Source organism: Aquarana catesbeiana, linkage group LG02 (genome assembly GCF_042186555.1).
Source record: "Aquarana catesbeiana isolate 2022-GZ linkage group LG02, ASM4218655v1, whole genome shotgun sequence".
In the NCBI taxonomy this organism is placed as follows: Eukaryota; Metazoa; Chordata; class Amphibia; order Anura; family Ranidae; genus Aquarana; species Aquarana catesbeiana.
This window is the reverse complement of record NC_133325.1, coordinates 116814217-116958395: the sequence shown is the minus strand read 5'-3', so window position 1 is coordinate 116958395 and position 144179 is coordinate 116814217. Positions and strand designations below refer to the sequence as shown.

General features: G+C 40.0%; 1 protein-coding gene across 1 annotated transcript; it reads right to left on the bottom strand.

Annotated features, from left to right (window-relative positions):
* Nucleotides 1-39524: 39524 nt before the first annotated feature.
* FLT1 (fms related receptor tyrosine kinase 1) lies at nt 39525-133339 on the bottom strand. The gene is made up of 13 exons (XM_073613377.1): nt 132950-133339; nt 102549-102642; nt 98360-98580; nt 92360-92484; nt 87952-88117; nt 87725-87861; nt 85319-85493; nt 84991-85108; nt 74446-74615; nt 74196-74352; nt 60381-60498; nt 55258-55366; nt 39525-50452 (listed from the first exon to the last, which is right to left on the bottom strand). The coding sequence occupies exons 1-13, from the start codon at nt 133008-133010 to the stop codon at nt 50058-50060; spliced, it is 2046 nt and encodes a 681-aa protein (XP_073469478.1). The 5' UTR covers nt 133011-133339; the 3' UTR covers nt 39525-50057.
* Between the last annotated feature and the right edge of the window lie 10840 nt (nt 133340-144179).

Below are 144179 nucleotides of genomic sequence, written 5' to 3'. Positions count from 1 at the left end.
TATTGATTTATTCAATCATTTAATTACAGTTTGTACCAAACCATTTTGAGCACGCCACCATTCACAATGCAGGAGCCATTTCCTTGACTACTTTGCTACCATCTTGTTGGTCCAGTAATAATCTCTTCAAAAAAACACATTCAAAAAGATCATATATTAACAATCTATTGCAACCCATTGCAATGTATGTCTTTGTACCGAACTTAGGGTTATGAATTTATGTAAACTTGTTATGCACAATTATTGTTTTAGGGGACGCTCATGTTACTTTCCCCTTTTATACTGTTTTTTTTTTTTTTAATGACTGTTGCTTTGTTTCGGTTCAACATGTTTGTCACCCATTCTTGTGACCTGGGGAGGCATTGAGGCCTTTTTGCCCTCCCTTGTGTGGTCACCCAGCGCAGCGCTTCCGGTTGCGAACTTCCGGTTGCCGGTTTGCGGCTCCACACTTCCGGTTTCCGGTTTTGCGGCCACGTATTTCCAGTTTGCGGTGACGCACTCCGGTTTCCGGTTTGCGGTGACGCACTCCAATTTCCAGTGACGCACTTCCGGTTTGGGGCCCATATATATGGGGCTGCTCTTTGGCTCAGTCAGTCAGGCTACTATACAGTCACTTGACCACACACGGCGGTTGCTTGTCTTCTATCGTTCACCACAGCTTTTGTCCTTAAAGGTAAGACTAATGGCCAATGTTGAGTTCATCTATTTTGGAGTATAATTTTATAATATATATATATAAATATATAAATATATCATTTTTTTTTGCCATGCTGGTGTTACTATCAATACTCTATTGTTCTCTTTTTATCTTCCCCTGGCTTTTAGGTGATTGGCTATTTGAGTCAAAACACTCTTTTTTCTACCATTGGACCTTGCTGGTTATCATTACAGCAATTTATATTGTCGTCAGTTTACTCATTCTGCCGGTGTAGATACGTATCTACCGTTGTGTGTCTATCACCTCCCTCTGGTGGTAACACTTATTAGCCATACTTGGTGTTGACTACACGCCTGCACTTAGCCTATGGTAAGCCATATTTTAACATCTGTTTATGTAATTTGTTTTGAACATTTTCAAACCAATGGCCATGTGTATGACACCCGCAGGCTTGACTCCAGTATGTGCGTGTTGCTGGGTATGCCTTTTTTTGGGTGTTATATGCGTTTATATATGTATGCTATCATTTTGCCCTGTTCCCTTTTTTCTCTTTTATAGATTTTTTACTTTGAAACTATGGGACAATCCTTTTTGCCCGTGTTCATTTATAAATCTTTATATTTTGTTATTTTGTGTACTTTTTAACTATGCAAATATTTATTTGCTAGAGTACAATGATGCAATACATATTGGCCATATGTTCAACTATACAGTATCTCACAAAAGTGAGTACATCCCCCACATTTTTGTAAATATTTTATTTTATCTCTTTATGTGACAACACTGAAGAAATTACACTTTGCTACAATGTAAAGTAGTGAATGTACACCTTGTATAACAGTGTAAAGTTGCTGTCCCCTCAAAATGACTCAACAGTGTCAACACACAGCCAATAATGTCTAAACCGCTGAAAACAAAAGTCAGTACACCTCTAAGTGAAAATGTCCAAATTGGGCCCAATTAGCCATTTTCCCTCCCTGGTGTCACGTGACTCGTTAGTGTTACAAGGTCTCAGGTGTGACTGGGGAGCAGGTGTGTTAAATTTGGTGTTATCACTCTCACTCTCTCATACTGGTCACTGGAAGTTCAACATGGCACCTCATGGCAAAGAACTCTTTGAGGATCTGAAAAAAAGAATTGTTGCTCTACATAAAGATGGCCTAGGCTATAAGAAGAGTGCCAAGACCCTGAAACTGAGCTGCAGCACGGTGGGCAAGACCATACAGCGGTTTAACAGGACCGATTCCACTCAGAACAGGCCTCACCATGGTTGACCAAAGAAGTTGAGTGCATGTGCTCAGCGTCATATCCAGAGGTTGTCTTTGGGAAATAGACGTAAGAGTACTGCCAGCAGTGCTGCAGAGGTTGAAGGGGTGGGGGTCAGTCTGTCAGTGCTCAGACCATATGCCACACACTGCATCAAATTGGTCTGCATGGCTGTTGTCCCAGAAGGAAGCCTCTTCTAAAGATAATACACAAGAAAGCCCACAAACAGTTTGCTGAAGACAAGCAGACTAAGGACATGGATTACTGGAACCATGTCCTGTGGTCTGATGAGACCAAGATAAACTTATTTGGTTCAGATGGTGTGAAGCGTGTGTGGCTGCAACCAGGTAAAGAGTACAAAGACAAGTGTGTCTTGCCTACAGTTAAGCATGGTGGTGGGAGTGTCATGGTCTGGGGCTTCATGAGTGCTGGCAGCACTGGGGAGCTACAGTTCATTGAGGCAACCATGAATGCCAACATGTACTGTGACATACTGAAGCAGAGCATGATCCCCTCCCTTCGGAGACTGGGCTGCAGGGCAGTATTCTAACATGTTAACGACCCCAAACACACCTCCAAGAAGACCACTGCCTTGCTAAAGAAGCTGAGGGTAAAGGTGATGGACTGGCCAAGCATGTCTCCAGGCCTAAACCTTATTGAGCATCTGTGGGGCATCCTGAAACAGAAGGTGGAGGATCGCAAGGTCTCTATCATCCACCAACTCCGTGATGTCATCATGGAGGAGTGGAAGAGGACTCCAGCGGCAACCTGTGAAGCTCTGGTGAACTCCATGCTGGAGAGGGTTGATGCAGTACTGGAAAAAAATGGTGGCCACACAAAGTTTTGACACTTTGGGCCCAATTTGGACATTTTCACTTGGGGGTGTACTCACTTTTGTTGCCAGCGGTTTAGACATTAATGGCTGTGTGTTGAGTTATTTTGAGGAGACAGCAAATTTACACTGTTATACAAGCTGTACACTCACTACTTAACATTGTAGCAAAGTGTAATTTCTTCAGTGTTGTCACATGAAAATATATAATACAATATTTACAAAAATGCGAGGGGTGTACTCACTTTTGTGAGATACTGTATAGTTGAACATATGGCCAATATGTATTGCATCATTGTACTCTAGCAAATAAATATTTGCATAGTTAAAAAAGTACACAAAATAACAAAATATAAAGATTTATAAATGAACACGGGCAAAAAGGATTGTCCCATAGTTTCAAAGTAAAAAATCTATAAAAGATACTGTATATCTTTTCTGCGAATATGCTACCATGCTATATTTATATATGTCCCCATATGGAGGGGACCTGTTTCTTGTCTCCCTTTTGGTTACCTGTTCTAGGCTGCATGCATTGTTGGGTCTCACCAAAGTGACTATCATATCTTTTTTTTATCTTTATATAATCATGTTTTTTCTGGATATTACGGTGTATTCTGGTATATTCTCATAATTCCTTCTTACATGCTTATTAGATACGCAAGCTCCTGAAGAAGCGCACCCATGTGCGTAACATGTAGGGTGATCCTCTGAGCGACCTCTGAACACGACTCAACATCTCCATGTATCCAAACAACCATTGGATCTATATCACTCTATGCACTTCAAACCTTTGTGCTTGTTACATGTGGTATATATATATATATATATATATATATATATATATATATATATATATATATATATATATATATATGTATTAGAGATGGTATGAGAGTCCTTGAGGTCACTCAATTATATGTGTTTTAATGTGTTTGTATACAATGGTTTTAACTTTATCCTATTAAAAACTTTCAATTTTTTTTTTGTTGTAATTCCTTCAACTTTCAATTTTTTATCTAATATACACGTGTGCCTATAAAGTCCATGTTTCTACTTTAATTCTTTCCAAATTTTATCGGGACGTTGGCACACTGCTACTTGTGTATCCACAGTATCACCCTGTGATGATACACATAGTTCACGCTTTAACATTTTTTGTAAAACTTTTTTATAGTTTGGAAACAGGTAATTTTTCTCCTTCACTGATGTGTGTGCTGATAAGACTTCACTGATGGGCACTGATAGGCTGCACTAATGGGTACTGATGAGGTGGCATTGATGGGCACTGATAGGCTGCACTGATGGGCACTGATAGGTGGCACTGATAGGTGGCACTGATAAGTGACACTGATGAGGAGGCACTGATGGGCACTAATTGGCAGCACTGATGGGCACTGATTGGCAGCACTGGTGGGTACTGATTAGCAGCACTGGTGGGCACTGTTGGGACTGCACTGATAATCAGGGCACTGATAATCAGTGCCCTGATTATCAGCGTGCGTGTCTCTTTTAGAGAAGCCAATTATTGGCCCTCTTCTCCGATCCTTATGCTGTCAGCATGAGGAAAGGAGTGCCAATCACCGCCTTCTATTTACATCTGTGATCAGCTGTGATTGGACACAGCTGATCACGTGGTAAAGAGCCGCTGATTGGCTCTTTACCTCAATCTGTGATCAGCAGTGTTCTCCGGACACTGCGATCACAGAGCGTGCCGCCCATATGACAGCCTCCCAAAACTAGCCGTCCATGCTGTAGCCATCATTCGGCTATAGCGTGGTTTGCAAGTGGTTAAAGAACGTAACTAGCAAGGGCCCAGTAAAAAGTAAGGACGGCATGTTTCCTCTGAGTTCTGGCCCAATTGACTGAGTTCTGGCCAGTGTAAGTAATATGTAGAACATTGTCCTTTGGTCATTAATATATAGGGCAGTGTACAGGGATCATTAATATGTAGGGCAGTGTACAGGTATCAGTAGCTTGTAGGAAAGTGTTTATGGGTTAGTAGTTTAAGTCTAGGTTCCCTTCTATGCGGGCTGTGTTTATTGCGTTTTTCAGGCATGTTGTCCAATGCGTTTTTAAACCCTTATTTTTTATGCGACTTTGCATGCAGTTTTCATGCATTTTGCGTTTTTCGTTTTTTTTCTCTTTAAACACACTGTAAACACACTGTATATACACACAGGGTAGCACCGCTATAACTGTGTAAACCTCCAAATATGCGTATTGGTTATTGGTACCTTATCTCCAGGTGCTAGGTTCAGACGACCTCCCACACGTCACAAACGCGGAATATGAATATATGGAAAAAACCCGCACTCTGTAATCCATTCAGATTCGTTAATCACCAAGTACAGAGTTACTGCTAACATGTTTTGGCTAAGAGCCTTGTTCACAGCATAGTTACCCACATAACCAGCACCAACATATATACCAGTTTTCATGCATTTTGCAACCAGCTATATACAGTGTTTTTAAAGGGAAAAAAATAAATAAAAACACAAGACACATCATAAATCGCATCACAAATGGAACACTTGCATTTCTGGTGCGACTCATTGAAGTCTATTACATGCAAAACATGGGAAAAACGTCCCCGACCCTTTTCCAAAGATGCACCAGCTGCAAAACGCATAGATGTGAATATGTGCCATAGGAAATCATGTTAAATGGACTGTAGTGTGTGAACGTAGGGTAAGAGCAGAGAACAGGGGTCAGCAGTTTGAAAGGCAATGCATAGAGCCAACAGTTTTTAGGGCAGTGTACAGGGGTCAATAATTTATTGAGCAGAGTAAATGGGTCAGCAGGGCAGAGTACAGGGGTCAGTAGTTTGTAGGACAGAGTTTAGGGGTCAGCAGGGCATTGTACAGGCTGAGCTGGGCAGTGCACAGGGTAGCAGGGGAAAAGACAGGGGTCAGCAGGATAGTGTACACAGGGTCAATAGTCTGTAGGGTAAAGATTTGTTCATATGCTGAGCAGAAAATTGGCACTAACACATTGCTGCTTGATCTTCTAGTACACTGGTCCCCTCCAGCCCTCTGTTCTCATCTATCCCATATAGTGCCACACACAAGCGCTTTGGATGAACAGGAGAGGAGGCCCTGCTGGGATCAGCACAGTAAAAAATGCATGTTGCTTCCTGCATCTCTCTGTAGGTGTGGAAGGAACACTTCAGACAGAGAATTGGCATAGCCAGTATGCAATCTACCTGTCCCCTGCTTGCAATTGACAGGTTGCCAACCCGTCTGTTAGGGTTTTGTTTTCAATAAATTATTTTTTAAATCCAACTTTTGGTTACTATAATATAGGAGTGGCAAATCTTGTTTTTCATATTTTCCTTCTTGTTATTTACTGCTAAAATCTAGGCAGTTAAATAAAAATAGCAATTTATCTAGGTGTGTATTTATAAAAAAATCATTAGGTTAATTGAATTTGCAAGCCCTACACAGTGATTTGGGGGGGGGGGGGGGGGGACAGCACAAGGAACAAATCAGTTGTGCTGCAGTACTCATGTGATAACAAAAGTTATGCTTATTGAAGGAGAGAGCAGAGTGACAGAGAGACAAGCTCATCAGTCTGCTGCCTCTAATTCACTGTCCAATCACAGGCTAGGGGAGGAACAACACCTAGTTATATAACTTAACTGCAATAGAGAAAAGTCAGGTCCCCAGGCTGGCTGTGCTGTCTGGCAAAGCTATGTAAATCATGGAAAGAATGGGAAAAAAAAATCACAGATTCAGCTGTTTTCTAAATGTGTGTTTTTTTCACTTGGCAAATGGAAGTATGTTCCTGAGGAATGCTCTTAGTAAAATGAAAATGTAGCATACATTGAATGTTGTATTGCCCTTTGAAAAACTCTCTTCCTTTGTATTAATTACAATTACATGATAAAACCAGCATCACCATGTTACAGAGAGTGAGCAAAAAGACGTCCCCATTAGGTGGAGCGACACAGTGAATGTGACTATGGATCCATGCCATGCCAGAAACATCTGTCCTGCCAGATGATATTAGAACCCTAGGAAAGCAAAGTGCTTTTCTTCTTTCTTCTTTTATTCCAGAGCACATCCTGCCAAACTATCAACTCAACTGAAGCATTTTGCTTCCTCTAAAGATTTTCCCATCTATAGACGAGTGTTACAGCATTCTTTTCACACACATTACATTACATTACAATCAAAGTTCTGATACTCTCACCAACTATATATATCGATGGGAGGATGGTTACAGATGACACAGAGAAGGCAACTGTACTAAATGTCTTCTTCTCCTCAGTTTTTACGCAGGAAAAGGAGGGGATTACCGACCGCGACTGTACCGTAAGTGACACATCACAGGGCATACCCTCGTGGCTAACAGAGGCCAGTGTCAAGAAAAGACTTAATAAACTTAACACAAATAAATCACCAGGACCAGATGGCTTACACCCAAGAGTCCTCGGAGAACTTAGTCAGGTTATAGCGGACGAGCCTGCTGCCATCTTTCGCATCCAACGGAGTTCCCCACGGAGCTACGGCAACCTCTCACTGTTCATGTTTTTATGCTTGCAAAATGGCATCTAATCTGAGTGCCATATTTTTATAATAAAACTTTTATGGGAAGCTTAATGGAGAGGACTTAGATTGATTTTATTTTACATATTCGTTTGGGCTGTTCCACACTACGGGACTGCTGGCGATCCATTTTTAATTCTCCTGTGGAGACAAGGGTATTTGACTTCCTGGTGATTCAGGGGTCCACTCGCTCTGGTAAGCGTTCACTTTTCAGCCGGTGGAGGGATTGTCACTCATTACTAGTGGATTGGAGTAATCTTCTGACGTGATTTCCCTATTTCCTTTCTGGGACTTCTGGTTCTTTGGTGGATATTTTAGAAACTGAAGGACATTATTGATGTTGCGCTGCATTTATTTTTATTTTTATATGTAGCCAGAGCATTGTTCCTAATCTTTGTGGACAGCATAATAACAGAATTTGTACCAGATGATTGGAGAAAAGCCAATGTGGTACCGATATTCAAAAAAGGGCAGAGACAAATCCCTGGAAACTACAGGCCAGTCAGCTTAACATCAATAGTGGGTAAATTATTGGAGGGGACGATAAGGGACTATATCCAAAAATTTACTGAGGAAAAAAATATGCTAACATTCTATGAGGAAGTGAGCTGCCATCTAGATAGGGGAGGCCTGTGGACTTAGTGTATCTGGATTTTGCAAAAGCATTTGATACAGTTCCCCATAAACGCTTAGATTACAAGCTGAGGTCTGCAGGCATGGACCATAAGGTTTGTGCTTGGGTAGAAAAGTGGTTACACAGATGTTTCCAAAGTGTGTGCTGATAAATAACATGTACTCAGACTGGTCGGGAGTAGTGAGTGGGGTACCCCGAGGTTCTGTCCTGCGACCAATTCTATTCAATTTATTCATAAATGATATAGAGGATGGGATAAATAGCACGGTCTCAGTTTTTGCGGATGACACAAAGATAAGCAGGGCATTAACTTCACATCAGGATATAGAAATTTTACAGAATGACCTGAACAAAATAATGGAGTGGACAGACAAATGGCAAATGAGGTTTAAGGTGGAGAAATGTAAAGTATTGCACTTGGGGGCAAAAAACATAAATGCAAACTACTCACCGGGGGAGAACCTCTGGGGGAATCAAGGATGGAGAATCAGGGGGTCCTAGTAAATGACAGATTGAGCAATAGCATGCAATGCCAAGCTGCAGCTACCAAAGCCAGCAGAATATTAGCATGCATAAAAAACTCCAGGGATAAAACTATAATCCTGACACTTTATAAAACTCTGGTTAGGCCACATCTGGAGTAGTTTGTTCAGTTCTGGTCACCAGTCCTCAGAAGGGATGTGCTGGAGCTGGAGAGAGTCCAAAGAAGGGCAACAAAACTAATAAGGGGACTGGAGGACCTCAATTACGAGGAACGACTGCAAACACTAAATTTATTTTTGCTGGAGAAGAGATGCTTGAGACGGGACATGATATTGCTCTACAAATACCTCAATTGATTGGGATCCCCACATAGGAAAGAAACTATTCAGTCTCAGGGAGTGTAAGAAGACACGGGGCCACATAATGAGACTGGAGGAGAAGCAGTTTAACCTTAATCTGCGCGGGGGGGGGTTCACTGTCAGGGCCATAAGGATGTGTTACTCTCTTCCACAATTGGTGATTGCTGCTGGGAACATGGATATTTTTAAAAGACTCTGCGTTGCTTTAGCTGACAATTGTGCGGTTGTGGGACGTTGTACCCAAACAAAATTGGCGTCCTTTTTTTTCCCACAAATAGAGTTTTCTCTTGGTGGTATTTGATCACCTCTGCGGTTTTTATTTTTTGCTCTATAAACAAAAAAAGAGCGACAATTTTGCTACAATAAATATCCCCCAAAAATATATAAAAAAACGAATTTTTTCCTCAGTTTAGGCCGATACGTATTCTTCTACATATTTTTGGTAAAAAAATATCGCAATAAGCGTATATTGATTCGTTTGAAAAGTGATTGCATAGCACTTAACAACCTCCACAACTACAGTTCCTTTGTGACACACTGGGGCATTCCACTGTACTTGTCATCAGCTAAACTCTGAGGAAAACTGCCTATGCTCAGTGTATGGCCAGTGCCTCATGCATGTGCACTGAAAAAAGGTAAAAGTGGATACCAGCGCTCTCAACTTTGTTTTCATGGCCCCTTATCTATTATCTAGATGGTTCAGTGGCTAACTAAATCAGTTAGAGAATGTTCAAAGAGATACCTCACTTCAACCTCTTCCATACACAGCCATCTGATTAGCAAAAAATATCTGCAGAAGTAAATGGAATTTCCCAACCTCCCGGTAGACCATTCACATACAGGCTTGCAGGAAGGTCTTACTAACACCTTCCATGGGAAGGGCAGTTAACCTCTGCATCACTGCCTTAAAAAGTGAACCTGGATGTCATGTAAAACAAAGTCCTGACTAACATCAGATATTGCTATTACCTTCACCTCTCTAATTAACATGCACTTTGTAAATAGAAACATGTGAGCTAAGCCCTGGCCAGCTGCCATTCAATGTCCAATGAGAACACCTATTTGGTGATTAAAGTTGCTCTTGTTGTACAAGGTATAAATGGATGGGCAGAGCTTAGCCCTAAATCTAGAAGAGTTAAGCCCTGATTATTAAAAAAGAAAAGAAAAAAAAAGAAGACTCAGATGTGTTTTCTGGCTAAGATAGGTAATGCCAAGGCCTGTGGAAGGGTATGCTGACATTACCAGTCAGTTATTTTGTACAATCCAACCAATATTACCAGACATTCAGTTTTGTGCCTTCCCCACCTTTCTACAGGTAATGATTTCTGCAGACTCCAGTTATGTGAAGCAGGGACATCATTTACCAAGGACAATGGGTGTATAATTAAACTGCATCAGGCTTCTGTACAATTAGACTGCACCAGCCTTGTTTTTAAATTGACTATATTGCTGTTGTGTATAATTAGACTGCATCAGGCGTGTGTATAATTAGACTGCATCATGGATGTTGATAACTTACAATTACTTTGGTGGACATAATTTAGAATGCCTGTCTTCCAGATTAGGTGTTACTTGAAACCCAGATGCAGATAGAAGCACTTTGCAATGACAGACAGGGCAATGGTCATGCTGACTTACGTTTAATGATTTTTTAGTCATTGCAAAGCATTAGTAGCTGGCCAGATTAGGTGCAATTGATTTATGAAAAGAGACAGAAGGCGCGTGGACCTAGAACATTATCCTCAAGCAAGAATATTTATTTAAATACGAAGGTAGGCTCTGAGGAAGAAGAATTTCTCTAAATGCAATAGCCAGTCTACACCTCCACAGAGGTAGTCCCATGTGATGTGGACAGTTTTACAAACTCATGTGGAGGACCATTATGATATGCTTTTATCAAGTCTATGCTTGTGAGTATGATACCTACCTTCGTATTTAAATAAATATTTTTGCTTGAGGATAATGCGCTAGGTCCACGCACCTTCTGTTTCTTTTTATGTTCCGGTGTTTTGGATTCCCCAGTTTGTGAAAGGCAGCGAGTAGTGCATTATCCACCAATAAGCATCAAAGCAGAGAGCTTATGATCATGTAGAGGCACACTACACAGCATAGGAGATTGATTTGTGTGGTTTTAGGAGCTACTGATACCTTATTAAACAGAGCTCAACAATGGTGTCCCCTTGGCCCCCCATTGCTTAAATGTTAAGAAATTAAAGTGGAACTAAAGTGTTTTTTAAAAAAAGCTTTTTATTGCAGAAGAGACATGCGATGTGCAGCTCAGGTTACATTATTAGCATGATGCCTTGGTGCCAAGTTGACCAAACTTCTGCATGCGCACCTAAAATACGTTGTCCAACACCAATCAATCAAGACAGCTGAAGATCCAACACCCAGAAGAAGCCAGGGGGAAGATGTTGGCTTTGGTGAGGCAACTTACAGAAATTGGATCCTTGGAGCAGAGAAGTATTGCTGAGTTAAGTTCTGCTTTAGGACTCTTAAGGGCTGAAAATTAAATAAAAATTTGAACATTTATAAGCCATCTTCAGTTTACTTCCAGCTCAACCCCAGACTAGATTCTGCAACTTTATACAAAATGAAAACATTTACATTTTTTTTATTTAACAGATTGGGCTTCTTATCTTGCTGGGAGACAAAGGTAGATGAGCCCTATAGAAGCTGAGCTGTAATGTGCCTATACAGCAGTGTTACCATTTTTACTGGCAGCCAGTAAAAAACGGGCACTTTTCTCCTCCCAGTAAATGCCAGTGACAGGAAAAGGTTGCCAGTAAAAAATATGGCTGTGAGCCGGCTGAGACCATCCGAGTGTCTGCTACAGCGTGTTCAAACAGTGCCGGTGGGGGGCAGGTTTGGCAGAGTAGGTGCCTGAGTGTGTTGTGTGAAGTCATGGTGCAAGGGAGCCAAACAGGGCGGCCGGAGCTTTGTGTGTGCGTCTTCGGGGCAGGAGCAAGACAAGCTGGGAGCGGGACTGTCAGTGCTGTTTGGACTGGAGTGGACTGCAGGGATAACTTAGTGTGGAGAGAGACTGTCACTGTGACTCAGGAGGGAACATGTCGTGTCGGTGAGGTGTCATCATCATCTGTGCTGCTGCACACTGCTGTCAGTGTCACTTTGAGAGACAATTTCATGTGTGTGTGTGCCTGCCCATTCTAATTTCTTGCCCTCCTGAGTCCTGTCCCTGAGCTACTTGCTAACTATATCTAAAATAAAATAAGAAATATGTTTTTTGCTTTAATATCTACCTTAAATCACATCACTAGTTGTATTAAAACTAGGCGATGGGGGTAAGGGCCCAGAGGTAGAGATAGTCAGCATGGAACATATTCCAGAGGGTAGTATTGGGGGCATTAGTGGTAGGTTGACTAAAGTACATAAACCCAAGGTAAGTATAGTAACAAGTCCTAGTTGGAATCTTGGAACACCCAATAAGAGGATAGTATGCGACCAGTCTAAACTACATGGCATGTTCACCAATGCCAGGAGCCTGGCAGACAAGATGGGGGAACTAGACATACTGTTGTACAAGGAGGATTTGGATTTTGTGTGAATTTCAGAGACCTGGTTCAACAGCTCTCATGATTGGCTGGCAACTATTCAAGGGTATACCCTTTATCGCAGGGATAGAGAGGGTAAAAAAGGGGGAGGGGTATGCCTCTATATCAAGAATAATGTACAAGTGAATGTGAGAGATGACATCACTAAGGGGGCTAGGGAGGAGGTGGAATCCTTATGGGTAGAGCTCCAAAGGGATGAAACTAAGGGGAAAATATTACTGGGAATATGCTATATGCCCCCTAACCTGAGGGAGGAGGGGGAGACGGATCTCCTATTACAAGTTGGATTTGCAGCAAGGATGGGAAGTGTCATCATATTGGGGGATTTTAATTATCTAGACATAGACTGGGCAGAGGGAACCACACATTCGTTCAAGGCTCGTCAGTTCCTAAATGTCTTGCAGGACAATTTCATGGTTCAGATGGTGGATGCACCAACTAGAAATAAAGCGTTACCATAAAACTGAAAATGGACCCGAAACTATGTATTTTAGGTTTAGGGGAGGGTCTAGACGGAGTAAATATTAAAACTAAAGTAGTGTTGAGGTGTCTTTTTCAAGCAAGAAAATTAATTGCGCAGAGATGGCAGGCAGAGAAATCCCCCTCGGAGAGAGATTGGGCTAGAACTGTAACTGAAACAGTGTGGAAGGAAAAAGTAGTATATGCAAGGAGAGGAAATATTAGAGAGTTCGAAAAAATGTGGAAACCTTGGTTAGAGAAGCCGGGATATCCTATGTAAGGCGCATAAGGTAGAGATGAAGGAGGTGGCCCTATGGTATTAAAATAATAGCGTTAATAAGTGAGTGTGTAGCAAATAATTAATAGTTTGGGAATGGGAGGGGGGAGGCATAAAGTAGAAAATCAACTGTGGTGTTAAAGAAGATTAGGATAAAACTTGATGAAAATTGCTTTTTATTACTTGTTGCCATTTGTATGACATAATGTATTTTAAAGTGGTATTTTGTATTTTGTACAGTATGAAGAAAATAAATAAAGATTATATAATAATAAAGAAATAAAGTGTTACTGGATCTACTGATTACCAACAATACAGACCTAATCAAGGATGTGGAAATACGGGGCAATTTAAGAAACAGCGATCAGAGGTCAATTGGCTTCAGTATAAATCACACAAATAGTAGACATAAGGGGAATAAAAAGACACTGAATTTCAAAAGAGTCAACTTCCCTAAACTACGAACCTTGTTAGAAGGCATGAATTGGGATAATATACATTAAAAAATGCAGCGCATAATATATGTGTAAGTGATGGAAGAAAGTGAATTATTTCAAATAAGTGTTTCAAAGAAAAAAATTATTAAAGAAACGTCAGCCTGATGGCCTGTGCTGAACATAGTCAATAATAAATGAACAATAATGTCCCACAACCCAGGGAGGTGAGTGGACTCCGAAGTTTGGTAGCGTTCAGATGGTTATCCCAAATTGAACTTCGTGAAAATCGGACCATAACAAAGGGATGAGGCAATGGTAGAAAGGATGGTATGTAGGAAAACTCTGACCAGATCCCGTAGATTCCCATGTCAGCGACAGAATCGCATGTGCGGTGTGCCACTCAGGGCATGGAAAGCAACATCTCCTCACTGGAATCCTCCAGGCTCGAATCTGCTTGGATCTCCGGGGGCCACCAGGCAGGTCCTCACAGCAAAACCAGGATACAAATCAGGTAAGCAGAGACGTCACTTGTAAAGCTCAAGTAGACACTTGACTTTTAGATTTTCCCAAGAAGAAGTTGTCATGGCTGATTTTAGGAATTTCTCAACAGTCTCACAGGGGATTATTTATCAAAACTGGAGAGTACAAAATCTGGTGAACCATGACAACTTCTTCTTGGGAAATCTAAAAGTCAAGTGTCTACTTGAGCTTTACAAGTGACGTCTCTGCCTACCTGATTTGTATCCTGGTTTTGCTGTGAGGACCTGCTTGGTGGCCCCCGGAGATCCAAGCAGATTCGAGCGTGGAGGATTCTAGTGAGGAAATGTCGCTTTCCATGCCCTGAGTGGCACACCGCACATGCGATTCCCTGTCGCTGACATGGGAATCTACGGATCTGGTAAGAGTTTTCCAACATACCATCCTTTCTACCATTGCCTCATCCCTTTGTTATGGTCCGATTTTCATGAAGTTCAGTTTGGGATAACCATCTGAACGCCACCAAACTTCGGAGTCCACTCACCTCCCTGGGTTGTGGGACATTATCGTTCATTTATTATTGACTCTATGTTCAGCACAGGCTATCAGGCTGACGTTTCTTTAATCATTTTTTTCTTTGAAACACTTATTTGAAATAATTCACTTTCTTCCATCACTTACACATATATTATACGCTACATTTTTTAATGTATATACTCATGGTCTTTGTCAGATTGTATGTAGCTGCTTCCTTTTGTTTTTCACGTAGTAGCGCAGTGTTTTCTATGCACTTTTTCCTATGAATTGGGATAAAATCTTAGGAACAAAGAACACGGAGGAGAGATGGGTTTGCTTTAAGAGCATATTAAATAAGGGCATTATCCAATGCATCCCATTGGGTAATAAATTTAAAAGAACGAACAAAAGTCCTGGGTGGCTTAACTCCAATGTAAAAATGCATATAAAAGCAAAGGAGAAGGTCTTCAAAAAAATACAAGGTTGATGGATCATCATCAGCATTCAGACTTTATAAAGAATGCAACAAGAAATGTAAGGGTGCAATTAGGGTGGCTAAGACAGAATACAAAAGAGACATAGCGGAGGAGAGCAAAAAAAATCCCAAGAAATTCTTTAAGCATGTAAACAGTAAAAAAGGGAGGATAGGCCATATTGGCCCCATAAAGAATGAGGAAGCACATCTGGTTACAAAGGATGGGGAGATGGCAAAGGTATTGAATTTATTCTTCTCCTCAGTCTTCACGAGGGAATCGGGGGGCTTCAGTAACCAAAACTGCAGTGTTTATCCTTATGACACATCACAGGAAGCACCTCCATGTTTAACAGAGGACAGAATTAAAATTAGACTTGGGAAACTTAACATTAATAAATCACTGGGACCAGATGGCTTGCATCCCAGGGTACTTAGGGAACTCAGTCAAGTAATTGCCAGACCATTGTTCCTAATTTTTACTGACAGTCTACTGAATGGTACCAGCTGATTGGAGAAAAGCCAACGTAGCACCAATATTTAAAAAGGGCCCAAAATACATCCCTGGGAATTACAGACCAGTTAGAATAACATCAATAGTATGCAAGCTCTTGGAGGGGATGATAAGGGACTATATACAAGATTTTAGTAACGAGAATGGAATCATTAGCAGTAATCAGCATGGATTCATGAAGAATCATTCTTGCCAAACCAATCTATTAACCTTCTATGAGGAGGTGAGTTGCCATCTAGATAAAGGAAGGCCCATAGATGTGGTGTATCTGGATTTTGCAAAAGCATTTGACACAGTTCCCCATAAACCTTTACTGTACAAAATAAGGTCCGTTGGCATGGGCCATAGGGTAAGTACATGGGTTGAAAACTGGCTACAAGGGCAAGTTCAGAGGGTGGTGATAAATGGGGAATGATCAGGGGTGCGTAGTGGGGTCCCCCAGGGTTCTGTGCTGGGACCAATCCTATTTATTTTGTTCATAAACGACCTGGAGGATGGGGTAAACAGTTCAATCTCTGTATTTGCGGACGATATTAAGCTAAGCAGGGCAATAACGTCTCCGCAGGATGGGGAAACCTTGCAAAAAGGTCTGAACAAATTAATGGGGTGGGCAACTACATGGCAAATGAGGTTTAATGTAGATACATGTAAAATAATGCATTTGGGTGGTAAAATATGAATGCAATCTATACACTGGGGGGGAGAACCTCTGGGGGAATCTAGGATGGAAAAGGACCTTGGGGTCCTAGTAGATGATAGGCTCAGCAATGGCATGCAATGCCAAGCTGCTGCTAACAAAGCAAACAGAATATTGACATGCATTAAAAAGGGGATCAACTCCAGAGATAAAATGATAATTCTCTCACTCTACAAGACTCTGGTCTGGCCGCACCTATAGTATGCTGTTCAGTTCTGGGCACCAGTCCTCAGGAAGGATGTACTGGAAATGGAGCGAGTACAAAGAAGGGCAACTAAGCTAATAAAAGGTCTGGAGGATATTAGTTATGAAGAAAGGTTGCGAGCACTGAACTTATTCTCTGTGGAGAAGAGGCGCTTGAGAGGGGAAATGATTTCAATCTATAAATACCGTACTGGTGACCCCACAATAGGGATAAAACTTTCTTGGAAGGGAGTTTAACAAGACACGTGGCCACTCATTAAAATTAGAAGAAAAGAGGTTTAACCTTAAACTACATAGAGGGTTCTTTACTGTAAGAGCGGCAAGGATGTGGAATTCCCTTCCACATGCAGTGGTCTCAGTGAGGAGCATCATACAGGGATATACAATGTAATACTGACATATAATCACACACACATAGGTTGGACTTTATGGACTTGTGTCTTTTTTCAACCTCACCAACTATGTATGTAACTATGTAACTAATTCATAGCTCCCAACTGTCCCCGATTTTGAGGGACTGTCCCTGTTTTGGAACAAAATCCCTCTGTCCCTCTTTCCCCCTCATTTGTACCTCATCTTGGTCTGATCAATATAGTTGTATATAAAATGCACTTTTTATCTTTAAAAAAGTGTTTCCTAGTGCTAAACCTTTCATGCAATTTGTAAATTTTAAACACTGGGACAAAAGAATAGTAGTGATAAAAAAGCACTCATTTTTTTAGTATCATTCTCCTTTAAGGGGGGCGTGGCAGGAGGTGTGTCCTATGCCTACATATTTTTGCGAATAGGTGGCTCTCGTTCTCAAAAAGTTTGGGGGGGGGGGGTATGCTATCTGCATATTGTACTTATTTGTAGCCTAAATACTGAAATTTGCACTTAAAACTGTAATTTTGTAACTTTTGGAAACGCCAGTAAAAAGTTGTCTGGGCCAGTAAATTTTGGTTATCGTGTCAGTAAATTTCAATCTGGTAGGTTGGCAACACTGCTACATGGCCAAGAAAGAGAGAAATTGTGGAGCAGGAGGTAAGTAAACAACAGAGGCTGTGGAAATTGGATCTCAATAACCACCTTCCGACCACCTAACTGGTAATGTACTCATGTTTTTTATGTTAATTACCGGGATTATAGTTGCAGCTAGATGCCATAACCCCCCGGGATAGTTTTTCCCCCTTGGGCAGTCAGCTTTCCGATAAAAGTGAACCCAGTAGCGGATTTGTCGGTAATGCCCAGAAGCGATCCAATGTGCCTTGGCAGGAAGCTGAGTGAGGGCAAGATGACCCCCAATTGGCTCTATGCCCTTGGAGAACCTGAGCTTCCTCTGATGTCATTGCCGATTCTCGGGCATAAAATGATTCTTTGTTTTTTTTACTTTTGAGTTTAAAGGTAATTTAGAGATCTGGGGTCTTTTTGACTCCAGATCTGTCAATAAAGAGGACCTGTCATCCTTATTTCTATTACAAGGGATGTTTACATTCTTTGTAATAGTAATAAAAGTGACCAAAGAAAAATTAAAGGGACAGTGTAAAAAAAAAAAAAAAAAATTAAAGTACCCCATCCCTCCATACTCGTGCAGAAGTGAACGCATATGTAAGTCGTGCCTGCATATGTAAACAATATTCAAACAACACATGTGAGGTTTCACCGCGATCATTAGCGCAAGAGCAATAATTCTAGCATAAGACCTCCTCTGTAAATCCTAATAGGTAACCTGGAAATATTTTTAAAGCGTCGCCTATGGAGATTTTTAAGTACTGTAGTTTGTCATCATTCCATGAGCGTGCGCAATTTTAATGACATGTTAGATATCTATTTACTCATCGTAACATCGTTTTTTTAATTCATTAAGTGTATTTTTTCCCCAAAAAATGCGTTTATAAGGCTGCTGCACAAATACAGTGTGACATAAAATATTGCAACAATTGCCATTTTATTCTCTAGGGTCTCTAAGTAATTTTCTAGCAAAAATACTAATTTAAACTTGTAAACAAAAAGTTCCAGAAAAGGCCTGATCAGCAGTTAGCTCAGGGCAACAATGCACTTTACTTTAAAGTGAACTTATCCTTTAAGGGTATGATAACTAGGGGAAACATTCTGAGGTGCTCTATGCACGTGCTTATTTTACCTAAGGCTCCATTCACACCTGAGCGTAGCCATTTACTGCCTTTTTTCGGGTGTTTTTTTTAAAGTGTTTTTGCAGGTTTTTACAAGCCTTTTTAAAGAGTTTTTTTAGCTTTATTGGCTTGTTTAGCCAATAGAAAGCACTAGGGGGAGGCGAGGGAGAGGAAATTAGGGGTGGAGAGCTGCTGTTTGAGCAGATCTGCCAAAGTCAGGTGTTTCTATTGAAGTCTATGGGGCCAAAAAGGCTAGTAATCTGGCAAAAAGAAGCTCACGTACTTTTTGAGTGACAGGCGTTTTGCTTCAGGCGACAGAACGCTCAGATGTGAACTGGGGCCATTGAAATGAATTGGATTTGGCAGAAAATCGCTTAGGTGTGAACAGGGTCTAATGGTTACTCCAGCTCTAAGCTGATGGTCAAAGCATAGGACAACAATTTTCTGACTTTGTAGATATGGAGGTGAAATGAAATGAGTCTCCCTTTATGTCTCACTTTAAGACATTTATTTTTCATGTAATACTTACCTTCTCTGTGCAAGGGTTTTTCACCGAGCGGCCCCGATTCTCCTTTTCTGGGGTCCCCCGGCAGTGCTCCTGGCTCCTCTTCTTTTCGAGTGGCCCAAAGGAGAGCCGCTTTCCATGGGGGCACTCGTGCGGGCGCTCTCCCAAGTCCTGCTGCTGTATTCATTGACACAGACAGCAGGACTCGGCCCCCGACCCCGGCTCCCCGTGTCACTTAATTTGACACGTGTCACTCCCCCTGTCACTTAATGACAGCAGTGGGAGCCAAAGGCTGCTGCTGCTATCAATCTATCTAATGAGGACAGAGACAGTGGCTGGAGCCGCTCTGCTTGTCCCTGTCGCTGGAACGATTGGGTTCAGGTTAGTAAAAGGGGGACTGCTGCACTACAGAAGGTTTTTCACCTTAAAGAACTACAAAGTACCCCACCAACAGGACAAGTACAATCTGGCCATCATTTTGCAAAATGATACACAATGTTTACCATGAATGAATCACTGGAAGTGGTAGTAGGGAGGTCACAGTGGTCAAGCTGAGCAAGAGTCCCAAAGTATTTCAAGGAAAAGCAGTGATTACAAAACTGGAAGCCCTGACCTTTCTCATGTGGCTCTGTTTCAGGACACAACTTATGTCACACAATTCTTAAGGCTTGCAACTCTTGGGTTTATGCCTCATACCTAATCTTCTCAGGATTAGTTTATAATGCTTCTCCTTTATCCATACCTGAATAGACCTCTCACCTTGTAAAAGCCCACTTGAGGTTAAGGGGGGCAAGCCTCCTTGGACATTCATCCCCTGCACAATCCTCTTCTAGGCATGGAATTCTACTTCTTTGCACAGTCATCCCATCTAACACAACAGATGACTGACCTGTGTCATTTTTAGACACAGTGCTTTGAAGCTGACTCTAGAACCTGGAAGACGCATACCTCACCCACATTTCATCATGAGGCTACCAGCAACATATTGATTCTATACAGCTGGTCATTGTTGTGTATTCAAACATTCAATGGTTATATCCCCTTTATATTCAAATGTGACTAGAGCGTTCCTTTAGATCTTATAACACTTGTTGGGTAAATTGCTTAAAGTCTTGTTCTTGCTTTAATTACTCTATAAATGAACAAAGTTTATAAACTATAGGTGCCTCTCCTCAGCTTTAATCACATTATAATGATTTTGTTTTTGGCAAGATTATTTTTTCAAAGATGATTGCAACAAGTTTCTAATGCCTAAGTCCTTAGCAGGAAGCAGCTAATAGCTTTCTCATTATAAACAGTTATTACCCTACCACATGAGTAAATGGGGAGAGATTAGGAGGGCTTGGAGCCACAGAGGCTTTGTGCTGAAGCCAAGTGTTTGATAAATAAATGTGAGTATGCCAATTGAATGTGTACACTGTCATTTACACTGATGGTGGGTATGTGTACTTTGAAGTGATTTTTTAGTCCTTGATGCCAAGTAGTTGTGTGAAAGAAACAAGATTACATTTGGTGATACAATCATATTTAATAGGACAGTTTGGTAAGAAAACATTGGGGGTGATTTACTTAAACTGGTGCACACAAAATCTGGTGTAGCTGTGCATAGTAACCAATCAGCTTCTATGTTTTATTATGAAAGCTTAATTGAATAAGCTGAGAAGCTGATTGGTTACTATGCACAACTGCACCAGATTATGTGTGTACCAGTTTTAGTAAATCTCCCCCATTATGTTATTGTCCAAGATAAATTTATCTTTGAATGTTAAAGTTGAACCTAATCCACTATTAATCTATTCTAGTTTTTTCTCTTTTAGTCTATTCTTTTATTTTCTATTCTCTATTCTATTCTTTTCAAAATTTGAATTTCGAAAGATGGCTATATTCTTTCTATTCTATTCTATTTTTTCTATTCTATTTTATTCTATTCTTTTCGACATTCAAATTTTGGAAGACAGCTATATTCTTTCTATTCTATTCTATTCTATTCTATTCTTTTGCATTCTGTTCTATTTTTTTTCTATTCTATTCTTTTTTTCTCTATTCTTTTCTTTTCTGTTATCTTCTCTTTTATTCCATTCTATTCTTTTTAAAATCTGAATTTCAGAAAATGGCTATATTCTAATATACACAGTGTTTGAAGGAAATCAGCAATAGTTAGCAATATGTGTACATTTCAAATTTGTTTTTGAATTTGAATCAAATTTGAAAATTCAGATGCATCCAAATCTCTGAATAACAAAAATGTAATATGCATTTCAATTTGGAATGAAACGACCTGCACATGTCTAGATGTGAGCCTACTAATAAAAAAAAATATTGGTCCAATGAGGTCTCAGCATTTGGATTGTAATAATTTACGGTGGGACATTTTCAGTACCAGTGAGGTAAGTAGCCGGGTTTAACGAGCATAAAGCCTTGTACACACGCTTTGATTTTCGGACGACAGAGCGTCCGATTTTTGTGGCATGCTAGTCTCATGTCGGAAGTGAAGAGGTTACTAACAATACGAGAATTTTTGTTTGACAGAATACAACGTCAGAAGTGACGTAACGTGTTGAATAGTTTTGTGTGTATTCTTTAGTTTCTGAGCATGCGTAGTCTTGCTCTTAGGACTTTTTTTGTGCGAAAACCATACTAATGAAACGAAAATCAGACGTTGAGTTCACATCCGACAAAAAATTTATAGTCTGCACATCCAGGTTTTGTCTGACAAAAAAAGTGAAATTGGCTGTCGAAAGCACCGTACTAAGATTTGCGGATGTAACACAATTGACATCCGAAAATCAAATCGTGTGTACGGGCCTTTAGGAATGATGTAGTCAAAATCTGGCCAATTACAACTTGAATTTCATTCAATTAACTCTGAAGCACAAGACCACTGAAAAGTAAGTCCTGGGTGGCACTGTAAGCCCCACCCAGGTTGGCAAAATTGAATTTAAAATAACTGAGCTAGGTGGAAAATTGCCAGTAGAACAGTGACCCCCATCCTATCAGTAGCAGTCACTGTTTAACATAGATAAAGAATTCCATGGATTTTTCTTATTCAACCTGCTAGCATGGCTATCATTAGCTTAAGGCATGGTTGCTCAACCTGTGGCCCTCCAGGTCTTGTGAAACTACAAGTCCCATAAAACATTGCAAGGCTGACAGTTACAAGCATGACTCCCAAAGGCAGAGGCATGATGGAACTTGTAGATCTGTAACAGCTGGAGGGCCACAGGTTAAGCATCTATGGCAGTGGTTCTCAAGTCCAGTCTTTGGGACCCACCAACAGGCCAGATTTTAAGTATTACCTTGGGGAGTTGCAGACTAGAATACTGCAATCACTGAGCAGCAAGTGATATCACCTGTGATGTATTTCAGCTATCTTGCAAACCTGGCCTGTTGGTGGGTCCTGAGGACTGGAGTTGAGAACCACTGATCTATGGCTTAAGGACTTCTATGGAGGGGTATATGCATTGTGCTTTTAGTTATATTCAGCCTGCATTTGAGATAAATTTGATATGCTTGTGTGATTCATTGAACAGGAAAAGGACAAGCACAGTGTCCCTCTTCATTTTTGTCGAGTACATGGTGGTAGTACAGAGGGTTTGGAACTTTTTGGCACTGAAGCCATACCCCTGTCACTCCCAGAGGGAGAAAGGTTTTCCCGTTTATGTATGCAGGAGACATTTTGGATTTTTACTCTGAAAACGATGTCTCCCGATGGTTTAAATGAGGAGCTGGAGATTAGCACTTTAATTTAGGGTGTCAGGTACTTAGATAATGCCCCCCCCCACCAATAGGTTTTGGTCATATCTATAATAATTTTAGACCTTCCTATGGTTATCGGTGGTGTGGCCCATCAGCCAGGACCACACACACCGATATCAAGGTTGTTCTTTACCAGTCTCCTTTTTTATATATATACTAATATATATACATGCATATAGGAATACCTCCCATTTCCTCTCTTTGTCCCTTCCCCCTTCTCCTCCCTTTATTTCCCCCCCATCCTCTTCCCCTTCCCCTTTCTCCTTTTCCCTTCCCCCTCTACCTCCCCTTCCTTCATTTCAATCCTTTTCCATTTATTTTCCTCTTTTTTTTCGTTTGATTTATTTCAATCCATTTTATTTATTCTAATATCATTATAAACAGGTATGAATTAATATATGGCATTTGATCATGAATTTTATATATGAATTTATTAGATGATTTTTAATGTATAATTAATTGCTATTCATATGTATTTTTCCTCTTTTGGTATGGGCCCTTTAAGATGGGATGAATGGGAGGTGATGCAACTCCCAATACATAGCCGTACACTTGAGGTATGGGCGTGACTTGATAAGGGAGGCTACGCCTCCAAAACGCTTCATCATAGCAACCCTGCAGGCTGACATGCTGCTCTCTGTCTCTCTGTCTCCATCGGCTCTCTCCTCCCATAGCAGGCGTGCACACGGCAGCACGATGCTGGCTGGTCCGGGGGGCATGTGCGGTCCGCAGTCTACACCGGAGGTGATGTTAGGTGGCTTGTGAGCTGCCATCCGGCTTGTGAGGAGGTTGGACGATCCTCGTATATCGGTACACCTTACAGGGGCCATCCAGGAGAGGAGAACATGCCTTACTTGTACTTCCACAATGTGAGTGCAATTTATGGAAAACTTCTTTTTAATTGTTGTTTAAATAGTATCACACTGGGGCGGCCGTGTGCTCTTTTCCTTTTCTCTATTTGTTCTGAATTACTTCACATTTCTTTTGCTTTTGTGCGGTTCTTTTGCTTTTGTGCAGTTTGTTTAGTTATGAATAAGCATTCGGACAAATTTTTCATTATTCGGAGATTCGGATATATCCGAATAGCCGAATTACAGCATAAATTAAGTTTACCGAATGCTCTGAATAACGGAACAAAATTCGTTTGAATTTCCGAAATTCTAATTGAAATTTGAATCGAATTTTACATCGTATTCCAGTTGAATTCGAACTGTAAACATCTTTCTGAAATCAAAGACTGTGTGTGTTATTAGAGTATCATTTCGAAATAATGCTGTTTTTTGTTAAAGCGGAGTTCCACCCATAAGTAGAACTTCCACCTTTCTGTTTCCTCCCCCCCTCTGGTGCCACATTTGTCACCTTTCGGGGGGAAGGGGGAGCAGGTACCTGTTTTTGACAGGTACCCTGTCCCCACTTCCATCCGACCTCGCTGTGGCGAGGTACATCAGAAGTCCGGCCCCCTCCTCCTCCTTCCCCCTTCCCCTACTGTCGGGCCAGTAGGAGAACACAGCCACGCTTCATGCATGTGCAGTAGGGACCCAGCCGTGAAGCCAAAAGGCTTCACCGCCGGGTTCCCTTGCCGGCAATGGCTGCGGCAGCACCAGACAGCCGATGGAAATATTAGCTGTGGTGTAGATTTAAAAAAACGATAAATTCGAAGAAAATTTGAAAAAGGCATAAAACGAATTCCGAATACGAGTTCCGATACAAATCCCAAATACGTATTGAACGTATCAACCGAATTTAACGAATCTAAACAAAACAAAACACATTTTTTTGTCATGCATCTCTAATTTGAATCAGTTTGAAAACTGCACTTGTTACTGTCCATCTGTTCATTGCTCACAGTATGCCACTGCCTTGTTTGAATGAAAAAAAAACAACAAAGTGCAAGAAAATCATACATCTAAGCCATGTCACATTATATTCAATACACCCCCTATCCCTATAGAAAATACAGTATGTTAGGCATACACCAGTTAGACACATTATCCCTGATTAAAACTGTACTGCTGCTGGCCAGTTTTACACTGGATCACAGAAAGAGGAGCCTGACAAAGAACTTTGTTGTAGAGGAATAGGGTATTCCAGTGTGGGCTACATGTTTTATTTTTTTTTTTATTATATGGACTACTGATTTTTTTAAACTAAAACTGGAATTGGGCTTTAAAGTCTATTGATTACAAATTGAAAATTGTAGTCAGATGGGAAATTAATAGAATACTATCTTAAGAAACCCTGTGCTAAGAAAGTATAAATGCTGTAATTCCGGTCCAGTCAGTGTTGCCAACCTACCAGATTGAAATTTACTGACATGACACCCAAAATTTACTGGCACAGCCAAGGTTTTACTGCCATTTCCAAAAGTTACAAAATTACAGTTTTAAGTGCAAATTTCAGTATTTAGGCTACAAACAAGTACAATATGCAACCAGCAATGTGATTTAAGGTAGATATTAGGGCAAAAAACAAATTTCTTCTTTTATTTTCGATATAGTAAGTAAGTAGCTCAGGGACAGGACTCAGGAGTACAAGATATTAGAATGGTCAGGCACACACACATGAGACTGGCTCTCCCGGTGACACTGACAGCAATGAGTCTCTCTCCATGTCTGGTGGTCCCTTCAGTCCAAACAGCACTTACCGTCCCGCTCCCATCTTGCCTTGCTCCCATCTCGCAGATCCGCACATGAAGTTCCAGCTGCTCTGCTCAGCTCCCTTGCACTATGACCTCACATGACACGCTCAGACACCGACTCCGCCAGACCCGCCCACTGTCTGTGCCGCCCGAACACACTGTGGCAGGCACTCGGACGGTTTCGGCCAGCTCCGGAACAGAGCTGCACATGCACAGTTCTTAGCCGAGTGTCACAGCCATATTTTTTACTGGCAAGCTTTTCCTGTCACTGGCATTTACTGGCAGAAGAAAAGTGCCCATTTTTTTCTGGCTGTCGGTAAAAATACTGACGGTTGGCAACACTGAGTCCAGTGGGGCTGTTATTCTATCCTTCTGTGAATATGTCTAGCACCAGCAGTACTCATTCCACATTTTGGGAAACACTGAACAAGCATATCATTTATATTATCTACAAGGTTAGACTTGTCCACCTATTTTTAACCTTACCGATCCATCTACCCACTGCCTATGACATGTGAGAACTGGAATCTGGAACAGTTCAAGTGCATGCTAAAGGCAGACATAGCTATGCTGTTCTAGTTCTACAACATTCAACAATGTGCTCCTGCTGCTCCCGATGTCCATTCTGTTTCCACTCATTAGAATGGCTTTCTTTTCCCATCAATATGAAGATAAGTTTGGAGAATGTTAATAAAGTCCATGTTATGACTTGCCATGGCATGTTTGTATGAGAGGAAATAAATAAACCCTCACAATGTTTGCAGACATAAAGCAGAACCTACTCAGTGAGACAGCAAGGAGGAAAACCCATAGCATATAGAATGAAATCAAACCCAATCCTATTGCATCCTAATGTCTTTGTAATACACAGGAACATGTTATCAATGAGATTTCACTGCTGAAATTTAATACAATGAAATGTAATTATAATCAGATACTAGGCTTGAATACTTCCAAATATTACCGCAATTTACCCAGAAAAAGTCTCAACTTGAACAGGTTTGTATTTCAGTTATGTTTCTTCACAGCTGTCTTTTGTTGTGTCTCTTTATATAACCATGTGTTTGTAGTACTACTTCCACAGGAGCCGCTTGTTAATTTGGGTTCTCTGTTCTGTGCCTTGACTCCAAGAACAGCCTCAGTCCCTCTGACACACGTGGTTGAATAAAAATTTCTGCAAGTACTTATAAGAACAAGAGTATAGATACCTTTAACTCGACTGTGAATTGGCCCCAAGAAATACACAGAAGACCATTTAGTGGTAAATTAATTCAATATATCGATACAGATTTGAATATTTGTGTGAGCATAAATGAACACACTGAAGGTAGGTGCAGACACAGTCCACTAGAAAATGTAATCACTACACCAAGGTAACTTAGAATAGAATTCTGTACAACTAGACTGGGGTTAAGTCAGCAATAAACAGTGCATATAAGCATTAACTGCAATGTGAATAATAATACAATAATTAGTCTAGAATGCACTCTAGGAGAATGGCTAGCATATGGTGCAATATCCCCTGAGAGATACCTCTTAGCATAAGCAATAGGTAAAGGTTTCCGTGTAGCAGCTGTAAAGGTATAGTCTTTAGTCCTAACTCTTCAGTCGGCTAGTGGGCCCAGTTGTACCATTGGTGCACTTGAGACTAATTCCAGTCAAGCCTGCAGGCAGTAATAAAGTTACTAGATGGCTGTATGGTCAGTTCCTAAAGGGCTCAGTCTCTCTAGCAGTAGATAGTAAATTCCCACAGCAGCAGCTCACCAGTCCCAGTGATATTGCAGCTCACCATCCAGTTACACACACAGTGATTAGTCCACTCTAAACTCTGCATTCAGATGGCTCTGGCTGTCAGCACCATTGAACTCAGCGCTCCGGATCTCGCTGAGGCTGCCAATATGAAGCAGTGATAGTAAGCACTGGACAGCGATGTGCACTCTCCTGTCTCCCTCATGGCAAGAGGAAGCTGTATCCTGTATAGCCTGAAAAAATTGAGCTCTTTCCCCTCCTCCTGTCTTGCTGTCTCTGGGAAATGTGGTTCAAAAGCTCTTGATTACAGCTGAGTTTCTTTCCTCTGGACTACAGTTCCCACAGTGCAGTGCTTCCTTACTCAATACATTGAACTCTTCCTGCTCAGAGGCTCCCGCCCTCCCCGATATAGCTGTTATTCAGTTCAGCACCATGGGACAGCTGCTACAGAGAGCAGCTATAGCTAGCGTTTCGCTCGCTCTCCTTTCTTAGCTAAACACCTTGCTACACATTTTTATGGTTTTCCCTTCTTTATACCTCATATAATAATACTAATTCCATAGATGGGGACTCATTATTTTCTTAACATTTTCCACTTCTTTTTGGGCCTCACAATGAGCTGCCCATCACTTTATTGGAGTAGTTTGGTGGCTTGGGAAATAACAGGGGCTTCGGCCAAGCTCAGATTTTACATTTTTAAATTAAAATTGAAATTTGCACACCCCCCTAACTGCTTTGGCCTTTGGATCAAGTTGATACTTATTAGATGTGGTCTTCACTGAAGGTAACTTTACTTAATGCTTAATTAAAGCTTCTTTATTTAATGATGCAATGTAGTCAATCTGCATATATAGTAGTAATAAACACATTGCTGCTTTACTTTTAGTTGCCAAATGTTGCATCAAGTGTTAAAGTTAAAGTTTAGTTATGATTTTCATTGCTTAGTTATATTGATCCAATTTGGACAAATGTAAGTATGCATATCTAATGCCTGACTGACCTCGTGGAAGCTGCAAATCACTGTAGTAGTCCACACGACCACAGTGCTAGTGGCAGTCTTCCAAGTCCAGTCCTGAGTGGCTGTCCTTCCACACAGTAACTACAAGGATTCGCTAACATGGCACTGCCACCAGTCATAGAAAGCATTGTATTTTTTCCATGAAAACAAGACAAGATGGAAGATGTAACATCACCACCCTGCCCTTCCAGCTTGCAAAACAGGGAGGATATAAAAACTCATTGGAGAAACCACCTTGCGCTGGTGGTCAGCAGGAGGAAGAATGCCCCCTTATGTTGGTGGTCAGTAGGAGGTAGAATGCCCACTTACATTGGCGGTCAGTGGGTAGAAGAATGTTTACTTACACTGTAGTCAGTAGCAGTAAAAATTCATAATGGAGCATTCTTCCTTCCACTGATCACCAATATGAGGTAGAGGTCTTATACCCATCAGTGGCGGCTGGGGTATATTTCTGGGGGGGGGGGCGGTAAACGCTGCACCCGCAGCCACCCCCAATGGCAAGGGCAATGGGCAGCAGCTTCCCCTTGCTTCTCCTCCTCTGCATCACGGCGTCTCCTTCCTCCTCCTCCTAGGCCAATTGGAACGCTTCTCCTTTTGGCCAATCGGGAAACAGGTCTCATGACCCACTTCCTGATTGGTCGCAAGGAGAATCAGTGTGATAATATTAATTCGCTACTCACTTCACCACGAGCCCACCCTTTTTTGAAGCCTATTAGAGCCTCTGGCTATAATCACGTGCTTCAAAAAAAAAAAAAACCCTGATTTTAATCCATGCGTCCAGGGCATGTATGGCTGAGTTTGCGTCGCCTTTGGACCAAACTCGTGCAGGACCCTTTTTGTTTGCCCACATCAAAATAGGGTCGCATGCGATCTGATTCCTGTCCAAATTCGCAGTGTGCACTGTGATCTACAAACCAATCTGAGGGTGTCATTAACTTTGTATTGACATTCGCAGCGGTTTGCAGAGAACAGTGTGAACTGCCTGCGAGTCAGGTGCAATGCAAGGAACCCGCACTGGATTTGCAGGGTTTCTCGCTTCGCACCAGTGTGAACCAAGCCTAAATGTGTGATTTTAACTACATTTTCCGTCTCCTCCTGGTTTATGGTTCCTGACACTATCACAGCAGAGAGAATGTAAGAGATATAGCCTTGAGCATCAGTCAGCTTACATATTAAAGAGGAAGTAAACCCTGATGGGTTTCACTTTCTCTATCGTTCCCTGCAAAGTAAAAGCATAATGGGCTAGTATGCATCGCATACTAGCCCATTATGTGCCACTTACCTGCAATCGAAGCCCGTGCTATCCCCGCTGGTGGAAGCATCCATCTCCTGCCCTCCTGCTTCTGGGGACGCGGACTCCAGCTCTGTGACTGGCCCGGAGCCGCGTGACTTTACTCCTGCACATGCGTGTGGGAGCCATCAGCCACGGCACATACGAATGAAGAAATGGTACGGAGGTCCGTTTCTTCACAGGGCATGCACCGATTACATCACCGGCACACTACAAGGTAAATATCTCCTAAACGGCGCACGTTTAGGAGATATTTCCACTACCTATAGGTAAGCCTTATTCTAGGCCTGCCTATAGGTAAAAGTGACGCAGGAGGGTTTACAACCACTTTAAGGTCTGTGGACAGCTGACACTAATAATGAGGATTGCCTACCAAGTAAGATGTGGACTTCGGAATGTAGGCTTTATCTCACCCAAAGCTCGACAAAGTCTCTGAGCTCCAGGACCCAGAATATAACCTATTCAGATTCTGAGAAAAAAAAAGTTTATTCTCCATATCGGTAATTAACCCTGAAGCCCATCACCACCCTATGCTATGGAGAAGGGAAGATGGAGATGTTTTGTAGACCTAACCACTTACTGTCCTAGGGAGACAAAGCTGCTCCACCAAAGATATAAAACAGTGAATGAGAATTGTCACCCTAGTTTAGGGAGTGTGTTATTGGCAGCATCACTATATGAAAATAAAAGTAGAAAAAGCTGAGAAAAAGGAAACAAACACATCACATATATGGATCAAGAAGCCGCAATGTATTACATTTTTGTTTTTGGGTTTAGATACCCTGAAACTATATAGAAACAAACTGCGAGCCTGAAAAACTTGAAATGGTGTCAAAGGGGAATGCAAAAAATTTGTATGCAATATTTCACATGTAGCGCTGGTAGATTTTTATCTACCGCTTATAGGTAAATTTAGTGGGTTATCTGTTTTATACATAGTCAGATTTAGCCTCTGTTCCAGTTTGGCTGTGTTGCATGTAGTTTCACACTGTGCCTGTGGGTGTCGTTGTTGCCATGGGTCGGTGTTGGAAAGGCAACGCGCTGAAGCGTATGAGTGCTCTTCTGTCCCGGAGATAACTCGGTGGAGGTGGTCCTCCGAGTTGCATTCTGGGAGACGGTATTTCTGGGACAGACGCCATGTTTTAGGGTCTGTTTCGTTCCACCTGCTGGCCCTCCTGGCCATGTGTTAGGAGTACTACCGCGTGGTCCTCCGACCAGGAGGACCACGTTGCTGCAGCGGGTGGGTGGGCCCAGAAGCCTGTCTGGGGCCTACCACAGCGGCAGAGGAATGGTCCTGGGCTGTCTGTCCTGCAGGAAGAAGCTGGACAACTGAGAAGATCCCAGGGGAGGACCCGTCATGGAAGGATCATGCAGAGTGCTGGTCTGGAGAGGGGCCTGGTGACTCAGTTGGAAGGCGCATCCTAAAGTTAACCTACCGCATAGTACTGCCAGGTTGGCTTAAAGGTTCTAGTGCTGTGTTTGCTGTTCATCGTAAACCATTACATCCTGTGGCAGAGGATCGTATGGGTTTCTATTCCATTCAAGTCTGTGGCAGAGACTTTTGTTCGTGCCGCGTGCCGGTTGCTAGGTTAGTGAGAGAAACCTATCCGGGCAGGCAAAGATTCAACTCTAAAAGGAGAGTACATTCATCTACAAGATTCCAATTCATAATACTACATCAAGAAAAGGTATTTGAACTTCCCTGCAACTCTTCTTCTGCCTCTTTCCTGCTACTTCCTTCAGTTACTCTTTATTAAAGCATTGGAAAAGATACTCAAGTGTCTGGTGTCTACACTGTCTGGTATTAAACTCAACGGGGCCCTAGACCCGGTTCTGGTGAAATTGAGGTAACAAAGGTGACGGCAACAGCCCGCTTTAAACCAGCAGCTCCACCGTGAGTTAGCGCTACACACATATACTAAAAAAAGGAAATAACTGTAATTTGATTTTGCGAGTAAATACATGGTACATCAAAGCAGAATATTACAAGATTAAAATGTTACAAGTCTTAGGGTCCTTTCACACTGGGGCGGTTTGCAGGCGCTATTGCGCTAATAATAGCGCATGCAAACCGACCCGAAAGTGCCGCTGCTTTGATTCCAGTGTGAAAGCCCTGAGGGCTTTCACACTGGAGCGGTGCGCTAGCAGGACGGTAAAAAAAAGTTCTGCTAGCAGCATCTTCGCAGTGGTGAAGGAGCGGAGTATATACCGCTCCTTTACCGCTCCTGCCCATTGAAATCAATGGGACGGCGCTTTACGGTGGTTTTTAACCCTTTCTCGGCCGCTAGCAGGGGGTAAAACCGCCCCACTAGCGGCCGAATACTGACGGTAAAGTGCCATTTACAATAGCGGCGCTTTACCGCCGACGCCGCCCCCGCCTCAGTGTGAAAGGGCCCTTACAGTTTTTTTGCTTTACAACACAGGGGAAAGGCTATTCTACCATGCTGTGAATTTTATTTAGAAAGATAACAAACTATAAGACATGGAACTAGACATGTACAATTCGTTTCGTTCCAAATTAGTCTTTTAATAAATTTTGACAAATTTGTTGATTCGGAAACAACGAATTAACGAAAACCCATTTAACAAATTTTTCCAAATATTCATAAATTCGAATGTTCTAAAATTTGTAAATTCTAAAATTTGTAAATTCGAAAACCCAAAAATTAGAAAATCTAAAAATAATAACTAACTATTAAATTATAGGTATTGGAATTTCCTTTCAAATTTGTCTGTTAGTGAACGTAAGTTACGTATTATCCGAAATAACGAATGCCATATCTAAACGAATGGAACGTAATGAATTAAAAATAATAAATAACAATAATAATAATAAAAAACCTTTTATTATTTTTATTTATTATTAATTTGTTCCGTTCCATTTGTTTAGGTGCAGCATTCGTTAGTTCAGATAATTCGGAACTTCGGATAAATTTGTACTTGTTACGTTCACTAACAGCCAAATTTGAAAGGAAATTCCAATACCTATAATTTAATAGTTAGTTATTATTAGTTAGTCATTCTTTTGAATTTTCGGATTTTTGTTCTTTCGCCTTTTCGGATTTTCTTTCTTATTTTCGGATTTTCAGATTTACGAATTTACGAATTTTCGAATTTATGAAATTAAGAATTGCAATCATATCAAATGACCCGAAAAAAAACAAAAAAACAAATGAAACAAAAGCGAGAACAAACACATTTTCGGCATTGCACATGTCTATGTGGAACACACTTTGTTTTGATTCACCTGGAATGGATTTAGCTAAATTAAACTGAATGTTCAATTGGCTTTTAACTTTCCTGGTGTTTTTCCTTACAGCAGTATTAAACCCAAAAACAAAAATTTATTATATTGCAGCTTACCCATTCTTAGATGTGATGGAGGAATTCATTTTCTTTTAAGGCTTTTTTTTTCTTTATTTTTGATTGGTGTTCCAACCAGTAAGTCTGTTGTTTTTCAACAGAACAAGTTTTCCTGCAAGTGTAGCAGACAAACCATTTACCACTGACAGGGGTGCTTAAAATGATCAGCTTTTAATTATTCATGTATAACCTTATCCCAAAAGAAAAAAAAAACTCTTGCTGTAACTGCCTGTGTAACTGCAATCTGAGCTGGAGTTTAGCTCCAATCTGTTGGTGTATCTAAATCTATAAGTACATCTAACATTCCCTTCCCCCAAGACTGACAATGCTGCTGTCCAAAGGTGCCCATTTGACCCTTAATCCAGAGTGTACACACTCTAATAAAGGAGGTGTGTTACTGGCCAGATCACCAGGTGGAACCACAGGGGGAAAAAAGCCTAAACAAAGAAAACGAATGCAGCTACTACATCTAAGGATTGGTAAACTGCAATATATTACATTTTTGTTTTTGCGTTTAATACCGATTTAACTTATAACTAGGGTTTGGTTTTGGGTGAGGGATGAACTTCACATTTTACCGGAACCCAGCCTGATCAGTTGTCCCACACGAATCCCTGGCTACTGTTTGTACACAAACTGGCCATGGATCCACCATTTAGCATTCCGCCACAAAATGACATCTTACCAGCTGGATTCTGTTTGTAAATGAACAAGTGGGGGAACCTGGGTGACATCTTTAACTAGTATTGGTAACCCAGCTTCCCTGCTTAGTTTGTTTGCAAACAGAAGCTGGACGAGATTGTTTTGGCTGATGTGATGTGGCAGGACAACCTTGTGTTGCGGTGGGTCATCGTGACTGACACTGGATTTATATTACTGGATGACATGATTGATTTACATATTGCTTTACTGATACACATTGTTTACTGATTTTTATTTGCAGTAAAGGGCTTTATCAAGGGAATGAGTAATAAGGTGTACTCATGTACCTTGTACTCATTCCTCTGGGGTAGAGAGTGAATATCTGAGGGCTCCCTTTTTATAAAGGGGTTTCCAGATTCCAATAAGACCCTCGCAAACCCCTACACAGGATGTGATAATGAGGCTCTTGTCCCTTTAACATAGGTACAAGGTGCCTTGTAACATGGGGGGGGGGGAGTGGGGGTTGCTTTGCATCACCCCCTGCAAGATACTCTTCCAGTGTTGAAAGGTATGTGGCCCAGTATGGTTCAGAAAAAGGGGAAGGCACACACTCACTGCCCTCTCTTTCCTGGCCACTAAGGATGCATGCCTAGATAAGGGTCCGGTATAAGTTTTGCCTGTACACTTTAAAAAAAAAATGGTAAAAAAATGACAGACCCCCAGCCAGCTGTTGTATGTAAACAAGGCAGCAGGGTTGCTTAGATGATGTCATTGATCGAATTGATTTGAATCACGGGATGACTTGACTGAGGCTGGATTTACATTGATGGACATTGTTTACATTTTTTTTGTAATGTAATTAAAAGATTTTGTCTAGGGTGTTGGTGTGTTAATTTACTTTTAGCTTTTTTTTAATGATTGGGGGTTCTAATGTACATTGTACTCATTCCCTTGGGGGAGTGAATAGCCCCCTTTTTTTATAAAGTGGGCTTCCAGATTCCAATAAGACCCCTTATTCCACCCCTCAAACCAACACATTCCTATCCTGGGGCAGGAAGCGGGGATGAGATCCTAGTCCCCCTCATCATGGGGACAAGGTGCCTTGCAAGGGGGAGGCTTTGCTGTCCTCCCTTCCAAGGTATTCTCCCAATGTTAAAAGGCATGTGACCTTATATGGGTCAGAAAGGGGGCTACACACCCACCCAGCCGTACTCAGCCATACCCAGCTGTACTCAGCCATACCCAGCCATCCCATCTATACCCAGCCATACTCAGCCGTACCCATCCGTAGCCGGCCATACTCAGCCATACTCATTCATGCTCAGTCATCCCATCCATACTCAGCCATCCCCATCCACAGCTCAACCATCCCCATTCATGCTCATCCATGCCACATCAGTTATCATCCATGCCACATCAGTTATCATCCATGCCACTACAGTGCCTCACAAAAGTGTAATAGGTAGTCAAATTAGATTTGAAACTTATGCCCCTAGAACACCTCACGGTGCTCCCTGCACATTGGGCCTCTCTATATGGCCACGCTGTGTAAAAGTTTCCAACATGTGCTATCTCCATACTCAGGAGGAGTAGGAGAATCTTTTTTGGGGTGTAATTTTTGGTATGTACATGTAAATGCGTTTTCATTTTCTTTACACATTTTCCAAAAACTTGTAGAACAAAATGACATGTTCAAATAACTCGATATGCCTCATAGATTATACATTGGGTTGTTTTCTTTCCAAAATGGGGTCATTTTTGGGGCGTTTCCATTGTCCTGGTTCTCCAGGGCCTTCAAAAGTGCAAGAGTTAGTCAAGAAATTATATGTGTAATTTATGCTCCAAGAACGCCTGACTATGCACCCTGCATGTTGGGCCTCTGTATGTGGCCACGCTGTGTAAAAGTCTTACACGTGTGGTATCACCATACTCAGGAGGAGTAGTAGAATGTGTTTTGGGGTGTTATTTGTGGTATGTATATGCTGTGTGTGAGAAATAACCTGCTAATATAACAATTTTGTGAAAAAAAAATCTTGATTTTGCAAAGAATAGTGGGAAAAATACAACTTCAAAAAACTCAAAATGTCTCTAACTAAATACCTTGGAATATCTACTTTCCAAAAAACGGTCATTTGGGGGGTATTTGTACTTTCCTGGCTTGTTATGGTCTCAAGAAATGAGATAGGCCATCAGTGCATCAGGTGTGATCAATTTTCAGAGATTGGCACCATAGCTTGTGGACTCTATAACTTTCACAAAGACCAAATAATATACACCAATTTGGGTTATTTTTATCAAAGATATGTAGCAGTATAAATTTTGGCCAAAATATATGAAGAAAAATTACTAATTTGCAAAATGTTATAACAGAAACAAAGAACACAATTTTCTGTCTTTTTTCTTTTATAGCGCAAAAAATAAAAAACCCAATGGTGATTAAATACCACCAAAAGAAAGCTCTATTTGTGTGAAAAAAAACAAACAAAAATTTCATATAGGTACAGTGTTGCATGACTGAGTAATTGTCATTCAAAATGTGAGAGCGCCAAAAGCTGAAAATTGGTCTGGTTAGGAAGAGGGTTTGAGTGCCCAGTGGGTAAGTGGTTAAGCTATATTCAAACACCCTCCCCCCGCTGAGCAGTATTTTTTTAAAACGTTGTTTGTTGCATTGGTAGACATTCCACATGGCAGTGTCCAGCTACCCATGCCCCTTTTTAAAATAGCTTACAAACCAACCCTTTAAAAAAGTCTAGAAAAAAAGCAAGAAGTCCCATAGTCTTCAATAGGGTCGGCACTATGTTCAGAGTTAGCAGATTTCCTGCTGGGTTCTCCAGACCTCCTGTGAGTTGAACCTTGCCCCGTTCACTCATCGCTACTTGCTACATTTACCTACCTCAAAGCATTGGAATTATCTTACTGGAGTTCTGCTCCATCTTTCTTGTTAAATAATTTGAAAATTCTTTGTAAACAACAAACCATCTCTTCTTATTTGAAGTAATGAAGGACTAATAGCATTCACATGTTTTAACATGAAACCCTTTGAGTGCAGTCCATACTGTGAAAATGTTGTATTTGAAATGTCTATCCCCATTCTATTAAAATTCCTAGGATGTTTTAACAGGAATAATATGATCTCAGGCTGGTTCTCATAACTGAGGCCATGATGCAAGCTTCCGTGGCTTGAGACGTGACCAGATGCATTTTCTTCAAATTTTTCTTCATCCTAAAAATAGGACATACACCAAAAGTGTTCAGAGAAATCAGGGAGTTTGTGGAAGTCAGTTTTCGTTCACATAAACTTTGTGTGATTTATTTCTCAAGAGTATAGTTTTTATTGTGAGGTTTTATTTAGAAACAGAGCTATATTTGTGTTGTTTGTCTTAGATGTCAAAGGGATAATTCTTCAGAAATATATTATGTGAGCCACTGCTGATTGTTCATATGAAACAAATGTGTGCCTTATTTTTGTTAAATTTGAACATATTCTACTGCGTTTTTTTTTTGGATAGCACAGGGAGGGGTTAGAACCTCTGTTAGCTTTTTATTACTGTCACTAATGGTGAGATATCGCCTCCATATCTGTTCTACTGACAAAATTTGCTAGAGCTTTCCTAAGCTTATTTCCTTATTTATGTCTTCATAAGCGAATATTCCTTGCTTCTTGTCCCCATGCCAGCGTTGTTACTAAAACATGAAGGTGAAGAGAAGGAGAAGATGAAGGAAAATCTACCTAACCATGCAAAAGACTGCAACTAAATCTTAAGGAGGGTTTAACCCTACCACACAGCAAATATCTGTGTTACTTTTCAAACATTGTCTTGGGTGCCCAGTTCCAAAATCTTTGGTGCACACTGTTCATAAATCCCTTGTGCTGTCATATGAGCTAATCTCCACCATTCCAAAGCTACAGGCTCTGACCATTACCAATAAACAATTGAGTGGGAGGTCGTCTGTACTTAGAAATGTGAAGGTTGAGGATGATTACAAAGATTGCTAAAAGGCTTCTTTGCTAAGAAGGCAAAGCAGAAGGATGACAAAGTGGTTGGGTAACAGAAAATCTACAGGCACTGCAGGCAATGGCTACTACTGAGAGGGGGGCTTTTTTTTTTTCAGCAATTAGTAGCCATGAGTTTGAAAATGTCAGAGGTATGGCTCAGACAGTTGTACAATAGACAGAAAAATTAAAAGCCTCCTTCAACCTTCTTCTCTGTGTCATTGTCCTCATCTGCCTTATGTGGCTTACTGCACCACTTCATTGCAGGCCTACAGAATTTGGAGCTCCTTGCCCACTTTTGTCCTGCCAAGATATAGAAAGTAGTCTTGCAGTGCTGTTTTCTTCTCTCTGCTTGATATGGCTTTGAAATTATTTGTTTGTGGAAATGGACATTTTTTTTGGAAATCAGATCAAACATCCATCTTCCCATCAACTCTGGCCAGCTTCCCTGTCCCTGCTGAAGAAAAGCATACCCACAACATGATGCTGCCACCACCATGTTTTAAAGTGGGCATTCAGGATGATGTGCAGTGTTAGTTTTTCTGCCACACATAGCGTTTTGCTTTCAGGCCAAAAAGTAAAATTTTGGTCTCATCTGACCAGAACACCTTCTTTCACATGTTTGCTGTTCCCCACATGGCTTCTCACAAACTGCAAACAGGACACCTTTTGGCTTTCTTTCAACAATGGCTTTCTTGGCTTTCTTCTTGCCACTCTTCCATAAAGGCCAGATTTAGGGAGTGCACGACTAATAGTTGTCCTGTGGACAGCTTCTCCCACCTGAGCTGTGGATCTCTTCAGCTCCTCCAGAGTTACCATGGGCCTCTTGGCTGCTTCTCTGATTAATGCTCTCCTTGCCTGGCCTGTCAGTTTAGGTGGACAGCCATATCTTAGTAGGTTGGCAGTTGTGCCATACCTTTTCCTTTTTTCGGATGATGGATTGAACAGTGCTCCGTGAGATGTTCAAAGCTTGGGATATTTTTTATAAACTAACAATGCTTTAAACCTTTTCACGTACAAAGAAGATGGCAGCTTCCTGTTAAAGCAGAAATCTAACATTGAGACAGTGCTTCAGCAGTTTGGCATGACTGAACTCCAGTCGGCCATAAAAAAATGGATAGTGTGCGTTCCCTGAATAGCAAGATTTGAAGTTGAAGGTTTGAAGTTACAAAACAGTGACATTTTAATACACAGGGTGACAGAACGGTAGGTATACATCCTGTTCTTTAGCAAGGGTGTTCTGCATTGTACATGATGAAGTCATTGCTGAATTGGAAGAGAAAGGAAGGGATTGCCAGCTGGCGGTGGAGTGAGGAATAAGGTAAGTATTCCTATACTTTAAACCTCCCTGAAATTTAACAAGCATTCAAACCTTGCTATTGAAGGAAGTGGGGAGAACCACCTACTGCTAATATTTTATGGCTGACTGGAGTTCAGCTTAAGGTGGAAATGTACTTGAAAGTTGAGTATTTCTTGGTTCCCAGCAAACAATAACTTAAATGGTTGTACTGTACAACTTCCTTAATATTGTTTTTACTATTTCTTTTAGTGTAAGCTAATTCTGATACATTGTTTGTTAGGCTACTAGGAAATGAAAAAAAGACGTGATCTTGCATTTAACAACCAATATCGACAAAGATACTGTTCATTGTCAGTTGACAGCTTCTACTTTATTGATTCTTCCCCAACATATTTATCCTGCACAAAACTTGAATCTAGAGGAAATGCCATTGTTTACTTGTAACACTGACAAAGGCGATTCCCATGTGAAATCCCAGGCCAGACGTGGGACCTTGGTCTAAAAAATTAAAGGAGGAAACAGCTTTGCAGGTTCCCAACCAGAATTTGTTGTCATATTGTTGAAACTCTGTACAAATATAAACGTGTTATATTGTTACTATTTCTGTATTTTTTTTTTTTTCTTGTTTTTTAAACCACCTATTGGTACTGGTCAATGGCATTGTAACTGCCTGACCCCACCATCACAACAAACCTATTGTATAATGAATAATAGATTATTTATTCTGAAGTACAACAGGAAACCAGTCCATAACTTTTAATAATAATCATCCAAATTTAATCATTTTTTAAAAGAAAAACCAGATTACAAAACCAATAAACATATCAAATCAATGGACATGTGAAAAAATAGGAAAGTTCTATGAACTGGTAATACAATTTTCAACATTAATTAAAATGCCATCTTAAAGTATGAAAGTATATACAAAATATATGTTGGACTGCAAGATAAAGACCCTGAAAAAGGTAAGTTAGACATATCACAATGTTAATGTATATATCTTAAGACCATTATCAATGTATAAATAAGTATTTTCCAAAATCTGACTTTAAATAAGTTATATATTGTCATATGAGTTTATATAGAATGAATATTAACAGCCGTATTAATTTAATGGAACATTTCCTTCCAGTTCACAGTGTAAGCTTCACGGGTCATTAATGTTGCTGTTTAAATCAAATTTGAATTTACGTTTGGTCATTATATATTCTATACTGAATATAGTATACAGTACTATAAGTGTATTGAACTATTTGGCAATTTGTTTTTAATTTACCTCTGAAAAAAAAAAAAAGTTTGAAGGATAATGGTGCAAAAAAAAAACAACACATTTTTAAAGCAGAATTCCACCCAAAACTATTAATATATATTTTGGTGAATGATGAAGAGGTAGAGTGTTTTTAGATATTTTGCACTATTTACACCCCATATGCAGGCTGTCATTGCTAAATAACTGTCTGGGGTTTACTGCACTAAAGAAATAGGGGCTGTCCATTTTACAAGCTGAATATTAGTTAATAAAGTGAAACATATTTCATCTTGAATACTCAGTCTTGTGCAAAGAAAAAAAAAACAGGGTTTGTGCTAGCATATTGAAGGGGATTCAATATGAACAGAGCTTCACTTTATTTACTAACATTTACTTTACTAAATGAACAGCCTCTTCTCCTTTTGTATATCAACCCATCTGCCATGCCATGAACCCTGAGATAACCAAAGAACTAACATTTTAAGAAACAGGTCTACAATAACAACCACCACATTGATCTGATGAAAAGTGTCTTTGAAAGCATCTGTAAAGCCTTTGCATAAAAGGGCAATTCTGCCACGTTTCCTAGACATGCTACATTGGATCATTACAAAAAAAATGCCCAAAGATACTGTTTAGTGGTGGTCACATGACTTCTATCACCTTTCTTCTTTCTCAACGAGAGCTAGAAGCAGAGACTACAAATGATACTAAGGAGCGTTGTTGAATTTAAAGCAAGGAATTCCAAGAAGCATGGTTGCCTGCGATTACACAGGCTGCCTGCAATGGTGTACGGGGCTCTGTGAAATCCTGTAGAATGATCTGGGGCAGTAATTGCGAACCTTTATGAGCCTGAGTGCCCAAACTGCAACACAAAACGTATTTATTTCAAAGTGCCAACACTGAATTAAACCTGCCAGTGGCTCTGTACAGAGGATGGGACTGGTCATCCTTCTGAATGAGCCCTAAGGAACCAAAAACTCATGATTTTCAAACAACCAAATGCTCAGGTATGGGCGGGGCCATTGACTGTAATGGGGTTCTTCATCATGTGCATTGGTGCGTTTCATGAATCACGCAATCAATATATTATATGTGTGGACTATGGTGCCCTACATCCAAGATGGAAATGGTAATTACTTGTTGGTAAATAGAAGTGGTTTCTACTGATGTCCCGATGGTGTCCTCCAAGGCAAAGTGCTGTAGATACAGCATGCACGGAGGCAGCCCCGGACCAACCAAGCCTGGAGCGCATGGCACTGCTCCGACAGCTTACGGGGCTCCACCAGTCCATGGGCAGAACCCCCCAGAAGGGAGGCTCTATCCTTTACTGATGATGCAATCCAATGGGCTCCACCCAAGCCAATCATGGGGGCTCCCCCCATGCGTCGGGTGGAGACAATCCGGCCCCACAGCGGAGACACTCCCCGATCCCCAGGTAACCAGTCAAGCAAAGGCAAAATAACCACGGCCATGTGTAGGGGAAAATTGTGTGACATTATGCACTGATACATAAGGAGGAAGACATTATTGTGCAGAGATACAGAGGCATATAAAAAATTCAGAGGTTTGGCTGCTGGGGGGTAGTGATCTGGCGACGTAGCTTGCGCGCCCACAGAGAGGGCTCTGCCATAGGTTCGCCATCACTGGTCTAGGGAGTGCAAAGGACTACATGACAACAGTAAACCAGGAAGCACCCTGCATTGTTTGTTGTCATGCGTGTACAGGAAAAGCAGGCTTTTGGCAGGATCAACAGGTATTTTAGCGTTACTCTTGAATGTAATAGCAAAACAAAGGGCTTGCAGGGATAACTGTTATTAGTATGAGAAACCATCATAAAACTGTTCAATTTTTGGGTATACAAACACTTTACGTTTCCTAACAATGCCTTCAATACACAAACTGGGGGGGGGGGGGGGGATTTTACTAAAACTGGTGCACATAAAATCTGGTGCAGCTGTGCATAGTAACCAGTGAGATTCCAGGTTTTATTGTCAAAGCTCAACTAGACAAGCTGAAGTTAGAAGCTGGACAGTTACTAGCAGAGCTGCACCAGATTCTGTGTGCTTCAGTTTTAGTAAATCAACCCCTGTTATCTTTCCTTGGAGGATTTGGGACATACCATAGAGTAGGCACCTTTTCCTGATTAGCCACAGCAGTTAGGAATTAGGTTCACTGGAGGATCTTTGCAATATTGAATGTTGACAGCGTTTTTAGAAAATTAAGTAAAATCTTACAAAGAGCCTGCCTATTTTGCTCTTCAGTGCAAAGAAAATTAATAGTTTTGGGTTGAATGTTCTTTGTTTGCATAGACCTATGTAAATTAAAAAAAAATCACAGTATTTTATTTGTGAAATTGCCCATGTAAACAGATTAATTTCACAATTCTTATTCTGATATGCATAAAATCCATTTCCAAAACATTTACACCATTATTTTAAAGCATTATTTGTATCAATTAGAAGTTTAAATTACATAGGCATTATAACAGTGAAGGGAATTTATCAAATCTAGTGCAAAGGACAAAAAAAAAGCTTTGGCCATTACATGCATACACATTAAAAACATTTTCATGTTTATAAAAAAAAATCAGTTTATTAATACAAACAAACATCAAATGGGTAACTATGAACAACCATATAATTTTCTCTTGTAGGAAACTGCAAGTGACCAATTAGATTCCAGTTTTCAGTAGTACAAATGAGAAAGGAAGGTAATGATTCTACCAGATGCTTATAGCAACTTCCCTGTTGTTCCTCTGCACTAGTTTTAATAAGCTACCTTTGCTGTCTAACATTCTATATCACCCATCAAAAAGTCACCATGGTGAAATCCTTCACATTTACCTAATTATTTTGCCAATATAACACAATATGTATAACAAGGCACTTCAAACTTTAACAACGCAAATTCAACTAACTTAATCCCTCCAAAATTCGACAATAGTGTGTAATCACATAAGATTCCCTTAAGTTTTGCAGGAGTAATTAAAAGAAATCAGGTTTGCTTTAACAAATTATTGTTGGACACAGCAAACTATTGGTACAATATCCCAGTACCTGCACTTTGGTATGAAAGTTTAATGTGGATGAGTGCAATTGTTTGGATATCAGTGACATTGCCTGTATGTGCAATAGACTCATGCACAATGACCACTGAATGATTTGACTGCTTTTGGAGGTTAGCTTGCTTATTGTAAAGCCAGTACACATGATCAGAATATTATACAAAAAATTTCGCTTTTGACGCAATCGTATGATAATCTGATCGTTGGTACACAGCTATCGTCCAAAATTTTCCGAAGGGACAAACACAAAACCCTTTTCTTGTACGATACCAGATCGTATGATTTTCGTTTAATCAGTACAGTTTTCGTTGGAAAATACAATGCAAATACACTACAACACATTACATAACTTCCGAATTTTCTTACTTCAGTAACCTATTCCTTTTCGATATGGAAACTGATAACTTGATTGTGTGTACTAGGCTTAAGATTTGGTGTCTAAACATGTCTGTCAACAACGTTCAATTGTTCATGTTAAAAGTGAAGTCAGAAGCATTTTGATAATACTTCTGTGTGTTTGCCTAATGATCATAGTAGGCAATTGTTGAGCTCCAGTATACTGTATGTGTCTGACATGCAAACTAAAACTGTATAACTGTTAGTCTGGCTTCTAAACTATTTCCCAGTGCATGGGTACTGTACAGAAAACTTTTTTTTTACCATACAAAGAAAATACATACGTGCTCCAATTCATACTTTCAGCCTTGCTACATATTTTTCCTAAAATCTGGATGACAAATTAGTTTATTTTAATAAACTGGGAAAACATTAAGTCATGCCCCATGTCTGCAGTTTGCTGTAGAATTCCATCTTGTGTGTCTATGCTGTTTCTGTTTTCTGTCAATCCCTTTCTTCCTGTCCCCTTTCCACAAATATTCTATTTAAGGACTTGTTTATTTTGGAATACTGCCTTAGCTAAATCAATCTAAAAACAAAGCTATATACGGGATATTTATAGGTTCCCAAATTATTTAGACTGAAGAAGACTGAAGAAGCCTAAATGTTGCAGCACTGCATCATTTTGACAATCAACTGCCTAGATTTCTATCTCAGTAACAATATAGAGGAAAAGTGAGAAAGGGGTATGGCTGTGGAGGTATTTATAAATGTACATTTCCTGTCATCTAATGGTTAATTTAGAGTTATGACCAATCATCTGTTGTGTTTCGCTATTAATTGGCACAGCGGTGTGAACATTCCAGTTCTTTGATTGGCTACGTGCAGCTTTAGGAATGTAGATGCCCAAAGCAGAGCTCCAGTATGGGAAAAATAAATTAAAAGTCAGCAGCTACAAATGCTGTAGTTGCTGACTTTTAATATAAGGAAACTTACCTATCCAGGGATACCGTGATGTCGACACCCCAAGCCAATTGGTCTTTGGGTGCAAGCGCCGGCATTGCAAGCAAGGGAAACCGGCAGTAAAGCCTTCAGGCTTCACAGGTCCCAGGAGACAGCGCACCATTCAAAAAATGCATGTGTGAGTCCCGCTGCGCTTTCTGAATAGTCCCCTGTCTCCTGGGACCTGTGTGTGCGGGGAGAAGAAGGAGGGTCCGGAAATGCTCATAGATCGCCACAATGCTCTTACCCGGAAGTGGGAGCGGGTACCTGTCAAAACCAGGCACCCCCCCCAGAAAGTGCCAAATGTGGCAGTTGGGGGGGGGGGTGCGAATAAGTGGCGCTTCCTCTTTTGAGTGGGGCTTCATTTTAGGGCCTCATGCACACTGGACATTTTTACAGCGGCTGTTTTTTTTTTTTTGGCTTTTCTTGGTTTTTAATTGATTTAATGCTCCAATCAGTGGTCTTTTTTGGGGCAGTAACTGTCAACATTTTGGATAAGACCTGTCAATATTGTTGTGTGCGGAATGGCTTTTTAGATGGCCAAGCTATTCTTTTTTATTGCCTGCCTACCAAAATATCTTAGTGAGCCACTGCTGCCTGGCAACTGTTTTAGCTCTGCAAACATTCTCACATCTGGCTAACTATTGTTGAGTTGAATATTGAGAACAATGCCAATCAGAATCTTCACCACATGCCCTAGTCATGTAAGTGTCTCTAGTCATATGTTACTGCTCATGTTGGTATGAGAATCACAGTGATCATTCCTATAGTTTGATTTTCCAAGCTGAACACCCAAGCTTGCTGGGTCATTTGAATATGACAGGTCTCAAAGGTAATAATTCCATTGAAACATGTCTAAATTGCTGTTTGAAAGAAACAAACCCAAGACCATTAATCCTTGTTTTTTAGCACTACTAGTTTTGACTGATATCTCCAGCTAGTATGTACTAGTTACCTCCACAGCCTACATATTCAAATAAAAATGGTAAAGAGCAATGCACTTAGAGTGCAGTAATTGTGGCCATACACGATTTGATTTTTGCAAATGGTCAGATTAACTTGACCAATGTAATAATGAGTAAAAATAGCATTTCTTGTGGAGATTTTCCAATTCATTGCAAAATCTCTACAAATATTTAGTGGTAGATGTTTAGTGATAGAGGGAAAGAGTCCCTTCTCTGCTTATAAGTTGCATCTGAACATTGGCCAAGTTGAACAAAAACTCATGGTAAATCCTTGCAGTGCAGTAATCCCAATAAGCACAAGCAGATCCCTCACTGCCCAGTATTCTCAGTGAGAGATCAGCTTATGTTTATGAGGCCTTACCCATTGGAACCACAGAAATCATTTCTTATTACTGTTTCAAGATGCTTAAAGGTGAAATCTGGCAGTTACTGCACTTTGCACATGAGAGTTGCCTTTTAATGTCAGTTGATTAAAGTGAGAAAAGTATGGAGAGTGCCATTGCCTCCTCTGAAAATACTAGTTGCCTGACTATGTATGGGTTTAACTTTTTATTTGGAACAAACATGGATTAAAAGAGTGTTTGAAAATTGTTGGAATTTCTACTCCCTTTATTGGTTCCAGGCCAGAGACTCGAGAAAAATTAAAGCAAAAGCCTCAGCATGACAGCCAACAAATTTAGTTTCTCAAAGGAGAGGTCAGCAGTGGCAGCCGCCATACCTTTCTCATGAGAGAGTCACTTTAAAAAAAAACTTGACACAGAGGAAATACAGACAATATCTACAGCGGCAGTATCCAGCAATTACATTAATGTGACTAAATGAGAAGGGAATGCCTCTAAAGCCCTCTTCATGGACAGTAAACAGCATGCATAGTTTTAAGCATATACATCAGTGCATTCCTTAGAATTATTTATTCTTTAATTAAACTTTATATTAACATATTACAACAAAAACTATGTACAGTTTGTTCAACACATACAAAAGTATAGGTTATTATTTTATTAAATATCTGTTGTCTTTTTTACAGTACAATAATTATAATCACGCAAAGTTTAAATGAACTCTGCACAGAACCAGTTTATGTACATTATAGACAAACTTACCTATCTAGGTATAGCTATAGACACTAATTGAACATTCTCAAACTTGCAGTCTGCATGTGTCTATGGGAAGAGTATGGTTACTGATGTCTGGCTACTTTGACAAGGGTAAGGCAGGTGTTTATAAAACTCAAGCAAACAAGATCTGTGTTGCCCTTTGCAAACAGTGTCATTCCACTTGTCAAGGCACGTTGGAAAATGGTGCTAAAATATACTTTGCAGCTAAGGGCATCTTCCTATATTTCCCTCTCTGTTTTAATGATGAGCCTATTTCAGCTTTGGCTATAGCTGTACAATGCCATTATTTCAAGGCTAGTTTAATCTGACAATTAGTAGCCAGCTGGAAATCATTTATTGGCTTTGAAAACTGGAAAAAACTACAATAAGTTAGTAAAATGAAATACATTTTCAGCTGTATTCTATTAGCAAAAACAATTATCCATTGCCTACTTTTCAGTTTAAAGCTAAGCCTACCCCAATGGTTTTTCAGGTTAGAGAGGACGGCATTATCTGACCCTCAAGCTTTGTATATGTCACAAGAATTTCAGATGTGGAAAGTCTTCCCCTGAGTTTCTCTTTCTAAGAGCCCACAAAAGGACACTATGTGGAAAAAATAGTATTGCTACAAAATCCTGTTTGTTTTTAGTTATACTCATTTTAGAAAAACAATAAAAGGAGCATATCAGCATTGTTTGGCCTAGGTGGAGCACCATAGTTCAGCGGATTGGTAGGTAACAGATTCTGCCAGTGTACAACCAAAAATGAAATTCCAGGTAGGGGTGGGCTTAACCTTTATGTGTACCTGTAGACAACACAAAACTGAGGCAGCCATATTGTGATAATTTTTCCCATCTAATAGCTTGAAGAGGTTTTCCAGTTTCAGACCTGATTTTGAGGGACACCATTTGTACTTACAATGAATGAACTGAAAGAAGCCCATTTCTTGCCCCAGCTAACTAGTGCTATTTATTATTCAGGTCTACCTGCCAGTGGAAAGGTATCTATTTGAAAAACATTTTCAAAATATTTCTAGGACTCGCAGTCTGAAATGTACAGGATATTTTAAAATTTTATATACATAGTGATATGATAATAAGCCTAGGTAAGATTTAAAAGCACAACCACTGTATTACAATTGTTGCTTTACCATAAGACTAACTGGTCATGAAAAGATAAAGATGAAATCTACAACAAGATTATCCAGCTAGTGTACAGTACAGCAAATATGTATAGAACGTGTAGGGCACAACTTGCGTTAAGGGTTGATTTATCACACAGTAGGGAGACAGCTGTGTTGTAACCAGGGATGACCCAAGTAAACAAACACCTCTGACATTGCAGTGATGATGCAGATAAGGAGGAAGATAATAGAAAGTATATTTGTTCTAGGCATAGAATCACTTCTATAAATAGTTACCAGAATCTGGAAAACCCCTTTAAATACAAATACAACCCACTATATTATTGCCTCCCCTGTGTCCAGACAGCAGGTACAACTCTGTAATGAACCTGATCCATCTTTTTTAAAAGATAACCTGAAAAACCTTCCAGATGATGTGCGTATACATAAATATTACAAAAAAAAAAAGTTTTAAACACTTTCAATATAAATATATAGGGTGAATAAGGCTTAAAAAAAATGGAACTGTTACAGAAGATGACTGATATGCTAGCCACATAGTATTTCAGTGAATACATGAACTGGTTGATAGGTCCCCTGGAAAAAAGGCAGGAGACAGAAAATAAAGCTAAGTGAATACATCATGAAATAAACACAGAAGACATATATTCCTGACTTCTTCCTGAAAAAAAATCTACAGCACCTGAAAACATTACTGAACACCTAAAAGCAACACAATATATTAGCCAGCCTGATGAAATCCTTAACATGAAAAAAATAGGTCATATTCCATGTCCTAAGGTGGCAAGAAATATGTCTTGCTTATGCTTTTAAGAAGGTTCCCTAGCACACAATTAAAGGCCTCTGATAAATACTATAGATATCCTGCCCCAAACCACTAATAGATATAACAAAAATCAATGTTTCATAGACATAGACAGTGCAACTACTTTCATGATACCTCAAGAGAACTTTAATATTTTAGAAATAAAAGTAATACCCACTAAAGTTGATTTACTAAAACTGGAGTGCAAAATCTGGTGCAGCTCTGCGTAGATCCCAATCAGCTTCCAGGTTTTATTGTCAAAGCTTAATTAAACAAGCTGAATTTAGAAGCTGATTGGCTACCATGCACAGCTGCACCAGATTTTGCACTCTCCAGTTTTAATAAATAAACTCTATTGCTCCTATAATTTTCTTTAAGCAATTTAACAATTTAACAACTTAAATTGTTAACAATACAATTTAACAATACAAAATGCTGCTTCTGATAAGGGAGAATGCAAATATATCTTACTTTTTTTTTTTTTTTTAATGGCTTTTCTGAGAACCTAATTGAAAATTATTGTCTGGTGCAATTTCATAAACATTTAAAATAAAAAAAAACATCTTCCATTTGTTAATTAATTAATTCTCTGGCAGATTTTTGCCTGACACACACTCACTTGCATGATATATATTTTTGCACTGACATATATATATATATAGCAGCTCAGTCAATAAGGTGCATTATAGCTACCAAGCAAAATAGTGAATGTTAATTTTCTGGACACCAAAATGTTTCCTTTTAAAGAATTATATCTCCTAAAAATTAAAGTGAACCTGTGCCTAGATCATGCTCATTAAAGTATTTACATAATATGAATAAGCAGCAGAATCACTCTCATCCATCTCAAGCCCTCATCTATCTCTGTATCTATAAGCATTCTGTGGAACGTAATTTTCAAAGTTCACAAAACAGGAATTTAAATATCTGTTTTTTATATGAAAGTTAGAAACAGACCTAAACAGAAATCTAGAGTTGTTGTGATCTTTGAGCATCTTTAAGAAGGAATGGGTTCACTTTACAAGCAGCTGAGGGGTTGTTCTAAAGTGATATAACTTGTAATGAATACACAAATAATTTAATGTCCATACCCTGGGCATAGGTGCACTTTAAGCTACATTTGCTTCATTCATTTTACACTTTTGCACAACTTTGATCGTTAATGAATTATATAGTATGTCTTACAGATCTCCAAAGTTTTTAAACATGACTTAACCTTTCATTTGTTCTTTCTTAGTATAGATTGTGTATGTCTGCAGCATTGACAATTTATCTGTCCATTGGACCTGTTTCCCTTAAATCTAGATGCACAGCATACAACTAGATTAAAAGAATGGCATGCTTCTTAGTAATATACTCGGATACAATATATTGAGATACAGGCCAAAAATATTCAGAGAATCCTGGGTACACTTATAGCTTGAAGAATTTGAAGATTAGTCTTTAGAGACCTTATCCTCCAACTTTGGACTGGTGTATCTCTGGAAGATTGATAGCTTCCTATGCAATAGAGTTAGTATGAGAATTTAGTCGAGCAAGACTCAATTCCTTTCTGGAAGCATATTCAGTACCTTCATTTTTAAAATCACAATCTTTCATAATGATGATTAGAGTCATCTTAGTGGGCTCCTCTGCTTTCTGTTGCATAATGTTTTCTTCTTTGTTTTGAGGTCCGTGAAAAATGTGTTCTAGCCAGATGCTCTCCTGTGATAATAATCTTTTTGCTTTGTGAAACTATGTCTCCACTGTATGTGTTTGTGGCTCTGCACTCATACACCCCTGAGTCAGCCCTGGTGGCATTATGGACAGTCGCTGTTAGAATGGTTGAGTATTTTGTTGTCGTAGCACTTCTTTGTTTGCTGATGCTGTGGTTAATTGTACGATTCCCAATTTGCCTGCGCAGAATCCAGGTTATGTTGGTGTACAAGTATTTGTTAACTGAGCAAGTTAAGGTCATGTTTTCACCTTCTTTTGGTACCTTGTCCAAGGTTATGTTAAATCCATTTAGTACATCTGGAGAAATCATAAACAATTTAATATAGGTTAAAATATATATATATTTAATACAGATAGTTTAACAAGAAACTGCAAGTCAGTAACTTCCTATGGATATAATAAAAAATACCGCGCTGGAGCAAAAAAATAGAGCAGCAGTAGACAGTGTGACAACACAAATTAACAATAATAAAAATAAACTGCGCTAAATGTCCTTTAGTGGATATTGAGATAAATATGGAGTATAAATGGTATAGTCCAAATATCGCTTAGAGTGAGAGAAAACTCCCCAGATCCTCCAAGTGGAACAACATGCATGAGAATAATTAATAATCCAAAAAGATCACGACCATAAATTGCCCTTACCAGAGCGCAAAATATATTGAGCAGACGGCTTAAACCCAGCCAGGGCCTTTAGGGACAAGGACCGATCAGATCTGTCAGAGTTCAGGCGTAGTTCCCTCAGTTCATCACCGAAAGAGAAACAAAAATGCTTGCCATAGCATAATATTGTTTGCAATCAAGTTAAGCATGCACCTGAAACCAACACCCTATTGTGCATATGGGATAAAGGTGATAACCCACCACCACAGCTGTAGATTGTGCTTACCAACTCTCAGGCTTTAGTATTCATTGAGCTGTATATCACTGGGAGATTGGTAGCTGTGTTAGGAAATCATTTGCAGGAAGTCACAGCAGCATGCCAGAGCATGAACGTGCACAGCTATGACTTGCAGGATTCCGCCAGTAATAGAGTTTACACTTCAATTTCATTCGCTCAGATAATCTGAGCGAATGAAATTGAAGTGTAAACTCTATTACTGGCGGAATCCTGCAAGTCATAGCTGTGCACGTTCATGCTCTGGCATGCTGCTGTGACTTCCTGCAAATGATTTCCTAACACAGCTACCAATCTCCCAGTGATATACAGCTCAATGAATACTAAAGCCTGAGAGTTGGTAAGCACAATCTACAGCTGTGGTGGTGGGTTATCACCTTTATCCCATATGCACAATAGGGTGTTGGTTTCAGGTGCATGCTTAACTTGATTGCAAACAATATTATGCTATGGCAAGCATTTTTGTTTCTCTTTCGGTGATGAACTGAGGGAACTACGCCTGAACTCTGACAGATCTGATCGGTCCTTGTCCCTAAAGGCCCTGGCTGGGTTTAAGCCGTCTGCTCAATATATTTTGCGCTCTGGTAAGGGCAATTTATGGTCGTGATCTTTTTGGATTATTAATTATTCTCATGCATGTTGTTCCACTTGGAGGATCTGGGGAGTTTTCTCTCACTCTAAGCGATATTTGGACTATACCATTTATACTCCATATTTATGTCAATATCCACTAAAGGACATTTAGCGCAGTTTATTTTTATTATTGTTAACTTCCTATGGATGTTGGCTTTCAGTCCTTGCTGTCACTGACAGCTCCACTTCCCTCTGATTAGAGTGATTCCTGATCACGTGATCACTGTGTCAGCTGTGACAGAGTGATGGCATACAGGCTGTTGGCTCCATTGACAAAATAAGTCTTTAGAGTTTATGTAAACACTGCCTCCTTTAGACTGCCGTGGCATTTATTACTGTAAGTCTGACACAATTTGTTTTAAAAAAAAAAAAAAAAATTAATAAAACAAAATACAATATTCACATTTGGCAACGTATAACTTATATTTGCTTTTGCCAAGACAATGTTCTAAATAAATCCAACTTCAGTGTCAGATACAATTACAGTTTTAAAACAGTAATAATAAATAAATGAAAAAAATGAGAAAAAAATACTTTTTAAAACACATAATAAAAAGCAGTGTTTTCTTTTTTTTAGGTTTACCAAACATTTAATGACTTAAAAAATATAACATTTATTTAGGTATGCAAATTAGTCATAGAATCATTATCAAGTTTGCTTTGTATTAGGTTTATGTTAACGTATAAACAATTCAATGAAATTGGCCTCCTTTGATGATGAACAAAATGTACAAGAATTATCATCTAAAATATTTTCCCTTATTTCCTCTTTGACAAAAATGAATAAAGTGTTCTAAGAACAAGACATAATGGGGTTGATATACTAAAGGCAAATAAACTGTGCACTTTGCAAAGTTCAGTTGCACTCTGCAAGAGCAGTTGCTCAAGAGCTCAGTAAATGACCAAAAGCTCTGCTGACGTCCATCATCCAATCATGTGCAAGCAAAAATGCAGTTTTTTTTTTTTATATTTTCCTTGCATGTGATTGAGTGCTTTTTGCAAAGTGAAGCTTTACCTCATTTACTAATGTAGCACCCTCTAGTGTGCTAGAATATGATTTTTTGTAGTGTAGGTAAATTGTCAGGCTTGGCTGGCATCCAAGCCTGTGTTTATTATCTGGGTCAGGTGAGTGACCCAGGGAGGGCTGATTGACTCACAGGTAGCATTTTTGAGACCTCTCCCTACTTCTGGAACTTGCTGGAAATTTCCAGAAGAATGGGAGTAGAGGTGAGGAGGATCTGTTTGGAGTATTCTGAGGGCCCTGACCAATCCCCAACAGATGGGTTGGCAGATGGCAGGCCCCCTCAAATACTCTGGGTCAGCCCAGACAGAGCAGTGGAGTTTGGTTGGAGTTTTAGGCTGTCGGTGCACCTTGAGGGCCTGAAGGCCTTGGACCTGGGCTTGGGTGCGGAAGGGACCCTCTTCACGACACAGAGAGGTGTCCCGATCAGAGGCACAGGAGAAGGACAGCAGGAGCACACTGCTGGGCAAATCTCCAGAGAGGAAGACAGCCAGGTAGGCTGGCGAGTGGTACAGTCAGGAGAGTATTGAGAGGCATGCCTGAGAGGACTGGGAGAGAGCAGTCTGGGATGGATCCAAATTTAGTCTGGGAGGACTGTGGAGGAGTAGGCAGGAGGGCTAGAGAAAGGGACAGCTGCAGCCAGGTGGGCTGGCAGTGCCTGAAGAGGTGGTCCTGGGATCAGTAGCCACAAGAGGACAACTGGGCACTATGACTTTGCTACACAAACAAGGGGTCCGTGGTCCCTGGCTGCAAAGGGCCTTTGCTATTAATCCGACTGAGCCTTTTGTCAGATCACCCAACAGTGTGCCAGCTGGTCCTGGGAGTTGTAGTGCTGCAATCAAGAGTTGTGCAGGAGGCAGAGGAGAAGTGTATACACGGAATGTATATAGTTGTGTCCCTGAAGAGTTCTGATGAAAGTCAAGTGGGCATCCCAACACCCTAATCCCTATCCAAGTTTATTCCCCTCAATAAAACATAAAACAAAGCACTGGACTGCTCTTAAACCCAAGTGTGCTGTGAAGATGCGGTGTACCTAGCTGTGCAGGGTGGGGATTCCCTTTTCTACTTAAGGCTCCTTAGTGGGTGTGCTACACTAAGCTCTGGAGCAACTGCACTTTGCAAAGTGCACAGTCTATTTGCATTTAGTAAATCAACCCCAATGCATGTGACAAACCATGATTTAAAATAGTAAAAGACAAAGTAAAAGCGTAACTAATATAACCTTTTTCCCCCAGAGGTCACTATAATACAGAACAAAAGGTTCTTTTAAGTGGGATGTCATGTTTTATAACATGTCCTTGACGTCATTAGCAAGTCACACTTCATTCTGAACAGTTGCTGAAACAGAGGAGGAACATTTTGGACTGGATAGCATTAAAAAAAAGCTCTGGCTTATTACACCTAAACCCAGAGATCAATGTGATGCTTAGCTGCACGGCTGCAATAATGTAAAATGGTTGTATTTACTTAAGTGATTTGAGACTTCCTGTGGAAATAGCTCCCAGGTTTCCTGATGGAAGATGCTGTTTATCTTTGCCAAGCACCACCAGGAATCTCAAAATAAAACGCTGTTTAGTGACATTGGGAAGCCAAGGAGATAAGCTTGTGCTGTTCCTGTTTCACCCTAGGTAATTGCAAACACACCCTCAGTCATGCTGTGTGCCAGCAAATGCATAAGAATGGACAGCTTACAGGTTATTCAGTCTCATGGACTGGACTGTCATCCTATCTGAAATGTTTCTGATGGTGAACAATTCAGGCATGTTTGGAATACCTATCCCATTGTGAATGTCAACTTCTACTACAGTTAGACAGCAACTATAAACAGGCAGTTGCATGGCCACCTACAAGGCTACGTCCTGGAGCACACACAGGGGTAAAGCAAGGCAGTCAAAACATCAATATCCAGCGGAAAACAGCAATTTTGACTCAAAGGAGTGACCTTCAACTGGTAATGTTCACTAGAAAAACATGACAATGTGGGAGACGTGACCCTTGCTTTATTCTATCACTTTTTTTTTCTTAAAGAAAAAATAGAAAAGATTAGTACTGGAGTTGGTCAGAAACTGAAAATATAAACAGGGCCAAAGATAAATCCAAGGGAAAAAACCAAGCTTACTTATCGACCAGCTCACAGACAACCAATTAAACCTGTCTAACAGTATGAGTTAAAAGCAGGGGTTTAGTCTCCACGCATTTGCAAATGCATGCGTAAGCCACAGAGCCTCGCCATGGCACCGTGCTATCTGTGGTACCTAACACTAACTTATAAGTGTCCCCACAGTGGAGGCACATGCATTCTGATGGATAGGTGAGAGCAGGTGGACTGAAGGGGAGCCACCCCTTCTTAAAGGTACAGGAGCACACTAAGCACCCAGCATATAGCTCAATGACAGCAAATGCATATAGCTCAGTGGCAGCAAATATGGAAAGTAAAACAAAAGTTTTGTTAAATATACTTAACATGGTTTGAAATCATTAATGAGAGTTGCGTGATTTTGTTTTTATCAGATAATTTTCAGGATCACACATCTGTTCTTAGACCCTTACCTGAAACCAAAAAGCTTATATCTCTTCTCTCTGTTCCTATTTTATTGGATGCAATGCAGCTGTAAACACCAGATGTTGTAGCATCGTCTATAATAAGAATGCCTGCAGTCTGGAAAAATAGAAAAAAAGACACAATAGAGTATTTTAGCTATAAATAATAAGGCTCATGCACTGAACTGCTCAATTTTTTACATTTTTTTTAAGACCTAAAGGGCATAGTTATTAAGCAGTGAATGTCACATTCCCCAATTACTCACTGCACCTGTATCTTTCTGGTGCTTTCAATTACAGTGATTGATTCATTTGCAGCCAATATTAGTGAATGTCACATTCACTACTTTGTAAGCAGTGCTTAAAAACTATACCGTTCCTCTGGATCAACTATGGGTAAAGGATTGTGTATAAGGAGGCTTTCTATTTTTTTGTATTTTTTGTTCTATTGGTTTAAAGTGTTTGTTACCTGGATGCTTCATATTCCTGATATGTGCTTGCTGTACCATGTACTTGTATGAAAAACTATCCTGTTCTCTTTTTATAGCTTCCTTTGTGAGCAATCCCCACCAGTCCCTCTGCTTTCCTATTAAAAACTGTCCACACTAGACATGAGAGCAAAGCATGGTTAGTTCTCTAGCTATGCTGGGAACTCAATATGCTCTCCTCCAATGATCAGACTTGTCCTAACGCTCCCCTGCTGCACAGCCATTCACTAGTAACCTCAGTCTGCTGCTGATTCTCCTTCCCCATAGCTCTTAACTGAGGAAATGTGATCACTTATAAAAAAGGGAAAAAAGGTATTTATAATGTGTTTTGTTTTTTTTTTTTTTATCTATACACAAATGTTTTGCCTTTCATTTCTATTTTAAACTGAATGGGTTGTTTTACAGGGTGATCGTTTACAATCACTTTAACTTTAAAGACATGTGCCTTTTTTCAACCTGAATAACTATGTAACTATATATGTTGTTGTAAAGGTTTCTTTGTTGAATGTTAACAGTACTAGATGCAACCTATATGAAGAACCTTCATTCCTAAGAGAAAATGGTTAAAAAACATTTGATCAAAAAAGAAAAGTACATTAGGAAAATGTGATGGTACCCCAACAGCAACAACTTTATATATAAAACTCATGTGCGAATGCTAACCTACACAGAATTAATGCAGTTTTAGAGGAAGAATAGCTATGCAATTTTTTTATATAATTTTTTTTTTTAAGATATTTTTTTCTATGTGTTTTAAAGGCAAAAGGAAGTAGGAAAAAATGGACAAAGTATGCTTTTTTACCAACAGTAACCATGTTTTAATAACAGCCAGAGTTATTATAGATATAAATGTACGTATTTTTTGGATATGTGTTCTATTTTTTTATGACATTAAAATGGTGCTTTAGTCAGTGACACATTGGGGTTGATTTACTACAATTGGAGAATGCAATATCTAGTGTAGCTGTGCTTGGTAGTCAATCAGCTTCTAACTTCATCTTGTTCAATTAAAGTGGAAGTCCATGCTAAAACTAAAATCCCTGCATCTAAAGCCACCAACATTCTAACACTAATCTAATCAGCCCGTAAAGAAAAAATCAGTATACATACCTTTTCTGAAGCTGATCCGACCCGATCTCCAGCGATGGAAGCTCTACAGAGGATTCAGCCGACAACAGCTGTGAAATGAATGGGGAGAGACGTCACCCATAGAATTACTATGGGGCTTCCGTTGTTGGACGTGTCCTCTGCTCCTGCCCAAACAGTAAAGCCGTGGCTGACAGCTCAGCGTGAGATCGGGTCGGATCGCCTGCAGAAAAGGTATGTATTCCGATTTCTTCTTTACAGGGCTAGATAGGTTAGTTTTAGAATGCTGGTGGCTATAGATGCAGGGATTTTAGCTTTCGCATGGACTTCCACTTTAAGCTTTGACAAAATTGACAAAATTGGAAGCTGATTGGTTTCTATGCAGAGCTGCACCAAATTTTGCACTCTCCAGTTTTAGCAAATCAACCCCCCTGATTTTACAGAGACCACTGAAGCAGAAAGCTTTGACGGCAGCTCCTGCTTACACATAAGGACTTTAGTGTCTCGTAGAGATTAGCTGGAGGCTTTAGAAAGTCCAAAAGCAGTTGAATTGCCTATTTTTTTTGCGGAAGTTCCTCATCATTACCATTATGATTACTCAATAATTATTGACAGTGCCTTGGAAGCTGAAAGGGAGGGGGGCAGAGAGTCTGTGCAACAGTGTATGCTGTCAGCTATTTGTTAGCAATGTTATAATTTTTAAAGAAAAGACAGGTTTGTTTTAAATGAATAATATAATTGTATTACACCCCCCTGAGTTGTGATTTCTGGCCACATTGATGGAAATCTGGCAGTTGCCACATGTACGCATGAAGGATGCCGATGATGGCCATAGCTACAGAAATTGTGCATAGTAGTCAGAACTAGATGCAGTAAAGGCTTCCACTACAAGAACTGACACTATTACTCATTGAACACAATTACCTCACCCTTACACTTGCAGTTAAATATATACTGTATTACAGCACATTACTTCCTTATAAAGTGGAGGGACCAAGCATGTAACTTTGCAAACATTCAAAAGGTTTGCTGTTTATTGTAGACAGAGACTTGTGATAATATAGAAATGGCACACATTATAACACATTACAACACCTAAGGGTGCACTCAGCTTGTTCTTTAGGCTACTTTCAGACTGGGGCGGACGGGCATCGGCGGTAAAGCGGCGCTATTTTTAGCACCGCTTTACCATCGTTTTAGCTGCGCTATTCGGCCGCTAGTGGGGCCGTTTTAACCCCAGCTAGTGCCCGAAAAAGGGAGAAAACCACCAACAAAGTGCCGCTGCAGCGATGCTGCCCTATTGTTTTTAATGGGCAGGGGCACTTTAGGCTCAGTGTATACACCGCTCCTATAGTACTGCAAAGATGCGGCTGTATCGCCTGTAAAGCGCCTCAGCGTTAAAGTAGCTTTACAGTGGTATCCTGCAAAAAAGCAGCAGGGGATTACTAAGTCTGAAAATAGGCAACATAAATCTGATTATGTAGTAAATTGTATACATGAGGCACATTTAGTTCCATTAAAGGGTCCCAGCAATCAGCTACAATGTATATAAACTTCGGTAACAGACCTAGAGGGTTGATTTACTAAAGGCAAATAGACTGTGCTCTTTGCAAAGTGTAGTTGCACTCTGAAAGTACAGTTGCTCCAGAGCTTAGTAAATGAGTAGAAGGTCTGCTGACTCTCATCATCCAATCATGTGCAAGCAAAAATTCAGGTTTTTTTTTTTTAATTTTCCTTGCACGTGATTGGGTACTCATTGCAAAGTGAAGCTTTACCTCATTTACTAAGCTCTGGAGCAAATGCACTTTACAAAGTACACAGTTTATTTGCCTTTAGTAAATCAACCCCATAGCACCTACACGTGGGCATAAAAGATTGTTCAGAATGGGGTTTCCAAACATTTAACATTATCTGACTGTTCTTATGTGTGCAAAAGGAAAAGGAGCAACAGAGGAAGTTAATTTGTAAGTCATCCACATAGCTACAAAGTACAGCGAGTCTATGTTCAGTTTTTGTTCATTCATGATTACACTGTAACCTACAGACCCCATAGATTTCACAGATGTGGAAGAGAAAAAGGGAAATACATATGCCCATTACAGACAATACACTTCTGGTCACGTATTCACCACATGCTATAATTATCCAGGGTGAGAAGAGTGAGAAGAATATTCCTGATCTGCGACGTGAGAATAAAAATGTTTTGGATATGGGAAGTGAGTCATTAAAGAATAGTGGAAGTTGATATTTTATTAGTGTGTATCAACACTTGACTCAATGATAGCACTCCATTTCTCAATGTGCCTTTGCAAAGTGCTTAGCGGAAATCTTGCTAGAACACTATTGCTGTCATAAACTGATTGAATTCGTCATAATAGGACATGCTTCCTGAACTCCACCTTACAACAGTACAAGTTTTTTTTGATACTTACATGGTAAACACTAAAAAGGTCATGTATTCAAACGCGCACAGCTATATATAAAGTAGTTACATCCAACATCCACATCAATAACACTTTAGACCAGAGAATGTTACAGTTAAAAATTAACTGATATGAATGTTTGAAGTGTTCGCATAAGAACCTTCTTCAGTTTAGACTAAAGGCCAATTAAAGTGGATCTGTCACTTTGTAGGAGACCTAACGTCACAAAAGCAAGGGTACAGAATGCAAAATGTTCCTCACTGAATTTCCATTTTGGATGACAAGTTCTCATCCGGGGGTCTACAAAACCAACTTTTCAGCAAATTAACACTATGAGGTTGAGTAGATGTTCACTTGGCTTAATGAATAAGGGCAACCTGTGTTCATTTCAGTCATTGGCTAGGCAGAATCCTGTATTTGATTGCATATTAAAAGCACAGTTTTTCTTTGTTAACTTCTGAACATTCTCTACTCCCTTTGCAATTCAAAGTCAGTATGTCACCACTACCAAAACAGATATCAACAAAATGTAACCTTAATTTTAGAGACTAAAGTAACCTATACAATTTGGACTGACAATTCATGACCTAAAGGTAGCTATGCCAATAGTTGTGATACCTACAGCCTTAATCAGTTATAGTTATCCCAATGTTAAAGTCATTTTTACAGATTTACAAGGGGTGTTATCCATTTTGCAAGGGCATTACAGGTGTGTGAGCCTGTAGCAATCAGCACCAAGGCTTCAAAGAGACCTGTACTATGGAACAAACATTTGCACAAGTGGAAATATGCTTTAAGCATAACATACTACGATCTCAATGCAGCAGGACTAACTTACTTATTTACTGTATGTAAGTGGGTTAGCCAATGAAAAAGAACAAGTTCATTTATTCCCATATACCAAGAGCTACAACCTCCCTGGCTCTCCTGAAATGTTGTGTTCAGCAGCATGCATATCTGATTTTTTTGGTGAACATGTTGTACTTCTTTAAAATGGATTAATCTAACAGCATATAACTTACAGACTGGTTGTTTAGACAGTTTTTGCCTGGAAACAAGATATGGAATGAAGCCTCCCTCTTAGTGAACTCTCTTTGCATGTTGACCTACAAATAATTGAAATTTAAAATGTTACCTTGTTTCTTCCTTGAATTGTGTGGACCCGTTCTGTGATACTGTAAACCTTGTTGTCTATACTACTATTATGTTTCCCTACGATTACAGGGACAGCATTTTCAGGTTGGAGATCACACCTGTACAAGGGAAAACAATACAAATATTTTTATTACACTGAAACAATTTTGTAGCAGCATATGAATTATACATTATTCAGTGTGTAATTTCTTATCTAATACATTTCACATTTATAACAGGACTTTATGATATTTCCTATATTTTTATATATTGCATGGTAACATAGCATTGTCAGCTCATCTTCAATATTTATAGCTGGGGTTCCATACTGCAGTTTTCTGTAAGATTCTTCTTGACCTCATTTGCCAAAATTGGAATGGAATAAGACCCAACTGTTGTCTCCTAATATTACGATTTCAATCAGCACCAGAATACAAATGCAGAAGGAACACATTCTGACGGGTGACAATGAAGTATCACGATACATAACAAAATCTGCTGCTCATAATACAACTTAATAATTAAGGTATGATTACACTAAGCACATGCAAACCATACTGAATAGTCAACAGTAAACTTTATTAAGTGTAAAGAAATTATATACAGTTCAGAGTAGGGCTGGTGGTAGCCTAGAAGCAATAGCATACATTGGCATTGGAAAACCTAGTCTTTTATGGGGAGCAATATGTAATAAAGGACAAGGAACACTGGGGTAGATTTACTAAAACTGGTGCACTCAGAAACTGGTGCAGCTGTGTATGGTAGCCAATCAGCTTCTAACCTTAGCTTGTTCAATTATGGTTTGGCAATAAAACCTGGAAGCTGATTGGCTTCTATGCAGAAATAAGCCTGATTTTGCACTCTCCAGCTTTAGTAAATAAACCCCACGGTCTCTGTTGCTCCTAAATACACAGGAAAGTAATGGACTTGGTGGAACCTATATGGAAATTCCCCTAATGATGCCATAGGGAATCACATGGAAACACACCGTGACCATGAAGGGCCAGAGTTTTGTTTTACATATGAATGGAACGGCTGTCCTTTCCAGCACTAACATCAAATCATTAGTCAGCATCTAAACAAGGTCTATTTCAGAACATGTCAGAGAGTGTCGGACACTGCTAACAAGCTTCCAGCAATTAGCATTTTTATATTAGACTTCATTCTACAGCTCAGGGTTTTTTTTGTCATCTACCTGATTATTTGTACATTATTGTGTTTATTCATAAAATTTAGAGATTAAAAAAAATGTTTACAGAAGGACTCAATGGGAGTTGACGTTATAAAAGTAAATAGAATGTCCTTTAGTTTATGTATTACAAGTATTTATATAGCGCTGACAATTTACAGAGCACTTTATATTATATATAGTACATTCACACCAGTCCCTGCCTTCAAGGAGCTTACATTCTAGGGTTCTTAACTCACATTCATACACATACTAGGGCCAATAACCTACTAGCATGTCTGTAGAGTGTGCAGGCACAGAGAGAACTTCCAAACTCCAAGCAGGTAGTGCCATAATTGGGATTCAGACTGACAACCCTAGTGCTGCATATTGGAAGTACTAATTGCTTAGCCACTGTGCTGCTAAGCTGTTGTCACTAGGAATACCCAAATCATTGAAGAATTAAACAAATTGAAAACAGGATTTCAACTTGCACATAACTGGGTGATTGCAGTAAACACGATTTTACCTTATCCACTGACTAAAAAAGCATATACTTTGATAAGTGAATGTTTTCCATTCCTTTAGTATATTGATCCCATTACCAACTCTTTAATCATTTTATGAGTAACACTGAAAGAGAATGCATGGCTGTGATGCCTGTATCTTCCATATGCACCTGGTGCCCTCTACTGTATGATGGGCCCACATTGGAGCAACAATGGGGGCACTGGAACCAACTCAAACTGCCATTGCTGTGTCCAACAGTTCTTAAACCACTGCTGGTGTGCTCATGACAAGTCTATGAGGTCATAAATAATCAACCACGTCATCCTGCAGGAGTAAGTTGAATAAAAATGTGGAAGTCCGGTCAAGAGGTCATTTGAACATACAGAGACGTATGAACCCCTAAAGTTCTTTCACAGTTTTTTCATGTGCGTGCAGTAATGTGTACCTAAACCTAAGAATAACAATATAATAAATTGCAGTTTTAGTTACTAGTCTATAGATGTGGTGGCCTCATTAGTTTTCCTTTTTTCCCTGGATTGTTTTACTTATTTTCACCTGGTAATTTTTCCAGTAATATTTTCAGTGTCCTAGATTGACAATAGTCACTCACTTTACTGAGGAGCATCATTGTCACCCTAGGACGGAAAGGACTACAGAACACCTCTAGCTTTGCTCATGACCATAACATAATTGTGAAGGTATTCTGTAGTTCAAAATGGTGATCTGGGTCAGGCGAGTAATGCCGCATACACACGAGCGGACTTTTCGACTGGACTGGCTCGACGAACCGAGTCCGGCGGACAATTTGACCATGTGTGGGCTTCATCGGACCTGCAGCGGACTTTTTCGGTCGAAAATCTGACGGACTTTAGATTTGGAACATGTTTCAAATCTTTCCGACGGACTCGAGTCCGATGGACAAAAACCAACGCTAGGCCAGCTATTGGCTACTGGCTATCAACTTCCTTGTTTTAGTCCGGTCGTACGTCATCACAAATCCGTCGGACTTTGGTGTGATCGTGTGTAGGCAAGTCCGTTCGTTGGGAAAGTCCATCGGAAGTCCACTGAAAGTCCGTCGGATAGACCGTCGGACCAGTCCGGTCGAAAAGTCCGCCCGTGTGTACGCTGCATAAGACTTCTTGGGATTACAGTGCAGTAGAAGTGCTGTGTCATCAGCTCAATACAGGAAGTTACAAGCTTACTCATTTCTGGCAGGATCAACAGATATTTTTTTTGCGCATATTAAACAAATATAACTAAACACTTCCATTGGTATTTTTAACAGACCCCAAGGGAACAAATAAATGACATTTATTGTTAGGGTCTATATACAATTTATAGCATGCTTTCACCACATAAGTGTGTTTCAAGTTCAAGATTATAGATTTTCCATGGCACTGATACACTAAAAATGCACAAAACCCATAATGCATTATGGATTATCTAGAAAAAGGAAAGATTAATTCAGTTCTTGCAGCTTAAGCTACTGAGCTGGACAAAGAATATGATATTTTTCAACAGGCAGTATGGAGGTAACATCTCAACCTAGGAAATATAACTTACAGTAGCATCAATGTGAAAAAGGGCTAAAAAGAACAAAATATTTGTAAAACATTTGTTTTTTTTACTCCTAACCATATTAAAGAAAAAATATGCATAAAACTACTTCACATCCCGATTAAAATCACTACACTAGTTACTGCAGATCCTTCTTGCACTGCACCCTGGCTTATTGCACCGAGCAGTCTAAGTTCGTGGATTGTATCCCTCCGGAAAGTTCTTTCTGGGTTAAGAGCACTTTGAAGGAGCAGGGGGGAGTAACACATTTTGGGATTATTTATTCTTAACTTTCCTGCAGTCTGTCCTTGACCATACTTTGGTGTTTTTCTTTCTGTTTGCTATGAATAAGGAGGAATAGACTTTAACAGAAGTCATCATTTCTATTTTAATATTATAAACCAAAAAGGAGGTGAGGGGGAGGAAGAAAGCCATAAATCTGGCAGCGCACAGTAGCAGGAAGCTGAGAACCCCTGCAATTATGTTTTCAAAGATCTTAAAGCAATTCCACGCTTCCACCAGGAATTCCATTGTTAACCATTTGTGACCAAGAACATCTTGAATGCCCCTTCTATTATATCTCCTTTCCAGAATATCTCAATATGCGTACTTATTTAACTGATTTCACTTCACGGTATACTTCACACTATACATCACTGGCTGCATAAAAACTGGTTCTTATTTATTTGCTGAGGGTGATCTGAATCACCTTCGACCCCAGAAACAGAGATTCCAAAATTCCATGAACAATGAGAAAACGAGGTGCAGCATGATGTCAGCCTAAAAATCTAGTTTTCCATATTCCAGAATTTAAGGAGGAAATAAGAGCCAGCATGGACAAAAACAAAGTCCTCTGACTAGTCTGTTTAAATTGGGTATTTGATTTGGCCACAGCAAACACAAACTGACCTTTAACTTCAAAGTAGAAACATCTTTAAAGCAATGAGTTTCCTGGCTTCTTTAAGCTCTGGTGTCTTTTCAAGGCTTATTGATCCAGCTCAGTTGCTTGAGCATCTATTGATGGGACACTGGCATGGTGGGTTTGGGGTAAATGACCCTTTCCCCCTCTATTAAAGTGTTTCTGCCTAATCTGAAGCTTTCAGCATGTGGCTGCTGCAAATGGTTGGGCTACTGATTAAAAAATGTATGCCTGGGGATCATCTGAAGCCTCCTGGTACATTCAGTGAAAGCAGAGTTGATGGGGCAGTCAAAGCGATGTTTTTAAGGTTTGATGAAAGGCTCAAAAGACAGTAGCCTATGGGATACAAAATACTCTGTAGCTACATCTCTACACAAATTTGATTTTGCTTATCCTATTTTCCTGGGTTTCTGACACCTCTCATCAGAGAAATATATGGACTGCAATTATTGACCCCCTGACTCCCCGACCCCCTGACCCACTGACTTCAGTGATGTCAGAATGCCTGATCTACTGTATATACAGTGCCTTGCAAAAGTATTCACCCCCTTGGCATTTTTCATGTTTTGTTGCCTCACAACCTGGAATTAACATGGATTGTTTGAGGATTTGCATCATTTAATTTACAGAACATGCCCACAACTTTGAAGATGTTTTTTTATTGTGAAGCAAACAACAAATAGAACAAAATAACAGAAAAAGTCAATGTGCATTACTATTCACCCCCCTAAAGTCAATACTTTGTAGAGCCACCTTTTGCGGCTATCACAGCTCCAAGTCGCTTTGGATAAGTCTCTATGAGCTTGCCACATCTTACCACTGGGATTTTTGCCCATTCCTCCTTGCAAAACTGCTCCAGCTCCTTCAAGTTGGATGGTTTGCGTTTCTGAACAGCAATCTTTAAGTCTGACCACAGATTTTCTATTGGATTGAGGTCTGGGCTTTGACTAGGCCATTCCAACACATTTACATGTTTCCCCTTAAACCACTCAAGTGTTTCTTTAGCAGTGTGTTTGGGGTCATTGTCCTGCTGGAAGGTAAACCTCCGTCCTATCCTCAAATCACACACAGAGTGGTACAGGTTTTGCTCAAGTATATCCCTGTATTTAGCACCATCCATCTTTCCCTCAACTCTGACCAGTTTCCCAGTCCCGACTGCTGAAAAACATCCCCACAGCATGATGCTGCCTCCACCATGTTTCACTGTGGGGATGGTGTTCTTTGGGTGATGTGATGTGTTGGGTTTGCGCCAGACATAGCATTTTCTTTGATGACCAAAAAGTTCAATTTTAGTCTCATCAGACCAGAGCACCTTCCTCCATACAATTTGGGAGTCTCCCACATGCCTTTTCGCAAACTCAAAACGTGCCTTTTTTTTTTTTTTTTTTTGCTGAAAGTAATGGCTTATTGTCGTCCTGTGTACAGATACTCCAGTCTCTGCTGTGGAACTCTGCAGCTCCTCCAGGGTTACCTTAGGTCTCTGTGCTGCCTCTCTGATTAATGCTCTCCTTGCCCGGTCCATGAGTTTTGGTGTGCGGCCATCTCTTGGCAGGTTTGCGGTTTTGCCATATTCTTTCCATTTGGTTCTGATAGATTTGATAGTTCTCCTAGGGATCATCAAAGATTTCGATATTTTTTTATAACCTAACCCTGACTTGTACTTCTCAACAACATTGTCCCTTACTTGTTTGGAGAGTTCCTTGGTCTTCATGGCAGTGTTTGGTCAGTGGTGCCTCTTGCTTAGGTGTTGCAGCCTCTGGGGCCTTTCAAAAAGGTGTGTGTATATGTAATGACAGATCATGTGACACTTAGATTGCACACAAGTGGACATCATTTCACTAATTATGTGACTTCTGAAGGTAATTGGTTGCACCAGAGCTTTTTATGGGCTTCATAACAAAGGGGGTGAATACATACGCACATGCCAATTATCTGTTTTTTATTTCTGAAAAATAGTTTTATGTATATATTTTTCAAATTTTACTTTACCAACTTAGTCTATTGTGTTCTGATCCATCACATATAATTCTGATTAAAAAAAACATTGAACTAAAGGCTGCAATGTAACAAAATAGGTAAAAATCCAAGGGGGGTGAATAATTTTGCAAGGCTCGAAGGGGTTAATGCTGACTTGCAGGAGATGGGGGGTATAGCTGGGACCCTTAAGAATACATAAAGCTTTTAAGGAAGTAAATTGTGCCATGTTTGAAGATGCAAAGATAACAGCAGTGCTGGGAACAGTCTTGTATAGGGGAGGAAGCCAAACAAGAAGAGGAAAGCAGCGTACGCTCCTGATTTCGCACAGGAAACTCGGAACACCTCCTGCCAAAGGGAGATAAGACGGCTCCCATGGCCTATTCTGGACCAGGCCACTGTTATCAACCTTTTGCTGCTAGACTGTCCTCGGTCTCCTCTCTCTCCCCGTGTTCTTAGCCATTTTTAAAAAGCTTCTGCTGCCATTGCTGAACGGCGTGCCAAACACAATAGAGTGGTATAATTATAACTGCTGAATGAAACAAAGTTTCCGGGGCAAGCGTGTACTTCATGTCACTCATATACAGTACCCATGGGCTGTTACAAATGAGCCTTCTGATGGAACAGTGGTGAATAGTAAACAGCGGCACAGTACTGAACACACTCCGATCATTTCCTTTCATAGAACTTCCTCAGTGTCAAGCCAAAGATATATTCATTTAAAGAGAACCTGTCATGAATACTAATGCTTTCCGTTTATTACTTAATAGCCAATGCACAAATGTGCTACGATATCCTATTTTGTAATAGTATCATCGGTAGCTGCTATATTGTAATATTGCTTCAAAACAAACCTGTGAGGGCAGAGAAATGGGAGCTGTGATTCATGACTTATTTGTAAAAGTTGCATATGGCAGGTGGTCTCTCTCATTATGTGGAAGGCATCTAAAAAAGTAGGTAATGTCATCATTGCATTGTTTGCTTCAATCACCAATCAAGAGAAAATCTTTTTTTTTTAATTTATTTGCACATGATTGGATATTCCATGTGATTAAAGTTTAACCTTCACTAAGCTAAGTCAATGTTCATTGTAAAGCAAACATTTTCTGTCCCTATTATTATTATACAGGATTTACATAGCGCCAACAGTTTGCGCAGCGCTTTACAAGCCTATAGTAAATGACTCCAGTGGCTTGGAACACACATGCAGGATGCAGGTTCAGACTGTTCCTTCCTACTCTTTCCTTTGCAGAGGTTCCAATAAGATTTTAGTTTACTAAGGTCAGGATCACATAAACATAATTTAAAGCTATCTATAAAGGGGTTATTGCATTGCACAAATTGCCATTTTACATAAACACTTAGCATACCTCCCAACTTTTTGAGATGGGAATGAGGGACACCTATCAGCAAAAGTATGCAGGCATAGGACACACACCCTGCCATGCCCCCTTAAAGGAGAATTGTACAAAAAAAAAAAACAAGATTGGTTAAACCCACAAGTGCTTTTTTACCATTACTAATCCTTTATATTGGCTTTTGGAATTTACAAATGCAGCAATTTAGAAATTGGATGAGAGGTTTAGCTCTGGAAAACACTTTTTGATAGATAAAAAGTGCATTTTACATACATCTATATAGATCAGACCAAAATGAGGGACAAATGAGGAGGAATGAGGGACAGGGACATTGAGCCAAATCAGGGACAGTCCCTCGAAATCAGGGACAGTTGGGAGCTATGCAGTTAGTAGCAGTGCAAACTCAAAGCAACCAGCCAGATCACTTAAGAGACCACTAAGGAATTACATTGGCTGTAGTTCATTCTCCTCTGCGAGTCACCAGTATTTATTGACAATAAATATATTATATAAGCATGGCAAAGTAACAGGGTCTTATATAACCCCCCCCTACTCAGTAATTCAGCTGGGTCACTGGGAAAGAGCAGTGAATGCTCCAGACCAATTGTTGGAGCTCACACGGGGCTACTGACAGCTAAATCGTGTGATAGGGGAGTGGATGAAAGCTAATTAATTTCTGCTAAGGAGGGGGGGGGGGGGAATTAAAGTGTATGTATAGGCCAAGCTTTTTTTGGTTTTGGAAAGAGTAGGGAAGGATTAAAACCCCTTCCAGTGTATGTTCACTGTCTATGAACTGGTGTGGGAGAAAGCATCAGAACCAGAGCACCCATTGTGGATTTTATTACAAGCCTGCAAAGGACTTACACTGATTTTGAACATTGCATTATCTGCTTTTACCAGTAGAATGTTAGAAGAAGTCTTTCAGAATGTCCCCATTGGAAGATTTCCTCTTACCTCTTATTCCGGGGATAGCTCTGAAATTTTGGGTTTCCCCTCACTTTTTCAATGACAATGGTCACTAATACAAATAGAAGGGTGAATCGCCCTAATTAAAACACAGACAGCAATAAAAGCTTGACATGGGTTCTAACCCCCCCACACTCTACCCAAAAAAAAAAAAGTTTTGCCTATATATAAACTTTAAGTTTTCTGCATTAGCAGCATTAGCAAAGGAAATGTTCACATTAATCCTGATAGTCAAGATTTCCACGTTGCATGTGTAAGTCAGTATATTATATTGCAGTGTAATATTAGCTTTTTTTTATCCAGTAAGCCTAAAAACATTAAATCACATGCAGGACAAGTAAAAAAGAAAGGAAACTCTGATTTTATATTTGAAGCAAAGAGAGATTCAACGTCTTATTCAATTCCCTTGTGTTTGGATCATCGTGCGCCTTGTATTATATATTCCCGCTTTATGTAAGCTCTTCCCAGCCATTACTTTATGAGAAGATACATCAAGTGAGTACATATTCAGTGTTCATAGATGCTGGATAACTGAAGACTGATTAACTATCGAATACTAAAAAGGTTTTAAGCTCATCTAGAGTTCTCATATAAGAAATGTAATGTCTTTTATGATTGACTCTCAAAGTATCCAATATAACCAATCGCAATGATCAACGCTCACATATTGCAATAAAAATCCTTAGGCTTCGCTCACACTAGCCTTCTTTGTAGTAATGAGCTAAGGTTCAGGTTGAACTGGCATGAAGCGGTCACATGCTAGGAGGGCACTGGCCCAATCAGTTGTGGCTGGGGAATTCCCCACCTCGCAGTTTCATGTGAAAAAGGAACAAAGATGCTGCTGACATCATTGACTTAATATGGCCACATGGCCATGATTGGTTATTGACATTGTCTAACTATGGCCATGTGGCCTCATAGGTCAATAAACTATATCACTCCCAGATCAAGTTCTCATGTGTTTAAATGTAATTGCCTTTACACACACTTATGTGTTGAGAGGCATTCAGAGTATATGATCTGCCCCTGTACACACACATTTCTATTGGCAGCTAAACTGAATGCACATAAAATGCAAGTAAATACACAGTGTGAAATCATTACAAGCATTTATATGCATTTAGAAATATCATACAAATGCATGCATGCCACTGCCAGGGTGAATGAGACTATAGGACTAGATAAAACTGTACATATGACAGCATTCCATAGATTTCTCAAACTGTTATCTACCAGTGATTAGTTACTATGAAGAAATAAAGGCAGTTCTTACTTCAGGCCTTTTGTGGTAAGCCAATCAGTTTGCAGATCAAACGCTATTATTTGAGATGCGGTGCCACGCTCTGCAGCATACGTCTGTAATTTCTCTGTTACATGCTATTATTTGAGAATCATGACCGCTTGAATTCCCGAATTGTGTGTTAGGATATTTTTGATCACCAGACATGAGAGACATAAGGGTTGATTTACTAAAACTGGAGAGTACAAAATCTGGTGCAGCTGTGCATGATAGTCAATCGGCTTCTAACTTCAGCTTGTTCATTTTAGCTTTGACAAAAAAACCTGGAAGCTAATTTGTATAGTTTGTTTGTGTAGTTTGTGTAGTTTCTATGCAGAGTTGCACCAGATTTTGCACTCTCCAGTTTTGGTAAATGAACCCCATAAAGTCCCTGTAAATAGTAAAAAAAAATCTGCCCAGTCAATACAGAAGATGCTTTATGCAATGGTGTTGATTTACTAAAGAAGCAGAGACTGCTTAGCAAAGTTTATAATTTATACATTTTTTAAAAGAAAATTTACAAAGCATTATTTAGCTTGCAAATGATTGGATGAGCACAACTTCATTTAACCTCTTAACCACTTACGGACCGCCCGCTGTCATTATACGACGGTACTTTGAAGAGGGATATGGTTGTTATGGCAGCAGCTAGCTACCATAACCCCGGTATCCTCTTCTTCAGCGGGCGGTCCGCTTTCAGATAAAAGTAGTCTCTGTTGCGAATTCGCTGCGAGATAACTTTTATCTCCCCCCGTCTCTTTTATCCCCCCCTCTCCCTCCCGCCACGCTCCGGTGCCCTCCGCCACTTACCGGAGCCGCCCGCAGCAGCTGAGTGAGGGGAAGATGACCCCCACCCGTCTCCATACCATTGCAGGGCGGAATCATTGTCAAAACGTCATTTCCTCCCATAGCTCTTAAAGCAACATATTTGTTTTTATTTTTTTTAAACAAGATTTTTTTTTTATTGCATTTTAGTGTAAATATGAGATCTGAGGTCTTTTTGACCCCAGATCGCATATTCAAGAGGTCCTGTCATGCAATTTTTTTGAAAAGAACAGTGTAAAAATAATAAATAAATGGTAAAATAAATAATAATAATAATTAAAAAAAAAAAAAAAAAAATGTAAACGCGCCCCATCCCGCCGAGCTCGCGTGCAGAAGGGAACACATACATGAGCAGCGCCTATGGAGATATTTAACGGTAAAAGTTTGTCACCATGTACCTAGTATGTGATCTGACACTTCCAGGTCTGGGGCACACGTGCATGCCGCAGGCAACCCGCTCCCGCTGTGTTTGGACACAGCAGGAGCCAATCAGAGGGTCCGGTGGACCCGATGTCCGCTGGGACCCGCCGTCCGCCAGGACCCGCTGATCGTTCCAGAGATTAGCGGAATGGCAGTCTGCCTGTTTAAACAAGGCAGATCGCTGTTCCTTAGAGAAGGGAAGACTGAGGTCTTATGTTTCTGCTAAGCACTTCCCAGTATTTCCCACAGTACAAGCACGCCTCCAACAGTTAGAAATCGCCTCTGATGTTAACCCCTTCCCTGCCAGTGTCATTAGTGCAGTGATTTGTCCACCGCAATGTCGCTGTCCCGCTAAAAATCGCTGATCGCCACCATTACTAGTTACAAAAAAATAAAATAAATATAAATTCCATAAATCTACCCCATAGTTTGTAGACACTATAACTTTTGTGCAAACCAATCAATATACACTTTTTTTTTACCAAAAATATGTAGCAGAATACATATTGGCCTAAATTGATGAAGAAATTAGATTTTTTAAATTTTTTTATTGGATGTGTTTTATAGCAAAAAGTAAAAAATATAGTTTTTTTCAAAATTGTCGTTCTTTTTTTGTTTATAGCACAAAAAATAAAAACCACAGTGGTGATCAAATACCACCAAAGGAAAGCTCTATTTATGGGAAAAAAAGTACATACATTTTATTTGGGTACAGTGTTGCAGGACTGCGCAATTGTCAATTAAAGTAGCGCAGTGCCGTATTGCAAAAAATGGCCTGGTCATGAAGGAGGGTAAACCTTCAGGAGCTGAAGTTGGTAATTTACTAAGCTTAGGGAATACTGACTTTGCAAAGTGAACATGCATTTTACCAAGTGAACATGCTCTATTCCTTTAGAAAATAACCCCCCCCCCCCCGTGTTTTTACTCCTCTATCTAGCAATACAAATGCAGAGCATAATGACAATTTTAAGCCAATCCAGCAAGCAGTCCTAGAAGGCTATGGCAGAAAACCATAGTCAAGCATCCATGCCATGCCATTTCCTGTTGTTTTCCCCTTTTACTTTTCGCTTATTTGTTTTTTCAAATCTGCAAACTATCTGAAGAATTACCAATTAAGTAATTGCCCGAGTTTTTGGAAATTATTTTCTCATCCACATATAACACATTGAAACCAGATGGTTAAGTATGTAAGAGGGATTTTATATTTCGGGGGGCAGTTCCTGCTTGGATTTAAGGGCTTAGTATTCAATTATAAAGCTTTCTTGCATGGTAGAGAATAACAAATCTTAAGCAGTTCTCTCCATGAGCTATTTTCAACTTGGGACCTCAGATAATTATTCAAAATGAATTACAGGCAAAACAGACAGAACGCTGTCACTCAGGATGGAGCTACTTTTTTTCCTCACTAGAAGTACAACTTTAATGAAAAAAAAGATGTGGACTGGCATTGTTTTATGAACATGCTAGTTACCTGGCTGTTATGTTGACCTCCTTGTTTTAATACCCAGAGTCTCTGACCCTTGGGAGAGTCTGGGCCCATATACATGCAAATGCACATGCGTTACCATGCACTATGATGGCATTAACATGCTTTGCATTAGGACAGCCTTTGAAATCGATGGGCTGCCAATGCACCAAAACATGCCAAAATTCTGATGTGCCACAAACTTTTTAACACAAAATACACTGGTGTGCTGCTGTATGTTGCAACGGGCTGTAACACATATGCATTGCCTTAGTGTGTTGGAGTGACATTTAAAATGAATTCAACGCAGCAATGCATGTAACATGCATTGGTGTGCCTTGCAGAAATGTGTATTTCTGCAACTCACTGATTTAAATGGGCTCAATGAGTAATAAACACTTGGGGGGAGATTTACTAAAACTGGTGCGCTCAGAATCTGGTGCAGGTGTGCATGGTAGCCAATCAGCTTCTAGCAGCCAGCTTGTTTGGTTAAGCTTTGGCAATAAAATCTCAAAGCTGATTGGTTTCTAGGCAGAGCTGCACCAGATTTTACACGCTCCAGTTTTAGTAAATAACCCCTTTGGAGCAGTAATTGATTGGATATTATATGAAATATGGTGGAGGGGATTGAAATGGATATGAGGGATATGCGCCCCACATATTGAAGGTCAATTTGCATATGCAATTTTAGTTTTGGGTGGACACCTATGGTTTGAGCCACCTGCTATTTCGTATATCTCTCAGACACTCTAAAGTTGAAATAGAACCATTTTTATAATTTAATTTAAAGAAAGCCAATACTAAACTAATGAGTTTTGCCAGCAGCAGCTACACGTTAACCAACAAGACCCCCTGGCCATGAAAAGGGAATAATAAAGGGAATCAGAGGATCAGCATGCTAGCATATTTAGAAGGAGGTCAGCAATTACAGACTACATATTTTTCTTAGCACAGAATAGTCCAACTGATGTCTCAAATTTTTATATCTCTTTATAGTCCTGTACACCATGTGTCATGAACAGATTTTTGCTAGTAAATGCCTTAAAATACCTAAAATTCCTGCTTCCAGCTCTCACACTGCAGTGCTCTGTGTTGGCAGAGCTGAGAAACAGTCACACCCCTCAGTAAAAGCTTCCACACACAAATTTCTTTTGCAGACAAGGGGTGGAGGATGTGTCTGACCAGCTCTGTTACATTACAGAGTCGCTGGGTCTAACACTGGCGGATATTGAAATGTACAACTGCTGCAACAGGAAAGTGGAGATGGGACTAGGAAAAAGGATATTGTTACTACAAAGTCGGTCTGACTTTTGTGACTTCAACTTGGCTTTAAATAACAAATATGTACATTAAATGTTGTGTCCATAATGCTCACCTTGACCTAGAATAGTTTCTCAAACACGGATGCCAGGTCCAAGTTATAGTAGGTGGTGGAACACCATACACTGTGCATTTCAGTGTTTGCCTGCTGCCTAGGAAACGTGGATCTGGTTCTTGAATTGGTGTTAATTTTTCATAAATGCGAGGCTTCACTGTAAAAATAAATCAATATAGATAGCTTTCTCTATAATACATGTGCACATGTTGAGAGAATGAAAAAAAAAAACGAAAAGTAAATAATTTACCATTCACTTTGAGGGTCATGGTTAAGTTTTTGATCAGGTTCCATTGCTTTAGTCGCAGGACCACCGTGTAATCCCCTGCATCTTCTTCCGCTACATTTTTAATGGTTAGGCTATTGCCATGGATAATGTACCGTGCACATTTATCTGCTGCTAATAACTTGTTCTTCAACCTGTGATGTAAAAAAAATAGTAGGTACATATTTAGATACAGCCAGTGGAATGTCCTAACCAACTCTGCTGAGCCCACAAAGACTGCAAGACAACTTAAATGGGCAAGCTTCTATCTATGAGTTATGGGAAAGTGCATAATAGATATTAGGCCTTATAAAAGAGGACATGTGCATAAACATTGTAAGTCAACTCTTGATAAACCACTTTATTGTAACAATTGAAGATTATATTTGGACCGATCCTTTAGACTTGACACTCTCATCCTATCATTCAGTGTATGCTGGCTTTCCCAGGGACCCTGTTGGGGCTCCATTTGTCAGGAGAATTCTACCTCTCTATAACAATCATCTAACCCATTCAGAATCACCAGCAAACTTGGGAGTCCAGCACTCCACCATGCTAAGTCACCAGGCTGAGTTCAGAAAGCAGGTAGTTGCTGGGTGTTGTAGTTCCTGGTTCCATCTGCTCTTCAGTACTCTGAATGATTTACTATTTATAATAGGGATCACCCATGAAAGCTATTACATTCTGCTCACTGACATAACCCTGTCTTTCAGTACATAAAAATAGCTTCAGATATTTTTAGAACATGGAATTCAGAACATTTGTGGAAAATAAATCTCTTTTTTTTCACAAATTCCCTTCCTAACCCTTATTAATATGACCCCTACATTCATTTCGTGGGAAACAATGTGTAGCTATAAATACAGGAATCAAAGTTTACAAGTCTATTTTTTTTTTTTTGAACTCTTGTATAAAAGATACAACATATTATATTCCTTGGAGAGCTAAATCAAAATGTATTGTTTACCAGTAACATTTAAAATATAAATGTTTTCTAAAAATATTCCCTATTATTTTCTTATAAAAACCTAAAAGTATCACTGCGCTCAGTGTATAGATAAATAAACACTACAGCAGAACACTAATTAACAAAATTAAAAATAGATGTGCTATTTCTTTGACGTTGTCTGTGTAGGAATGAAATGCATTGGGCGGTGCTTACAAGATGGTTTGATCTCAAAAGAAAGAAATCAAATGCCGCACAGCTATGATATCCTCAGATTCCCCGGCGATCCTGCACTGTACATATGCATCACACAGAGCAAAGAAAAAATGCAACTCACATGGGAAATGAAAGATTGACAAGTACAGAGAACATCACAATTGCAAGTCCATTGATGGACATGATGAAGTCACAAACCAAGCCCCGCCCAATGTGTTTTATTCCTGTACAGACATCGCCAGTGGAAGAAGGCTCCCTCTCCTGATGATGTCCATGTGGGGACAAAATGCTTTGGGTGGGGCGTAGTTCCTGATGTCATCACACCCGCTGGTGGACACTGTGAAGTGGACACTTGTTTGCTGTGAATTGTTGTGGGTACATTACTTCTTTCACAAGACTAGATGTTATCTTTATTGCAAGATTTATTTAATGTCTTAAAGTGGGACTTGCACTATTAATTATCATTTTAATACTTCATTTTAATACTTAATGACAATGGTCACCAAGAAGAGAGAGTGGAAATCTCCTCAAAGGCATCAGAAACATCAATAACAACAAGACTTGGAATGACAAGGAGCATGACCAGCTAGAGATATACTTTAAATTAATCCGTAGATGTAAAAGAAAAGCAATGCTTAAGTATATTGATTAACCAGAATAACCTCCCCTGTGTGCCTCTCTGATATAAGTTTCAATTTGCTACTATAGGTTGGACTTCAGAGCTAATAATCATCACCAACAGCCATACTCCTAATTAAAAAATAATGCTTCATTACCCATTAAAGCTGCCCAAAGAAGGATCAAAATCCAGTCGTTTCAGCAGGGACCAGCTGTATTGCAACCCATCTATGGCCGTTCCTGTGCAAGAAAAGTCGATCTAAAGATTGACTCCTCTCGAACAAGACTGTTGTTTTTTTTTTTCATTTAATCAGTGTATTCTGACAGCTGAGGAGTTCCGCTGTCAAAATACAACAACAGAAAATATGTCCAGTTTTTTTAATATAAACAAACTGATCCATGGCCAGCTTTAAGGGCACTCTCTCTGAACATTAGAATGGCTTTGGTGGGGCTTAACCAGGAAATTAGATGCATCACCTAGTATGAAAGTGAAGCCAGCTTTCAGCCCACATGTATAATGTACACTGGATGTTTTTCAGCTGCTCCTAGGGGCGTCTGGCATTTTTTTCTTCCTGCCTCTAAATGCCCCTGCATGTTAGCCCATGTCCATAACACATCAGCCTTTAGAGGCGTTTAGAGGCCACTACTGGCAGTGCATTTAGGAGAAAAAAAGCTTAACGTGTGTAAACACGTCTAAACCCACAGTAACACTAGCCACATTTAGTGCTTAAGTGTCATTTAACCGCTTCAGTCCCGGAAGATTTGGCTGCTGAATGAGCAGGCCATTTTTGCGATTCGGCACTGCGTCGCTTTAACTGACAAGTGCGCAGTCGTGCGGCACTGAACCCAAACAAAATTGATGTCCTTTTTTTCCCACAAATAGAGCTTTCTTTTGGTGGTATTTGATCATCTCTGCGGTTTTTATTGTTTGTGCTATAAACAAAAAAAGAGCGACAATTTTGAAAAAAACACAATATTTTGTACTTTTTGCTATAATAAATATCCCAATTTTTTTTTTCTTTTTTAAAAACAATTTTTTTCTCAGTTTAGGCCGATATGTATTCTTCTACATATTTCTGGTAACAAAAATTGCAATAAGCGTATATTGATTGGTTTGCGCAAAAGTTATAGCGTCTACAAAATAGGGGATAGATTTATAGTATTTTTATTCTTTTTTAGGTTTTTTACTAGTAATGGCGGCAATTTTTATCAGGACTGCGACATTATGGCGGACACATCGGACACTCTTGACACATTTTTGGGACCATTGGCATTTATACAACGATCAGTGCTATAAAAATGCACTGATTACTGTAAAAATGTCACAGGCAGGGAACAGGTTAACACTAGGGGGCGATCAAGGGGTTAACTGTGTTCCCTCTCTGTGTTCTAACTGAAGGGGGGATGGGACTGTCTAGGGGAGATGACAGATCGCTGTTCATACTTTGTATGAACACACGATCAGTCTCTTCTCCTCTCAGAGAACCGGGATAAGTGTGTTTACACACACAGATCCCGGTTCACAGTGTGTCACGAGTGATCCGGGGAGCCCGGGAGTCATTGCGTCCTCCGGGCACTCGCAACGGCTCCGGGAGCGAGCAGAGGGCGCGCACCCCTAGTGGCCACAGGGTGAAGCGACATAACATAACGCTGTTTCGCCCAGCTGTGCCATTCTGCCACAGTAAAACTGCGGCGGCTGGTCGGCAAGTGGTTAATTTCAATAACCAGAATTATTATTCTGCCCAATTAAATGAATTTACGTCCAAACACTTGACATGGCTAAACATGCCTAAACGCACTAAACGAGTTTACAAGCATCAAGTTTTTTTTTCTGAAAGGAAGAAAGGCATCTAGGGTAATAGAGAAATGTCCAGTGTGCATGAGGCCTAAATAGCCAATTATGAGGCATTGCATATATAAGACATGTTACTGACAAAGTTGATTATCTCTTTGCCCTACCCTACTAGATCATATTTGTCAGAATGGTGGAGATAAGCTGCATTAGTTATATACTATAGTCAACAAGCTGAAAGGCCTTGATAATAAGCCACAGTGGCCCTTGGATTTCAATTATGTAAAGGACAGGAAAACCACCATTAATTGTTTAGAACAAATAACTTCATGTGAACTGGAATAGCTTCTCAGCTACAGAACTTTATGGGAAACTTGAGTCCATGACCTTAGGGCCAAATTAACAATTAATTGTCTTCCCTTACTATTTCAGGAACCAAGGGTATGGAGGCTATTCCCACTTACTATATTTGTTTTCCTAATTAGATTTCTCACGCAAACCTTTGTTTCAGGTATAAAACATTAGGCCATTAGTGACGTTGCTAAACATCTGATCAGCCTCACAGATAGCATTGTTTATCGAAAAAGTTTTGCGTCTTCTTTTTATAGTTTTAGAATGTTGAGCCTCACTGCCAAAAATTGACTACAATGGGTGAGCCACAAAGAGAATCGTTGTACAGTTTGAGAGACAAAAGAATGGCGCAATATCAAAATATATCCTAATCAGCAAATTATTGACTGAATGGCAGTTTGATCTTCAAGAGAAATAACAGCCTTCTTTAAAGCAGTGATTTTTATCTGCAGGTAAGACTATAATAAGGGTTACCTGTAGGTAAAATTAATATCTCCTAAAAGGCAACCGCTTAGGAGATATTCACCATGGATGTAGCCGGTGATGTCACCAGTGCATGCACTCTGAAGGTTCAGCATGCCATGCCAGACCTTTAGAGCCCCGTGCCATAACTGAGGGCTCCTGCGCATGCGCGAGAGTGACATCATGACGGCTCCGGCCACTCACACAGCCGAGTCCGCGAACCTAGAAGGAAGACTGGGGGAAAATGGAATCCCTCTCAGTGGTTTCAGCACGCCACTGGAAGGCTTCATTTTAGTATTTCATAATGTTCTAGTATATGATGCATACTAGCACATTATGGTTTTATTTTGCAGGGGAACATTTTTTTTTGTATTTTAGCGGTTTACTACCACTTTAATAAGGGACTTTAAAGAGACTATGTCACGTTTTCTATTCAGGGAAAATAGACAGGTTTTCTTGTGAGAAAAACTCCCCTGCTCCACTAATCTTTGGTGGTCCTCCATTCCACCATCAGTTGGTAGTCCAATGCTGTGGAAGCTCCATATGAGATGGTGTCAGAGTTTACACAGGATAAATGGCTTTGAAAATGTTTGGACCTGAGGATTGGATGCTAAGGCCAAAGCAATGCATTCTAGCGGGAGATCGTATGCTCTCCCAAATCCAGAAGCACCAGGTATTTACTGAAGGCTCTGGTAAAGCAATGAAGCAGTGGGAAGCATGTTAAAGATGAAGTTGGGCAATGGGTGAGAGTTTATTCTTTCAAGTGGGCCTGTTACATTGACATTTCACAATTCTCTTTAAAGGAAAACTCTACCGAAAAGCACAAGAGAGGGGCAAACATGGTAAATGAATTGTTTTTCAATAATACTGTTCTTCAGTACGCCAGCATGCAGTCTTCCTATAATAGTGAAGCCTGTAGGGTGATATGGTACAGAAAGTGGTAGATATTGCACATAAGTCAGATTAAGGGTCTAGATTTTACTAGTAGGATTCTATTATTCCTAAGAAGATGGAGTCTTATATTGGGGTAAAGGATAAAGAAGCCACACATTGAAAAACAGAGTTCCACTGCAGCCCAGAGCATTAATGCAAGCCTTCTGTCAAGTGATTGAAGTTAAAGAGGCAATCTACCGGAAAATTATTTTTTTTAAACGGGAGTGTGCAAAATCTGGTGCAGCTCTGCGTAGAAACCACTTCCAGTTTTGTTGTCAAAGCTTAAAGTGGTTGTAAAGGTAGAAGGTTTTTATCTTATATTCTATGCAGATAAAAAACCTTCTGTGTGCAGCAGCCCCCCTAATACTTACCTGAGGTCCATCTGAGGTCCATCTAGATCCAGTGATGTTACAGGAGTGTCTTGGCTGCCTGGGACTCCCCTCCTGATTGGCTGAGACAGCTGTCAAAGTCAGTCAGCCAATGAAGAGAGAAAGGGGGCGGGGCCTGGTTTAGGCTCCATGTCTGAATGGACACAGGGAGCTGTGGCTTGGCTCGGGTGCTCCTGTAGCTCGTGCTCAGGGTTAAAAGTGCCCTGCTAGCGGCTGAAAAGCACCTCTAAATCAAAGGTAAAGCGCCGCTGAAACTAGCGCCACTTTGCTGCTGAAGCGGCCGCGTTGTCATTGTGAAAGGGCTCTTAGTAAATCAACCCCTCTATGTTGTACATTGTAGTAAAAATAATTTAGAATGGCATCCAAGCTTACAGCACAGTAGGTGCCAATGGACCTACACTGCAGCACACCATAATTGTCAGGGCTGGCTCAGCCCTTCCTTCTGTGAGCTGGCCCCTCAGCTGTCAGCTAATTGCCAGCTCTCTTCTCTCTCCACAGTTAACCAGCTGTTGTGGATCTGCTCGTCAGTCCCGCCTACTTAAAGAGCCCACTTCTTTCCTGCCTTTGCCTTGGTCACATCACAAGAAACCATCTCCTGCGTTCCTGTTTAAAGACTGGCTTTCTGACATCCCTTCTGGCTCCTTATCCTGCTTGCTGTTCCTCCACTTGGATCCCTGACTTCTGGCCTGGCTGATTACCCGATCTGGTTACTTAACTCTGGCCTGGCTGATTACCGATCTGGTTACTGAACTCTGGCCTGGCTGATTCCCCGATCTGGTTACTGAACTCTGGCTTGGCTGACTACCCGATCCGGTTACTGAACTCTGGCTCGGCTGACTACCCGATCTGGTTACTGGACTATGGCTATGCTTTGACTATGATTACTCTATTTACCTTTATTAATAAACAAGTGTGATTTAACTGTACTTCTGTCTCGGTCTGGTTCATGGTTTCTGACAATAATGCATATACCATTTAAAGGATTGTCCCAGTGCTTGTTCCATTGCAAGCTAAACGAATGGACCGCTTAAGCGCAACACACATTAACATGCAAAAAAAGGTACTTGTTCACAAGCATGGGGTACATCTCAAATTAATGCCACAGTGCAAAGGGGTATTGACATGTTCTTCTGTCACTGAAGGACTCACTGAGGGGTTCCCTTTCAGATTCTATAAAGTGAACCTGTTCCATGAAAAAAATATCAGGACTACCATTACAGTCACAGGTCCATGAGTGTGTAGATTCGGAAAGTAGGAGTAAAGTCACATTTTCTTATCATCACACTTAACGTTTCAGAGCTCTAACTCTTATCCAAAAGTAAGAAAAACGATAACACACTTTTGAAAATTTCTTTCTAACTACATTGCACAATAAATTAACTAATTACACACTGGCTTTAATTCGTGGATATGATTATTTTATTACTTTTTATCATCTAAACTTCACACTTAAATGTATCCAAATTATAGGAAAAAAAGGGTAAAATGATGGCAATAACTGTTATATAAAATCAAATATGTAAAAGGTTAGATCAGCCTTTTTCAACCAGGGTGCCGTGGCACACTGGGGTGCCTTCTAGGATCTTTAGGGGTGCCTTGGCAAAATGCAAAAAAAATTGCCTCAAATTGCCCACAATTGTCAGCAAGCTGGTAGGTGGATCTCGTCTGCATTTTTTTTTTGTGACACAAAGCCACAGGTTTTAATTTGTGCAGCATTACAACTTTGGGCACCATGAAAGCCAGCTGCTGGGATTCTAATAAATGATGATGTCATAAATTGTTAGGGAAGACATTGAGCACCTGAGGATGTCCTTGTTTTGTTTGCCCTTCTCCCTCTGCACCGGGGTCACATTAGCTGAATGAGGGAGGCAAACTGAGGGAGAGGAGAAACACTGGAATACTAGTCAGTACCAGTGTGCAAAGGTGTATAAAATAAATCATCTCAAATGTTGGGTGTTCTATGTGTATTGATGCAGCTGCATTATGTAAAACTATGAATTTCTTTCACATTTTAGAAGAGGGTGCCTTGAGATTGTGCATCATTTTAAAGGGTGCCTTGACTGAAAAATGTTTGAAAAACACTGGGTTAGATCCTAATATTTTGAAGAAACTTCAGAAGAAAAAGGAAGCGTAACATCCAACCCTTATGAAAAATGACAACGTTGTCATATAGCCTATCCTGCCCCCTACAAATCAAGCTGTACAGGTGTTGAAAAATAATCCTATATTCATACCATACAGTAAATATCCTATATAAAACAAAGATGGGGGCCCCTCCAATATTAGTGCAAACTATACATTTAAGTCTAAAACAATCATATAAATTGCTAATAGATATGGGAACAGTCCTTCAATTTACTGTAAATCAGGAGGTACAGTCCAGGTATTCTTTAAATACCTCCCATGGGAAAAAAAACATACAAGAATGAAATGTTGGAAATGCGTTGGGTTAGATTACTAAAGGAATAGAGGCTGTTCAGTTTGTAAATTGAATGTTTACTGAGCTTAGTAAATCAGACAAAGCCTTGCTCAATTTAATAAACCAATAATGTGTGAGTAAAACTCCTTGGGTATTCAATATGAATTCTAGTTCACCTTACTTACTATCATTCCTTTTGCAGAGTGCGTATTAACTTTACTAAGTGAACAGCCACTACTCCTTTAGTTAGTCAACCCATTACAGAGGTGCCGCTCTCAGTCGAGTTTATAAAGCTCTATTGATTTATCATCCATTATAATGCTTAAAGTAGACAATATGATTTTGTGTATGTAAGCCCTAACTTTTAAGTGGTATAAGAGTCTGAGAAGCTGAAAAGTGTGCTTTGTTTGTGAATTGAATAGCACTGTCTTGGCATAGTGACTTCAGAAAGGTTGCGTCAGCGGGTAGGGCAATAGAGAGAAAACACACACTGTAAATAGAGTCTGGCCATGTGTATAAAAGGACGTGACTCATTATTCATTGAAGGAATGCCTGACGTGATGTCCATTCATAAACTACACTCACTAGATGTAATAGGGAAGCATTAGCAATAGTACACTGCAACTTTCTTGTATGAAGTTAACACCTTTTTACTACAAAATCTGCCAATTTCTGCAGAGCACCTATTAAAAAGATCATTCTGCCTAATACCATAAATTAAACATTTCTGCACATTTACAGCAAATCTCTGCAATAGTGAGCTATTGTTTTCTGATTATATTGAGCAATGGATCACTGTTGCTGCAGAAGTGCATGGGGGGTGGAACATATGTTTGTGATTGGCCTTAGCTACACAGTACAGGCATACCCCACTTTTAAGTATGCAATGGTGTTTATTTACTAAAGCTGGAAAGTGCAAAATCGGGCTCACTTCTGCATAGAAACCAATGAGATTATAGCCTAGGCTTGTTCAATTAAGCTTTGGTAATAAAATCTAGAAGCTCATTGGTTTCTATGCAGAAGTGAGCCTGATTTTGCACTTTCCAGCTTTAGTAAATAAACACCATTGCGTACTTAAAAGTGGGGTATGCCTGTACTGCAATATCAAGGGAAGGGATAAGGTCACATACCCCCCATAATTCTGTAAGGTTAGCTGTGTTGCAGCAAAGCAAAAAAACATGGGCAAAGTACAGGTTCACAATAATTGAATGGCCAAGCAAAAGTATAAAACACAACATTAAAGCATTAAAGTATAAACATTAAAGTATAAAGCATTAAAGTATAAACCCCAAAACAAACATTTATTATATTGCAGCTTACCAATCCTGAGATGTGATGGCTGCATTCGTTTTCTTTTTTAGGCTTTCTTTACTTTATTTTTACCTGGTGATAGGGCCATAAGTCATAGGGCCACTGTAGGGGTGCTTACAATGGTCAGCTTTAATTTAGTTATGTAAAACCTTTTTCCCCTCCATTTTCCAGTCCCCTCCCCCCAGACTGACAATGCTGCTGTCCAAAGGTGTCTCTGTGCTCCTTCATCCAAAATGTAGGCACTCTAATACAGGAGGTGTGTTACTGGCCAGACCACCATGTGAAAATAAAGAGGGAAAAGCATAATCAAAGAAAACTAAAGCAGTCCATAAATCTGATGAATGGTAAGCTGCAATATATTACATTTTGATTTTGGGTATAATACCGCTTTAAAAAGCAATTAAAAAAGCAATCCCATGCAACAATTAATGCTTTTTAGAGTACACACAGTAACTGCAATAAAGTAGGAAAATTCACTCAACTTCCCCTAATCTTAAACTGGCCATACACCAGTAAAAAAAAAAATCTTCATCAAAACATTATGTAGTGCCATTATTAACACAACAAAATTTCATATGAAAACCCTGAAAAATGTAGCTTGAGCGCCATGCCAATGTTTGAATGCTACGTTTGATTTCAGGATGCACTACAACAGGTATCATTTTTCCCCAAAGAAAACCACATTACCAATTAGAATTTCATTAATTGGAAAAAAAAATCATCCTTCTTTGATTTTGCTCGTCACTACGATCAAAGCCTATGAACTATCAGAAAAATTGAACAAAAAGGTTCCAAAAACAAATTCTACTGTTATATGGCCAGCTTAAGTTCTGTGTTCCCACAAAACTTCATGAGCTCCTCAGAACACCTCCCAAGCACATCCTCCCAAGAAAAAAAAAATTGGTCTGACATTTTATAAATGTCCTGATCGTGCCATTCCACCATCCCATTCTCCCATCCCATCTCCAATAAACCCCAATCTATTGTCTCTGAAGGAAGTCATTTGTGGTGCACATGCTGCATCACCACCTTAAACATTTTTTCCAGGATCGAAAGTTCCTAAAGAACCCAGATAATGGCACATAAAACTTACCATGTTATTTCCGGAGGAGGAAAAGCTCGCACTTTGACTGCAATACGAAAAGACTTCTGTCCCACTACAGCTTCTAATAAACCTGTCTTTATGGGTTTCACATTAATAAATGCTTCAGCTGAAAAGAAACAGATAAATAAAGATAAGGTTAAACTTTTCCCAATAATTAAAATAAATGTGTATAGGTTTGTGTGTGATAAATGAACCCTCCAGATGGCAAAAATACCGATTTTGCAAAGAGTTGCATTTTATACATATATAAAACTCTGGGGAAACTGTTGCAGACAGTATGAAACGGTCATCAGCTGGAGAATGTTATATGGCATACCATAAACACGGACTGTAGTGTTAATAGATTTGGTTGTTGGTCCATTCTTTGCAGTACAGACGTATGTTCCCTGGTCAATTGTTTCTACATTCGGAATAACCATCATGCTGTGACCTATGACTTGGGAGTCGGAACGGAATAGCCGCTTCACAATAGAAGCAAGTTTTCCATATTTCTGCAATGAAAGTATAGAGATATAGATATTACCATGATGCAAATATCAACATCTGACATTTCTTATTCTGTGTATAGCAACTATTGCAGGCCTTGACTGGTTGTCAACTGGGAACAATTGGGATCTGATTGCTTGTTAGATAAATACGTCCACCTACCTTTCTTAATGTTTTGCTAGAATTACATTCTGTCAGGCTTTTTTTTTTTTTTTTTGAAAGATCAAAGACACTGCAGGATGCAGTAACCCACAGCAACCAATCAGATTTTAGATTATTGCTGTTAACGATGATTTCTGACTACTTGCCATGTATTTTTGTACTTTTTCCTATACCACGTCTCTTGTATTGCTTGCTTACTCAGCAAGTCAAGTTATAAAAGCCAGTAACCCATAACCACCATTTAGAATAATTAACTCCACTTTCTTGGGGAAATAAAATAGCAAATAAAGAAAAAATAATATAGCGCATATAATTGAGACACTAATTATATTGTGATTGAATGCTATAAAAATTACCTTTCCTTTTCAATCTGCAGCTCTCTAATTTTCTGAGAATGCATTGCAATATGGCTACCTGGGGTTGTTCTGTACACAGAGTGTGTACTGACCACTCCTCAGAAACACCATTTCCTGTCTGTGTGATTGGCTCACCAATTTTCCCAGAAATCTGCACTAAGACACAAGTCAGATTTCAGGCATCCCCTGCAACAAAAATTTCATTTTTGGAGAGATACTTTCAATAGGAACCCATCTAAAGGGATGCAGGCCCAGCAGATTTCCTCATTAGTGCCCTGTAGTTCCACACCTGACAGTTAATTATGAAACCACTTCCATTAGACCCACTCAGAACAGAGGCACAGACAAACACACAGGGATTTCTTCAGAATAGCAAAAGGTAGGAATCTGCAACAAAGTTTGGTATACTCCTTGCAATGTACATTGATCACCCAGAGAGGAATGTTTTTTTCTTAACAAAAGTGGAGTTAAACTTTAAGTGATCAGACTTTCGTAAGCTCAAATCTGATTAATTGCATTTTGCACAAAAACTTTGTTGCTTTATTGAACAGGCCTGTGTGTGCACCGAAGTGCTAGGCTGACAGACTAGAATGTGTTTACAATTTTCTATGACTTATTGAATTATTGAATATTTTAACTACCATTTACAGAATAATATTCAAAACTTAATGTGTGGTAAAATTATTGGGCTGCCTTAACACAACACGCATTAACACATGAAAAGTGCGCACCTGCACCACAGCAGAGTAAAGGGGTCCAAATGTGTCTAAAGCTAAAACTTTTGAACTTTTGGAAAGAGTAGCAAAGAGTTAGAACCCCTTTAAACTTTTAATTTGCCATCTGTGTTTTGTTACATTAACAATGTACATACAGCACATTTGCATAGTTTAATGCTAGTTATTTTGTGGACTAGAAAATACTGTATTATATATATTTTGAAGCTAATAGCAGACAGCTTTTTCTAAAGAAACACATTACTAAATGTACGACAGAATTTATACTGTTGAACCTTCCATTAAACAGTGGATGGATTAGGTCACTGTTGAGACATTCAGTGGTCTCAAACTGGCGGCCCTCCAGCTGTTGCAAAACTACAAGTCCCATCATGCCTCTGCCTGTAGGAGTCATGCTTGTAACTGTCAGCCTTGCAATGCCTCATGGGACTTGTAGTTTTGCAACAGCTGGAGGGCCACCAGTTTGAGACCCCTGCATTAGATTAACTAAGCGTGCTGCATGAACTGCTATGTGTGGCATATTGTCTGCCAAGTATAGCTATACAAAGAGAAGGCTCAGTGGAAGATTTTTTTTAGCAAGAGGTCTGTTCTACTGAGTATCCCCCCCACACACACAGACACACAAAATACAATTTACACTGTCAATGGAGTTTTATTAAGTTATGCAAATTTAATATAACACCCCTCAAAACTGAAAGAAAAGCCTTGGGTGGGCAGCAGTGGAATAATTTATCTGCAGGTTCAAAGGCTAGCTATAGACTTGAAACAGTGACCTAGGTAGTTGGATATTAACATTTGCCATTTGCCCAGGGTAGGCAGGGCCAGTGCAAGACAGGGAAATAAGAAGTACAAATCTGGCCTGTCTGATTTAACCTTTAAAGTTTCAGTTATCTACAGTATTTGGAACTTTGGAAGTGGAACTCGTATTCTAGCTTTGGTGGTCCATTATAACCATAGAGTGGATAGTAAGAAGTAGAACCTTACCGAAGCAGGGTATGTCCATTGAATTTCAGCTCTAGTATTCAGCTCAGTAGTTGCAGTGCAGTTAATAGACAGAGAGTTGCCACGAAGCACTTTGATGGAACTTGGTACGCTAAGTTGAACATTGTGAATTGCAGTGTCTGCAAACAATCATTAACATGTTACTGGTATAAATAAATGCAGAGAAAACCAGGTTACAAGTCAACAGTAAAATGGTATTAGTTACTCACGTTTTTTGTATGTAAAATAGTTCCTAGTGTGGGTTTTTCCATTTACCTTAGCCTCACAACTAAAGAGGCCAGAAAAATTGATATATGGTTCTCGGATGATGAAGCCTTTTTTACTATCCCAGACAGCAGACCTGGCACCAGGTTGATACAATACATTCTGATTGTCCTATAAATGAACAATAAAATTCTAATAAATATTTTTTCTTCTATTCATCATGTGAACAATGTGTTACTAAATTTGGTCTGCCTGGCTAAAAAGGACCTCTATGATTACTTTGAAAATGGCTAAAGCTCAGATCAATTGTATTGTCTAAGGACATGGTTTAAAAAATGCAAACAACTAGTCTTTTGTAGTAGCTTGTAAAACAACTCACAGTTTAAAAATACCCACAAACCCAACACAACTCCCATCTTGTAATAAAATAGCATCAAATAGGGTACATGGTAAATGTCATCCTCAGTCTCTGAACCCCTTACAAAACAAAGTTAAACGTGTCTTGCCCGTGTTATGAATGGGACACTCGGGCACCTGCTGTGATTCTCCCTATAAGATAGGAAGTCGTGAAGAGTGACGTGCTTTTATTCTTAGCCTAGAACGGTTTCCCATACAACTTGACGGTCCAGCAGACAGGCCATTCTAAAGATATTCCTAAGACTTCAGAAAACTCTGAAAGGTCTAAACTTCCTATACCTATAAATATACATGTTATTAAGTGGGAACTAAAACTGGTCCGTGTCTAATCTTTACAGTAATTAGGTTTTCCACGCAATAATGTCTTGTTTGTCACCAAAGCAATAACAAGTCCTATTTTTAGATATTGTGTAGTTAGAAATAGAATGCTCTTTTAGAGCAAGGAATACAATGGGTTTTTAAGCATAAGCATGTCATATGGACCCCATAAGAATTAGTAATTGATTGTCTATAGACATTTACCACTTTGATGGCATTTGTAAGTAGAATGTTTATTAAAGGAATTCTAAAACAATGTATTTTAACTCTTATAGTAGAACTATGGGAACATTTTTTTTTAAAGTTTTGGATAGAATAATTGAGGGTTATAACCCCTGTCAGATTTGTTTAATCAACTGTGTTCCATTTTGGTGATTTCCCTTCACTTCCTGTCTCATAGCCAAACAGGAAGTGAGAGGAAATTCCTGCAAATTAAGGGAATTTCCCATTCGAAGATTTCCCCTCTATTACGTTTCTGGGGACAACCCAACATGTGGGATTTTCTTTTACTTTAACCTAAGGCTATTTTCACACTAAGGCGCTTTACAGACGATATAGTGCTAAAAATAGCACCTACAAAGCACCTCTCTTGTCACCCCAGTGTGAAAGCCCGAGTGCTTTCACACTGGGGTGCTGCGCTGGCAAGACGCTAAAAAAAGTCCTGCAAGCAGCATCTTTGAGGAGCTTTAGGAGCGGTGTATACACCGCTCCTAAAGCGCCCCTGCCTATTGAAATCAATGAGCAGCGCCGCTAAAGTGCCAGCAAAGTGCCGCTGCAGCAGTGCTTTGCGGGAGCTTTTAACCCTTTTTTGGCTGTCAGCGGGGGTAAAAGTGCCCCGCTAGCGGCTGAGAAACACCGCAAAGACAACGGTAAAGCACCGCTGAAAATTTTCAGCAGCGCTTTACCGCAGACACCCCCCCGGCCCAGTGTGAAAGTGCCCTAAATGATAATGGTAAACAGGACAAATAGAGAGGGGGAATCTCTCTAATAGGGGCACAGACAGCAATAAAAACTGACAGGGGCTCTAATCCCTCTCCACTCTATTGAAAACTAAAAAAAAAGTTTTGCCTTTAGTTGTACTTCCGGACCGCCCCCACATACCATGTGGCAGGGCGGCCCAAGTGGGCAAAATCACGTACCTGTATGTGATGTCATGCATGTGGTTTAGGGGGTCGTGCGGCATGCCCCCGATTGGACACAGCGGGAGACAATCAGTGGGTCCGGCGGCCGCGATGGCCGCCGCGACCTGTCGATCTTTTACAGGAAAGGCAGAGCAGCGGTGTGACGATGTAAACAAAGCACACCGCTGATCTGTCAGGGAGGAAAAGAGAGAGATCGTGTTTCAGCTAAACACCCCCACAGTTAAACAACACCTCCCAGGGAACACATTTAAACCCTTTGGAGTTTCATTTGCACTGAATGCTCGGAGAATGAAAGATTAACTGCTTTATAAATATACCAGTTTTTTTTTAAGCTCCTAGAAGCTGTTATTAGCATTTTTGTTTCTGCTCCTAGAAGCTAAATAGTATTATCCTATGTGTCCATGCACACTACTTTAGGCTATTAGCATTTTTTGAGCTTCAGCGTCTAGGAGCAGAAAAAAAATGTTTTTGTAGTGTTTCTTGGAGCGTTTTCCCAGCTCCTAAACACTGTTAAACACTCCTAAGTGCTACTAATAGCATTTTTTGAGCTTTTTTTTCCTTTTACTGCAATTATTTATTTACTAATAAAATGCTAATGCTCCTAAACGATCCTAAACTTTGCTAAAATGCTGCTAAAACGCTGCTAAAATGCTACCACAAAAAGCTATTACCAACGTTTTTTATCCAGCATTTTTTCCACTGTTTTTCAGCTTAAGGCTCCATGCACACTAGCATTTTTCATAAGCTCCAAAAAAGCTAGAAAAAATGCGGATAATAGCATTGTAGTGCCAGCTTCTAGTAGCATTTTAGTAGCTTCTTGAAGCATTTAGAAGCATTTAGGACTAGTAGAATTTTATTTTTTTATATTTGCAGTACATAAAGAAAAAAAACAAAAGCTCCAAAAAAGCTGTTAGTAGCATTTTAGTAGCATTTAGAATTTTTTCTACTAGAAAAACGCTCTGAAAAACTTTTTTTTCTGCTCCTAGAAGCTGAAGCTCATAAAATGCTAATAGCCTAAAGCAGTGTGCATGAACACATAGGATAACACTATTTAGCTTCTAGGAGCAAAAAAATGCTAATAACAGCGTCTAGGAGCTTAAAAAAACGCTAGTGTGCATGGAGCCTAAGCCGATCTCCAGGCACAAATTCTGTCTAGGAGTCTCAACCAGATTTACTGACTCTTTACGTTCATGATTGTTAGATTTAGAAAAAAGTGTGCCTTTAGAGCAAAATGACTTTCACTTGTAATTGGTCTGAGATCAATCTAAAATGGACCTGAGATGCATTCACACTGATTTGTGTGAAGAGTTATAATCACTACAATATATCAAATAACTACTAATAATTCTAATCAGCACTGAAGATAGAAACCCGTTTTGTCGCTGATTTTTTTTTTTTTTAAGATTCCAAATACTGTACATATCCACTAACGTGTTTCAACCATACTTATTCCTAATCATGTGAATATAAAATTTCAAAATGAAGCATTCTGTATCATTTGTGTGAAGAACATTCACCCTCTGCTTCCATGGCATTTTTAGAACATGTTATTACTATGAAAAAGACCAAGTATGGTTGAAATCCATATTTTTATATATTTTTACATTTTCAATAAACACATTTTTATTAAAAAAATAAATATAACCTAAATATAACCTAAAATGTTAACTGTGACATTAACTGGGAGATATGTGTATTGTGCACTGAAGATTTTGATCATCTGACCAATAGGCATTTTGGGTGAGCTGTCATAACATGCAGTTTGACTTGTAGGAAAAAATTGCTTATCCAGAAGAAAACATAACATCATAAACAAAACAACATAAGTCAAATCAGTTTTTGTTCAACGAGTTTCCCCCTATACAGGGAATAAAAAATAGAGTCTCTAATGCCGTGTACACGCGGACGGACTTTTCGTCGGATTGAACTCCGAAGGACTTTTCGATGGAGTTCCGACGGAGTTCCAACGAAACAGACTTGCCTACACACGATCACACCAAAGTCCAATCATTTCAAACGCGATGGCGTACGATGGAACTAGAATAAGGAAGTTCATAGCCAGTAGCCAATAGCTGCCCTTGCGTCCTTTTTTGTCCGTCAGACTAGCATACAGACGAACAGAGTTTTGGATCGGACTCAAGTCCGTCTGAAAGATTTGAAACATGTTCTATTTCTAAAGTCCGACAGATTTTTCGTCAGAAATGGTCTGATGAAGCCCACACACGATCGAATTGTCCGACGGATTCGTTCCGTCGGACCAGTTCGGTCGAAAAGTCCGGTCGTGTTTACACGGCATTAGTCTAAGCTACTGAAGTGTGAAGAGCTGTTCCTGTCAAACATTCAATTAGGTGAAAAAGATTCATTTTTTAATTTGTCTGCCCCCAATTAGATGTTGGACGCTCACTTTATTTCACTTCACACTTTAGTAAAAAAAACATTTCAGCACCTTGAACAGTGAACAGTGCACTATTTCTAGTTCTAAAGACCATTATAACAACAAGTAAAAGATTCCAGAAGTATATATTTCTTCTAGTACCTGTTTTAATGTGACTGTGATGTTGGGGGATGTAACCCGACAAGGGATAACTAACTTCTCTCCATCGTTTATGGCAATTACTTGCGGATTATTCATTTCCATATCTACAAAAGCACTGTTTTGTTCTGCAAATAACAGGAAAATGTTTAGAATATATAAAAAAATTGGCAAACATTAAAAAAGATAACAATCAGTAAACACAAAAAAAAAAGGGGGGGAGACAGTTAAATTCTTAGGATGCCAACAAGCACTCATACAAAGCTTCCTCTCCGGCCTATTGTTACATGTGTTGTTTTTTCAAATATCTAAAAGTATAAAAATTGAAATTAAACAATATAAAAACTGTTTTGTTGCACAAAACATGGTTTAGTACGAAGATTGAGGATGTACATTGCAACAAGAAAAGAGGTGGGGAAATTGAGGAACTGGCCTTGAGGTGGGATGACTTCACCCACTGTTGAAATGATACAGTAACATGCTAAAGTCAACCAGTTCATTCTTCCACATGTCCTATGAGAATGAAAGAATGGAACTACTCTCTGATTGGAGAATACAAGAACGTGAGGCACACACACCCACACAAAAGCAGAGCTGATTGGTGGAAGATATCAGCATATCTCATTCCTAGAACAAAGAAGGGAAATTGCGCTGTAATAAGAAAGAGGAAACTCCAACATAAGCTATTCTATTTTAGTGACAAGTTTGATTTTTTTTTTTTTTTTTAATCAATTACAAAACCCCATCTTTTCTTTTAAGAACATCTTTCAAATGCGAGCATTGCTATAACTAATTACAGTATCTTTACAGCAAGTTTGTCATGAGAGAAAATATATAGGTTGCCATTGCTGATCCGCTTCTGAAAAGGCTAGTAGAGTGGCCATTATGCTGATCCACTGGCTTTAGTACTTTGAGACAATGACCTGGAACAAGTATTCAGATAAAGAAAACTTCCTATCTTCATACCTTATTTTCTTACAGAATGCTGGCTTCCATACTTTTGCCATAGCTAACAGGATGCTGTACAGCTGTAGCATAGAAGAACCTGAGATTTCATTTTTCATTATGGTGTAGACTGGGCATTTTTTTTCTTAAGTTTTGAATAAAAAAGATCTCATCCCTAGGGCTGATTTATATATATATATATATATATATATATATATATATATATGCATTGAAGGAACACACACATTTACACAAGGTATGCATTGTTGCATTGCAGTGACATTGATTTTGAACACACTAATGCCCTGTACACACGATCGGACATTGATCGGACATTCCGACAGAAAAATCCATTGCATTTTTTCCGAAGGATTTTGGGCCAAACTTGTCTTGCATACACACGGCCACACAAAGTTGTCGGAAAATCCGATCGTTCTGAACGTGGTGACGTAAAACACGTACGTCAGGACTATAAACGGGGCAGTAGTCAATAGCTTTCGTCTCTTAATTTATTCTGAGCATGCGTGGCACTTTGTGCGTAGGATTTGTGTACACACAATCGGAATTTAAACGATTTTCTTGGATTTTGTTGTTGGAAAATTTTATATCCTGCTCTCAAACATTGTGTGTCGGAAATTCCGACTGAAAAAGTCTGATGGAGCCCACACACGATAGGAATTTCCGACAACACAATCCGATCGCACTTTTTCCATCAGAAAATCCGACCGTGTGTATAGGGCATGCGACAAAGCACATGCATTGCAAAACATTGCAATGCATCATAGTAGGTTGTGGCAAAAATTGTGATGTCCAATTTTATGGATGTTTTTGGGTATCAGAAACCCACTGAGTTCAATGGGCTGCCTTAATGCAATGTATGTTAACACCTGACAAAAGGCACATTAAGACAACACACAAATGTAAATAGGCCCTTAAATTTTTTATGCACTTCAGAGCCTGCCTCAATCGTCCATCGGGTAGTGCCACTTGATGGATGAGGAGCACATACTGTAAAGGCCTTTCTCCCTTTATTTTAATAGGAAGGTGGAATATTAAGGTGTAAGTCTTTAAAAAAAATATTCCAACATGTTGGGCAACCCTTTATGCTCATAACAATTGCTTTCAATTTTCTAATCCTTGAATTGGACCTATAGATGGTCCATGTAAAAAACCTTCAGCCAATAAATGTGGTAGTCCGAAAAGTCAAGATAGGTGCTTGAGTATTTGACAGGCAGCTATTCCAGTGATTGAAGAGTAATGGGTCACAATATAAGTACCACAGACCTGACAAGTTCACTGTTTATGGCTTAATTTCTTGGCTCTGAATGTATTCTTTAAAGGAAAATCCAGCTCAGAAATGAAAGGAAATCTGTATTGTGAAACTTGACCATAGCAACCTTTTCATAATACTCAAATTCATCCTATTTTTGGGATGTTGAAGGACTTGTATAATGTAACAGGGAAACAGGGCTGTTGTTTTCCAGGACTAGTGGATGTGTGAAGAGGTCATTAGTTCTCTACTTTTAATCATTTGTAGAGCTGATTACTGCCCCTCCCCAAGGGACATATTCATTCATGTCAAGGGATTAACATAACAATTCCAAACTCTGCTAGTGCTGTACAGCAATTTCCTGTATTCTATCACAGATAACACTACAAGGTGCTCAACAAGCTGCCCTGCAGACATCATGTCACCATTCCCTGCAGCCAGTTCTTTTATGGACCTTAAACACTTAACTCTATGTTTTCTCTATGTTTACATCTTTATGGGTATGTTCTTCGAAGTCTAATTGAACTTTCAGTTTAAATAAGCTTAATAAATTTCAGATGCATCAAAAGAAAAGGTATGCAAAGTTGTCCAGCTTGTTTTCCATAGAAAGCTGCCAAGGCCTGAGTATAAAGCCTGTCCCTTGCCAGCATTCTGTAGAATGGGACCCTTGCTCCCTGTGTGGAAGCAGTGTTCTCTTTGCAAAGGTCTAAAATGTTTCCTGCTTAATTAGAACAACAGCTCTCCAGTCAGAACAGCTAAATACAAATCTATAGCTCTGAATCAGCATAGGGTATGTCAGACCTCTGCAGAGAGGCCACTGCTTTCACAAAGAGAGCAAAAGTCCTTTTCTACAGCTGCTTGTCCCCTCAGGCTGTGGCTGCTTGAGAAATAAAATGAACTGCATGATATTGCACACCCTTTTTTATGGACTTGGAATGCATTTAGCTGATTTAAACATTATGTCTGATGGGGCTTTACAGGGGAAGAATAGTGTATGTAATGTATTTATTAAATGTGGCTGCTGTAAATACCTATGTTTGCCTTAAAGCGGAGTTCCACCCAAAAATGGAACTTCTGCTTTAAGTACTCCTTGCCCCCTGACATGCCACAATTGGCATGTAATTTTTTTGGAGGGAAGGCTGGGTACCTGGTTTGGAGAGGAACTTCGTGTCCCACTTCCTCCTTCCAGGCTTCTAACCGCCTAGGCGATTCCTAGGCGGCCCCTCCCTCCCGGCAATGTTCTGGGACACGTGACAGGTCCCAGAACGTTGCCTGACCATTGACAGAGTGCAGCGCGGCTCCTGCATGCGTAGTGCGCGACTCGCCGGGCGCCTACACTCACGATGTCGGGAGGGGAGAGAACGGAGGCTTCGGACGGCCGCATCACTGGACCGTGGGACAGGTGAGTGTCTGTTTATTAAAAGTCAGCAGCTATATTTTTTGCAGCTGATGACTTTTCATAAGCTAAAAAAACAGTGGAACTACACTTTAAGATCAGTCTATTGCAATACCCTTTATGGTAGCACTCTACTTGGGGGGTGGGGGGGGGCTGGAGGGGTAAAGCACCCGGAGCCAGATGTGCTACATGCACATGTGCTCACAAAAAACATGCTGACAGGAGGAAAGAGCAGAAGAATGACTCATTGTTATTCTGCTGCTCCTTCACTGACCAATCACACTCTGGGGGGTGAAGAGGTGACCTAGTTTTCTGCTTAAAGTAGTGGTGAACTCATACATATAACCAGTGAAGTGACTAGCCTCAGGCAATACACAGAAATGAAACAAATCTTCCTACATAAGTTGTACCTGTTTATCTGCAGCCCTCTCTTCTCTATAACCTCCTAAACCACAAATTTTACACAAAATTTCTCAGCTCCAGAAGGCAGGTGGCAAGGACATGATATCAAACAGCACAGAACAGGGAGCTGAGTGTAATCTGGGACCCGAGTGGAAAGGAATAGATACACCCCCTCTACACAGTCTCATAGAAAAACATGCATTGCTGAAATCAGTGGCCTGCTATGTGCTGGAGGGGGGTGGGGCCATCTCCTGGGATTGCCAGCATAGACTGTCAGACGTGACTCATGCTATTGGTTATCATTACCTACGTTAAACTACAACTTTAGTCAGGACAATATCTGTGTCATTACAAAAAATATAACAGGTATATTATATTGTAATGAAGATGATCAAAGTATTTCTAAGGTTACCTATGTCATGAAGAAAGCATATATCACGCTAAACAACATTTCGTGTAATTACCAATTATAATTTCCTTTCCACACAAACACAGCCAAAAGACCTTGGGCTACATCATTAACGCAGGAACCATTGGCGCCGTCCAGCACAAAGTGAAGGAGAATCTGTATCCTTCCACTAAAACAGCCAAATTGTCAAAAGCCAATGTTTTTTTTCCAGTAAAGTATTTTTATCCACTTTTACCTCCAGCCCATCACATTTTGGGCATGGAATTACAAGACATAAGCCATTGGGATATCATTTGACACACTTATCCTCCCCAGCTCGCAGCTTCCTGATCCAAAGACACTATCGGTGGGGATGTCTGGCCCTCAGGAAGTTTGGAGTTCCAGAGGATGAAACAGGGAGGACAAAAGTTCAGCCAAGGACTGTAATCGAGCCACCAGTAGGCAAACAAGGAAACAATAGCTAGGGATCGAAGGGAACACGCCTTCGAGTCCACTGTAAGGACTTTTTTTTAAAGCAAAGGTCTTGATTTACTGAAATGAGGTGAGGTCCTGAAGTAAGGTGACCAATACATATTGACTTGGGCTCACAATATTCTTCACCCCTATGCACAAGCAGCTGGAAAAATGATATTATCTACCTAGATAATACACAAAATCTTAATAAAGATACCAGTGCTATATCTTGCCACAAAAATAATTACTTAAATATTTTGTGATGACATGCAATGTTGAAATACAGTGAACACTAATTAATACATCAGTCTTATACGTGAAACAACTGCAATCAACTCCCACACCTCAAACAGTGAGTATATTAACCCACAATATAAAATCTTCCATATAACATATAATCCATAATTCACTGTGAATAATCATAAAAGTTAATACGCCACTGTGACGCAAACATTCCTCCTTCTTTCTAATGAATTCCATATCCATGCTCAGTGCTTGAACATCAAAAAGGATTACCAGATATACTGTATATGACTTCTTATTCCCAAACTGGTCATAAATTGCCCAATAAATGTAATTGGGACAAATCTGACACCTCTCCCCTCTCCTGTCCACCTCCTAGGCTCAGTCTTGTAATTTGCCCCTCTGCTCATCCACATATCACATGCATTTTAAAATCCATAGCGTCATTTTTTTTTAAAAAAAAAGCTTTTCTTAATTGCCAATGGCCTTCTCATATAAAATCACTTGCACAATGTTCAAATGCCCAGTAATTGTTCCTGCATCTGAAATACCTGATACTTCTGGATTCCCCTAGTGTCTGACCTCACATCTATCTCAATGCATTTTGTCACAAGGACTTCTTCAGGTTTGCTATCTCCTGAGGAAGTCCTTCTGTCTAAACGCGTTGAGGCTGATGCTAGGGGAACCGGAAAGTATCAAGTCTTTCAGATGTAGGAACAATTACCTAACATTTGAGCATATATTTGCTATTCCCATGTCTATCTAAAATGAATTAAATACATTTTGGCCTTAGTTTGACTTTAAGTGTTCACCTGAAATGACTTACTGCTATTGATAACATCTGGTATTTGCATTGACATTACACAACATATAATTCAGCTTTACCTGTAACGTATATGTAGACTGCAGAGGTTTTCTTGGATAAGGTGAGATGCTTGTATTGGCATCTATAGAATCCAGTGTCACTGATCTGTGCTGTGTACAGAGTTAAATTCATTTGGCACAGGGCATTAACGCCTCTATGACACACGTTCCCCATCATATGGAACCTGTTACTTTCTTTCCTTGAGGCTGCTGGGAATTTCCAGGAAAGCATTTGATCACCACTGTGAAAAGCAGAAAAACATGTTAATAACATCCAATGGTAAACTAAGAGCATTAGAAGCAGGACAAACAATGTTTTTGAACAAGCAGAAGAGGAGAATTTAAAATAACGTATTCAGTAACTCTAGGCAATCTAAAGCAACTAATCAGTAATTACCTTTAAACAATCAGACAAATTTGATACCTATTGTTTATAGGGATTACTTTGTACATAGTTATTTATCTGAGCACAGAAATAAAAATAAGCTGTGACTGTCTCCTACTTACAGAGGGCAGAACCTACCTATGTAACCTACTAAAACTGGCAACATAGCTTGGGCTCTTTAGGCATCAAACATTAACAGAAAACCATTTTGATTTTGTCTTTAGTGCTAGTGCTTTTTATCCTTTCTAGACCTCAATTCAGATATGGTCCTGTTGATCTGCCAATCATTTTGGTTCAGACATTTAAGGTCGTGTCTCTTTGCATTTTGTGGTTCCATGTGCTAGCACATAATGTTAACATAGTGGACGTCACAAGGAACCGCAGTGCACAGCCGGAGACAGGCAGCTGACACACTTGGAACTGTCAGATGCTGAAGATCCTTAAGCCAACTTATAACTCTTAAAGTGAGAAAAGATGGCACAGGAGGTGAAATATGTAACTATTAACTCCTTTCATTTCTGATAGTTTTTCTATACATTTTAATATGGTGACAGAGTTGGCAAATCTAGTTAAACTGAGATCATTCAATAAGTCTGTTTTTTTTTAGCTAGTGGCTGCAAAATTGTAAATATTACATTTTATATATATAAATATATATATATATATATATATATATATATATATATATATATATATATATATAAACAAAGTCATTATATGCCTATATGGGTGGCATCTGGTCAGTTTTCTTACTACCTACTATCTTACTATCTATACATACATATTTTATCACACAGTATAGGTTTTGTTAGGCTACTGTCACACTGAGGCGCTTTACAGGCATTTTAGCACTAAAAATAGTGCCTGTAAAGCACCTGTAAAGCGCCTGTAAAGCACCTCCCCTGTCACTCCAGTGTGAAATCCCGAGTGCTTTCACACTGGAGCGGTGTGCTTGCAGGACCTTAAAAAAAGTCCTGCAAGCCACATCTTTGGAGCGGTTTAGTGTACACACCGCTCCTAAAGCGCCACTGAAATCAATGGGCAGCGGCACTTTGCGGGCGCCATTAACCCCCTTCATCAGCTGCTAGCGGGGGTTAAAAGCACTCCGCTAGCGCCCGAAAAGTGCAGCTAAAATGACGGTAAAGCGCCACTTAAAAAACCCCACTGACGCCCCCCGCCCAAGTGTGAAAGTGCCCTTACTGTTTCTTTAGCCATTGAAGAGATTTTGCTTTCTGTGTGATCACTGGTACAGGAAATTAGTAAAATCTTTCAAACAGCAATAAATATGTTTAGCCTGGCTTGGGGTTTTAAAATGATTGTGTTAATTCAACATAAAGTGGAGACACCTAGAGGTACACATATCTGCAGCACCTGAAAGTTCCCCCATACACCCCAATACCAGACATTGTGAAAGGGCAAAGATTTGGCACTTCCTGTTACTGTCAGGGCTTAGCCATTCCATCTTCCCCCATACACCCTCATTGGTGCATAACTATGATGGGCTGCCACACTCACCATTTGGAATGTGTGGGAGTTGGGAGGGGGCAGGAAAGTTTCAGCACTACCAGGAAGTACAGAAAGCTTTGTCCAATCAGAATGGATTGACATTTGAGCAGAGTGGGGCACTTCGCTCCGGGTATCTGCAGGTACTTCTTGATTAGAGATGGGTGAATGGTTTGGCCCGAGCATAAGATCATGCCTAACTTTGGTTGTTCAGACATTCGAACAATATGCGGTGTTCGTAGCAAATTTGAAACCCACGGTACCGCGTTAAAGTCTATAGGACATTAACATGAAAAACCAAAAGTGAGAATTTTATGTTGATGGGGACAAGGGCCTCATCCCCATAACCCTTGCCCGGTGGATGTGGGGATCTGCGGGCAGGGGGGCTTATCGGAATCTGGTAGCCCCCTTTAACAAGGGGACTCCCAGATCCCGGCCTCCCCCCCCATGTGAATTGATAACTGGTGCATTGTACCCCTACCATTTTACAAAAAAAGTGTCAAAAATAGTAGAAAAGACAGGAGACACTTTGGTAAAAGTCCTTTACTAAAAAATAAAAAACTAAAAATGTCCCGCGATGTAGATCCATCTCACGCCGCCTCGACGAGCCGAAAAAAGAAAAGAAAAGCCGCAACAGCCGAGTGACACTTCTCGATGACAGCTGTTATATAGCTGAGGGCGGGGCCTCTCTGTGATGTAAACGGTTGACCCCACCTTCCTCTGATGTCACGTGGCGTCAGGGGGGCGGGGTCACCCATTTACATCACCAGGTGGCCCCACCCTCAGCTATATAACAGCTGTCACCGAGAAGAAGCATCATTCGGCGGGAGCCTCCCATGGAGACGAAGCTGTTGCTGCTTTTTATTTTCTTTTTTTGGTCCGTTAGGTGGCGTAAGATGGATCTACATCACGGGACATTTTTTTTTTCAAGAAAGGACTTGCCCCAAAGTGTCTCCTGTCTTTTTTACTATTTTTGACACTTTTTTTTTGTGAAATGGAAAGGGTACAATGTACCCTTTGCCAATTCACATAGGGCGGGAGGCTGGGATCTGGGGGTTCCCTTGTTAAATGTGGCTTCCAGATTCCGATAAGCCCCCCGCCCGCAGACCCCCACAACCACTGGGCAAGGGTTGTGGGGATGAGGCCCTTGTCCCCATCAACATGGGAACAAGATGCTTTGGGGGGCTACTCCAAAGCATCCTCTCAATGTTGAGGGCATGTGGCCTGGTACAGTTCAGGAGGGGGGGCGCTCTCTCATTCCCCCCCTTTTTCCTACAGCCTACCAGGTTGCGTGATTGGATAAGGGTCCGGTATGGATTTTGGGGGATCCCTATGCCATTCTTTTTTTTTATTTGGCGCAGGGTTCCCCTTAATATCCATACCAGACCTGAAGGGCCTGGTATGGATTTTAGGGGGACCCCCATGCAATTTTTTAAAAAATTTTGGCTCGGGGTTCCCCTTAATATTCATACCAGACCCAATGGGCCTGGTAATAGACTGGTGGAGGGGGGACCCATGCCGTTTTTTTCAATGAGTCTTATCTATATTGCCGAGACCCGGCAATTCATTACAGCCGTGATCAGTGTAAATTTACTTTTTTCCTTTAGAAATGTAATTTTGCTGTGGTACTGTTCTAAACACGGGAAAACTGTGCCACTTTATAGGCATACTATAGACACCCCCCCAGGCATGATATTTAAAGGAATATTTAATTTTTATTGTTTCACTTTAAGCATTATTAAAATCACTTCTCCCGAAAAAACGTCAGTTTTTAAAACTTTTTTTTTCATTGATCCATGTCCTCTGGAGCAGGACCCAGGTCCCCAAACACTTTTTTTGACAATAACTTTGCATATAAGCCTTTAATATGAGCACTTTTGATTTTTCATGTTTGTGTCCCACAGACTTTAATGGTGTTCATCTGAATTTTTTGCCTGTTCGCAAGTTCTGGTGCGAACCGAACCGGGGGGTGTTCGGCTCATCCTCACTCTTGATGCCCATACTTTATAGCTGTCAACAACTTGTTTTTGTTATCAAAGTTATAGAGTCATTTGAAGTAGTATCTTTATGTCAGTTTGCTCTGCAGAGATTTCACTTACCATGTTATTAATGCTAATTTCATATAGTGCACGACCACTTCAGTATCACATTTTTTTTGAACCAACTATACCCATACTGAAATCCAGTAGCCATAGGCATTAGATGATTACATTCCTATTCTTGATTTCAACAGACAAGAACAGACAGACCTTGTCTATGGACATCTTTTAAGTAATTCACATTCAAGAAAACGTAAATATAACCATGCACAAGATTTGTTACCTGCATGAAAGATGGATTGGCTGTCCTACTTGTACAATCAACTCTTTTGCTTTTACATTCAACACTGTTGCAATCTTGGAACCAGAGCAGTGTCCTAGAGGATCAGAGAATAATTCATATGATTACACTGAAGACTTAAGTATCTCATAATGTATTCAAGGGTGAAAATAACAGCCAGGTGACTTCAGAAAGTGGTAAGCAATTACATCCCCAATATTTTGTTCAGGAAATATTTTATTTTATGTTGAAGATGATTAAAGCTGAACTAAACCCTCCAATCCTCTACAGCCTAGGCAAGAATTTAGGTAATGGGAACCTGTAGGGCTGCTAAGAGGCAGTACAGCCAGCCATCCTGTCCAGGTCCCATCAGTTTAAAAGGGGGGCTTTACTGCCTTATCACTGAAACTGATCACCTGTGGCTCCCCCTGCAGCACAGCCGGCTTCTTCCTTATCTCCCTCCCGCCGGTTTTGAGCTGCTGCAAGAGGGAGCCACAGCGGGATCAGTTCCCCCACTGCTCTGATCATCCCGCCTTTCCACTGCTACCTGGCCCTGTAATTTCTAACAGCAGCCATGGGTACCTGTCACAAAAAGGACCCACTCCTTAAAAAATAAAAATAAACAAAAGTTGCAAATTTGTTAGAAGCAGAAGAGAGAAAAGGGGATGAGGCATTTTTGGCACTTTTTAGTGGATAAGGCACTTTTTAGTGAAGATCTACTTTCAAGATAAAGAGTGGACATTACCAATTAAAATTGTGCAGTTACTAAAGCTGTGTATGCCTTGAAAGTTGACAATAAAGAATTTCCCATTTCTTTGTGAGTGTCGTTTTTGTATCAGGACTATGAAGACAGACAAACATCTAGTCATTGAGGTCATCTCAGTACAATTAAGAAGGTGGGACAGGAACTCGACTTTCACAGGAGCTAGTACAAAAGACCCACATTGAATGCACCAAATGTTTTCAGGTATTAATCTCTTGGGAAATAACTTCATCGTTGGAACAGTCACAATATATTGACAAGAGCGCGTAAGGAAAATTTTGACAAGAGCATTCTTGGGCCCAGCAAAGCAAGATTTTGACAAGAGTATGGGTATGCCCGGCAAAGGAAGATATTGACAAGAGCATTCATGGGCCTAGCAAAGAACGATTTTGGCAAGAGTGCGCATGGGTCTGGCAAAGGAAATTTTTGACAAGAGCATTCATGGGCCCAGCAAAGCAAGATTTTGGCAAGAGCATGGGTGGACCCAGCAAAGGAAGATATTGACAAGAGCTTTCATGGGCCCAGCAAAAAAAGATTTTGACAAGAACACACATGGGCCTGGCAAAGGAAGATTTTGACAAGAGCATTCATGGGCCCAGCAAAGAAAGGTTTTGACAAGAGCGTGAGGCCGGTAAAGGAAGATTTTAACAAGAGCACTCATGCTTCTGGCAAAGGAAGATTTTGACAAGAGCATTCATAGGCCCAGCAAAGCAAGATTTTGATAAAAGCATGCGTGGGCATGCGTGGGCTCGGCAAAGGACGATTTTGACAAGAGCAAGGTTATAACGTTAAAGCACAAGGGATGGTACTTATGTTCAATGAGAAGGGCCACTTGTGCTGGTGGCTTTTCTCTCAGTTGAAATCTTCAGCCCTCACCCCCCCCCCCATACCCCCGCAGCAGTAATCCCCCAGTGCTTCAGGGGTTAACATAGTCGCTGGACCTGTTATAGACAGTTGTCAAGAAACTGACCTTGCTTTGTGCACTGGTGCGCAGTCATGTTGGAACAAGAAGGGACCATCCCCAAACTGTTCCCACAACGTTGGGAGTATGAAATTGTCCAAAATGTCTTGGTATGCTGACACCTTAAGAGTTCCCTTCACTGGAACTAAGGGGCCAAGCCTAAACCCTGAAAAACAACCCCACAACATAATCCCCCCTCCACCAAATGATTTGGACCAGTGCACAAAGCAAGGTCCATAAAGACATGGATGAGTGAGTTTGGGGTGAAGGAACTTGACTGGCCTGCACAGAGTGCTGACCTCAACCGGATAGAACACCTTTGGGATGAATTAGAGCAGAGACTGTGAGCCAGGCCTTCTCGTCCACATCGGTACCTGGCCTCACAAATGCGCTTCTGGAAGAATGGTCAAATGTTCCCATAGACACACTCCTAAACCTTGTGGACAGCCTTCCCAGAAGAGTTGAAGCTGTTATAGCTTCAAAGGTTGGGCCAACTCAATATTGAACCCTACGGACTAAGACTGGGATGCAATTAAAGTTCATGTGTGTGTAAAAGCAGGCGTCCCATTACTTTTGGTAATATAGTGTGTATACAAAATATATAAATATATACACAACGCAAAATAATTTAAAGCTTGGCTGGATATCAGCTTTAAGATGGTCACATTAACAGAAAATCTCTGGGTTCTGTATGCTTTGGTGCCCAGGATTGTAGTACCACATACACACACAGGGGAGCAGTAAACCAGCTTTAAATTTTATCTCCCCATTTGTTCCAGTTCACTCAATATGTCTACGGCAGCCCATATATAATTACTATTATTTTTTTTTTTTAAAATGACTTGATCTGGAATCCTCCTGCTGTACCTTTGTATTGTGACAGCGGGGAGACTTCCCTGCTGTGAGAATACACTTATCAGCACTGCCGGTTATAGCCAATGGTGCTGATCAAGTGGCAAAACTTGACGGAGCAGTAGATCGACTTCTGTACAACCACCCTGCCCAAACATGGATCAAAATTTTGATCCATGTATAGCCAGCTTAGCAGACCCTAGAATCGATCCTGTTTAATTCCTGCTGCTTGCCTGTGTGTGTGAAAGAGTGTTAGAACAGCCTTGTTCTGTATAGAGGACAATGAGACAAGAATAATTACTGAAGCTAATAGTGACTAGTGAGCACCGATAAGTATCAAATGCCTTGCCTGGAATTCTGATGGATGATGGGGATAAGGATTATGGGGCTCAACATCCAGCACCCCCTGGTTTACTATGAGTGATGAGTTATAATGACACTATGCAGCACTGAGCACTAAGTGTTCAACTACTATGTTCCTGTCACCTGAAATAATATAATAATAATGTAATACGGAGTACAATTACATTTAAAGGGTTGGTTCAACTTTACAAAAAAAAAACTGCCTATGCTGGTAAGGGGCATCTGTAGATAAAAGCCAACTGTGCAGCTTTGTGTGTAGGCCATTCACGTACTTGTAGACCTTCGCTGTAGGCCATTTATGTACTTGTAGACCTTCGCTGTAGGCCATTTATGTACTTGTAGACCTTCGCTGTAAGCCATTTATATAACTCCCAAAGTATGGCAGAAAAACTCCCAAAGGATTTTACTTCCACATGATTGGATGCTGGAAGTCAGCAGAGCTTCTTCTCATTTACTCAGGAGCAACTGCACTTGCAGAGTGCAAACAGTCTATTTGCCTTTAAATCAACCCTTATGTATCTATAGTATCTGGGTGCAGATCAGTGTCATAAATGTACATGCCTCTTGTCAGAAATTAAAAAAAGAGGCACCACATGTGCTTATTTTCCACTGCTGATTACTTAGCAATGACAATCTGAATTAAAAACATGAAAACAATTACTCTTTTGTCTTAACCCTGCCCTGCAACAGTGCTCTTTCCTGACATATGACCGCTTCCACTCCAATTCGATCAGTTACTCTCTTTTTCTCACAATCATCTAATTGGTTCCCATGGCCAATAATCCAAATTTTCAGTTTTATAAACAAGTGCTGTAGAATAGTCCGGTGGATCTGTTCAGATGACTCATACAGCGTGTAGTGATGCAGCACAATACAAATGTACATAATTGTTCATTAGAAGAGAGATTAGCAGGGAACTTTGTTCACCTGTTATGCAGCCTTGTCAAGATCAAAGCACCCACAAAGCCTAATACTCGCTAAATGAAAACAACATGAGTGGATTTGCTGAGCGGCATGGAACAATGCTCACATGAATGCAATGTGCTCAGAACATCTGGAACACTGGAGTGTGCTGAGCTAGAAACACGTGCTGCAAAACACCGACAACACACCAGCAGTCACACGGTGCTGGCACATTGGACCGTTTTTGTTTTCCAAAAAAAAATCTTGTACTGAAGAAAAACCTCAGGACCACCTGTATGTTCAGAAATGCCTCCCGAAAAACATAACTTTTATTTACTCTTATGGAACAAATTCAGGCAACATGTACGCTCAGTGCATGAATCGTAGTACAGCATGGTATCCAGTGTCTCTGCTATTCCAGCCTTCTTTCACTCTGAATCCATATGGCCATTGAAATAACTGGGATAATGCATCCAGAATGCTGTCTGCAAGGCCGGGTCACCCAGTGCAAGGTAGAGCATGTCAAACCCTAAGTAAATCCATTTGGTTCAGTACATCCCTTCTAGCCCAGTAGTTGGCGGCAATTGATTAGTGTTGAAAGTCGGGGAGGCGGTAATCACATTGCACAAAGCAGGTAAGTATAATATGTTGATCATCATAGAAAAAAAAATTATGCCTTTACAACCATTTTAAATTTTATATATAACAGAGCAAAAGGGAGCAAATGAGTTCAGTGTTTGGTTTTACATAAACTTGAAGGCCTCATGCACACTGTAAGCTTAACTTTTGAAGCAGGCTGTACGCATACATGCAGTCTCTTGGTGGGTGGGCTTGGATGCCAAGTGGCAACTTACCTTGCTCCCTGCGTGCTCCCAGCACAGTAACCGGCGAGGATCGGTAAGCTCCCAATGCATACTTGCGATTGGGAGCTTTCCGACCATGTGACCGCTGTGAGAGCCAATTACAGCGGTCACATGACCCGCATGCCCACCTCCGCCTCCCGGCTTTTAAAACTTATAAGGGGCTGGAAGGCGGTCAGTGCGAAGAGGTTAAAAACATTTTTCCTACAGGACTTTGCAGCATCAAACACGTGGTAAAAAGTTGCATTAATGCGCACTACAGCTACTGGCGTTAATGCATTCTATTGGCCAGAATTCTAATTGGTCATTAGAAGCATTATTGTGCCTAGCATTAATGCACAGCTCTTAAGAGTTTTTATGCTCAAAAGCTCCTCTCCTGAAAGCACAAGTGATGTATTTTTTTTTTCTGCCATTAATCTCCTGAAAACACCTAAAGCATACATGGACACTAAAGGGGAGTACACACGGTCGCACTTTTCGACCGGACTGGTCTGACAGACTTTCCAGCGGACTTTCGACGGACTTTTGACGGACTCCCGACTGACTTGTTAATAAACGGACTTGCCTACACACGATCACACCAAAGTTCGACGGATTCGTACGTGATGACGTACACCGGACTAAAATAAGGAAGTTGATAGCCGGTAGCCACTAGCTGCCCTAGCGTGGGTTTTTGTCCGTCGGAATAGCAAAAAGACGAGCGGATTTCTGGGTCCGGTGGAGTTACGACGTAAAGATTTGAAGCCTGTACCAAATCTAAAGTCCATCAGATTTGCGACTGGAAAAGTCCGCTGAAGGTCTGGTGAAGCCCACACACGATCAGATTGTCCGCTGGATTTGGTCCGTCGGCATCCGTCAAACCAGTCCGGTCAAAAAGTTTGACCTTGTGTACGCCTCATAAGAGTCCTTCCTCCGATCAGGACCGCCTGCCACTTTTTCAAGTGGACCTGATCGGACCCTTTTCTATGGAGAGGCAGATGTCAGCGGACACATGCTTGCTGACACCCGCCACCATCCGATCCGATCCTGCCCGCCAAAACCAGACGGATGGTGGTCCTAGTCTCCATCCGCCTGGCGGATCGGATGGCATCGGATGGAAACGGATGGGGCCATCAGCTAAAATGGAGGGGAGTTTACAGGTAGAGAAAAAAAAAGCTCAAACGCTGGAAGAAGCAGCTTTTTAGAACTGCAGTGTGCAAGAGGCCTAAGCCAGAATACTCAAAACATTTTCATTTTCAGGTTTGACTGAAGCATAATTTAAAAGCTAGTGAGGCAGCACAGCTTGCAGCACTGGAGTTATGGGTTCACTCCTGAGCAGAACATGGAGTTTGCATGTTCTCTCTGTGCTTGTGTAGGTTTCCTCCCACACTCCAAAAACATACTGATAGGTTAATTGATTCCTGTCTAAATTGGCCCTAGTATGTAAGAATAAATTGTAAGTGAATATACATGTAAAGCATGGTAAAAATTGATGGTGTTATATAATAATCTGTAATAATAATAGCTCTCAAACTGAAAACATACATACAATATCTCACAAAATTGAGTACATCCCTCACATTTTTATAAACATTTTAATTTATCTTTTCCTGTGACAACACTGAAGAAATGACACTTTGCTACAATGTAAAGTAGTGAGTGTACAGCTTGTATAACAGTGTAGATTTGATGTCCCCTCAATTTAACTCAACACACAGCCATTAATGTCTAAACTGCTGGCAACAAAAGTGAGTACACCCCTAAGTGAAAATGTCCAAAATGAGCCCAAAGTGTCAATATTTTGTGCGGACACCATTATTTTCCAGCACTTAACCCTCTTGGGCATGAAGTTCACCAGAGCTTCACAGGTTGCCACTGGAGTCCTCTTCCACTCCTCCACATCACGGAGCTGGTGGATGTTAGAGGCCTTGTGCTCCTCCACCTTCCATTTGAGGATGCCCCACAGATGCTCAATAGGGTTTAGGTCTGGAGACATGCTTGGCCAGTCCATCATCTTTACCCTCAGCTTCTTTATCAAGGCAGTGGTCATCTTGGAGGTGTGTTTGGGGTCGTTATCATTTTGGAATACTGCCCTGTGGCCCAATCTCCAATGGGAGGAGATCATGCTCTGCTTCAGAGTGTCGCAGTACATGTTGGCATTCATGGTACCCTCAATAAACTGTAGCTCCCCACTGCCGGAAGCACTCATGCAGCCCCAGACCATGACACTCCCACCACCATGCTTGAGTGTAGGCAAGACACACTTGTCTTTGTACTCCTCACCTGGTTGACACCACACACGCTTGACACCATCTGAACCAAATAAATTTATCTTGGTCTCATCAGACCACATGATATGGTTCCAGTAATCCATGTCCTTAGTCTGCTTGTCTTCAGCAAACTGTTTGTGGGCTTTTTTTGTGCACCATCTTTAGAAGAGGCTTCCTTCTGGGACAACAGCCATGCAGACTAATTTTATGCAGTGTGTGGCGTATAGTCTGAGCACTGACAGGCTGACCCCCCACCCCTTCAACCTCTGCAGCAATGCTGGCAGCACTCATACGTCTAGTTCCCAAAGACAACCTATGAAAATGCTGCTGAGCACGTGCACTCAACTTCTTTGGTCGATCATGGCGAGGCCTGTTCTGAGTGGAACCTGTCCTGTTAAACCGCTGTATGGTCTTGCCCACAGTGCTGCAGCTCAGTTTCAGGGTCTTGCCAATCTTCCTATAGCCTAGGCCATGTTTATGTAGAGCATCAATTCTTTTTTTCAGATCGTCAGAGAGTTCTTTGCCATGAGGTGCCATGTTAAACTTCCAGTGACCAGTATGAGAGAGTGAGAGCGATAACACCAAATTTAACACACATGCTCCCCATTCACACCTGAGACCTTGTAATGAGTCACATGACACCGGGGAGGGAAAATGACTAATTGGGCCCAATTTGGACATTTTCACTTAGGGGTGTACTCAATTTTATTGCCAGCGGTTTAGACATTAATGGCTTAGTGATGAATTATTTTGAGGGGACAGAAAATTTACTTTGTTATACAAGCTGTACACTCACTACTTTACATTGTAGCAAAGGGTCATTTCTTCAGTGTTGTCACATGAAAAAATATAATAAAATATTTACAAAAATGTGAGGGGTGTACTCACTTTTGTGAGATACTGTATATACATTATGATGTTTTAAAACTATTCCAAACTTCTGGGGGTAATATTCCCTGTAGGACCTGTCTCTGTTAATCCTAAAATTGGTAGTAAACCGCTGGCTTTTTTTTTTCTAAACCTGCAATGCAATGTCATAATCTGCTAGTATGCATCGCATACCAACACATTATGTGAAACTTACCTTAGAACAAAGCCCTCCAGCGCTGTCACTGCTGAAGGCGCTTCCATCTTCACCCGTTCTTCCTTCCGGGTTTGCGTACTCCAGCTGCGTGAGTAGCCAGAGCCGTGATGATGTCACTCCCATGCATGTGCACAGGAGCCAATGTTTACAGCAAAGGATTCCGAAGGCCGTTCCTTCAGAGCGCATGCGCTGGTGACTTCACCGGCTGCATCTAAAGTAAATATCTCCTAAACGGTGCACGTTTAGGAGATATTTACTGTGCCTATAGGTACGCCTTATTATAGGTTTACCTATAGGTAAAAATCATACAAGGGTTTTAACTCCCACTTTAATATTTTCCTAACCTGCAGGGGAGTTAATGCCGAACTAAAGCCGCAGATACTCACCTCCTCTCTAATGACCAGATGTATGCAAGCTTCCTTGACGGAAAATGTGATGGAGAGGAATGTGAGCAGGCAGGTAGGTTTATTTTTTTTCAGAGGAGACATTGCATGTCTCTTCTGCTATAATAGCCTGTCTGCTTACAAAATGTATAAATTGGACTTTAGTTCCTCTTTAACTATATCAACCAATCAGATTTCAATTCCCTGATTCTTGGAAGATGATTTCTAATTGGTTCCAGAGAGTTATTGCACTTTGTGCATCATCAATGCTTTCTGCACTGTCTTACTGAAAAATCCCAAAAGCTGCACAAACATTGTAACACAGCACATTCCAGATTGTTGGAAACCTTCCCAAACTATTGTAAAAAATATGTTGTCCGTAACAAGAGTATGAGAAAGTTCACAGGAATCTTTGTCAGTAAGAAAAAAAAAACCACATTACACACAAACTTAACAATGAGAATTCCAAAAATAGCAGTGGAAGTCTAGAAAACTAGAAAAGAAACTCGTATAAAAACCTCGAGAGGGACGAGGGCTGAATGGACAGCAACGACTATTGCTTGACAGCAGATCCAGATCTGCTCCTTCCTATTGTTTAATCTACTCTATTGTAGGAAAAGGATTGTGACTGGCTGTATCAATGCAGAATGTTAGGGCTCATTTACATGAATAGTGCCCCCTGAAGAGCGTTCTGACGGCATTTAACAGGCGGGTGGAAAGCGAGGCGTTATGTTGCCTCCTCACCACCTGATTTGACCCCCAAAAGCCAACACCACCGTGCTGCAGGAAGGTTGTACTTAAATGAACTGCCCACTGAACACAGCAGGGGGTATAACTCTTGCTGCAGTGTAAAGCAAAGCATCGCAGCCGTGGCAAGTATGCAACCCTCTCTGGCTGCCTTTGCAGCTTAAAGGGGGGCAGCTGACGGGCAGTAAAAACATGACTCAAACATCTCCTGTTTTTATGGCTCTTGAAGAAAAGTGTAAACTTAGCCTTATTGTCTTATATCTCTCTACAGACGTTGTGCAGCACCTTGCTGAAGGTTTTGTTAATGATAGCCAGACATATGCCTTGCTTCTTTTCCCTGCAGAATAATTGCTGAATCTTAGGTGCTGTTAGCAACAGCGTCATATGTAGTCCTAATTCCAATCGATGAATCCCAGGGCCCTTTATTTTCTATTTATGATCATTATCACAGTCAATCATGATTATTATGGGAAAATATTCATAAGCAAGTATATTGCAGGGTGTGGAAGGGGACAGGGAGGTAACTTGTACATGAAATCTGCTTTAGACCTATTAACTAAAAATGTTTCTGAACCTCCAATCTGCCATCACTGGAACTTATAGCTATACTCCAAGCAAACAGCTAATTTCAAAGGTCAAATATAAAGTGTTTCTGAGATTTACACAGCTCTACCACACTGCAAAGTTCTGTCTTTCAGGGCAGGAGACCTGATTTTTCTCTGCAGCAGGTAAGAGACCCTTAAGCCTTGTACACCCTGGCCGAAATTGGTTGGTTCGATGGGAACCGCTATGTGTTCTACAAAAGCCGGTCTCACCACTAGCTACTATCGAAAGGGCATGCATCCGACTGGCGACCAATCAGTGTTGGCAGCCAATGGTGGCGAGCACTGACCGGTGTGTGTTCTAGCGAATACAATAGCCCAGCGGGGAAGATCACAGCATTTGTGGTAGTACAGCAATCTCTCAGGTTTTTTTTTTTCCGTTCAGCCCTTTTCCAAGCCTGTGGCTAGAAAATGGAAAGAGAAGCAACACACTGATAAGCTCATCTCTTTCTCACTTTTTTCCTCCTATCAGCATGCTGATTACACTGCAGCACAGCTGACTGGCTCCTTGTGCTTGTTCTTCCTCTCCCAGACTGAGCTGTGCTGTACAGTGGACTGCAAGAGGCTGGTACCAAGTCAAATTCACATTGTTTGCATTTAAGGATGAATCAATGCATAGCTGCATTAATGTCTGCCTAGAGTTCAGCTTTAACTGTAATGCTGGCCATACATCTAACAATTTGCAGGCAAAAGAGTAACTTAGAACTGAGTGTGAATAGATTACAAAAAAAAGGTGTCTTAGACAAAGGAGCTAGCATACCCCACATGTATAAACAGTACTTAACTCCACAAATACTTACTCCTGCTTCAACAATCCGATACCCTAAAGTTCACTTTCCGGCTCTAACATTTTCTCAATGACTGCTTCCGGGTTGTCTATTTTAATATTGTCTCTCATTGAAAGTGATTTACCATGCAATATTTGAACAGGTCTGTTTATTCCCTGCTTATGGGACCAGAACTTGTGTTTTGCTTTGTTGCATTATTGCTCATCCTAACACTTGCTGGGGGTTATTGTTGGAGGATATCATTACTGGCCCTGACACTTGCTGGAGGTTATTGTTTTGTTTTATCATTGCTGGCCCTGACACTTGCTGGAGGTTATTGTTGGGGGTTATCATTGCTGGCCCTGACACTTGCTGGAGATTATATTTGGGAGGTGTCATTGCTGGCCCTGACACTTGCTGGAGATTATATTTGGGAGGTGCCATTGCTGGCCCTGACATTTGCTGGAGGTTATTTTTGGGGGTTGTCATTGCTGGCCCTGACACTTGCTAGAGGTTATTGTTGGGGGTTGTCATTGCTGGCCCTGACATTTGCTGGAGGTTATTTTTGGGGGTTGTCATTGCTGGCCCTGACACTTGCTAGAGGTTGTTGTTGGGGGTTGTCATTGCTGGCCCTGACACTTGCTAGAGGTTATTGTTGGGGGTTGTCATTGCTGGCCCTGACACTTGCTGGAGGTTATTGTTGGGGGTTGTCATTGCTGGCCCTGATACTTGCTAGAGGTTATTGTTGGGGGTTGTCATTGCTGGCCCTGATACTTGCTAGAGGTTATTGTTGGGGGTTGTCATTGCTGGCCTTGACAATTGCTGGAGGTTATTGTTGGGGGTTGTCATTGCTGGCCCTGACATTTGCTGGAGGTTATTTTTGAGGGTTGTCATTGCTGGCCCTGACACTTGCTAGAGGTTATTTTTGGGGGTTGTCATTGCTGGCCCTGACACTTGCTAGAGGTTATTTTTGGGGGTTGTCATTGCTGGCCCTGACACTTGCTAGAGGTTATTGTTGGGGGTTGTCATTGCTGGCCCTGACACTTGCTGGAGGTTATTGTTGTGGGTTGTCATTGCTGGCCCTGACACTTGCTGGAGGTTATTGTTGGGAGTTATCATTGCTGTCCTGCTCCTGAAACCTGCTGGGGACTCTCATTGCTGGCCCCAATGGAGCTTATTTTAATCCCACAATCTTTTTTGTGTCCCAGGCCCTATTTTGTCTAAATAAAGTTTGAAACGCAAGCAACACACCATTAAGTAACACCTACTTTTTTGGCCATTTCCACCTTTTGGCTACACCTCTATTTTGGCCACATCTACAGGTGTTCCACTGCTGGGGAGCTATAAACACCACATTAGCCCCTAAAACTTAGTTATACTGCACACCAATCCCCCCCCCCCCCCCAACAAAAAAAATTGTCAGGAGCTGCCCCTACCTGGGGCCACATTCTAAAATTTTTAATTTTAATTGAAAATTTCCTTTTAATTTTCTTGATAAAAATGGTCACGAATACAAATAGGGAGCCGAATCTCCCCACTGGTGACACAGACAGCAATAAAAACATGACAGAGTTTTTTTGTCTTTTGTTTCTTAGGAACTGAGTTGCCTATCTGGCTGTACAGTGTTAAAAATGTGAGTAAATCCCAAGATTGGAAGAAATAAGAACTATTTTAACAAACTTATTTACAGCACAAAGAAAGATTTTCTCTTATTTTCTTAATTTTTTTTTTCATAATTGTTGGGAAACTTTAGATTTGCAGAACTGTCTACTATATATTTTTTTTAAATACACTATGAGCAAGAAATGTCTTCATTGAATCCAATACTATAAGTTTGCAGGTGTATGGGAGCGTTGGGTCATTTTCAATGCAGGAAATCACACGTGGTATCTGTATTTCCATGCATTCCTCCTGGACCACAGCCATGGACTGCTATAGTTGATATACACTTTTAGCACATATGCAATATTTTGCAGCATTTCAATTTTGTGCTAAATTTGTATTTTGATTATGTCATGTGCCCACACCCCTTTATCACAATGTAATAGTGCATAGGAAAGGTTACCCTTCCATGACAAATATATGGGGCAAGTGTATGAGCTGTCATTTTCTGGCACCAACATGGCGACATGCTACCACATGTATCATGTGATTGGATTGGTGCCAGGAAAGGAAAATTACAGTAAGTATTTGCAAAAATGTTCTGTTTTCTTGCTCCTGTTGGTAGAATGACAGTACATACATTTTATCCAGTTAGTATTTTAGGCAATTTAAAAACATGGCACCACATTCATCCCATTTAAATGGCATAGGACCATGGCTACTGTCTTATTCCAATTTTACTACATTACTGGCACATTATAAAGTGTACAGTATATTGCATGAAATCACAATCAATTTCTACAGACCATTCATTGTCTTAACATTCCATGACAGGTTCACTATACAAATAAATACGTTCTTGCTTCAAACATTCAAACAGATGAAGACAAAAGGTCTGCTTGAATCATATGCAGTAACTAGACCAGTGGCTCATTGGCAAATCACTGGATCACTCGTTATGCAGAAACAGTAGAATTCCCGTAATACTTACAAGAACGAAAGAAACTGAACAACCAAAAGGTCAAAGTTAGCGATATCGAAGATTATCAGACATTGTTGAGAATTTTTACTCTACTGTTTGTTTATTAAATTGCTATGTCAGACTAAGCAATATAAATAATATCAGTATTTTTAAGTGAAATATAGTAAATGACCACAACCATAAATACTCTGGGGTTGATTTACTAAAATTGGTTATAATACTAAGTAAGTATTTACAGTAATTAGGACAAATCAGTTTTTATTTTTCAAATTCTACTTGTGTCAGATAGACTGCTAGCATAACAAACATGGTGATGGAAATCAATAGTAGCTATGATGCGCCACACTTGCCTCTTTCCCAGTACCTCTGACTCCTATCAGGTGCACGCCCAGGGGTGCATCCCTACTCAGTTGTGCCACATGTCAATTAGAAATGAACGGGCCACACACTGATGCAGAACTAGCTGTAATATAATACGGAGAGAATTCATAACATATAGTCCCGCTTGTCCAACTCCTGCTCCAACATGTTTCACCTCACTCATGTCTCCATGATTAAGCTCTTAGTGGGATGAAATGTGTTGAAATGGAGGTGGACAGGCATGACTATATGTTGTGGATTCTCTACTTAATATATTAAAGTTGGTTATACATCGGTGATGGCAACAGTGTGTGGCCCACCAATTTCGCATGGTGGTTGTTGGGCACCATATTCAATCATGGTTACTCTGCATGCACCAGCATTTTGTTGCAAAGCTGAGGTTATATTAACTACAGTATTTACAACACACCAGTTTTAAATTAGAACATAGGCGCAAGGCAAAATGCGACTGGACAGAGTGGAGAGGGGATAAAACCCCTGTAGAGTTTTGCGGGGATTTTCTCTCTTTTCCTGTTTTGGCTATGGGACAGGAAGTGAAGGTAATTCTCTCCAATGGGACACAGATGGCAAAAAAAAAAAAAAAAATGACAGGGGTTATAATCTTCGCTACTCTATCCAAAACTTTAAAAAAAATAAAAAGTTGCCTATAGTTCTACTTTAACTTCCATATGCATGTGCAGGAGTTATGTCATCCCATGCTGGCCAATCTAGATTTCTGAGGGGAAGGTTAGTACAGAGCAGTTTAATTCCACTTTAGCATACAAGAAAACTTAATTTACAACAGGCCGATCACTTTCATAATATAAGAAACATAACAGCTTTATCTGATAATATCAGTACTACATTTTATGCAGTACACATAAGCATGCTTGCTCATGAGCTATAACTGTCTTTACTCCAATGTATCTATGAAGGGAGCCATGGTTGTCACCCAGACTGCACTTCAACCATGTCTTACGAAATCTACTACTACAGAGCTAATTTAAAGCAGAACTTGACCCCGCTTTGTTACCCTTCCCTTGCTGCTCTTCTGTGCCACCAGTTTTAAAATCTGGCAAGGTTCTCATGCATGCCGCTAAATTCTGTTATCTGGGACACAATGGAGCCCTGTGATGTCTGTGTGCTTAAACGAGACACCCCCAGTGTGTATGTGTGCAATGCCGTCGGGCTCTGCCCGGTCCTGGACACCTGGCAGAGCGGAGTGCCCTGTCTGTGCATGTGCTCAATCCTGCAGCACACATGCGCTCTCAGTAAAATTGCCTCCTTGGAATGTATGGCACGGCAATCTCAAGACATGCGGGGGGGATTAGATATAAAATTTCTGCCTGCACCATACTTTACCAATAGTATTAAAATGTGTCCCAGTTCTATAAAAGAGAGGGGAAGCAAATGAGAACAGGTTCATGCAATGTGCAAAGATCTGCTTTAAGATCTCCGTTCCCACTATTACCTCTGGCACACAAACAGTCAACTTAAGCATCAATGAAAGGCAAAGGAAAGTCCAAAAAGCCACACATTTGTATAGGTTCACAGTCAACTGAAGCAGACCATTATACTCAGATGTGCTACAGGACAGAAAGGACTTATCCCAGTGACAGAAACAAGAAAGCCTCTTAATGCAACATTGAAATCCATTATATGGACTACATCACACTTGCCTACCGCTTTATGAAAACTTAATGATCAAGAAATTGATTACCTAATGTATAACTCCAGACAAACAGCTAAACAAACAGTTGAAATACATATAGGAGTAGGAATGTATTATTCTAATCAGCCAATCTTCTGAGGTACACACCTCTGCCACTGCTCACTGACCAATAATCAATATCATTTCCAGCCCATGAATATGAGGTTGGAGGCAGACAATTGACTTTTGCTACATTCACACAAGCGGACCAGGAATTAATAGTTTGCTGCATTCAGAAACAGCAAAATGCCACCTCTGGACACAGCAACTCTCTGTAATATGGCTGAATACAAACGGGATGACTATCTGCGGCCAGTTTGTGTGCAGCCAGAACTCTACAGAAATGCTTACCATGGACGCACAACTGCCTGCATCCAGGGTTATTCAGAGTCTCTAATTGCATGTAATCACCCAGAGGTAGTTACATGTAAACAGCAGTGGTGCTGGCCATTGACTAACAGAGTAAAAATATGACAGCCACTGTTGTTCACACACAGTGTGTGCAGGCAGCATTTCCGATGGCTGCCAAGAATCTACAGATTCTCACCAGTGGCAGCCCCCTGTGAACGTTGCCATAAAAAGTTGTAATGCTAAAAAAAGAAATACGTGTGTCACCTGCCTGGCTGTGCAGTTTTATGGGAATCACAAGCCTGGCTAAACAGAATTACAAATGTTCTGGCTGGTAAATCTGTAACCATATATGGGTTATATCAACTGTGTCTTTGTGCTGTTTGCGTAGATATTTACTTTTGTCTGCTTAGGCAAAGACTGGATCAGTTTGGGTAAAATAGAATACAGACTGGACATTGAAACCCTGGCTACGCTTAGTGTGACTGTTTATCTTTTTCTTAGAGAAGCTCAATAAATGACTGGAAAGGTCATTCATAGCAGTGACAGTGACATGATGCCATTCACTAGATGATGAATCACATGGTATTACGAGGGTGATACTAATAGTCACTAAGTCATGAACCACACAGTGCTTGAAAGTAAATGTTAGCAATAAACTAAGAATCAGTGTGCGGCCAGCTAATAGCACCGTGCTTGTCTCCTGACCCTTGTGTCTAAACTTCTGTCTATCTATTTTTTCTTTATTTAATTTTAAAAATGTAATTATTAAAATAATGATATAATATAAAACAGGAGAAAAAGACTGACCATCAGTATTAATTAAAAACAACTATAATGACTAAGACTATAAGGAAAAAAGTAGAAAAAGCAGAAACAATAATAGAAGAGAAAGATAAAAATAGGAAAACAAGTATGGTTTGAGCACAACTAAAGGTAGCAAGTAATTAGAACACTCAGGGTCAGATCCTGTGTCCATCTAAAGAGGATACAAAGGGCAATAAGGAAGATCACGTCTTTAGGCACGTCTCTCCATCATGGTTTGATGTTTTTCTCTAGTCTTATAAGCAGAAACCCCTCAGAGAGGTACAGACTTCCTCAGCTGCTGGGCGATGCACAGGAAGCCACTGCCTCCTCCTGGCTATCAATAAAACCATATCAGATAACAGGGATTACTGGTTTAAACCAGAAATGTAAGGGTTAATCCCCCAAAAATAGCAAGGGAAGACTAAGCAAGTTGTTGACCTTGAGCTTGTTTAGGAATCAGGACAAATCCTGATCATGATTCCATAGGTAATACTGCCCAAAAACTATGCTGGAGTTTTACATGAAATATATTGAAATTAGAACATAAATTCTCCAGCTCTCTCTGCAAATTAAATGAAACAAATATAAATATACTGTGTGATCGCGAGAAATTGTTAACATAACTGAAGAACATACATAGACTAAAACTAGAATTTCATCAATGCAGATAAGAGAAAGTCTGCATAAGGCCCACCACACATTACAAGGGACTGCCTGATTTAGTACAAATTGATTGGCTAGCTTATGTAGATCCTTATGTAGGTTATGTAGGTTCTCATTTTACATAGTTTTGGTAAATCTAATGTTGATTGTTCAAAGATTGTACAGTCAAATAGTAACATTTAGGCCTCAAGGGCCTGTGTTGAAAGGCTTTTGATTGCATCAGAACTGCTTCTCTGCCCATATAAATCATTGATTATAAAAAGTAGATTAAAGTAGCTTAATTCAGCTTACAAGGAGGTTAAGGCGGAACTAAACTCTGGAAAATACTCACTTCCACCCTCTAACAAGTCGGCTGATACTGGCCTCTGTCATTGTCCTCATTGGCCTCTGTCATTGTCTCTCCTGACTCCTAAGTGCTGGGTTTTCAGCCTTTTGATTGGCCAGTGGGGGATGAAGTTGTGTGTTAAATAAACCTATCCATGTACTCTGAATGATCTCAAAAGCATCTCAAACTGATGTCAAATGCCAGAATGCACCTGAAAAAAAAAAACACTGAATTTGCCCATCAACACAAGCCCTTAATTGGTTGACAAGCTCCAGTTCACCATGTAGCCAATTCCAGCCATGTATTTTATCCAAACCATCAAACACAGAGTTTGTCTGAGAGTTGTCTGAGATAATAGAACTTTTTAAAAAAGATTTAACAAAGTTCATTGACATTGGACATTACTAGAGGGTAAAAGGGGTGGATGGAAGAAAGCATTCAAGCTCTGCCTCGTGTCTGGTTGTTCTGTAACCACAAGTACTTTTAGGTGTCATATAGGTTACAGCAGAGCTGAATCGTCAACAAAGCAAACTAAGGCAGGAGCCTAGTATCCAGCGGATGCTACATCTTTTATGTTCCTGCATTAAACCAAGGGATCAACACAACCGATCAAAGCTGTACACCTGCCTGTCATTGGAGAATGTACTTGCAGGCAGTAGGTGTCTAATGGGGCCATACCAGTACAGACAATGGAAACAATATGGCTTCCCTGTGCTCATCATTGTCAATAGAAGGGACTGAGGGGCCAAAGCTGCCATCTTGCCTATGGCCCCATTCTGCCCTAACGTGTCTCTGGGTCCTTTTCAAAAATGTTACTGCTTCTTTTCACACTACAGGTTTGTTGATTCATTGAAAACAATGCAATATGGCTGATATTTTAACAGGTATTAGGTCAATTTAATATAAATCCCAATCCTTTTTTCCTTAGGGAAGGATAGTACACATCAGGTTTTTGCTTTGGAATTCACCCTTGCTATTTTTCCTGGTGCTCTATGAGACACTATGGTGAGTCATTGAGATGGAGAGTGACAAATAGTGGCAATTGAATAGAAATGCTCCAATGAGGACAACCATTCCCTTGACAACTGTCTATGGTGGTAGTTTTCCCCACTTTGAGATTTCATGTTGCATCTCTAGGACAGGAGGTGTGAGGTAATCTTCTCAACAGGACAGAGACAACAAAAAAATAAATTGATTATGGTTTTAACCCTTCCCTAATATACGCAAAAATACATGAGTCCAATACAGAGCTCCCCCTAGGGGAAGTGCATCAAATGAGTTGTAAAATCTTTACATTTGCTACAACAACATAAATAAGAACAATTGTGTACAAAACTAAAAACTATATAAAAATTTACTTCATACAGATATACACTATACTTTTCCTTTAATGGCAGCTGGCATAGTCCTGTTTCATTACGTAAATAAATTCCACTCCTGTGTACATAAGCATGCAACCAAATAAAGGTTTCCATTTAGTTACATGCAGGGCTTCTATTAGAAATCACAGAGCCAAGTAGAGCCTACCTGGCCGGGCCCCCTTAAATATATCAAAACAACATTTTCACAAAAAATATACTAAAATCATTCTTAGCAGACACAAAGATAACAGAAAAGCTGTGTGAAATAGCCCTTTTTTAAATTTTTGAACAAAAACATTTTATAATTTTAAAAAAAATGTTTAAATGTTTTAAAATTATTTTATTTTACAATTTTTTACAAATTATTTTTTTTTACAATTTTTTTTTTCCCCAAGAATTTTATTGAGTTTTACAAGGGATTAAAACCATACAGTGTTACAATTTGTCATTTTTTTCACGGGACAGGGAAGCCGGTAGCTGTGTCTCTCCCTGCAGCAGCTGAAAGTCGGCGGGAGCGAGAGAAACCAGTTTTCAGCTGCTGCAGAAAGGCGCACAGGGCATCCTGTAATTGCCCCTCTGTCTGACCGCACTGATTCCCTCTGCTGTTTGGGCCCCCCTGTGTGCCCGAGCCCCCTTCAGGAGAACTGGTGGCCCCCTGATATCAGCGGCCCTGGTTACATGCAACATACATAGTAAGATAAGACCCCATAAAGAAGATAGCTATACTAGTATCAGTATAGAATACAACGTAGAAGACAGTGTAAGCAACCACAAAATAGTCTTGCATTATTACTGTATTCATAAAATGATAACACATCTGTAACCGGCTATAAGACTCACACTCTCCCAGACCCTAAAGGAAGTTGTATATGATAAATCACATAAGGTGGAGACTGCATGCCTTGTTTTTCTTACACTTGTAATGTCAAAGGTCTGTTGCTTCATGCAGATTGATTTTGAATATGAGCCATTTGGTAATATAGAAATAAAAAACTGGGGGAGGGGGGCAGGAATGGCTGTCAAAGTGTCATAGGAGTTGCATTGTAAAATTATTATTATTTTCGGTGCACCAAGCAACAGGAGTATGCCCCTGTGGCCTATACATCCAATCAGATGACAGCTTTCATAGATTTTCACATTTTTTTCTAGATTATACTGATTATTGTAACCTAATTTTTGGTTTCTCTGATCAGATACAACATGCTGTTGTTAATAAATCTTAAAGTACTGCATGACCTTCTCACTGCTTTTAAACTAATATTTGCATCTTTCATTAGACTAAACAAATCTTTTTTTCTCAAAAAAAAAAATAACATTGCATGTGCTGCAATTTATTTATCTAGATTAAAATACATTCAGATTGATCATCTCATCTGTTCTAAGTGTGTGCAGTTTTGTGCTAACTAAAAAATGACATAGTTGATTCCAACAGCGCACAAGAACAAGCAATTACAATATGACTATTGTAGCATAGTGTAAAGGTGTTAGATCCTCACTGTACTTTTTAAAAACACGGTCATGCAATGATATCAGCTGAGTTGTTACAGTGGAAGCCCATGAAAGAAGTAAGGCAAGGGCTGTCATGTAATTCTTATCCATTTAAAGGGAACCCGTCACCATAAAACAGTGCTTGACATGCACTTGTTCAAACACTGATTAGATGAGGAAAATGTTTTCTCCAAGACAAAGTTGTTAAATAAAAGGTATTAAAAAAAATCTCTACTGCTGGATAATATGCAATTGCATCCTGAACAGTAAAATAAAAAGTACATTTTGAAGTGCCTCAGTTGGCTCTCCAACACTGTGGCCTTGCACAGAACAAGTTGCCACACACATGGGAATCTTCAGGCAATTTCTGCTACTTTTGCTCATCAAAAATAACAAAAAATTGTGAAAGGATCCAAATTGTTAGTGATAGGTTGCCTTGATCATTTGTTGTTTTTGGGATTAAGGGCCAGTTCACACCACATGCAGTCCAGTGTGTTTTTTTTCTGCATCAAAAACGTACGAATAGTAGGTTATATGGTTTTCAATGGCATAGTTCACACCAGTGCAGTCAGTTCCAGTGCGTTCCAGTTCCAGAAAAAAAAGTAGAACATGCTGCATTTTTTATGCACTGAACTCTATTAGACGGTGGTAAAATGCATCAAAAACGCACTGGAACACACATAAATGCACCAAAAATGCATTGGAACACATATGTCCTTATTTTTAAGCGAAAAAAAAGAGGGGGGGGGAAATGCACTGTAACGCATCTAAAACTCACTGGAACGCACGGAAAACGCGTCAAAAAGACGCATACAGAAAAGCAAACAGAACGCATCCAGACTGCGTTTCTATGCTGTGAACTGGCCCTGAAAGTTGGTTGAAAGTGGTAAAAAGTGCCTTGTGTGTGTGTGGTCAATATAATTCTATATAAAGCAAAAAACTTCAGACACATCTCTAAAAAGGATTTTCAACATTTAATAAACATTATTGTAGTCTAAATTATGCTGCAATATTTTATTTTTTTTCCATCATTAAAAACAGAATGACACAAAGCATTGTTTGTTATGAAGCATACCTATTTTGTAGTAATCACTGGAACACTTCAGTGTTTCTAATCCAAAAAGCAAAAAATTTAGCCACAAGCATTTGGATTTCAACAGGGATAGCTTTAGCCAAGAATTCAAGTCCTATGTTCAGTCATCCTAGGTCCTGAATCATGTAACTAATTGCTTAAAGAAATGAACAGAAACAGAAGACTGGTATCCCGTGTTGTTGATAGCACCTGATCAGGTCATTGCTCTAACATGCATTCACTTTGGATAGCCAACGAAAACAGCAGCAATATTCCAGATGGAAAACATTTTAGATAAGCCTTAAAATCATAGAAGTTCACACAAGGGACTTCTATACTTCAACATTCTTCCGTGAAAAAAGGTTATTCAGAAGCTCATCCAGCCCAAAACAGGGTTTAACGCTTAGGAAGGAACACTTTTCCTAATATTACCTATAAGGCCGGTGTGTTGTTATAAGAAAAAAAAAAGGAGAAACATAGTACACTCCTTTATCTGGTTACCTAAGACCAGTGGCATCACAAAGTAGATTGTCCAGTTAGACTATTTTTTGTAATCTTCTATTCCACTATACAAATCTTCCGTGGCAACAGATCACCACTCACAAGCCTCATCAATAGCTCTGATTCCTTGCTATCAAGTGAAAATGCCAGATCTAAGCTCATCCAAGCTCACCACAGTAAAGTCGACAAAATGAAAGACACTGAATAATCCAGTGCTCAGTAAAACATAAAACATTCTTCTGAATACATGAACAACGAAGCCCCACCTGGAACCTCTGTCTATGATTAAGCCCATCTTTGGGTTAAATGTTTAATTGAGGGAGATCACAGGATGGGCTTCCTTTTTAATGTCTCTGGAATAATAACGTTTTCTTGATTACTTGAATATTTAGTAGGGTAGAATACAGCTGTAATGACATTTAATGCCAAGTGAGAAATTATTTTCCACCTCATGCATATGACCATAAGTACGAAGGTTCACCATGTAGCATCGTAGCATAATATGGGTTTCACATTGGAGCCCAATCTCCATCATTGTTTTGTTAGGAAAATTTAAAATGTAATACAATCTGTGCGACACCAGTCTGGATTTGGGGATTTCATGCCAATTTACAGTGGAACAAATCTAGCACTTATAGTATAATAAATAAACTCTATACGTGTATCAACATGTAATGACTCTATAGTGATGTGGTTTTACCATTAATGTTTTGTTCTGCTTTTGTTTTCCTTTTTTATACCACATTTCTTGGTATTGTGGTGTCATAAGCTGTAATCACTCCTACACTTTATGAGAAATGTATAGCAACGTGCTGAACGTGCTGAATTCATCTTCAGCCTTTTCCAGTATTCCAAGAAACTGAAATTGTCAATGCTGCCCACGTTAAGACATCTGCTGCTCATATCCCCTATAGAATTCATAACCTGTCAATATATCTATGTTCGGTAGAGTAAAAAATGTTTGGAAAAAGTGCCCTTATTAGGCATAGGCCAGAAGGTCTCAATCATTTAATTTGGAACTCCAGTTATTGGTGTTCCATTGATTTGTACTTCCAGGCATAACTGCCCAATGTGCAAAATATGTATTAATAATACTTGTGATGACTTAGCAATGATTGGGCTATGTATGGCTTGCACATAGGTTACTAATAATGCATTAGATCACCACACGTGTTTAATACTGCACAAAAAGACTTTTTATACAACACTAGTACTTGTGAACATTGTTATATATCCTCTAGAGACTAAAATGTGTTTGAGCACAAGCAAACATTTCACCACCTATTGTTCTCTGTAAGATATCTTTCAATAAATGGCCAGTCCTTTTGCTAAAAACAAAGGATTCTTAATAAGTAGTAAATATACAATTTTATGCAAATAGCAACTAGATGTGGTATTTTTTTAGGATTGCAGGAGAATAAGGAAACACTTAAACGAAATCCACAAAAATATGGGGGAACATACAAACGCTACACATGGAGAGCGTTTTTGTGGAAGACAGGATGCTGCCCACTCAGAACAATCAAGAAGACACAGAATGATACATATTAGGAAAGCATCAATTCACCAGCAAAAAGTAGAAAGTAGTCAATGGCGCACAAGACTATCTGCTCTTAGCTTCATGTCTGTATAGTAACTACAACTGCATTCAATGGTTCTGCTCCAGATGGTGCTACATTCTAAAAATAGTGAGATTCTTCAATTTTAAATATACATTATACTTTAGAAAGAGTCCTTGTTAGGATTGAATAAAGAACTTCAAAGCCCTGAGGTGATAGTGGTGACCCAGTGAGCCACAATGTTGCCAATTAACATGCCTGAAGTCCATAAACACTTTGTATAAAGTATAACTCCAAATTATGTTTAGATAACTAATTCAGAATATTCACCCAGAATGTAGTTACTGAACTTTAGTTTTTCCAGCAACAAGCAACTTTGCATTGAAATATGACCAAATCATTGTGGAATGCAATAAAATACAACTGATAATGAGGTTTGAGGGCACAATTTGGGCTTCAATAGTTAGGCTCCTTTGTACCATGAGCTTTGTAACAATTATCTAGCCCCACACATTTTATTGTGCACAACGATCAATGTTTTTTCTTTTCTTGAAACAACATAAGAAAAACAAAATTATATAAAATGTTTATACTGAACAAATAAGAGGTAAGTAGTTAGAAATCTTATAAAGTGAGCTAAGTTCTTTGTTCAAGCAGGCTTCTGGTGCTTTCAAGATTCTCAGTGGTAAAATACATAGACACCACCTTATGTGTAAAAAGTATTACTATTACTATTTCTTATAATGACTTCATAGAAAAACATATTTTTCACAAAATACTGCTTAAGTTTAAAAATGAAAAGTTTAACATTCATGTACATGAAGTAGAGTTCCCTTACACTAATGAAGTGTTGGCTTGATAAAGGCTTGGTTTGACTTCCTGGCTTACACTCCTAGGAAGGTGAGTCTTAGTCACCTAGATAAAAGAAGGCAAGGCTGGGTATCATGGAGTGTTACAGGAAATTAAAGTGGAAACAGAGAGGAAGCAAGGAGACATGCACTCAGGTAAAAGGAAGTCAATTGGTCTATTTATAGGTGATAGCTGGGAACTGGGAAGAACACAGCCTAGGATATGGGAAAGTCATTTCCTTTGATATCAGGAAAAAGTCTATTTAAGGTAATTAGGAAAAACAGGGATGTCCACTTGCGTAGTAGAGACAGGAACAGAGAAATAGCTGGGACAGACCGTGACACAAGAGGGTTATACAGACAGGAATCAGAGATGGAGATGTGGCACTTACAAGTTTACTGTGAGTCATTGATGAGATATGAGTGTAAAGATGGACCAGATAAAGTGTAAAATTTACTACATCTTACATGTCTATAGATGCAAATCTGGAGTCAGAGGAAAGCTAGAAGTCCTTATCTGCTTGTTCTGGGTCACAGATTTAGAAGTATTGAAGCTAAGGGGTCAGCATGATAGCCATGCAACAAATATTTTCATAAGGTGAGTTTTGCAAAGGTAGTCCCTGTGGTTGATTTACAAAATGCAAATAGACTATGCACTCTGCAAGTGCAGTTGCTCCAGAGCTTAGTAAATGAGCGGAAGCTCCATTATCCAATCATGTACGAGCAAAAATGCTGTTTTTTTGTGTTTTTTTTTTTTCATTTTCCTTGCATGTGATTGGGATTATTTACAAAGTGAAGCTTCACTTCATTTACTAAGCTGTGGAGCAACTACACTTGCAAAGTGCACAGTCTATTTTCCTTTAGTAAACAAACCCCAGTATGTCCTTCTTATAGCACTTTTTCTTAATAGTGGGCAATCTAATGCTTTGCAAATGGCAATGGTTTGTTACAATATGGTTCAGGTCAATCATGTGATCATTAATAGATTTCCCTATGCATTAGCACCCAAATAAGACAGGTTTATATCTGTCTTACACACAATATTTTTCTTACAATCAATACTTTGATATTCAGAAACTATTCCATTGGCAGATACAGATAATTACTGAATTAAACATTTCTCAAAATAATAAACTGAAGTTAAAGATTTCTTTGTTTTTTTTTTTTTTGTTTTTTTTTAAAAAAAACCTTGATATGGTAGTGATGTAGATTAAATAGCTATCAGGCTAAACTTGTTCAAGTTTCAACTGAAACAGTACCAGATAACAAAATAGGCACTCTCACATGCTTACTATGGACTTCTTGCACTGTAGGAAACAAACTACCAGCGTAGGATGATCTAATGGGCTAGACAAAAAGACATCTTACAGCTCATTGAACTGTATGAACTAATGCAATGGAATGAGCCACAATGTTCCCTCTGACTGAGCAGACTAACACATCTATGGCTGTGGGGCTGCCTCTAGCATCTCCTACAAAACAACACCAGCCGGGAGCTTTGGGCAGTCTGTGTACCCAGAGAGGTCAATTTCTCCAGGTTTCTGTACAAACACATGGATATCACAGCATGCCAGAAACACTAATTAGATTCTATTCGGAAGATTGCCCCGCAACAGAGTTATGACTAGAAACATACACCTTATTAGAGCTCTATAGGTTGGGATGCTTGAGGTGGACACCATTGAGATAAGAACATGCAACTGTGCAGCCATTTCTAAATCCAACGTTTTCCTAAAATCTGTACAGCTGTCCACCTAGCAAAGTTGAAGTAAAGTGACACATATTGCTGATCGGAATGAGATTAGGATTCATATAGCTAATGAAGTTAAGCACCTGAGATCCTCCCATGTAAAATATCATTCACTCAGATACTTTTTTCTATTTTGAGTGGGTGGCTTCTCGGTGCCATTTTACCATGACACAGTAATATCCACATTGGTGCTGTTACATTAGAAAGAACTTCACCATAATGGGTTTAATATTGGGGCTTCCCAGCAATGAAGATTCATTTTCCAACAATTCAACACACAAAAATGACCACTGTATACTCAACATACACATACTTCTCAGAGGATGCTTAAAAAGTATTGCGTAGGCTATAAAGTGCAAAGGCAGATGATACCACAACACTCCCAATACAGAACAATAAGAGAGTGGTAGAATATTCATAAATTAATTATCCAAAATTTGTCAGTTTAAATTTTGTAGACTGCCAGTGTGCCAAAGCGCTCATGCCACATAGTTACCCTCAGTGTAGGTTGTATTTCCACTACCTGACTAGGTTTATAGAAATGAAAAGACAAGATCATTTTTACTAACACAGTATTTTGAGTCACACACACAGGTCCTCTGAGCTGGCGTAAAAGATAGAATTCTAGTAATAATCTCTCTCTAAATAATGGCTCCAAACTGAGAATCAGCCACCTGTTAACAAAGCAAATGCCATGACCTTCATTTAAAAAAGTTCTTTACACATGCTTATTACATTAAATACAAACCTGCAGGGAATGCTATGCCATACATTCACATACATTCCCCAAAATTTACAGATTATACTACTATAAGTAAAGTCACATTTTTCATGCAGTAATGGTACCTTGGCGAGTATCTGAATGTGATTTGATATAGAAAAAAATGATAGCATGTAAAAAGCACTCATTGCTTATAGACACTGCATTGGTAGTAATATATGAATATTAAGTTATTGATGATTATGGTGATGTATATTACAACACATCTTTTCAGTATTAGTTAACTGCTGATATACATTGTAATACTCAGCAAAATAATAATTACTAACTGTAGCATAAACTATTTATGCCTAAACCTGTGATGGTTTGAACTGAATTAGAATGTGGAGCTTTCCAGTCGCCAAAAGATGCAAGGGGTCAATGATCAAAGAGTCTCCTGCATGTTTTCATATCATTCTAGAAAAGGTGTGGGCTAACAAAATCAAAAGTAATAAGCTTGAATGAACTGACTGAAGTTTTCTGCAACATTTTTGGAAGCATCTGCTGTAGGACATCAACATTTCAAACTCAGTTGTGTAAAATCTAGTATTGCACTTTGCTATGAATAGTGTCAGTGTTAACAATGTCTCATATATCTTTTCCATGATGACCAGCAAATAATGCCCAGGGATCTCTTTGCCAGTTCATCCATTGGCAGGTAGTTACAGTAGAAGTTACTTTCAGATGCACAGTAAACTCTATCTTCCAACCACTTAAAGTCATTGCAGACTATAACGTTAAGGCTCGGTTCACATATATGCGATTTGGATGTGTTTTTAATTCGCATAACGTGTGAATCAAACAGCCTTCAATGGATCCAGCTCACACATGCCTGGCCGGCCGCAGTCCATTTATGAAATGGGTCCTGTGCGATTTTGAGTCAGGTTGAGGTGCAAATTCAACTAAAAATTCGCACCTGAATTGCACCTCAACTGGTGAACAAAACCACACCAGACTCTGGACTGCAAACTGCAGCTGGACATGTGTGAACCCAGCCTTAATTGGCAAAACAACACTTACATAACTGCTCCCAATCATATACCATTGCTTGGCCATAGAAATAATGTCTTGATGCATGCAATACAATTGCTTTAGATTTATATAAGCCCTATTTATACCTCCAATTACGATATTTCCTGCTACACAACCACAAATGCCACTTTTAATACACATGCTGGTATGTGTCTGATAAAAATAAAATATGCAATTCTATAATGAAAAAAAAATATTCCCTCAATCTCAGAGATTTTTGGCATCCTGTGAATATATTTATTTGAGTAGTTTTGTGGCCAGCCAAACATATACTGGCTCTTCTACACACTTTAACTGAATGTGTGGTATATGCACTTCTGTTGTTCAGGGCTGTTGGAAACCTCTACCATCTTCACTATCTATCATCCCCTGTCTCTTGGCCTCTTCTATGCTACCCCTAATCTTGTAATCTTGCCTTGCTTATAAAGGACCAGCCCATCCAAACCAGATATTATAGGTTTCTGCACATTTTTTGTGGTCCTATATCATTTTATACCTCTTGGGGACTCCAGAGCTGGGAATCCCCTGCTGTTGGCTCAACACCCTCTCCCTCATCCTATTGCCGCAAGGTGAGTCTCCCATTGTCTGCCACTGTCTCTATACCATAAAATTAATGAAACTTCCAGAGGGACACCTATAATAAGCTTTGGAGAGTGGACTGCCTTGGGAACGTCAAACTTTTCACCAATGGAATACCTAAGAGATACAATAAACTGGAAAAACCCTTTATTTGAAATAACATGATTAACTCAGGCTTTCTCTGACCAAACATTCACATGATGTCACAGTAACAAAATCAAACTATATCGCACACCAGTAACCAGTCAGAGAATGCCACAGTGGTGATGAAACTCGTCTCCAGCTTCCAGGTGCCAGCTGCCTTACTAAAGGAATTTACTTCTTTCCAGCCTATGTTCACAAAGGCATATTTAGGGGAATTTACCAAATAACAATATCCTTTGCATCTAAGTAAGGAATTTGAAGTGAACAATGGTAAGGAGTGAAAGTACTCCTTTAATAAATCAGCTTCATAAAGGTTGAATGTTGATAATACTGAAGAGCCATTTGTTAGAGTGCAATACACTTGCCCAATCATGACATGCTATGACAATCAATATTAACAAAACATAATATCCCATTCAGATTCTTTTACACCCAAATAATAATTGATCTAAACTCCAATTTCAACTATTCTTCCAACTGGTAACAGGAGCATCCATAAAGCACCAACATACCTCCAGAAAAGTCATCATTATAACAAAATAAAAAAAAAAAATTCACCAGCCACATGGAGCTAGTACATACTATAAAGACATAAAGTAACTCTGATTTTGACACTTTTAAGCCACTCCTAGACTCCTATTCAGACCTTGATCACAAATTAATCCCTGATGGTTGCCAGGATTTTTCAAAATTGCACAACTATGTAGAAAATATTACATGCAAATGCTAATTTATACTCCACATTTGTGACTCTAATCAAGTAGAATCTTATGATAACAATGATATGATAAGCTCAGATGGAATTATATGGAAACATCACATGATGCTTTATCACTTCTAATCTAAGAATACTATACATTTTAAAGTAGACATAGGGGTTGATTTACTAAAGGCAAATGGTTGTGCACTTTGCAAGTCTACAATCCATTTGTCTTTTGTAAATGGATTGTGCACTTTGTACGTGCAATTGCACTCTTCAAAGTGCAGTTGCTCCAGAGCTTAGTAAATGAAGTGAAGCGTCACTTTGCAAAACATATTTAATCACATGCAAGAAAAATAAAACAGCATTATTGCTTGCACATGATTGGTGATGGGAGTTGGAAGAGCTTCCCCTCATTTACTAATGTCTGGAGCATCTGCGCTTTGTAGAGTGCAACTGCACTTGCAAAGTGCACAGTCTACTTGCCTTTAGTAAATCAACCCCATAGTCAGCCTGTAAGTTCCTAAACGTTACAGAACTGCTAGCTTCTGGACCGCCTAAAAGCCAGAGTAAAATTATCTTGAAACCTGGATATAGGTAGTTCTTCAAGGATTAGCAAGCTTTTTAAACAAAGAAAGCTTACTTATTCATAGTCATTGTTTGATGTTGATGGTAAGCTGGGATTGGTAGGCTTGCAGTGGCTTACACAACCATACACAAAATACACCTACTATCTCAAACCTTTTTCTTCTACATCACCCAGTTTTAAGGGTTTTAGAACAAAAATATGCCTATTTGGCAATTGCTTTCAATTTGAAATGTATAAATGTCCCCATTTTCAATACATATGGTAATAACAGAAAGCAATCTGGCGGATCTGTGCATCACTTGTGATGATTGGGCCATGTAGGCATTGTGAGTCTCCTATTGTGACCTCCAGATCGCTTGCTAAGCTGGATGGTAGCGGGTCCTTGGTAGGTCCTTTTGGTTTGAAAATTCAAGTGAGTGCTGTCAGATCTTTCCCATCGTTCTTGGTGGTGCATTTACACCCTCCTCAGCCAACTTTAGCCAACAAAGAAAGGCAAGTTATGATGGATTAGATTCTGTTTCAGGTCACCCCAATTTATATACCGGTTCCACTGTTGAAGTGGAATTCTGAAAGTTCAGTTGTGCCTATTTGTTTCATATCATTGTTTAACAGCCATTCACCAAGAAGAAGCAATGGAGTTAAAATCTAGAAAAAGGTGACAGGTGAGATGGAGAGAACATTGCACCTACCTGTTAGCATCAGGCATCCAAGCAGCAGACACAGCATGGCCACCGTGACACAGCTTAACATGTCTGAGCAATCCTAGTTCTGTCCCAAATCCCACAACTGTCAGGTAAGTAGCTGCTAACACACCAGCAACAATAAATTAAGTGTTGTGAGTTTCCAGTAGTTAATGCAGCACCTCCTCTGTGGTCCTCAGACTGATGTAAGCGTATCCTGTACTAGAGCAACCTTCCAGCAGCAGCACTATGTACGGTCCTGTCTCTTCACCAGATTCCTGCTGAATGCCCTACAACACAGCAGTGTGTCCTTAGCTGCAGAGTGGGACGGAATATCCTGAAGGATAGGGACACAGTGCTGAAACCCCTGGGACATATCCATTCATTGTGCAAAGGCAAATTCTCACACCCCTGATATAACCACATGTAACTGATGGCATGTGTGGCCACCTCCCTGGCTGTGACATCACCAGTATAAAAGGATAGTTCGCCCCCTGTGTCACCCAGCACATACTGACCAAACTGGTCACAGCTGCTAATCTAGCATCAGTCATCCCTGCAGATGTGGTTTAGCTAGAACGGTCCTGTGTAGCCCCATACTGAACAGAACTTTCCTGATTTCATCTATCTGAAGGCACACATTTCTCAGTGTTTATATACAACTGCACTGTACCTATACATTATAGTCCTACTAATATAATTGCTTGTGATGGGCAATATAACACAGATGTTGGTTTTGGCAGTAACAATGTAAACCATACTGTATAAAGAAAAGATGGCTAATCTTTTCAACAAATTAAAATGTTTAGAAGCTGTATGCATAACGTACAAAAATAACATATAGGGCTCATTCACATGAGCATATGCATATTTTCTGCATGGAGCACAGGTCCTTGCTTGCATGGCTAGCAGAAGATCCTGCATACAAAATACGCAACCAATGTCCTTACATTTAGATGTGTACAGAATTTAGATGAGTCACTCTTCTAGTGACTTTACGCTTATATATGATTACATGTGTTTAAAAGTTCTACAAATCTGAAGTTATGTACTGCCCCGGATACAGCTGCATCTTACTTTTTTTTACTGCTAAAAGGAAATCTTCATTTGTAGATTTGGTCTCATTGATTCATATAGTGCTGCATTTAGATACGAAAAAAACTATAAGCTGTACACAAATAAACAGCATTTTAGATGCATGTGTGAATGAGCCCATAAAAGTTTGTACAGGGCAATGTGTTAATAACTTCAGCAATAAAATATAAAAACTGCAGTTTGTTTACTATTAGGATTTAAATAAATTTATAGTAAAATATTGCATGTTTTCACCTACTATAAAATAATTGTACTATAGTTTTTGGTTTAGGCAACATTTTATAAAACAAGAATTGTGTGTTACTTAAAGCTGAACTCTGTGGAAAGTAAAAATCCTCCTGCCTGAGCACTGCAATGGTTAAATGATCAATTATATCTAGGGGACTGAGAAAAGCAGTTTTACTTACCTGATCTCCCATAGGCTCCTCCACACTGCAAGACCAGTCACACAGCTTCTTCTTCCCTATGCTCCAGCAGTTAGATGCCCTCTGACATCATCAAGGTCAATGCAGGGCCCAAAGCCCTTCATTGGGCATGAGGATGCCGGGTAACAGTTCACTGCTGGAGCATAGGGGAACATTGTCTGCCCAGGGAGTGGTAGGTCAGATAAGTAAAACTGCTTACCTGGTCCCCTAGTCCAGGAGTCCTAAATTAAGGTCTGGTCAGCAAAATTTCATCATCTTCAGTGCACCTTTCACATCGTAGCCCCCATCACAGTTTCCTTTTTAAAGCAGTCTCACAGTGTCCTTAGTTCCCCTTCACATTACTGCCCCCCTTTACATACAGTGTCCCTTAGCACAACACAAAGACCCTTTAACGCAAGCCTCCCCTGCACATTCCTATGATGATTCCTATCACTAATCATCCTGGGGTGTCCCGGGTGGCCACCAATGTCATCCTCAAAGTGGGGGGGGAGGGCTGCAGATCTGGACTGAGGGATGGGAGCTGCCCAAGTTATTACGTTAACAAGCAGGTGATTACCCAGCTTGTTAATATGAAAAGTCTCCTGCTCTCTGTCCTGATCTGCAGCACCAGTGAGTTCGGTGGCTGGGCGGAAGGCCCGGGGGAGAAGACCCAGCTGTGGCAGTGGCACAGCCGCGATTCGGACAGGACTGTCACTCTGTCTGGTTCTGGACCGCAGTCTGCCATTTAGTGACCACTGCCCTAGTCCTAAGCAAGCATTTAACCCTTGCAGTGCACACAAGGAACAGTTTTTACTTTTCCAGGAGTTGGGCTTTAAACTCACAGATTGATGTAATACTGCATTGTGGTGAGATCTGCTGGTATTACGTATCAATTATTCTGATCCTAATATAACAATAAAAACAGATCAATTTATGCATGTGTGTGTAGAAAAGTTCCACACCTCAGTGATAGAGCACAAATTACAAAAATGTTCTGAAAACATTGTAATTATACATCATAATTTAGCATTTTGTGTTTGTCTGTTTGAGCAAAGGGGAACTCCATCCACAACATGCTTTATTTCACATGTTAAGGAGGAACTGAACACTGGAAGTTGTGCCCAAAAAAAGGCAGGCAGAGGGTAAAGGACTAGTCACCGGTATTGCCTGTTGTCTCCCTGTAGCTGATCTTTCCGCATTACTGACTTATTATGCTCTGTTCTGCTCTGTGTGGAGGCGGCCATCTTTTTAGGGGGCTTTGATTCCTCATGTCAGGACCTCCAGCAAGAAGAACAGTATTGCCGCTTACACACGGCTGGAATTTCTGACAACAAATGTTTGATGGGAGCTTGTTGTCGGAAATTCCGACTGTGTGTAGGCTCCATCGGACATTTTCTGTTGGAATTTCCGACAATAAAAATTTGAGAGCAGGATCTCAAATTTTCGGACAACAAAATCCGTTGTCGTAAATTCCGAGCGTGTGTAGACAATTCCGACGCACAAAATTCCACGCATGCTCGGAATCAAGCAGAAGAGCCACACTGGCTATTGAACTTCATTTTTCTCGGCTCGTCGTATGTGTTGTACGTCACCGCGTTCTTGGCGATCGGAATTTCCGACAATATTTGTGTGACCGTGTGTATGCAAGACAAGTTTGAGCCAACATCCGTCGGAAAAAAATCCAGGATTTTGTTGTCGGAATGTGCGATTGTGTGTACGTGGCATAAGGAGAAAAAATATCACCACCAAATCTTACTTGAAGTCTCCAAAAACTACTAGTCACAGTCCACAGTGCCTTAGATCAAAAACGATCGCAAAGATATCCATCTGAGGCTGTAGGCATAGGAGTGCCTAGGCATACTTACATGGAGCGAACTGCTAAAATTTAGAAGGACTTGCAGAGGGAAGGTGGGCTTTTCTGATTAAATGTCCACTTTGTTGTAAAATTGGCTGCCAGCACAACACAAGGTGGACCTTTAACATTTTGCTTTTTATTTAACCGATTGCTGACCCGCCGCACTACATATACTGCAGCAGGGCGGCTTATACAGCCTGTACGTCGTGGCTCACTTCTAATTGAACACAGCGGGACTTAGGCTGACCATACATGTTCAATTCTCTAGCACAATTTTCCTTTAGATTTACTCTAAACTATGTAGTGCAAGGGCCTGTCTAATTGAATACAGTTAAAAATTGTTTCGTTTTGACCTTGTACAAGAAAATTGAACCTGTATGGCCAGCCTTAGTCAGAACGTTCCAGCCAATGTTTCATGGCCAGGACCTGCTGACCAGCTTTGTCCAATCACAGACCAGAGACCTGTGTTGACAATCAACACTGGGCTCTGTACAGAGGAAACAATCTCTCTTTTTCTCATCCCTGCAAAATAGGGATAAGAAACAAAGAGAAGAGATATTTAGTAAAAAGCAGCACACATTGCACACATTACACCCCTTGATCACCCAAAATGTTAACCCCTTCCCAGCCAGTGTCATTAGTAGAGTGACAGTGTATATTATTAGCACTGATCACTGTATTAGTGTCACTGGTGTAGTCAGTGGCAGTTAGTCAGTTCCCACACAGTGTCAGTTAGTGTCAGATAGCCCATTGTACTATTGCAGTCCCATTAAAAGTCGTTGATCAGCGCCATTTAAAAAAAATAATGATACAAAATTCCAGTATATATACCAGCGTTTGTAGACGCTATAACTTTTGCACAAACCAAATAATATACACTTATTGTTTGTTTTTGTTTTTTTACCAAAGACAAGTATCAGAATACATTTTGGCCTGAATTTATGAGGAAATTTGATTTTTTTTTTAATCTGATATGTTTTAATATATGTTTATATATATAAAAAAAAATAAAACAGTGGTGATCAAATACCACCAAAAGAAAGCTCAATTTATGTGAATTTCATGGTGGTACAGTGTTGCATGACTATGCACTTGCCTGGTAAATTAGTGCAGTGCTAAATAGAGAAAAATGCCCTGGTCATGAAGGGGGTAAAATCTTCCAGCGCTCAAGTGATTAACACAGGCAACTGACATCTCCCTGTTGCTCCTTGGTAGCATTTAAAATGTATGTATAGCCCAAATGTTTTGTTTGCTAGTTTTGGATAGAATAGCGAAGGGTTTAAATCCCTGTCATTATATTTTTGCTGTCTGTTTCCAGTTCAGGAGATTTCCCTTCACTTCCTATCCTGAAGACACAAAGTGAGAGATTGCCTTCTTAGACAGTTTTCACCAGAACAAGTGTCCTAACTGGACACCTCACCTTTGGTGACAACTGTAAAAATCTGGATTTCCCATCAATTTCAGTCTCAATAACAATGGTCATCACCAAGACAGAGTGGCTGAATCTCCCTAATTATAGACATAAACTTTCAACAAAGGTTTGGTTTAAAGAATCACCTTTTCATGTAATTTAATCTGAATGTGAAGCTTATGTTTTTTAAAAACAGATAGTTTTCCAAATTACAGTTTGCCATCAGGATCAAGTAAAAAAAAGACTTCTCTTGTCAACATATCATGGACATAGGAGATTCATCCAAGATAGGACCCCGTCAAGTCAAGTTCCTCCACCCCAAACTCACTCAACCATGTCTTCATGGACGTTGCTTTGTGCACTGGTGCTCAGTCATGTTGAAACAGGAAGGGGCCATCCCCAAACTGTTCCCACAAAGTTGGGAGCATGAAATTGTCCAAAATGTCTTGATATGCTGACGCCTTAAGAGTTCCCTTCATTGGAACTAAGGGGCCAAGCCCAACCCCTGAAAAACAACCCCACACCATAATCCCCCCTCCACCAAATGATTTGGACCAGTGCACAAAGCAAAGTCTCTAAAGACATGGATGAGCAAGTTTAGGATGGGGGAACTTGACTAGCCTGCACAGAGTCCTGACCTCAACCCGACGGAACACCTTTGGGATGAATTACAGCCAGGCCTTCTTGTCCAACATCAGTGCCTGACCTCACAAATGAGCTTCTGGAAGAATGGTTAAACATTCCCATAGGCACACTCCTAAACCTTGTGAACAGTCCTCCCAGAAGAGTTGAAGCTGTTATAGATACAAAGCTACAAAGGGTGGGCCAACCTAAGATTGAACCCTACAGACTAATGCCCCGTACACACGGTCGGACTTTGTTCGGACATTCCGACAACAAAATCCCAGGATTTTTTCTGACGGATGTTGGCTCCAACTTGTCTTGCATACACACGGTCACACAAAGTTGTCGGAAAATCCGATTGTTCTAAACGCGGTGACGTAAAACACGTGCGTCGGGACTATAAACGGGGCAGTAGCCAATAGCTTTCATCTCTTTATTTATTCTGAGCATGCGTGGCACTTTGTCCGTCGGATTGTGTACACACGATCGGAATTTCCGGATTTTGTTGTCGGAAAATTTTATATCCTGCTCTCAAACTTTGTGTGTCGGAAAATCCGATGGAAAATGTGTGATGGAGCCTACACACGGTCGGAATTTCCGACAACAAGGTCCTATCACACTTTTTCCATCGGAAAATCCGACCGTGTGTATGGGGCATAAGACTGGCCATTAAAGTTCATGTGCATGTAAAGGCAGGCGCCCCAATACTTTTGACAATATAGTGTATATATATATATATATATATATATTATGCACTTATACATTTTATCTAGGAAAATTAGTAATCTCCACCATATATGTCTATATCACTTACAACCATTCATTTATTTTATTTCATTAATAATAATAGTATAAATAATTAAAAAAAAACCCAGCATGCACTGCCTCTTGCCTGAGGTTTAGACTATGTACGTCTGACTGTTACAATCAGGTTAGGGTAATTCCAGCATTGATTTTGTCTATAGACATAGGAGCTTGTTGCGTCCACAGATCACCCCATACTATAAGTAAAATTTCAATAACTGGGCAATGCCACATGAACAATAGTGGGAAGGGAGGTAAGAAAGGCTAAGTGCGATGGTGATACTGCAGAATACACAGCCATCTAATGTCTTCGGCTAGTGTTGGAATTAGGATGCACATTAGCACCTATTAGTCAGTAAGTATCATACAGAAGCAATGAGGCATGAATGACCTGGGTGACCTTGGCTTGCAGTGCCCCGCTCCTACTCATGTGCCTGCCAAGACACTTATCAGGAAAAGGGTTAATGACTTAGGAACTGAGAGTCAGCATCCAATTTCCATTCATTGCTTGGTCACTATAGGAGTAGGACAATAGCTAATAAATGTACATATATAGCCCAGAGCCCCACCAAACTCTCTGCAGCCATTTATTTTTAGAGCCTGCTGATGGCTTCTTTTACTACCCCACGGGGCCCTGGGCAATAGTCACTTCTGAAGGTCTTTAAGTCTCGGTTTCCCGGCGTGTATTAGTAATAAAACGGGAAGAGCACGATCCAAGTTAATTTCTAGCTCAGAAAGGAAACACTGTTTCCTGTATTGTACAAATCTGGTGCCAACAAGACCGACACAGAGCTCTATTGTCCTGCTAACAATTCCATGGTGGGGAGAGAGCCTTGAGAAAATCCACCTTCCTTCAGCTCAGGCTTTTGATGTCCAGATAGAAGGTGACACGTATGATACCTTCTGTGTGACACGAAATACTGCAGCACTATCAATAGGAGGAGGAGAGACCCCCAGGGCTCAGCTAAGTCTTATCGGCTTAACATATGAGACTATTCATACTCAATGCAGGGGGTAAGAGGATAACCCTTCCTGTGCCGAGTTGATTCATCTAAAATTCCACCCCTCTAGTTGTCTCTGGTTCATCTCCATTCAGGTCAGGTCTTTGACATGGAAGTCATGTGACTACCAACTTTTTGCAGCAAGCGCATAATTATGAAAATAACGCAATGAAAAGTGGAAGCACTGTCAATAGCAACCAATCAGATTCCAGCTGTGATTTGTCCTCTGCAGGGGATGTCCAGCCTTCACTAGTGAAAATTATGCAACAAAGGGCTTTAACCCAAACCTAATCACTTAAAGGGTAACTCCACTTTCGTGGGAAAAAAAATAGCAAATAAAAAAAAAATAATATAGCGTATACAATTGCGACACAAGTCATATTATAATTGAATGTTATTAAAAATTACCTAAAAGCATGGAAAGGTTCCCCACTGGGTTTTTTAGCAGCAAAATAAACAAAATATATAGTTGTAAAAGACTGATTTTATTTAATGAAAAAGGATTCAAATATACAAAGAGTTTAAAATATGAGTTTTGGCTGGTGACATAAAAACAGGGTAACCAAAATTGATGGTGACTTTATACATAATAGGAAAAATGTTTACACCATAGGATGCATAAGAATACCCCAATGCATTTCGAACCCTACATTCGTGGTCTTCTTCAGGGGGTTTTTAATGTTCTAGAAAATACATCAAAAAAGTTTTTTTACCATTTATAATTTACATTTGGTGATGTACAATAAAGATAGAATACTACTTCATATATACAATCATATATTAGCCATACATTGCTTCCTGTCTATGATGATATATTTACCCTTCAAACGATGGACCTCACGTAACCAGATATTTAAAAGCAGTTGCATTCAAATGTTCCCGGACTTCCGTGCGCCTCCTCAGTGTCCCCCCAGGTGAGCCCCAAATCCACAGGGCTTACAAGGGGCCACGCACTTAGACCCCAGAAAGGGAGGGAGTGGGGGAAGGGGCACCTGCAATTTGTAAGGGAGGTCAAAATAAGTAAACATTGTTATCGTACGAATGCTTCAAAAGCAGTATTTTTTGTTTGATATTTGGTTTGTGTGTACAGGGCATAAGGCTGTATTCACACATAGTGCCATGACAGGAAATTGGAGTGGGGGGGGGGGTGTAATTAGTGTCTCTCAACACAAAGTGTAAAATGAAAATACTAATAACTTTATTAGTACAATAAAAACTCAGAAATAGTTAAAACCAAATCCATATCCTGAATACACAATTCAAGTATTATGAGTACAGAGCTCTTTGGATCAACACGTTTCGCATAGATAAAATGCTTCATCAGGATCCATGTGCCCTTATTCCAGAAGGATATGGAAAATAAATACATGTTCTACAATGTAATAAAAACATACATTGGATGTTTTGGTTATATATAAACAGGTGTAGGAGTAGGAATCTGGCTATGCCCCATTATAGATGCTGTGCGACTATTCACAAATGTCTAAAGAGAAGGACTGAATGCTTATCAGTTGCAGAAATGCTGAAAACTTCCTGAAATTTTTTGGCTTTGCTGCATTGCCTTCTGTTTCATGTATCACCAACCTTAACCGACATATTGCCTGACCGACATGTTGCCAATGGTGCCCACTTTGGCCACATTACTGCATATCTTAGGTCATCTATGGCTGGTTTTAGAGCGGTGAGACCACTGACACATGAATTGTGAGGGATTAATAAACTATGAACATTGCTTTTTACCTTATTAATGTGGAACTCCACCCCACACTGTCTTGGAGTGGCTCAGAACCCCTGTCTAATTATCCCCCACTCTATCGAAAAGCTAATAAAAGGTCTTGGCTAGAGCTCCACTTTAAACACACTTACATAGTGCTCGGCAAAAATGAGTACACCCCAACAGATTTGTCAGAAAACCTTTACTTTCCTTTCAGAATCAACATTTTCTATGGGACACTATACTACAAAATACTCCCACAAATGGGGGCCATTGATTGCAACCAAGATTTGTTAATTGGCACACACAAAAAAAGTATTTTTCCTAACAAATTCATTCAAGACCATGTTGCAAAAATGAATACACCCCAATGAAAGTCTTAGGAGCAAAGCTAAATTTTAGAAAAACTAAATCCTAGTTAATAAGAATTCAACTACAGGTGAGTCTAATTATTCATTAAACAGGTGCCCATCAGACAGTTGATTATAAAAAGGGTGTTACAAAGAAAACGCCTTCCCATTTCTGGCACCACATGGAAGAGAAATGTCACAAGGCCTGAGAAAGAAAATCATTTCTTTACACAAAAAAGGTGAAGGCTAAAATAAGATCAGCAAAGCTTTACTTATCAATCAAAATACTGTAGCAAAAGTGACAAAAAAATTTAACAAAGATCGAACTGCAGCCATCTCACAGAAGTTAACACCTCTACAGAGTGTCCTCTGAAGAGAAGGGTTGAAGAAAATCGCCATGCAAGTTCACTGCAGTTACCTAAAGAAGTAGAAAGCCAAACTGGGGTGTTTGTTTTCTGTGACACAATATGGCGTACACTGTAGAGGAACGGCATGCATGGGTGTTGTCCGCGAAGGAAGCCTCTCCTAAAGCCCATGCACAAAAAAGCCAGCCTAGAATTTGCCAGGGCCCATGCTGAAAAAGAAGACTACTGGGACTATGTACTCTGGAGTGATGAGACCAAGATAAATGTTTTTGGAACTGATGGCTTCAAAACTGTATGAGGTTGCAAAGATGAGGCGTACAAAGAAAAATGCATGGTGCCTACTGTGAAACATGGTGGTGGCAGTGTCCTTCTGTGGGGCTGCATGAGTACTGCTGGTGTCTGATGGTATCACAAATTTACAGAAGTACTGCTTTATATTGAAAGAGAAGATACTACCATCACTCCATGCCCTTGGTCGTCGTGCACTTTTCCAACATGGCAATGATCCAAAACACACATCTAAGGCCAATGTTGCATTTCTGAAGAAGAACAGAGTGAAAGTGATGCAGTGGCCTTGTCTCCTGATCTGAACCCAATGGAACACCTAGAAGACTTGGTGCTGTCCTTACAAATCATGGAGGTTATACAAAATACTAGATGTAGTAGTTTTTGTTGTGAGGTGTATTCATTTTTGCATCAATTAATTTGAATAAAACTGAAGATTTTGTAATCCAAGTTATATTATTAACCTTACTTTCATGTAATGAGCTAAACAAATGTTCTATAAAACTCAGTTTTGGCAAAATGATGTAAATAGTTCTTACTTTTCAAATGGGGTGTACTCATTTATGCCAAGCACTGTATGTGACACCATACACTGGTGTTACATAACAGTATGTGGAATGGATATTCCTGCTGGCCGCTCCCCTCTCTGTCTCCTACTTCCCTCTTATCCTCCATCCTTCCCTTTCCCATAAAGTCGTGCAAACTTAAAAACAAACAAGAACAAGCAGCAAACTTCAAAGTGTTCTCCCAGTGTAATACACAGGTTTTGTGACCCGGAGATACAGGAAAAAGCCTTGATTAAAACCCACAAATTTGAGCGACACACCCCTATACCTTACATCAGGACCATACGGATATCAAACTTAGATAATAACAGGAAAAACAAGTGTGATTGCGATTCATGAATTTCCATGAATGACTGCACTTTGCACATAAACACTGCATTTCCTTAACGTGACACTAAACACTATTCTTAGAGTCCAAAAATAATCTATACACATCAGCTACTTAACTGCTCTGCAATCCATTACTTATTTGTTCATTTCTTACTGTGTTTTTCTGCCCCCTTGTAATTCTTCTGCAAGCTACCAAACTTCTCCTTTTCCCTCTCACCTCTGTTTGTTTGGATTGAGCAGTGCACGTTGGTTGTTGTCATGTGCACTGCTCTATGCACACTAAAAATAGTCCCAAGTCCATGTCCGGAGCGAGCAAGAGAGTCTGGCTATGTTCCTACATACAACAGGACCATGGAGAATGAATGTAGCCACCCTCTAACAGGAAGTCAGGTCACAGCAGCAACAAACTAAAACTTAAACGTTTTTTTTTTTTTT

Excerpts from the sequence above, each read along its gene's own strand:
- FLT1 (XM_073613377.1), bottom strand. The coding sequence starts at position 133,010 with ATGTTAAGCTGTGTCACGGTGGCCATGCTGTGTCTGCTGCTTGGATGC. Across the intron at positions 74,616-84,990 it reads CCTCCTCCGGAAATAACATG|GTTGAAGAACAAGTTATTAG; the intron begins GTAAGTTTTATG and ends TTTACATCACAG. Across the intron at positions 55,367-60,380 it reads CAATTCAAGGAAGAAACAAG|ACTGCAGGCATTCTTATTAT; the intron begins GTAACATTTTAA and ends CTATTTTTCCAG.